The sequence below is a fragment of the Macaca thibetana genome, chromosome 11 (assembly GCF_024542745.1).
Source record: "Macaca thibetana thibetana isolate TM-01 chromosome 11, ASM2454274v1, whole genome shotgun sequence".
Classification (NCBI taxonomy): Eukaryota; Metazoa; Chordata; class Mammalia; order Primates; family Cercopithecidae; genus Macaca; species Macaca thibetana.
The window spans coordinates 108,999,375-109,121,270 of record NC_065588.1 but is presented as its reverse complement, the minus strand read 5'-3'; the positions used below and the strand labels follow the sequence as shown (position 1 = coordinate 109,121,270).

The 121,896-nt window shown below is 45.2% G+C and overlaps 1 protein-coding gene across 1 annotated transcript; it reads right to left on the bottom strand.

Annotated features, from left to right (window-relative positions):
* Positions 1-246: 246 nt before the first annotated feature.
* On the bottom strand, positions 247-114,463 carry RPH3A (rabphilin 3A). The gene is given in 21 exon segments (XM_050749963.1): positions 247-2,379; positions 3,156-3,252; positions 6,720-6,801; positions 10,709-10,863; positions 11,649-11,705; positions 13,804-13,930; positions 18,167-18,276; positions 19,722-19,796; positions 22,322-22,401; positions 24,612-24,836; positions 25,736-25,798; positions 26,298-26,384; positions 30,287-30,397; positions 30,400-30,601; positions 32,548-32,631; positions 33,865-33,994; positions 51,922-52,068; positions 63,313-63,324; positions 71,478-71,566; positions 113,690-113,810; positions 113,941-114,463. Coding segments are annotated over 19 exon segments (2,046 nt in total). The 5' UTR covers positions 71,549-71,566; positions 113,690-113,810; positions 113,941-114,463; the 3' UTR covers positions 247-2,248.
* Between the last annotated feature and the right edge of the window lie 7,433 nt (positions 114,464-121,896).

The window sequence follows — 121,896 nt, the reverse complement described above, 5'->3', positions numbered from 1 at the left end:
TTGACTTCCTGTTCATTGGGCACCAGCAACAAGTATTCTTCTAAAAGGGTTTGGAGTCAGCCAAGTTACCTTAGGCCCACCTGCCCAAGATAAAATCCACCAGAAAGCAAACTCCTCGTGGGCAGAGAACACATCTGTCCCCAGTGGCTGGAACATTAAACACTAACTATCAGAATAGCTTATGTCCTGGTGGGGAGGAAGACTTTGCAGAAACCAGAAAGGAAAAATGCAGACCACTTGTTTTCCTGGATGTTCCTACTTTATTTCTGGCTACATCATCACAAAGAAAGATGCTGGGTGGTTGTGCATGCACCGGAGGACATGTGTGTATTCTAGGCAGGGAGGTGGTTACATTTGTTAGGAAGAGTGCGCCCCCAGACTAGGGCACTATGAGCTAGCTGCATGCTGATTCCAGCGCCTACACCAGCATCAGGCTTGGGCGACACAGCCAGCATGCTGTCTCCTAAGGGGAAACGGGAAGGGAGGTGGGCTGAGAGTAGGTGCCACCAGGGACTAATGGGGAAGGATAGGGTCAAAAGGAAAGGTGGTGGCCAGGAAGCTGTTGGCCACTTTGGGGAAGGTGAAGAGCTCGATGTTTAGAAAATGGTTATTCAAGGCAAGAAATGAGTCCTCCCATGAATTGTGCAGGGAGCTGAGGGTGGAGGGCGTTGAAAAGTTAAGAGATGTGAGTTGGGGGAAAGTGAGAGTTTCAGTGTCTGTCTGATGCTTCTGTAGAGAATGTCAGGGGTTTGGGATGACTGGGGGTGCTTTTCATGAGGGAAGACCTCATTGAAATTGGGAAAATCAAACCTTTCTCTCAGGGCACTGAAGATGCCTGACCTCAACCTCAAGTGTGTAATGTTTGCCCACACTCTCCATTGTTCCATAACCATGATGTTATTTGATTCTCCCAGGAAGCTTAGTAAAGAGAGTGCGGGAGACAGACAGACAGACAAAGAGAGACAGAGAGACTGGGGGGGGGGCGTTCTGAGTGAAAGACGGGACGCAAGAGAGTCAATGAAACAGAGTCAAAGGGCACTGGGGAGGAGGGTAGCCTCATTTACCTAAGAGCAGAGAAAGGAGAAAGGCTGGAGGCTTTGGATGAGGCTCCCTCAGACCCATAGCCCTGGGGTCTTCTAAATGCCTCCTGTGCCCACCCAGGGAGCCCATGGAGAGCCCCTCTATGGGGCATCTACACAGCTCAAGGGATGCTGCCACGCACCCAGGGCAGTGCCAGCCACTGGCCCGAGCCCTGGGAATGTCTGGCTCTGCCAACAGGAGAAGTGGGTCACTTAAGAAGTGTGGGCCCAAGTGAAATCTCAGATTTGGGCCAGTTTCTCAGTTTCCTGGTCAGGCTGGTGAGAGGAAGGAGGTGAGGCTGGGTTAACATACACTTTTTTGCTATTGTTTTTGCGGTGTTACTGCTTTAGAGAGAGAGAAAGGCAAAGGGGAGAAAGGCAGGGAGAGAAAGGAGAAGGGAGAGGCTGAGAAAGAGAGAATCTACTATGACGAAAGGGAGAGAAGAGGGAGGAGGAGAAAAGGTGACAGAGGAAGGGATTTTTGTTGTCGTTTGTTTTTGTTTTGCTTGGAAGCACACAGGTGACATTCAGAAAGAGGAGAGCGTCCAAGCCCCTTGGTGAATTCTGTGCATTTGCATCTTGGTGCACTTGGAGCAGGGAGGGTGTGTTCCTGAACACAGCAGTCTGTTTTCCTGGCAATCAAGGTGTGCATCTCAGGGGGCAGTGGGAGCCTGGAGCCTCTATTTCTGCCCCAATGCTTGTCCTCACAGCATTGTCCGGGTCTGCTGACAACTGAGAGTACACAGAGACACGACACAGGGAATGAAAGGGAGGGTGTGTGTGTGTGTGTGTGTGTGCGTGTGTGTGTGTGTGTGTTCAAGGCTAGAAGGGTCTACAAACAGTCCTAAATGACGAAGAACCTTTGTAATTTACCCAAACTGAGAGGTTATTAAATGATCAACCTCTTTGTAAACATCTCCCCAACCCCATCCCCATTGCTCCGTCCCAGGGACCAGAGAGGGGCTATATTCAGAGCCCACAGCCCAGCATCAGGGAGGAGGGAGTCTTTGGCAGCAGTGCCCAACATGATGGGGGCTCAAAGGCAGGCTCAGGGAGATCAGCAGGGTATGGGGGGAGGTAGGCATAGAGAAGAGAGATCAGGGTGCGGTGGGCAGCTGGGGCAGGCTGGGGGGGACCCGGGACATGGAGTTGGGGACCTGGGCACTAGCCTAATCACTTGACACATGGTTCTCATTCTGTAGCTGGTGCCAGCGCTCTATCTTCTTGTCTTTATTTTTCAGACACTCGTACCAGTGTTTTAAGCGCTCTCCCTTAGCAGAGATCCCCAGCTGGCAGCCTCCTGGAGGATAAATGGGAAGATAGGAGCAGGTGGTCAGAATAGAGGTCATTCTAGACCCAAATGTGTAGTTGGGGGAAAAACTGCACCAAGCAGTGACCCCCAGCAACTTGGGATCCATACTCTACAGAGAGTTGTTGTTATAACATTGTTGTTGTTGTTGTTGTTACTACTGGCCTTCTCTGCCTCAGGAACCTGCAATGGCTCCCTACTGTCCCACCAAGTCATAATTTCACTGTCTATTTTTAAAGACTTTTTACAAATCACCCTTCTACTCACTGAAACTTATCTCCCACTGCATCTGGGAACTCATTGTCTATTTCCAAAGAGTTTCATCATCCTGCTCAATCCTGTCTTTACCCCTTAGCTGAGGCTCTGTCCCTTGCCTGGAGTCCCCACCCCCCTGCTTCATCTTTAATTGATTTTCTTCCTCATGATTCAGAGAGGAACTAAAAAATTAAAAATTTTATCCTGGACATGCAAATAAATTAAGAATTCTTTTGCACCCTCCTTTCTGCAGAGAACGCACATCTCTCCTGTGGTTTAATTACCCCACTGGATGTGATCTGTTCAACAAATAATCAAGTTTTGTAAGCCCTTTCATGTAAAGACATCCCCAACTTGGACCAAAGTCAGGACCATGGGTCTCAAATTAGCATTTGAACAATGTGGTTGCCAAAAGAAAAGCAGTGACCTCAACTCTCTGTAGCCCTGGATAAGGCCCTCCTGTTCTTGGGAGGACAGAAGACAGCGTTTTCTCTGGAGTTAGGAACACTCACCGATGTAATCATTGGACTTGCCGATGTCATAGTCCCAGACCGAGATGTCCAGTGACTTCTTTGCCAGGTCACTGTGTTTGATGTCATAGAAAAACTCCTGGATACAACAGAGGAAGACATGTGAGTACGAGCCCTCTGAACCCACAGCATTGGGCGGTAAGAGGCGGGGTCCTGGAGGTCATGGGCCAAGGAGAGGAGCTTGAGCTGGCATTCTGGGAGCAAGGAGGTCTTCCTGCTCTGATCCTCTGCCCAGGTCCAGTGATTCCCTTCCAACAAACACTCTATGTAACAAAGCACTGTCATCCTCTTTTCAGTGAATTCTCTGCTTGACATTGGGAAGGCTGGTGAAGTTTTTCTAATGGAGCTCAAGTTTCCTTGTAAGTAAATGGCCATGAACTCAGTCCTTCCCCTCTCGTAGCTTCTGAAGGGGCATCCCCTTTTTTATTGCTTAGGGATTAAAAGTAGTTGAAGTGGCCAGGCACAGTGGCTCACACCTATAATCCCAGCACTTTGGGAGGCCGAGGTGGCAGATCATTTGAGGTCAGGAGTTCGAGATCAGCCTGACCAACATGGTGAAACCCCATCTCTACCAAAAATATGAAAATTAGCCAGGCATGATGGTGGACACCTGTAATTGCAGCTATTTGGGAAGCTGAGGCAGGAGAATCACTTGAACCAGGGAGGTGGAGCTTGCAGTGAGCTGAGATCATGCCACTGCACTCCAGCCTGGGCCACGGAGCAAGACTCTGTCTCAAAAATAAATAAATAAATAAATAAATAAATAAATAAATAAATAAATAAAGTTGAAGTGGACTGAGTATATCAGTTCCCAGACAATCTGATTTTTTAAAAATATCTTTTCTGCCGGCCGGGTGCGGTGGCTCACGCCTGTAATCCCAGCACTTTGGAAGGCCAAGACGGGCGGATTACGAGGTCAGATTGAGACCACCCTGGCTAACGTAGTGAAACCCCGTCTCTACCAAAAATACAAAAAATTAGCTGGGCATGGTGGCGGGTGCCTGTAGTCCCAGCTACTCGGGAGGCTGAGGCAGGAGAATGGCGTGAACCTGGGAGGCGGAGCTTGCAGTGAGCAGAGATAGCGCCACTGCACTTCAGCCTGGGCGACAAACAAGACTCCATCTCAAAAAAAAAAAAAATAGCTTTTCTGCCTAATTACAAAATTCATTTATGTTCATTGCTAAAACAAAGAAGAACCTCCCCCCACCAATTCCCTGTAACCCAACTACCCAAGAATAACCACTGTCAACATTCGCCCACATGTGTTCACAGTGATGTATAAATTTTTTGTTAATTAAGTAATGCTGAACATACAGTATTGTCACTTCCTTTTTCATTTACAACTTTGGGCAAAAACCAACTTAGCATATTCTCAAATATTTTTCAAATATTTTTCTACATCATTGTTTCAAATGGCTCCATTTAATGGCTATGTAGCTATGTGGCTGTGTGGCTGTGTGGCTGTGTGGCTCTGTGGTTCTGTGACTATGTGGCTCTGTGGCTGTGTGGCTGTGTTTTACAAAGCTCAAACTTATGGCTGTGTGGCTGTGTGGCCATGTGGCCATAACCTAAGCCCTAACAGTTGGGTATTTAAGTTATTTCCAATTTTTCACTATCATCAAAAATACCATAAAAGTCACCCTTGTAGCAGCTGGGTGTGGTGGCTCATGCGTATAATCCCAGCACTTTGAGAGGCCAAGGCTGGGTAGATCTCTTGAGGCCAGGAGTTCGAGACCAGCCTGGCAAACATAATGAAATCCAGTCTTTACTAAAAATTCAAAAAATTAGCCAGCTGTGTGGTGCACACTTGTAATCCCAGCTACTTGGGAGTCTGAGGCAGGAGAATTGTTTGAGCCCAGAAGGTGGAGGTTGCAGTGAGCTGAGATCGCACCACTGCACTCCAACCTGGGTGACAGAGCGAGATCCTGTCTCAAAAAAAAAAAAAAAAAAAAAAAAATCACCCTTGTAGCTATGTCATCGCATAGGTTTTTTAAAAAAGTAACCCTTGTAGCTAAATCATTATGTGTGTCCATGATGACTTACTTAGAATAGATTCTGAGAAGTGAACGTTTGAGTTTGTAACATTTTAAGATGGAGAATAGTGTCTATACTGTGATACCATTTGTGTACAATAAGAAAGCTGGTTACACATATACTTACTTTGTATATGTATATACATTTCAGAAATTGATAATATATTTGCTTCATAAGAAACGAAGTAGGTGCCAACAAGGCTGGGGTAGGAGGGGGACTTTCATATGTGATTAAAATCAATATTAGCCAGCTCTGCCCCAACATCAGATCTCAGGAGCAGGGCAGAGAAAGGAGATTCAGTGGGTAGAACAGCTCCCAGGGCTGCTCCAGGCAGGCATGGAGCATGAACATGGACTCATTCCTGCTCTGGGCATGGAGCGAGGCTCAGGGATGTGACTCTGGGCTCAGAGCTGGTGTCTCATGGCACTTTGAGACACTTGTCATGGCACTTCTTTGTCTTTATTTAGGTCTAGATCAGAACCATACATGTGGTTTAGATTAGAACTCATTTACTCTTCCACTCTTTCCTCCATTCAACCCTTCATTAATTTCACAGATATTTCTGGATCCCTACTGTCTGACAGGCTTGTCCACAGAAAAGTTAAATCCAGATTTCAACTGGATTTGGAAACTAGAGGGATGCACAGTGTCTGGAAACATAGAGGAAGCACATCTACAGGAGGTAATTCTTATGCTGAGTCCTGAAGGATGAGTAGGAGTTTTTCAGAGAGGAAGAGAGGGAGAGGACAGTCCAGGAAAAGGGAGCAGCAGGTGTGAAGAGACCTGCATGGAGGTGAGTGTCACTTGAGGAGGGGGTGTATAGATAAGGCACGGATGGAGGTGAGTTTGAAAGGGCTTGATTGTCATGCTAAGAAATTCTAGAGCCATTGTTGAGTTATTGAAGCAAGGGGGTGACAAATTCAGATTTGTGTTTTACAAAGCTCAAACTTATGTGGCGGAGGAGCCAAGCACACAGAAATGAGTCAGGAGTCTACTGCAATCGTCCAGGCCTGAAATGTCAGGGTCTGAGGCAAGACAGCAGCAGTGAGAAGGGAGAGGAAGGAGCACATTCAATGGGTGTCCAAGCAGTGGTTTCAACAGGACTTGATGCACTGGACAGACACGAGGAGTGAAGGACAGGGCATTGTCAACGGGGTGGATGGTAAAGAGCATCACTGTACTGGTTTACTCCCCCGAATTTCAGTATTAGAGACTACTTGAATTGGTGAAGACGTTGGAGACGAGTTAGTTCAATCTCTTCACAAACACTGCTTCCTTCCTATGACATTCCTAATCTGTGGGCTTTTGTCTTAGGCTTGATTTCTTCCAGTGACAAGGAACTCATTCCTGCTTCTTTAGATAATTCAATCTGATCTATCACAGAAAGTGTTTTTTTTTTTTTTTTTTTTTTTTTTTTTTTTTAATGTGACTTACAACCTTCTAGTAGGAATCTGTGCCTCTCTAACACACAGCAAGTATCCCTGAGCATGATAAAGAATGGGGCAGCCTTACCTCATTGAATTCAGGATTCAAGGTTTTCTTTTTAATTTGAGTCTTGTGTTTGGCCTTCTTTCCCATGTCCGGTTTCAGCCAGCTGGGAGGAGACACAAATGCTATTATGGATGACGTTTAATGAATAAGAACAGCCTCTTGACCCCAAAGGCCCCTTCTTTATCAGGATGAATTGATGAATAAATCAGAAAGGGATCAACACTGATATGACCAATGTGCATTAGAGCATCTGCTTGGTACCTGGCACTTGACTGAACACCTTAGGCATATTTAATCTCCACATGCCCCTAGGTGGTAGAACTATAACCACTCAGTTTACAGACACAGAAAATGAGATCCAGAGAGGCTGAAGTGTGCCCTAGCTCACACAGCTGGGATTGAATCCGGATGTTACATCTAGAGTCTGCGTTCTTAGCATGCTCACTTTCTCCCCATAAATCGAATTGATGGTCATGCTGGTGGTGCCTGGCATTTTACCATCTATCCCACCTTTGGCTGCCCCCAATTCCTACAGAGATGCTGGGTATTGTATGCACAGAAAGGGGAAGATGCAAATCTAATTATTGTCACTCCACTTTCAAAACTATGTACTGGATTCCTTTTGAACTCAGGGGGAGAGTTCAAAATCCTTCACGTGGCCTTAAGACCTTGCGTGTTGGGTTTCTGCTCCATCCCAGCCTAACCTTATGTCATCTTCCTCACCCCACTCCTTACTTCTCCTTTCCACCCAAGGGCCTTTGAGCAAACTGTTTCTTCTGCCTACAGGGCTCTTTTCCAGTAAGGCCCAATGTCTAGCACATAGTAGGTATTCAATCAATATATTCTGGGTGAGGCTGGGTATGATGGCTTGTGCCTGTAATCTCTGCACTTTAGGAGGCCAAAGTGGGAAGATCACCTGAGCCCAGGAGTTCCAGACCAGCCTGGGCAACATAGTGAGAGCCTGTCTCTATAAAAAATAACAAAAATTATCTGGGCACAGTGCTGTATGCCTGCAGTCCCAGGTTCTCAGAAGGCTGAGATGGAAGGATCTCTTGAGCCCCAGAGTTTGAGGCTGCAGTGAGCTATGATCACACCACTGCACTATAGCCTGGGTGGTAGAGTGAGACCTTGTCTCTTAAAAAAAAGAGAGAGAGAGAAAAAAACACAAACCAAACCAAACAAAATATTTCCTGGGTGAGTAAACACAATGGGCTAAACACTCCTAAGGGTTAAGACATTTGGATTCTGATTCAGGTTGTCACCAACGAGCAGCTTTAAACGTGAGCATAATTTTACTGTGCCTCTGTTTCTTGACCTGTAAAGAGGGCGAACATCTCATTCTCATCTACAGAAGTGGTTTTGAGGATTTTTTTTTTTTTTGAGATGGAGTCTCACTCTGTCACCCAGGCTGGAGTGCAGTGGCGTGATCTCGGCTCACTGCAAGCTCCATCTCCCAGGTTCACGCCATTCTCCTGCCTCAGCCTCCCGAGTACTGCTGGGACTACAGGCGCCTGCCACCACGCCCGGCTAATTTTTTGTATTTTTAGTAGAGACGGGGTTTCACCGTGTTAGCCAGGATGGTCTCGATCTCCTGACCTCGTGATCCGCCCGCCTCAGCCTCCCAAAGGGCTGGGATTACAGGCGTGAGCCACCGCACCCGGCCGAGGATAATTTTTAAGAAGAGACAAAAATGAGGAATTAAAAGTTACCAAAGAGCTAAGCAAAAATAATGGGAAGTTCTGCTTTTAAAAAATCTTTATTAGATCAGAAACTACTTAGTGGTCTCCCATTTCTTCTCCCATAACTGCACCCAGCAGGTCAGCTGCTTCACTGGTGACCACGGCAATTCCACTTCTTCTAGAAGGATTGGGTGGGTGGGGAGGGGGTGGTAGAGAGAATTATTTAAGAAAACCGATCTGCACATGGCTGACTGCTAATGCAGTGCTGGACAGCACCCCTCAAGCTCATTTCCTCTCTTGGGCCATATGAAGAAATAAAATCAAATTACTCTTAGAAACCAAACTTGTCCCTGACATGTGTGTTCTTTGTTAACTAGACCTTCATTCAAAGGAAATCTGAAAGACAGCCCACATGAATCTGTTCTTTGGCCATGGACTAAAGGGAAGTATTGCTTTCTGCTATCAGAGGCAGTGGAGGTGGGGGGAGTGTCTCCCAACTGGACAGAATATTAGTAAATACTATTTGCCATGACAGTGATGGTCATGCCAGGACAGTGATGGTGGTTTTTTATAACCATAATGGCAGGTATTTATTGAGCATATACTGTGTACCAGACCCCTTGAAAATCTACCTCTCAGCTTGCATTCTCCAATTGCAGGGGGTAAAATTGACAAACAAGCTACTGGGCTCTGCATTCATGATGTTCTTGCTGAAGCCACGCTTCCCACAAGCTATTCTTAGCCAATAACTGACCCTGGCAGGGACACTAGGCAGTCCCATTTCTGGGAAATGCAGGACTCCTCTGATGGGTGACTGTGCTCAAGGATTCTACATCACCTTGGATGAAACAGTGCAGCTTCCTTGGAGCTACACTGTAGCCTAAGATTGTTTCTACCACACTTCCTTCCTTCTCTGCTCCACAGGGATCACACCTGCAGCAAGATCTGTGGTCTCTATGGCTCCCCTCTGGATTCCTCCTTATCTCCTCTACAGGCATTTCCCCAACAAATCTCTTGTACAGCTTATCTTCTCTTGGTGTTTCCTTCTTGGAGGACCTGAACTAATACACAGTATTACTCCGTCCATTTTGCAGATGAGGACATTGAGGCCTAGAGATGTTAAGCCATGAGCCCCAGGTCACATGGTTAAAGCATACTGGAGACTCCATGCTCCACGGAGATCCATATCCACAGAAACATACATGTTGCTGCCCCAAGGCCAGCAGAATTCTACTGAGGTGCTAAACATTTCTGTACCAGGCTCAATTCTGGTTGCTTCCTTTGTGCTATCTCATTTGAGCCCTGAGCCCACTCTTGGAGATAAGTGGAACTCTTGTCTCTGTTTTACCAATGAAGAAACTGAGTGAGAAGCTAAGTAATTTGCTTAGAGTCCACAGCCAGCAACTGGCAGAGATGAGTTGGGCCTGATGTCGGACACAGCGGTGGCTCTGAGATTGCACTTGGCAGACTTCCAGCTACAGGAAGCGTAACTGACCAAGACCCTGGGTGCAGTCCTTGGAAGTCCATGACATATTTGTGCCAACGCCATGCTCCCAGTCAATGACTGGGCCTGGCAGGGATGCTAAAGTCGGGCCACTCCTATGAGACACAGGACATGTCTGATGGCCAGTTTTGGCTTGAGGACTCCCTGGTGGCCTTACTGAACTTGTATCTGGAATACTTCTCTCCAACTTCCCTACCTATTCCCCTCATCAGGTCAGACTTGCATTGTAGTCTAACATCTCTCCCTTTCTCCCCTGACTCCCCCCAGTCTTCCTGGAATGAGCATTTCCCCTGATAAGCCCCTTGTCTGCTTAATCCTATTTTGGCATCTTCTTCTCAGAGGATCTGGACTAACACAGATAACAGAGTCTTTTTATTCTCCGTGATTGAGATTACTGGAATAGACCCCAGATCGAAGGCATTTTTTTTTTTTTTCTGAGCATTTCCAGAATGAAACTGGAAAACGCCAGATGGCCTCTTTGGGGGTGGACATCTGAGTAGTGTGAGGGGTGTGCGGCCAACTCCTGGGAGCTACAAATGGGGCTACGACAGCTAATCAGCATCGTTGTAGAGCCATCAGCAGGCCCTCGAGAGGACAGAGTCACAAAACTTTGCATGTGGGCAAGTGACACACCAGTTTGACTGCCTGAGACTCCAGACCCACACACTTGCCAGTTCTAGGCATTTGTTTCACTGTGACCTTGGGCAGGTTCCTTGCCCTCTTTGGGTCTCAATGTACAACAATCCTGGGGAAACTCTCTGGTTCTCCTCTTCCAAGGATCCAGGACTCCTTCGGGGCCCACCCGTAGCCCCAAGGCATTGACTTACAGCTTGACAAATGGGTCTGAGTAGCCATTAGCGTCCATGGCAGCCAGGTGCACACAGCGTATGATACCCACAATGAGGCCTCCCTGCTGGGTGCTGTACATGAGAGAGACCAGGATCTTGCCACGCTCCTCGATGTCACCAACACGCTCCACCTGCTGCATTGGGGGAAAAGACAGTGTGGGCCTTGGAGGGGAGGGGCCAGGCAATGTGAATGGCGAGCATTAGGAAAGAACCTATGAAGGGCAGGCGGAGCTCCACCAGCTCTAGGGAGCCAGCACCAAGGACAGCAGATGGCCTAGCCTCCAAGGAGGAGCCAAAGGTGAAAGTCGGGGACCAGTCTCAGGCACATGGGGACCAATGGCTTCACTTTGACTTAGACATGGATGAACTCTGACTGTGAGCACAGATTAAACTTGCTCCTGGTCACTGATTGGCTTTGGCTCTAACCCAGGACTGACCCTTGACCCTGGCCCCAGACACATTCTTGCCTCTGATCTCAGACTCCCTTAACGCAACCAGTCTTCTTAAAGGGCAGTCCCTGGAGTCATATGAGGGACCCAGGCAGACAGCATGAAGGCTTAGTTCGGTTTCTACCAGGCACACAGCTCAAAGAATGCACCCACTCCAAGAAAGGAGTGGGCCATTGCTCTAGTCAGTAGAATTGTCTACAGAGCATCTGACAACAAGGCCAAAAACCTGGTGGGTATTCTAGGTATGAGAGAAAGGGGTTGCCCCCTCCTCAGAGGCTTAGGTGTGGAGAGGATGTCCCTTGTCTCATGCTCAAACAACTTGGGCAAAGGGTCTCTCTCAAAGCAAATCAACTCCAGGGTGGTTGCAAGAGAATGGGTGAGGAAGGGGCCAGGGAGGGAGAGAAGAGGAAGATGCTAGCCCAGCCCAGCACAGACCCTGACTGTGGCTTCAACTCCTGCTCAGTGCTCACCTCCTCCTCATAAAGGGCCATGCCTCGGGCTGACCCGGTGGTCCCAGCACGTTTCATCTGAAAAGAAGAAAACAAATAAAAGATAACATTGTCTATAGAGCTCATTTTCTTGCACAAGAAGGACCAGAAACCCCTCACACTTCCATTAGCATCCAGAGCCATGGAAGTGGGTTCTTAAGCTACTGTGGCCCTCCTGTGTTCTCCCTTTTGGCTGAAATTTATAAAACACAGTCATATGGCAAGCTATGTGAATGTATAACAACCTATGATATAGGTTCTGTTACAATTCCAATTTTACAAATGAGGATCCTGAGGGTCCAAGTAGTTAAGCCCCTTATGCAAGGTTACACAGCCAGTAAGTATCAGAGCTCCCCACACACAAACAGAAAAGATTTCATTTTCTCTGGTTGAAGTGGCTCAGGGGTCTTGGGGTCTGACCCACCATGTGGTTTTCCCCTTCATGGCCCCTGGGGCCCTTTTGCTGAACTCTAAGGTTCTGGGAAACAGAGTTAGAAAACCATTGGTTAAATCCAACCTCCCCACTTTGAAGAGGAGGAAACCTGAGGTCCAGAGGGGAGGAGCCCTCAGTGGGATATAATGGGGGAAGATGGTGGTGCAAGCGTTAAGGTTTAATGTCAAAGAGCAAAAGAAGATGATCAGTAGTGTTTTGCGGATGCTGCAGCCCTCTGGCTGTCCTGCACCTTCATGTTTCTAGGGCTAGCTGCGTCCACCATAGCAAGACGGGCAAACCCAAAGGCTGATGACCCAGGCAAGGGCCTGGCCATTGTCCTGGTCAACTGGACTCATGGAGTTGGAGAAAGAAGAGAATCCTTAAGACCCAGCTGTCACCAGGCAAAAGCCCAGAAGAAATGCCTCGCTCCTAGGGATGTCTTTAAGGATTTATTTTGAGCCTGGAATTCAGTAGAAATCCTTCCTTGCAATTTTCCTTGTTGAGTATTGTTCCTTTGCCTGAGTTATAAAACTATGGCATGGCATGCAGATACTCCATCCTCAGGCTGGCCATCTGGTGAGAAGATGCTGCAGGATTTCCCCTCCTGCACCCCATAGCTTCCCTGTGGAGAGCAGGCAGGCTGCTCAGAGAGACCAGGGGTGCTGGTGTTGTAGGATAGCGGGGCTCTGGCCAGTGCCCAGAGACTTTGGAGACTTGCTACCCTCTCCGGGCCCAAGTTGGCCCACACTTAAGGCAAGGCAGCCTGAATTATGTCTAAAAATATAGATTGTTTAGTCCTACCCTACTCCACTAAAACAGAATCCCCATGGGGGACCCCCACAAATCTTAGTTTGTAAAGCTCTGGTTTTAAAATCCCCCGGTTAATTCTGAGGTGCAAACCCATTGCAGAACCTCATTTTGATCCCTGTTATTTTCCTCAAAGAGCAAGAATTACATCTGACAACAATGACAATTCTAATACTTCATATGTATGGTCACATTCAATCCTTAAAAGATCCTATGAGGTTAGCACCACAGTATCCCATTTTACAGATGAGACATCTGAGGCCCAGAGAAATTAAATAATTTGCCTCAGGTTACACCCTAAGTGGCAGAGCCAGAATTCACACCCGAGAGTCTGGCTGCAGAGCCCATACTCTTAAACTCTAGGCTATGCTGCCTCCTATTTATCTACATGGTGCTTTCTGACTTCATGACTGAGAGGTGGGTAAGGCAGCATTATTTCCTACACTAACAACTGTTAATTTATGAGTGCTTACTATGCACTAAGTTCTAGTTCAATTATGTTATTTTTTAAAACACAACCCTCCCAAGAGGCAGGTACTGTTATAACACCCACATTACAGACAAGAACACCGAGTCCCCTGGCCAAGGCCATAGAGCAGCAAGTGGCAGAGCTGGCTCTGAACCCAGGAATCCCACACTGCCCCTATCATGTTGTCCATCCAGTTTGGCCAAGAAAAACTCATGTTCAAAGTGATGCTGACACAGGGTTTGTGAAAGGCAGAGAGAGAATGCAGCCTGAGGTTGTGAGCTGGAATCTTGACTCTCCTCCGCAGACCTGCTGCAGTGCCTCTGCTACCCAATACCCTGTGGATCTATTTCCCCCAATTCAGACCCAGAGGAAGGCAGCTCCTCCAGTCTCCCCTCCTCCCATCAGATCCTCAGGGTAAAGTCACTCACAGGAATCACTCGCTCCAGGCAGATGTTGAAATTCTTCCTCTGGTTGGGCTTCAGTTTCTTGAGGGAGAATCTGGTCTCACCAATAAATTCATTGTGGCCAAATTTGTCCTCATCACAGACAGAGATCCTGCCACCAACACAAGGGGTAGAGAGAGAAACAGGAACAAATATTGAGATCCTGCTGTGTGCCAAGAGCTGCAGCTGATGCTGGGAAGGAATGTGTGATGTACATGGAAAAATATGATTTCCTATTTATTTATTACTGGGCCAAGTACCTTTAATTTCTTCTTTATTGCAGTATAACTGACATGCAGTAAAGCACATAAATTTAGTTTACAGCTTGATGAATTCTTGCATATGCATATACCCATGTAATTCCCACACAGGTCAAGATATAAAACATTCCAGAGACTGAAAGACCCTCAGGATCCTTTCTAGTCACTGCCTTTCTCAAAGATAGCCACTCTCTTGCCTCTGGCCACATGAAGTCATTTGTCTGGTTTTTGACCTTCATATAAATGGAATGATATAATATAGACTCTCTTATGTTGGCTTCTCTTGCTCAAGATAATGTCTGTAAGATGCATCCATGCACAGTATAACTTATCTTTTTTATCACTGCATAGTATTCCACTGTGTAAATATACCATAATAATTCTGCTGTTGATACAGGTTGTTTCTAGTTTTGAGTTATTATGAATAATGCTGCTATGGAATATTTATGTTCATGTCTTTTGGTATATACATGTACATATTTCTATTGAGTATTTTCCCAGGAGTAGGGTTGCTGGCCATGGACTAGGCATAAGTTTAGCTTCAGTAGAAACTTCAAAACAGTTTTCCAAGGCGGTTCCACCAATTATGTCCCTACCAGCAGTTTATAGAGGGTCTGGTCACTCTTTATTCCCTTTGACTTCAATTATGTTAGTCTCTAATTTTAGCCTCTCTGGATAGGTCATAGTATGTCACTGTAGTTTTAATTTACATTTCCCTGATGACTAAAAAGTTGAGCCCCTTTTCATATACTTTATGGCCATTTGAGCATCCTCTTTTGCAAAGCCAGGCTAGGAACTTTTCTCATTTAATTTTTCCTCTTTCAAAATAACTGCATTTACCATTTAGAGAAGATACTGGGGTCCAGAAAGATTAAATAACTTTTCCCTAATAAGAGGTGGAACCAGGGTTTGAATCCAGGTCTCCCTGAGTCCTATAGTAATATATTGTCTTTTGTTATCTACCTTACACAGCATTGAGTAATAGTGGCACAAAATGGGCAGGTCATAAGAAATGTCCCTTAGGACAAGAGTCTCCAACTCCCAGGCCACAGACCAGTACCAGTCTGTGGCCTGTTAGAAACCCGGCTGCAAAGGAGGAGGTGAGCAGAGGTGGGCAAGCACTACCGCTTCAGCTCCGCCTCCTGTCAGATCAGTGGCAGCACTAGATTCTTATAGAAGCATAAACCCTATTGTGAACTGCACATGTGAGGGATCTAGTTTGCATGCTCCTTATGAGAATCTAATGCTGGATGATCCAAGGTGGAACAGTTTCATCCTGTAACCTTCCTTCTCCCTACCCCAGTCCATGGAAAAACTGTCTTCCACAAAACTGTTCCCTGGTGCCGGAAAGATTGGGAACTGCTGCCATAGGAGATGAAAAGGACCAGTCATGGCATGATAATTTACCCTGACATATACTAAGAGAGGAAAGGACTTATTGTCCTCCAGTGGCATGGGAGGCATTCTTGGGGGACAGGAAGGGACTGTGAAGGTACCACGCTCCTTGACCACCAACATTAGTTGAACAAATGTTCAAAGTCCTGGAGGGCCCGAACACCCTCGTAGCCGAGTCCTGCACTGTGTAACACTGGAGAAGAAACTCGTCTCTACTGAACTGGTTGGGGTGTAAACAATATCATCCTTCTTCAGGGCAATGCATCTCCAAAGACATAAGAGAATAATCACTGCTTTTGACCCTGTCACACCACTTATAGGAATTTACCTCAAATATATAATAAGGCAAGTACAAAAATATTTAACTACAATGGTCCAAAAAACAGTTAGAAAGAATAAATGAGATCTAGTATTTGATAGCACAACTGGGTGACTATAGTCAATAATTTAATTGTACATTTAAAAATAGTGAAAAGAATATAATTCAATTGTTCATAACACAGGGATAAATGCTTGAGGTGATTAAAAAACCCATTTATTTTAACCCATTTAAAAAACTCATGATGCGATTATTACACATTATATGCCTGTATCAAATTATCCTATATACCTCGTGAATATTAATATATACGCCTACTATGTACCTACAAAAAAATTAGAAATATATTTAACTACAAAGATGTTTGTCACAATATTGTTTGTAACTATGAAGAAAGCAGAAATAACAAATACTGTACAATGGAGGAACTGCTTAAGAAAATTATGAAATAACCATCAAATGTAATAGTGTACATTAGAGAAAGTGTTGTACTTAGTCATTAGGGAAATTTGAAACCACAACGTAACACCAGTGCACACCTACCAGAAAGGCCAAAATGAAAAAGTGTTGATGAGGCTGTGAAGCAACTGGAACTGCCATGCATGGCTGAAGGGAGTGCACACTGGCACAGCCACTATGGAAAACTGGAAGTTTCTACTAAAGCTGGACATACACATATCTTATGGCTCAATCATTACACTTCTAGGTATATATGCAACGGAAATGAGTGCACCTGTGTACCTAGAAACAGCTACTAGAATGTTCCTAGCAGCACTATTTGTAATAGCCCCAAACTAAAAACCACCCAAATATATCAACAGTAAACTGGATAAATAAAACTGCGTTATATTCATGCAATAAAATACTAAATAGCAACAAGAACGATCTACAACTACACACAACTTAGATGAATACACAGGTAGAATGTTAAATGAAAGAATATAGATACAAAAGAGTAACACAATACAATTTCATTTATATAAAGTACAAAAGCAGACAAAATTAACTTGTTCTGTTAGATGTTAGGATACTGAATACCCCAGGGGAGTATTCAATAGGAAGGGGCCACAGTGGGGGGCTTCTGCAGCCTAGGAATGTTCCGTTCCTTAAGCCCAGTATGTTCACTATTGTGAAAATTCATCAATCTGTGCACTTATTATATGTGCATTATGCTAAATGAATGTTATGCCACAATAAAAATATTTACTTAGAATAATGTTGCAGCCAATTTGGAAAGCAGTTTGCATGTCTTGTAAAATTGTTTTGAAAAAATCACATATCCCATGATCCAGTAATAATTCTCTTTGGTTTCTGTCCTAAGGAAACACTCATATGTACACAAGGGAGAATGAAGTTGCTCATTGCAACTTTGTTTGTAGTAGAGAAAAGCTGGAAACAATTTAAATGCCCACCTGTAGGGAATTGGCTAAATAAACTGGTAAAACATTTACATAAAAATTTAAAACATGCCAAATAATACTGTACATTGTTTATAGATACATAATTAGGAAGTATAAGACATACTTGAGAATGATACCCCAATAATTCAGGATGGTGTTTAGCTCTTGGGAGAGAAGGAAGAGGACAGGACAGGGTGGGATATAGAATATACAAAAGGGGCTTCAACTTGCATAGGAGTGCTTTATTTCTTAAAAAAACAGCTGATGCAAACACAGCAAAATAGCAAGATTTTTAACAGATCAAGTATTGGGTGGGTTCATGGATGTTTGTTTTAGTATATGCTACACTTTTCTATTAATCTGTAATATTTAAGAATAAGGACATTTAAAAAAATCTGTGATAAACCCATTCTGTAGAATATTCTGAGGCAGTTAAAAATTAGGTAGATTTAAACGTTTTTTCACGGCTATAACACCAAGATATATTGTTAAGAATAAAAGGCAAGTTCCATATATATGTATATCCATTACTTCTAATGGCAAAAACTGCAATTACTTTCACACCAGCCTAATAATTCAACATTGTAGAAGAATATGAAATGGTGTCAATGTATTCTTAAGTGATACAGATATATTAATGGGATGATCCATTGTAATAAACATTTTTATAAGCACTCAATTTTATTAGGAAAAAACTTTCACATACACACCCACACATGCACCCACCCCCCACACACACCCTGAATGAACAGATACCAAGATGTTAACAGTGAACAGTTTCAACTTACCTGTATTTTCCAAAATTTCTACCAAAAATATATATCATTTTTTGGTAAAAGTAAACAAGCAAGAAAAAAATAAACTATGCAGAGACCTTTTTAGAGTGAGGCTCTGAGGGCCTCACCCCAAGTCTCAGTTCCGCCCACCCTGAGTCTCCCCTTCACCTCCCTCTCTGCCCTCTGCCTGGCAGGTACCTGAGGGTCTTCCTTTGCATGTCCTCATCGGTGATGCCGTGATAGACGAGGGTCTCATTCCAGACGGGGTTCCGGGTATTCCGCAGAGTTTTTGTACGAAGCTTGTTGGACTAGAGCCCCACAGAGATGGATAGAGACACCTACCTCAGTGGGGAGCCAGTTCTGGAACCCCATCGTTTGGGCTGACATGGGGTGGGTCGGCGGTTTTCCCCATAGGAGTGTCCAGGGTCTTAGTTATTCCCAAATGCATGTTCTCAGGGAGTGGGGGACATCCTCTAGGATCATGGCCACAGAAAAATGGATCAATGCTTGACACTGGGTCCCCTCTCCCTCCATGCACTGAGCCTCCTCCTTGAACTTTCCCTTAAGAAAGCAGAGACGTCTTCCTTTGAGAAGAAATCATTTATAGGTCAGGGAGTCCGAAACGAGAGTCACCCATTCCCATTTAGGCAGGGGATATTGGGATGGCTCTCCCTGTTCCCCCCAAATAGTACCCTTCATGCCCAAAATTCCTTAGAGGGGCCAACAGTTTTCATTTTACTCTGAGACAGAGAAGGCTAGAAATGCAACTATGCCCAGAAGAGGTGGGCTGGTGACAAATCTCATTCATGCTAACATGCAAATGATTCACATTAGATTCTTCAGCAAAGCAGCTTTGGCTGTTAGGAGTGGGTAAAGGAGGGCATCTAGAGGAGAAGCAAACATCACTGGGGAGTGAGGAGGAGCAGGGGCCAAACACTTCATAATTTGACCATGGCCAGGTGACGAACTGTCTTTCCTTGATCCAAAGAAGTGTGAGACAAAGTGTGTGTGCGTGTGTTGAGGGTGGGGGGCGGTGTGCACATGCGTACATGTGTCCTCTTTTGTCTCATGGAGCATTTGGTACTTGCAGGGGTATTTAACAGGCATTTTCTGAAGATCATTTGACAGATGTACTGTCACCTTTGCCTTTAGGACGTCTATGTCAAATTAACACAAAGCACAAAACAAAACCCAGGCAGCCACACTTCCATTTCCAGCCATGTACTCTGGGTGGGCCAATCCCCAGAGAGGAGAATTCACCCCAGAGCAAAGCAATGCTCAGCTGGTGAGCTGGAGGGGAGAGAAGGGTGGGAGGGCCAGGGCTTCAGAGAATACTCTCTGAAGGGCTTAGTCCTGAAATGTGGAGAGAGTGGCTCATTTCTATTGAGAGATGAGTGTGTGGTTGGGGGTATAAAATATATGAGGGAGGTGAGCCAGAGCCAGCAGTGGGAGAGCTGCTGAAGGTGTTCGAGCAGATGAAGGGCATCGTCAGGGCATCTGCTTCTCTTCTGGCATTGGCAACTCCCCAGATCCCAGGTTTCTGAGTTGGAGAAATGGGCAGAGCCCCTGCCCAAGGGAGAATGACCCCTGGAACATACTTTACTTGCTCTGCAATGGCTTTGCTACTCACAGGATGAGGTGGGGTTGGGGATTTGGGGCAGATAAGGGCTATTTTAGGCTCTGAGCTGAGAACCCTGGGTATCTGCCAGGGCCCATGCACCCGGTTTGCAGAGAAGCCCAGGCCATATGGTACCTTGCTGGCTCCCGGCAGGAGGTGCAGCTTAACGTAGGGATCAGCCAAGCCATTTGAATCCATGGGCTTCAGGCCCTGCAAAAGAAGGAGGCAATGGTGTGAGGGCCTCAGGAGGGCCCAGTGCTCAGCTGTCATCAGCAATTGGCATAGCCCCCTGGCATCTGTCCTGCCTGTTGGTCCACCCTGTGTGCTTCCTTCTCCAAAGAGAGAGAAGGGAAATGCAGTATCATGGAAAGAGTGCTGGGACAGGAGACAAGGTTTCAAACCTGGCCATGTCACTTCCTGGCTATGTGACCTTAGGCAAGTTTCTTAACCTATCTGAGCCTCAGTTTCCCCACCTGTCAAATGAGGATGAGAACAGTACCTGCTTCATAAGGTGGTGAGATTTAAATGCAATTCCACCTGCAAAATGCTGGCATATGATCAAGGCTGGATTGTTATTGCTAGGATGGGAGGAGATGTCCCAGAAGAGTAAAGGCCAGGTTAGGGGAAGGAGAAGACTCCTACATTCCGGCCCTGACCCCTGCATTATCTTCTGAAACTTCAGTGTCTCCATCCATCAGGGCTGGGATGAGGCTCAGATGAGATACTATAAGGAAGTTTGGGGTAGGTAGGAATTAAGTTGATCTGTTAAAATGAGCAATCTCCAAATTCCTGGGGCTTAGACATACTCTGTCCATCCTCTACGTTCAGACCAGGCAGATGTCCCACCTCTGGGGTCCTGCCATCCCACTGCACAGCACTTATACCATGCACAATTGACCATGAACAACACGGGTGTGAACTGTGTGGGTCCACTTACATGACAATTTTCTTCCACCTCTGCCACCCCCGAGACAGCAAGACCAACCCCTCCTCTTCCTCGTCCTCCTCAGCCTACTCAACATGAAGACCATGAGGATGAAGACCTTCATGGTGATCCCCTTCCACTTAATGAATAGTAAATACATTTTCTCTTCCTTAGGATGTTCTCAATCAATATGAATTTTCTTTCTGCTAGCTTACTTTATTGTAAGAATACAGTACCTAATACCTAAAGTATCCAAAAGATGTGTTCACTGATTGTTTATGTTGTCAGAAAGGCTTCCAGGCAACAGTTGGCTAGTAGTAGTTACGTTTTTAGGGAATCAAAAGTTATACCATAGATTTTCAGCTGCACAGGGATTAACTGAACTCCCACATTGTTCAAGGTCAACTGTATTGTGTCCAGTGATCTTGGATCTTGTTTCCCCACTTGTTCAATGGGGCTGGCAGCAACTCCTGCTTCATGGGGCTCTTAGAGGATTAAATGAGATCTTGCTGTAAAGATCAGCTCCATCCCTTATCAGCTGTGTGACCTCAGGCTTTAACTTCCTAGACCTGTTTCCCCATCTGTACAATGGGGCTATTAAGAATCCCTACCTCAGAAGTTTCTATGAAAAGGAAACAAAATAATGTATGCACTTACTTAACTGCGTTATTGGCGGGGGTGGAGGGGCAGTGTTAAGTGCATCTAAGTGCTTGCCATAGTGACAATAAATAGGTGTCCAATAAATGCTGATGCATACATACTTGGTGCCCAATAAATGCCTATATATTATAGGTGCCCAATAAATGCTGCTACATGACAGGTGTCCAATAAATGCTGATACATAATTGGTACTCAATAAAGAAGTGACTTGGGCAAAGTAATGTGTTGGTCTAGGAGTTATATTAAGCACTTTGTACCTTATTTATCATTCAAATTGAGACATTTGAAGAGTGAAAAAGGAAGCACTTAATTATTATGGCAAGGCAACAGGCACAGAAGGGAACTGTCCTGGAAAAACTGGAACATGTGCCCACCACTATCCTTATGGGAGAGACACTACTATTATCCCTGATTTACAAATAGGCACACTGAGACACAGAGGGGTTAAGTCACTTCCCCCAAGTCACACAGCTAGGAATGGTCAGGGCTGGTATCTGAACCCAAGAAGCCTGGTTCCTGAGCCCCTGCTTGTTTTTCTGTGTGGCCCAGGTCTGGGGCTTTGCAGGGGAGGGGTGCAACCCTAGTCAATTACTTTCTGGGGTTTGCACTGGCTTCACCCAGCTTTTTCCCCTGGGGTCTGGAATCAAGTCAGCTCACTCCTCCGGAGCCTGCGGCAAGGCTGTCCCGCCCCCTTTGAAGCCCATTTTAGTGTCCCTGTGTCTCGGCTGCTGCTCCAGCGTGACAGCCGCTTCAGTAGAAGGGGCCTCAGGCAGACACAGAGATGAGGCCGTTCCATGGATATGTCAGCTGTCGAGCCAGGCTGTCATCTCCTCCCAGGCAGAACCTCCACCATCCCCTCCAGAGACACTGCTGGCCCAGGCAGATAGAGGCCGACTCTGCCCTTGAAGCCTGGCTGCATGTACTCCCAGGAAGTGGCTGCAGATAAGTGAAACCCCTCTGGGACCATCCCTGGAGGAGGAAGGCCTCCCAGAAAGGAATTCGCCTAATTACTGTGACTCTCCTCATCACCGTCACTATCATCGATAGACAAACAACAACAGGAGACAGGCCTGGTTACCCATCCCCATCTGAGTCTCCTAGCCATGCCAGAGCATCCTGAGAGGTCCCCTGCTTGGTCCCCATCACCCACCTTGGCCTTAATGATGGTGCACTGCAGGGAGCTGTTGTCCTGGTCGTAGAGAAGGCTGAATTCCAGGGCACCCAGCGTGGCTGAAGGGGGCAGAGACAGGAACCAAGATAATGAACATTCAATCACTCAGCAAACATTTCCTGAGCACTTACTATGTGCCCAGGCTGGGCTATGAATTGAGACTACAGAAGAGAGGAAAACTCAGTTTTTGCTGTGAGTACCTCGTCTTGGTAGACCCTGCACTACCTTAGAGCGCTCAGGATGTCTGTGATCATTTCATCATCTGTGCACTTGCCTAGGTAATACCTTTCTGTCCTGATAGATTGAGAACCCCATGAGGGCAATAGCTGGAATTATCTTGTTGACTGCTGTGTCCAACACACGGCCCATAGTCGTAGGTGCTCACTTATTTGCTGAAGGGATAAATGAGTCTCAGCATTTGCTGTTCCCTCTGCCTGGAATGCTCTCCCTCTAGATCCTTACATGGCTTTCTCAGCTTAAATGTCACCTCCTCAGAGAAGCCTTCCTTGATCACTCTCTAAAGTAGCTAACATTGTAGTCACTCAATATATTTTATTTCCTTTATGGTGCTCTGTCTCCACTCGAAATGCATTCATTGGTATGTTAACTGTCTCTCTTCACTTGAACGTAAGCTTCAGGAGAATAGCTGGGAAGTCTATCTTTTTATTTTCCCATGATATCCCCAGCATCTAGAACAGTTTAAGGCACTTAGTACATGCTCAATAAACCCTTGTCAAATATAGAGATGAGTGAGTGTGTGAAGAGTACAGGGTATGGAGACAGGTTTGTAATAAACTACCGGGATAAGTTAAAAACAGGGACGGACATGAGGCTGGGAGGACTCATCTATGCTTGGTGGGTTGGGGACATTTAAGGCTGATGGAAGGAGCAGTAGCCAGTTTTCCAGGGAAAGACCAGGATGAGGGAAAGCAGAAGGGTGCATAGACAGGGCATTTTCAGAGCAGAACCAGCCTGTGGCTGACAAGGTGGGTGGACTCCTCTCACTTCTTTCTCCTGAGACCGCAGACCCATGACCCATGGGAGAGCACAGGGCACGAAGCGGGACAGCTGATCTTCCATGCAGGCCTGGCCTCTGATCTGCTACAGCTGTGTGATTGGCCATCAGCCCCTCCTCGCACTGACTGGATGTGCTTGGACAAGTCCCTCAACCTCTCGGAGCCTCATCTCTCAATCTGTAAAATGGGAGTCATAAAAGCAACTATGCCCAGGATCGTAGGGAAGATTAAATGGGCAAATGCACAGAGTACACTCAGAATAGTGCCCAGCACAAAATGAGTGCCCAACACGTGTTGGCTTTTATTACCTCTGATGTCCATAACGCATAATAACAATTCCTCGTGTGTGTTTAGCCTTATGTAATAATGATTTCCATTTTATGAAGCACTTTCCCAGAAGGTATCTCAGTTTATCTGTCCCTTAGCCCAGGGGGAGGTGGTGCTGTGCTTTTCATCTTACAGTGAGGAGAAATGACATGGCAGGCCAAGGCCATGTTGCTGGTCACAGCCTTTGATCTGGTCCTTCTGTGTGGATCCAGTTTTCCCACTTGATCAGAAACAACTGGTAATGTCCCTACCTACCAACATATATTGGATGCAGACACTTGCCAGTTCTGCCTCCCTCCAGCTCACAAAGGCTGCCCCAGGCACACCTGGTGGGGGTGGGGGTGTTGTGGGGAAATGTCACTGGTGTGTGTGTGTGTGTGTGTGTGTGTGTGTGTGTATCCCTGGGACTTGGGGCCTGGTTGGGCTAAGTACACTGTAGGCATTTTAAAAGGATGCAAAAGAAAATGCCCAGTAAATTTGAAATAATGATTAATAAATTACTTTCAGAAGATACACATTAAAGAGTTTTAAAAACTGTTAAAATATGCATTCACATCTAGGACCAAAACTACTGAGTTATATAATAATTCTGTGTTTAACATCTTGAGGAACTAGTAGACTGAACGTCGAGAATACAGTTAATGCCACCGAATTGAGGTCTTTAAAATGATTTAAATGGTACCATTGATGTTATTTGTATTTCACCACAATAAAAAATACATGTAGCACTTAATCTTTAGGAAGCTGATATTTTGTGAATTTAGAAACACAAATCTGCACTTCTATCACTTGGTTAATATGTTTATTAGGTCCGGCCTCTTAGGGGTCTGGGGATAGACAGGGCTGTCCCTGAGCCATTCCTGTTTTTCTGGACTTGGCTTCTGAAGTGATTTTTCCAAGATACCTCTCCCTTAGGCACCACCTACTTGCTTCATCCGAATCGTAGCTGTTGGCTTCCTCCTCCTCCTCCTCTGGGGGCCGCGGCTGGCGGGCTGCGGCAGGCTGGGGGGCAGCTGCAGATGCTTGGGAATAGGGCCCGGAGGGGTGGCTCATTCGGTCCTCTCTGGCTCCAACGGCTGGGTAGCCCCCAACTCCCCCTGTTCTCTCCTCTCGGGGTGGGGCAGTGGTCCCGGGGTCGCTCGGAACCACCTCTGCAGGGAGATAAGGAACAGGAAACATGCAGCTGAGTCCCTGTTTCATAACAGCAGCACCTAGGGACATTTTCAAAAGATGCGGATTCCCGGCTCCAGCCAGAATCAGTGGACATGCAGTGGAGCCTTGGGATCTGTGTTTGACAATAAGCCGCTCAGGCTGATTCAGATGCAGGCAAAACAGACCTCGTGGGAGTACAAATCAATGGTGTGGACTCTGGAGCCCAGACAGCCTGGGTTTGAATCTTGCCATGTGACCTGCAGCAAATTACTTAATGTCTCTGAGCCTCAATTTCTTTATCTGTAAAATGGAAATTACAATATCTGAAGCTCCTCAAATAATAGTATTTTTTTTAATGAACGAATATAAGTGCAGCACTTAAAACAGTGCCTGGTGCCTGAGAAAGCAAAAAGTGTCTCGTAGCTATGACTGATACATACGATGGTGATGCACATTGATGATATATGTTAACAGTAATCACTGTCACTCAGTGTGGGCTTAGTATATTCCAGGCAACCCACCAAGGTTTTCTACGTATTAGTTTGTTTAATCCCCCCAACAATTCTGGGAGGTAGGTCCTAGCATTATTCCCATTTTATAAATAAGGAAACTGAGGCTCAGGGAAGCTAAGTAACTTGCCCAAAGTCACACAGCCAGGAAGTGAAGGGGCAGGGATTTGAACCCAGGTAGTCTATGCTCTAAACTATACATGTTGGCATTTCTATCTAGCTAATCTTAGTACGGACTATCTAGAGTTTTAGACTCGGGGGGTTGTTCAGATCTCATCCAACAGGTCTCAGAGTACAGGCTGAGTCAAGTTCTGGCAGCTGCCTGCTCACTCAGGGAGGTAGGGGAGAGGTGGCCACTTGGGCAGGTATGGGAGGAAGCAGATACTCGCCTGGCTTCTGATCTGGAAAGCGTCCTGCTGGCCCAGGACCCGGTCTGCTGCCTCCTGGGGTCCCTGAGCAGAGAGAAGACAGAAAGAGAGATGCAGCAGAGGGGGTGGCATCATTTGGGGGTTCACCTTTTTCTTTTCATTTCACAGGGGTGGACACAGGCCCAAAGGCAGAAGGGTACCCGAGGCTGCAGGAACAGTCCCACCAGGAGGGGAGCTTTTGGACTTAGAAAGGCCTGGATCCAAGCCCCAGTGCTGTGGGAACTTCCTGAGCCTTGACTTGCTGCTCTGTGAAATGGGGGTGTTGGTCTTTGAGGTGGGAAACACTGGTGAATGAGGCGCCATCACTTTCTGCACTGGGTGGGTAAGATGCTCCCCGCCTCCTCCTCCTGCTCCCTGCCCAGCTTCTTGACCCAGGGGATTACTCGTTCTAAGGGTCTAAGAAGAGCTTAGGATTTAGTTGTGGCTGCAGCTTTGCAGAAAACCCAGCATGCTCTGCAAGCTGGTATAGGGGTCACAGCCCAGTGACAGCCTGGGCAGGTGCTAGCAGGCAAGTGGCAGGTACCTGGCTGCCCAGGCTGAGGTGGTGCTGGGCTCTGCACTGAGCCTGGGGCAGGTCTGGAGGCCTGGACTGAGTTGGCCCGTCTCAAACCTGCAGAGGAAAGAAGAGAAAACAGCCATTGTGTGTCACACACACACACAGCAGAAGGTAGCTTGGGACTGCTCAGCTGGTGTGGGGTGAGCCCCTTGGACTTTCGCTGGAGGCAGCTCCTCACTCGCTCAGCTCTTTCTGACTCTTCTGCCTTCGGTGTGTTCTTTCCTCTCAATCCTCAGACTCTGGTGAGTCACAGCAGCAGCACAGATGTTAAAAAGCACAGGTTCTATAATTCTCCTTCCACCTGTGTGGCCTTGCTCAAGTGACCTGTCCTCTCTGGCCTCAGTTTCCTCACCTGGTATATGGAGATAATCACTTAACTGATAGAGCTGTGGGGAAGATACAATGTTACAAATAGGCAATGCTCAGAACAGTACTTGGCATGTACTAAAGACTCGACACATGTCAAGTGGTGAGATTATTTTATTATTATTGAAAGAATGTGTCTTTACCTTCATATGGACTTGGCTTTGCCTTCCTGCTGTTTCCTATATGGGCTGTGTGACCTTGGGCTGGTCACTCACTCTCTCTGAACCTTAGATGCCCCATGGAGGCAACAGTTCCACTTAACTCATAATAGTAATGAATTAACATTTATTTAGTGCTTGCCATATGCCAGGAACTTTACATATAAGAACTTCTTTAATTTCTACACTAATAACCACTAATAACCTTATGGGATGGGGCCTTATTGTCTCCATTTTACAGATGGGGAAACTGAGGCACAGAGAAGTTACTGAGCTCATCTAATGTCTCTTGGCTGGTTAGTGCAGAGCCAGGGTTTGAATGCTGGCAGTTGGTCTCTGGAGTCTATACCAGAGACCCTCACATGCTGTTGCTTCCCAGAGAGGGACTGAATTGAATAATGCGTGCAGCAGCTTCTGGTACCCAGAAGGTGTGATGTTCTGGGAAGAAAGCCCTGCCTTCTCTTACTTCACGGGGCTAGATGCCGTCTTTCCTGAATCCAGCACTTTTGGCTGGATGGATGCTTGAATACACATAACAGAGGGTACTTTACCACCTCTACCTGGGAGCTTATGAGTTACCAAGTCCTGTCCCAGGTTCCTACATTAGCACGGCCATTTGTTTGTTCATTTGAGGCCTCGTTCATTTGTTCGTTCATTCATTCACTCATTCATTCATTCATTCAACAAGCATCCATTGGGTATCTACCAAGTGCCAATCCCTGGGCTAAGATGGACAAAACACCATCTTATATCCTCCAGGAGTGCACAGCCTAGTCACAGGAAGGAGACAGACACTGAAATGATGAGTTTATGAGGCAACAATAGCCAACAGTCATTGAGTTCTTCAAATGCACCCCTCATGGGGTACATGAACCATCACCTCATGGAAGCTTCACAACTCAATGCCATGCATGGTATTGTGTTTCCCACTTTGCAGTTGAGGTAGTGGGGGTTAAATATGCCCAAGGTCACATAACCAGGAAGCCCCTAAGGTAGGACTTCTGTCCAAGTCTATCTCAGATCTTGTTGAATGTATAAATGACACCCGAAGTCCATCAACAATAGAATAAGCTACTCCAAGAGGAAAGGAGTCCCCCCTTACAGAGAGTATGTGGGTGATCAAACCCCTTTCAGAATCCTCTGAAGGGATTTCCACACTGTGTGTGAGGGAGGACCCTGAGATTCCAGGATTAAGCCCTGGAACAAGGGAGTTTTACTGATAATTTGTTTTACTGAGCTGCTCTCAGTCCCTCAAGTGGAACTTATAACAGACCAGCTAGGAGCATTGGCTCTGCACGTGAACTGCCTGGGTTAAACACCAGCCCTGCTATTACTTTTATGTGAGCTTGAGATTGTTTTAGCCTCTCTTTGCTGCATCTATTATGTGAAGACGAATACAATAGTACCTATCCAAAAAGAGTTGTTGATTGGATCAATATGGCTCATGCAAAGGGTTTAATCACATACGTGGCAGAGAGTAGATGCTCAATAAGTTTAAGTTGCTATTATGATTATTAATTCAAATATGGAAGCACTTGAGAGCCTATAATCAACTAGGAATCTTAGTATAGGCTGGAAAATGATGGGAAAGAGATAAAATTATGGTAGATGCTCCAAATATTTGGAAACATAATAAATTAATGGAGAGAGACATGTCCCTGGTATTATGAGGGAAAGAGATTCAGGCTATAATGCTTTAGACAGTGGTAAGTCCTGCATTAGGGCTGCGTCTCACTACCCTGGGAGCTCAGAGAAGGTAGCAGCTAACCCAGCTCAAGGTGGAGCAGGTGCATGCTAGAAGCTAGACCGGGGGAACATTTACATTGACTCCTGAGGGACAGGGGATTCAAATCCAGTTCAGAAATGTCCTATGACCGTCTTTGTCTTCAGAAGACAAAATAATATTGACGCCAAAAGCAGGATTTGATATGCAGAAATTAACTCGAAATGGATCAAAGACCCAAACATAAGGGCTAAAACTAGAAAACTCTTCGAAGAAAACATAAAGGAACTTCTTCAGGATCTTAGATTAGGCAATGATTTCTTAGATACGACACTAAAAACATAGGCAAGAAAAGAAAAAACAAGATAAACTGTGCTTCATCAAAATAAAAGTTTTCTGTGCATCAAATGACACTATAAAAGAGTGAAAAAACAACCCATGAAATAAGAGAAAAATGTGTAAATTATATATCTGATAAAATATTAATATCCAGAATACATAAAGAACTTCTATGACTCAACAACAAAAGACAAACTATCCAATTTAAAATGTTTTCAAAGGACTTGAATAGCTGTCTCTCCAGGGAAAATACACAAATGTCCAAAAGCACATGAAAAGATGCTCAACATCACTAATCACGAGGGAAATGCAAGTCAAAACCACAAGGAGATGCCACTTCACACCCATTGGGATGACTATTATTAAAAAGAAAAACAAAACCCAGAGAACAACAGATATTGATGAGGACATGAAGAAATGAGAACCCTTGTGCATTGTTGGTGGAAATCTAAAAATGTCTCAGCCACCATGGAAAACGGTATGGTGGTTCCTCAAAAAATTAAACACAGAATTACCATATGATCCAGCAACTTCACTTCTATGTATATACTCAAAAGAATGGAATGTAACAGATATTTGTATGTCAGGCACACAATGACATCATTTACAACAGCTAAAAGGTTGAAACAACCCAAACTTCCATTGATGGGTGAATGGATAAACAAAATGTAGTATATATATGTGTGTATATACACACACTATATATATGTATATATACATGTATATACATATACACCACTATATATAGTATATGTACTGTATGTATATACACTATATGTATATAATATACAACATATACTATATATTGTGTATTATATTATATATTATATATACTGTGTTTCTATATATTCTATTGTATATATGTATACTATATTATGTGTCTATCTGTATACTATATACACAATAGAATGTTATGTATTCTTAATTTATGCCCAGTGTTCCATTATTGGAACGCTAAACTTGTAGGAGTTATTTATATCCTACTGCTCAAAGTCGCCGTCAAGGTCTGATTTTTTACAAAAAAAAATTGCAACCTCCAGCATAAATGGGTTAAAAAGGAAAGAAATTCTGACACATGCTGCAACACGGATGAACCTTGAAAACATTATGCTAGGTGAAATAAGCCAGTCATGAAAGGACAAATTCTGTATGCTTCTACTGATATGCAGTACCTAGAGTAGTTAAAGCCATAGATACAGAATCAAGAATAGTGGTTACCAGGGGCTGGGCAGAGAGAAGAGTGTGGAATTATTATTTAATGGATACAAAGTTTCAGTTTGTAATGACAAGAAAGTTCTGCAGATGCATAGTGGCATTTTTTGAGTCTCCCTATCCAGAGAACTGTCTCTGGATTTGCCCATCTTGCTCACCTGCTGGGCTCCGGCTGGAGTCTCCAGCACCTCCGCTGTGGTCCCAGCTCTCTGAATCCCGGCTAGATGAGCCCATAGGCCATCCCTCAGGTAGACCAGTTGGCTAAGATCTGTCCTTGGTCCTGAAAGAAGCACCTGCTTTGTCCTACCTCGAGCTGGAGCCCGGGCCGGCTGCTTGGGCTCAGAAGCAGGCTGTTCAGGAGCAGCAGGCTCACTGACAGGCTGCTGGGGCTTGGTCTTCTTTATAGGCATAGGCTGTGGGAGGACCTGTTTGGGGAAGCCTTTGAAGAACCATGCTCCAGAACGCTTCCACACCTGGGGAGGAGAGACAGGGATTGAAGATGTGGCAACCAAGCACTGTTGCTCTTACCTTCATGAGTGCCCATTTTTATCTTTCCTCCTCGTCCAAAGCACACTGACACAATAGCCAGCACAATTTTCTTACTACTACAGAGCCCTGCACAATTCATACTTATTCAGTCCATCCACCCTGAACACTCAGTAGAAAGGGCTTGAGTTTACCCATGGAGAAAGTGGAGTTTGGGGGCCGGGCGCGGTGGCTCAAGCCTGTAATCCCAGCACTTTGGGCGGCCAAGACTGGTGGATCACGAGGTCAGGAGATTGAGACCATCCTGGCTAACACGGTGAAACCCTGTCTCTACTAAAAGATACAAAAATATAGCCGGGTGAGGTGGCGGGCGCCTGTAGTCCCAGCTACTCAGGAGGCTGAGGCAGGAGAATGGCATGAACCTGGGAGGAGGAGCTTGCAGTGAGCTGAGATCCGGCCACTGCACTCCAGCCTGGGCGACAGAGCGAGACTCCGTCTCAAAAACAAGAAAAAGAAAAAAAAAAAAAAAAGGAAGAAAGTGGAGTTTGGATGGAGAAAATGGAATATCCAAAATCTTAAGGATGGGTCCAACAGTATACAGCCAGAGAATGGAAAAACAAGGGCTCAACTCCAAGTCTTCCATCTCTTAAATGTGGCATGCTCTCCACTACACTGGTTGTTGTAAACAGGGTGATCTACCTACAACTTCCCCAAGACCTCTGGCCTTTCTCCTGGCCCTGTGGGTCAGGATAGAGCAGCACACCTAGGATGGTGTGTGAAACATCTTCCATTGCCCGGTCAGATTCATTCTCCACCCTGCTCTGTGCCCCAGGAGGCTGACCAGTATGTACTGCACTAACTGGACTCCACGAAATAAACTTTGACTTCTGTCTTCAGGTTTATTTGGTCAAGGAGAGCACCAGGGATTACAACAAAGCCTCTTGAAAGCTTGGATTGCTGAAGAGTTCTCCAGACAAATAAAGAGTTTGTAGTTAAGAGGAGGGTGGGACTATGGTATTTATTTCCTTGGCTCCCCACAACCCACCACTAGTTGGACAGTGACTGCATTTCTGTTAGGCTACACCTATCTTCCAGTCTGGTAACCACTATCTCTTCTCTTCAGTCTTATCTCTTCAGTCTTAGGAGGGGAAACAGCAACCCTGTTTTTGCTGGTGCTAGGGTGACTCGTCAACCCTTGCTGATTCCTCTTAGCTCTGCCTGGACCTTTGTCAATAACACCTTCATCAAGTCCTTGATTAACCTACTGAAGTGTGCCAATGCTTTCCTGCCAGGCCCCTGACAGATATTGAGGAGAACATGGTTATTCAAACATGGTCTCAAAGGCAGGACTCTGCAGCAGTGGGTGGGGGATGAAGAAATTGGAAGAAGAAGAAAGGACTTAATTGGGGTAAGATAAGTAAGAAGCAGAACTGGGGAAGAGAAGGATGCCATGGGAGAAAGAAAGAGGGACAAAGTAAAGAGAAATTGCCAAAAAAAGCGTGTGAAGATATGAGAAACAACAAAATGAGGAAAATGGAGAAAAAAGCATAAGGATTAGAGAAAGAAAAGAGCTCAAACAAGAGGAGAGTATGAGGAAAGAAAAAAAAGGAAATAAGAAATGGAATAGAGAGACAGAAAGGAAAGATGTTGGGAGAGGAAGAATCATAAGACTCATAAGAATCAGAGAAATGGGGTCAAAGAAAGAACAGAGGCCAGAGGGCAATGAACAGAGAGGGAAGAAGAGAGGATGGGAAGGAAGAAAAAAAGTCACAGAAGCAGAGGAGGAGAAAAGAAATTCCTCCAAATAGTGTGAGGTTGTTCTGTCAATGTTCACTGCTGAGCTGGCTCCTTTCATACCAACCTCCTAAGGCACCTCTTAAGCTGGCCAAGAAAGGAGGGTGATCTAGGCACCAGATGGGACCAGGGCACTCACCTCCCTCTGCTCAATGCAGATTTTGCAGAGCCACACAGAATGCAGGCGGTTGTTGGTCTCCACTCCGCACTTGGTGCAGACATTCTGTGGATGAAACACAGGCAACACACTCAGATGAGCAATGCTCATGGGAGGCACGGCAATGTCACCCCCCGCTTTCTCTTGGTGGATGTAAAGAGGAAGAACTTGCCTCCATTTCTCACACTTCCTTCCAAGAGCAAGGCCAGTTAGAACAAAACTCCAATTTGAGTCTTATTTCCAGTAACAAGAACTTGAGTCATTCCCAAGCACTGGATGAAGGAATTCTCTAAGTGTCCCTGTGGGATCTGAATTTTCATCATCCACACAGGGGAAATCACTGACATACTTTTTTCTAAAGACGAATGACCATATATCCATTTTGTGTCTTAATTTATTTCCTCTTTATTTCCAAAATGGACCTGACACAACCTAGACTATGACTAGAAGTTTAACTCCCCAAGGGGAAGAAAGTTATCTGAGAAAATGCCCCATGACTGTGTGATGGAATACTATATTTTTTATTGAATTTCCTGGAAGTTAAGACAATTAGGAAAACTTAATGGGTCATGAAATTCTCACTTTTGAGTTGACTGGCAAGTTTTTCAGAATACATAAACTCTTCCCAAGATTTCATTCTACATGTCAAATGTGACATCAAGCTGGAGATGATGACATTATAGATGTCTCCAGCTGGGTTGTTCAACTGAACTCTTGGAGTCCGGCAGACCCCAGGACAGTTGTATCTCTGCTCCCAAACTGTCAAGTGCAGACAGTTTAAGGAAAGGTTAGAGGGTCAACAGAGTTCAGAAAGACTCCCCTTTGAGAACAAATGCTTTGGAAGCTAAATGATTCTAACTTGGCTAAACAGAGGCTTTCTAAGTTTCTTGTATCATAACCCAGGATACGAGAAAACTGAAAGCATTCCACATACACGCAAGTATAAACATGTGCTTAGCATGCTCTTTAAACTGACACATAACTTGCTAAGGTATAACCAGGATAGCTGCAGTCTCAATCATAGCTCATGTCCTGCCACAGGCTCCCTAGTTCACCCTGGATGGACCTCAGCTCTAAGAGACAGAAGGATCAGAGTGGCTTCCAGGGAGGAACCAGGATCAGGGTTACCTTGGAAGACAGTAGGGCATGGAAGCATCGCAGAAAAAAACCATATCCTGGCAAGTGATCTTCAGGATCCAAGTTCCACCCCCCAACCCCAGTGACCCCTACAGCTGGAGCCTAGGACTTTTCCCTCTGCAGGTGCTGCACAGGGAAGAAGGGATAAGAGGATGATGGTACCTTCTTACAGTCCTCACATACTACACAGGCAGAGCCCAGCATCCCCAGCTGTTCTCCACACAGTATGCAGCGGTTCACCCCATCCCCAGCCACGTTCTTCCTCATGTTTTCCAGGCGGTCCACCAGGCGCCTGGAAGCAGAGACAAGGTAAATAAGGACCTTGTAGGACTGGGGACCACCAGCATACCCCACAGTGTCGGGTTTATGGTTTTCCCCCTCTTTGAGTCACACGCTCTTGTGCATCTGATGACAGTTGTAAACTCTTCCCCAGGAAAAGGCACATGCACATAAAATTCTGACACATTTTCAGAATACCAAAGACCCCCTCCCACACCCCTCAAAGTCCCATCTGTTCTACTGACTTTGGATTAAGAACCTTATCTAGTCCTTTCTATCTCCTGTCACCTCCTCCCAGAAACTGCCTTCTGAGTGCTAGATTTATTTAGATCTATTTATCTGTCTCCATGATGCCTTCACTTGGATGTCTTCACAGGCATCTCAAACTTATGCTTTCAAACTCAACTTTTCATCTTGTCTGCTCTCCATCCCCAGCTCCAGCAAACCTGCCTCCCAGTCTTGGGAAATGTCACCACCATCTACATACTTGCTCAAACCAGAAACCCTGTGGGGGCCTTCCTTGACCCCCTCGTCTCCTGACATTCAATGACCCAACCAAATTCTTGGGCCCCACCCCAGCCCAACTGAATTAGAAATTCTGCCCCGAAATTGTCAAGTGCAGACAGTTTAAAGAAAGGGTAGAGGGTGAACAGAACACAGGAAGGCTCCCCTTTGAAAACGAATGCCCTGGAAGCTAAACAATCATTCTAATTTGGCTGGATAGAGGTCCAGCAATCCGTATTTTATGAGTCCTCCAAGGTATCCTGATGCATGCTCAAGAATGGCTTTGAGAATCATTGCTCTAGTTACACTGATCTTTCAATTTCAGTTCTGTCTGCTTTAGCATCAGAGCACATTCAGTTCCTTGTGCCTGGAACAAACACACACATTTGTGATCTGTCTCTCTCTATTGCATACACACACACTTTTATATTTTCCCTGACTAGAGTGTCCTCAATTTTTTTTTTTTTTTTTTGAGACAGAGTCTCACTCTGTCGCCCAAGCTGGAGTGCAGTGGCATGATCTCGGCTCACTGCAACCTCTGCCTCCCCGGTTCAAGTAATTCTCCTGCCTCAGCCTCCCGAGTAGCTGGGACTACAGGCACACACGGCCACGCTGGGCTAATTTTTGTATTTTTAGTAGAGACGGAGTTTCACCATGTTGGTCAGGATGGTCTTGATCTCCTGACCTCGTGATCCGCCTGCCTCAGCCTCCCAAAGTGCTGGGATTACAGGCGTGAGCCACCACGCCTGGTCCAAGTGTCCTCATTCTTTAGAATAGCACTCCCTCTTGAGAGCCTCCTCAGACTACCAATTTTATCCACTCTACTAGCAACCTGGTACTTCCTCATAGCATTAGTTACCTTTGGAATTAACTACAGGGATTATCTGCATTACGTAATTAGCTGATTGTGAAACAATCTCTGGTTTGTTGCAGGGCTATGAGTTTCCCCGGGCCAGGCACCTTGTCTGTTCTGTTCCCTGCTGTGTGCCCAGTGCTGGATCAGTGCCTAGGCTGTAGTGAGGATTTGTATATGCTGGTTGAATCAATGAATGAATGAATAAGAGCAGCTCACTCCCCACATGTGTATCTAGCAAAAGTAAGCGCCTTGAGTGTCAAGCCATGCATAATAACAGCTTACAATTCAGTGGTACTCACTATATGCTTAGCATGGCATGAAGTGCATTGCCACCCACCTCCAGGAGGGAGGCACTACTATTTATGCCATTTTACAGGTGAAGAAAGTGGCACAAGGAAGCTAAATGACTTACCCAAGGTCACACAGCTAGGAAGTGGCAGAGCCAAAACTAGAACCCATAACTGGACTTGGTGGCTCATGCCTGTAATCCCAACACTTTGGGAGGTCAAGTTGGGTGGATCACCTGAGGCCAGGAGTTCGAGACCAGGCTGACCAACATGGTGAAACCCCATATCTACTAAAAATACAAAAAAATTAGCTGGGTGTGGTGGTGTGCATCTGTAGTCCGAGCTACTCAAGAGGCTGAGGCAGGAGAACCACTTGGACCTAGGAGGCGGAGGTTGCAGTGAGCTGAGATGGCACCACTGCACTCCAGCCTGGGTGACAGAGCGAGACTCTGTCTCAAACAACAACAACAATAAAAAGCCCCCTAGAACCCATGTCTCATATGCATGACCCCAGCACTTTTTAAAGTTTAATGTGTACGCGGATGACACGGGGATCTGTTAAAATGCAGATTCTGAAATACCAGGTCTGAGGTGGGGCCTGAGGTGCTACATTTCTAGAAAGCTCCCAGGTGGTGCCACATGATGCCACTGGTTTCAGACCACACACTGAATGACGACTGTGGCATCCTGTTTCCACTTCGGCGTTTTTTTGTGGGGGGAGGGGGTCACTTCCTACCAGCTTGAAGCCATCTCCTTGCCCATCCCTCAAATGAGGACTCCTTCTAGACACACAGCCAGTGAACCCAGATAGAGCTGGACCCCACCCACCCCTCCATGGGCTGGGTCCCAGCTGTGTACATACATGGCAGGGGAGAGCCGATGGGAGGGACGGGGGCGACACAGCACCCAGAGGGCCCCTGGTAGCCCTGCCTGGCAGGCACTTAATGCTGACTCTCCCCACGGCCCTCATTGCTCTTGCCACACCCTCAAAGTGCTCCGAGTTACAATGCCATAAATAGCAGCTTCTCCCTTTGTGTTCCATTCGAGAGAGGTACTGCCCTGCCCAATGAACAGGCAAAGGCAGCCTGCAGGCTCTGGAGCCTCCGCTGTGACCCAGATTGCACAGAACCACTTGAGGAGGCACGATGCGCAGAGCTGAAGGCAGCACGCTCTTCTCGATTCTTCCTCATTTTCCCCCCAGCCACCCCATCTTCCCTAAAAGTTATTTCTACAGGATGATGGGAGTGGGCAGGAACCAGGAACAAGCTCCCAGTCCATGGTCTCAGAACTCCTGTAATAACAGTAGCTGGTGTTTACTGAGCACTTACTATGGGCCAGGCACAGACTTTTATTTAAATTTTATTTCCTCATTTTATTTATGTAGTGTTACTATTATTTTTAGAGATAGGGCCTTGCTGTGTCACCCAGGCCAGAGTGCAATGGTGTGATCACAGCTTACTGCAGCACTAACCTCCTGACTTCAAGTAGTCCTCCTGCCTCAGCCTCCCAAGTAGCTGAGCTGGGACTACAGGCATGCACCACCATGCCTGGCTAATTTTTTTTTTTTTGACTGAGTCTCACTCTGTGGCCCAGGCTGGAGTGCAGGGGTATGATCTCGCATGCCTGGCTAATAAAAAAATTTTTTTTGTAGAGATGGGGTCTCACTATGTTGCTTAGGCTGGTCTCAAACTCATGGCCTCAAATGATCCTCTTGCCTTGGCTTCCCAAAGCATTGGGATTACGGATGTGAGCCCTCCACAGGGATTTTCTTAATGACTCCTCCCAGTCACACTAGAAGCTGAGGATTACTTTTGTTTCCATTTACTACATGAGAAAACTGAGACACAGAAAGGTTAAGTGGTTTATGCCAGTTACGCAGCTAAGAAGTGGTGAAAGCTGGGACTCAGACCCAGAGTCGGCTCCCAAGTCCCTGTTCTTAGCTGCTACACCATGCTGCTGTGCACACAGCCATGTGCCATGTAGAGCCATGGGGATCGCCTTGAACAGGCCAACCTCCACCCTGCTCGATTTCCCTGCCTTTCCCTCACCAAAGGCCCCTCAATCATTAGTAAGCACCAAGCTGCACATATGCAGTTACCCTGGCGGGTTCCAGCCCGTCCACCTCTCACTGCCCGAGGTTGGGACAAGATACCCAACCAATGCTCCATCACTGTGTTTCTCTAAAGAACCCTCAACATGCGGCTGACAAATCTTGATTTTAGCCTGGGCTTTTGCCTCTTTGGACTTGTTTCCTCATCTGGAAAATAGGAGGCATTGGGTGGCATAGGTGGTTGTCAAACTGTGCTTCATGGTACCCCGAGGGTTTCATAGAGCCAGTTCAGGGGCCAACCTCTGTGGCAGCATGGTGAGAGAGAATTTGAGGGGTTACCACACCTCATTCCATACAGAGCATGTCTGCATTGATCTCTTTTGTTTGTTTGGGCTGTTGAATTAGATTTCCTTTAGAAAGTTGGTTCCAGGGTTTTAAAAAAACAGTTTGAAGTTGACTAGAGCTGTTAAACGTCAGGATGCCTTTCAATGCCATAGAACTATAAAATTTTATGAGACAATGAAGTGGGCTCATGGAGGCAGGGGATGGCAGTTGCATGGGGACATTTTTCTTATACACAGTTGCTCCCAACTATTTTCACCTTCATCAACTGCCTTAGTCAGAAAATAGATTGTGTTCTTCTCACTCTACCATTGGGGTCTCAGAGCACAGAAAGAGTGGGCCGCTAGCCTGGGTCACTCAGCCACAGCTAGAATCTGGTTCTCTGCTTCAGTCAATCATCTTTGCTTTCCATGAATCCCCACAGCCTCCTGCCTTAAGTCAAGCTTTGCCAAAGCAGCTCAGGAAGAGGGCGTGAGACAAATCCAATTCTAAACCGCATTGTGCTTTAAGGAAACTTAAAAGGGTTTTCTGCCTCTTCCTGGAAAATGAAGGCTGTGGACTTGCCTGTCACTTGCAAACCCACACTGCAGCCTCCCCACCTAGTGCCTGTTCCTTTCACCATTAACTCCTGGATGCCAAAAGGCCTCATGAACACACGTTATTCAGGGAGTGTCTCATTATCTCCTATCAGCAGCAGCAAATGGCACAGAAATGCAACAGAACCAAGATTATTACTCAAATGTCTCAGCTGAGGGACCCTCATTATCCATGAATTTAGTACAGATCAATAAAGAGGATGCATGTGAGGTGGGAACACGCAAATCCTCCTTCTCCCTCAGAAGATCAGGAATGAGCAGGGAGCTTCCTGCAGCCTGCCTGTTAGGGCACCCTGCTGCCTCAAATGCTGCAGCCACAAAATGGAAGACCCCAACAACCTAAGACTTTAAACTAGGGAATAAAACTTTGCAAGAAGCCAAGTCAAAATTGGGTCATGGTGGACCATGTGTCACAAGTGGGTCTTTATCCTGGTGATAAAACATTTCAGCATCTTCACCCCAGAAGAAAGATGTTTTTACCAGTCTTGGCAGGGAAGCCCTAGATGTGTAAGGGAGACGCTGTCTACCCTCACTGCATGTCAATCAGCCAGCGTTAAGAAAAACACCAGTGCCCGGCCCTGACTCTAAACCTTCTCAGCTATGGATCTAATTCTGCCTGGATATCAGTATTTAAGCATGAAGTCCTGTTGAGAGCCACTGTGTGGGGGAAATATTACCAAAATGTATGGTATATCTAGATCATCTGGGGAGAATGTTCAATATTCAGAGAATAATTCTATGGTGTTGGAGGAGGCCTAGCAACCTGCATTTTAAAGCAGCTCCCTGTTTGAGTCTGCTGGTGAATTCCTGGCTACACTTTAAGAAATACGAAAGGAGGTGGTGAAGCATATCCCATGGAGATACGTTCTTCTTGCTGTGTTAAGTGGGAAAAAAACAAAAACCCAGAGTGCAGGATTGTGAACAGGGTGTGAGTTTGGGTTTGAAACGTGCTCATCTGAACATCTCCATTGTGTGCACTCAAATATGTATATATACATCATGAAGGAAACACATCAAGATATTCACAGCGATTATCACCAGGTAATGAGGGGTTATGGATAATTTTCACTTCCCTCTTTAATGCACCCAACTCGCTGGACTCCTCCTCTATACTCTCTTGACTTTCTTAAAATGAGCATGTATTACTTTTACATCAGAGAAGAAAGTGCATTTTTGAAGATGGAGATCATGTGGCCAATGGTTAAAAGACATGGGTTTGAATCCTACCTCTTTTCCAGTCAATGACCTTGAGAAAACCTCTTCTAATAAAAGAGGTTAGAAGAGCTGCAGCTCAAGTTTCCTCTCATGTGCAGCATTCTGAAATCTCAGATCCTGAGAGAGAAACACTGAGATTTCTCCTTCTTTTTTTTTGAAATGGAAGGACCCTTGATGACTAAGAGTAGACCTTGTCTGCATTGGCTGCCTGGTGTTATTTGCCTGCCTGGTTTTGTTTACCTATCTAATGTCTCCATCCCTTTCTCTCACATGAAGTGCCCAATTAGCTGAACCCTGTAAGTGGCTGACACTCACTACTATGTCTTTACATGCCTGATTAACTTTACGATGACTACTCACACCTGGCATCCTGAGAACATCCATCACCAGGCTAGGTGCTTAAGGTGAGCTGTTGGTTACTCAGTGAAGTCGGGCGGGCACATCCCAATTCCCAGGATGCTCTCAGAGGCACCAGGAGTATGTAGGAGTATGTCCCCTCCTCTGGGCACCAATGGATGGCCTCTGGAGGTGGTGGGAAGCAGTTTCCCAACTTGGTCTGGCCTTGCCATCCCAATGGAGGCAGACGGGCTATTCATTCACTTGACAAACATTTATAGAGCACCTACTATGTGCCTAGTAGACAGTGAGGATGCAACGGTAGCAAAACAACAAGATCACTGCCCTCATGGAGCTGGTGTTCAAGTGAGAGATCGGACATTGTTTAAAAAATCACGTGGCTGGGTGCAGTGACTCACGCCTGTAATCCCAGCACTTTGGGAGGCCGAGGCGGGTGTATCACGTCAGGAGATCAAGACCATCCTGGCTAACATGGTGAAACCCTGTCTCTACTAAAGATACAAAAAAAAAAAAGAAAATTAGCCGGGTGTGGTGGCAGGCGCCTGTACTCCCAGCTACTTGGGAGGCTGAGGCAGGAGAATGGCGTGAACCCGGGAGGCAGGGCTTGCAGTGAGCCAAGACTGCGCCACTGCACTCCAGCCTGGACGACAGAGCAAGACTCCGTCTCAAAAAAAAAAAAAAAATCACGTAAATTGCTATAATCATCATAAGTCCCCTGAAGGACAAGTATGAGCAGCTTTGAGAACTCACAAGAGAGAGACAGGAACAGTCAGGACGGGTCCTCAGAGAAACCAAGGAATAGCATATGCGAAGGAAGTGAGAGGTGCTCAGCATGGCTGGGAGGCTGAATGGTGGGAGATGAGGCTGGAGAGATGGCAGGGACCACTCCATGCAGGGTCTTTTATTGAAGAGTGATGGGACAGCATGTAAGGGCTTTCAGTGGAGGAGACTCAACTTCCCACCCCGCCTTTTTTTTTTTTTTTTCTTTTTTTTGAGACAGGGTCTGGCTCTGTCACCCGGGCTGGAGTGCAGTGGCTTGATCATAGCTCACTGCAGCCTCAAACTCCTGGGCTCAAGGAATCTTCCCACCTCAGCCTTTCAAGTAGCTGTGACTATAGGTGTGTGCCACTATGTCTGGCTATTATTTTTTATTTTTTATAGAGATGAGGTCTAACTATATTGCTTAGGCTCGTCTTGAATTCCTGGGCTCAATCAAGCAATCTTCCCACCAAAGCCTCCCAAAGTGCTGGGATTACAGGTATTAGATACCACGCCCAGCCCCATTTAGAGACAACACTTGAACAAATGAATGGAGCCCTTGAGAGGCTTGGTGCAGTGAGAGTTTCAGATGCTGCAGCTGTTCCAGGTAGAATGAAGCAGGCAGGTTTCTGGTCTTTCTCCACACATGGAGCTGAGCAGGTCCTTTGAAACTACAAGGTTGGTCCAAATGGGTCTAACTCAATGGTGGTAAAAGAGCATATCAGAAGGAGGGCCACAAAATGTCACTGCATGCCAGCAGGTTTCAAGGAATCACTCGCTGTATTAGCTTTCTGTGGCTGCTGGAACGAACTATCACAACTTAGGGGTTTAGACCATATACATTTATCTTAGCAGCTCTAGAGGTCAAGGCTAAAGTCGAGGCATTGACAGGGCTTCATTCCTTCTGGAGGCTCTAGGAGAGCATCTGTTCCCAGGCCTTTTCCAGTTTCTAGAAGTCAGCTGCATTCTTTGGCTCATGGCCCCTTCCTCCATTTTCAAAACCAGCAGTAGGGCATCTTTTAATCTCTCCGTGACTCTGATCTTCCTGTTCCCTCTCACGGGAAACCCTTGTGATGACATGGGGTCCACCTGGATAATCCAGGATAATCTCCCCATCTCAAGATTCACAACTATCACATCTGCAAAGACCCTTTTGCCACTGGAGGTAACATACGCACAAGCTCCAGGGATTGGAATGTGGACATTTTGGGGGAGGCCATTGTTTTGCCTGCCACACCCACATTTTTGCCCCATCAAGTCACCCAGAGCGTGATTTGGGTCTGAATCCAACTTTAGCCCTCCTCTGCAGAACAATTCCTCCCTGACTGGCTGTCGATGTCAGACAAGTCAAGTTTTTGACTCTGTGAGGTTCCAATTGCTTTCTTCAGGTATTTACATGCAGCCCCAAGAAAGCGTAGACTCCCTATACACAGGCACGCCAACACAGACACAGACACACACACACCCCTGCAGACGTGCACACTTTCAGGATTTAGTAGTAGGAAGCAGTTATGATGCAGCGGTTGGGGTGCCAATTCTGGAGTGAGCTTGCCTGGCCCCATATCTGGACTTCGCCACTTCCTAGCTCTGTGACCCCAGGAAAGCTACTTAACCTTTCTGAGCTTCAATTTCTTTATCTGTAAATTAGGGAAAACAAAGCCCTTACCTCTTAGGATTGTTGCAAAGGTAAAATGAGATAGTTTTTTTTAGTTTGTAAAATGCTCGGAACATGGTAACGATTCAGTAATGGTTGCTGCTAATCATTTATTCTGGAAATTTGTGGGTTTTATACATCCCTGTACTCACATTTTTTCTGGGTATCCAGGATGCTATCATCTGCCTGTGAAATCTGTCTTTCTAAAGCGTTTAAAGGGGCTGCATTGATTAGAAATTTATAGGACTCAAGTGCCTATCTCCAAACACACACACACACACACACACACACAGATGACACATGCACCCACACATATACACCCACAGGCATGCCTGTAGAGGCACATGTACATACGGCTATGAGCGTGCATGCACATACACACACACACGCACATGTATGATTAGAACCTACATGCAAGAATACACTTTTACATGGTCTGTACACACTGTGCTCTTGTAGAGAGATCAGATCCAATCAGCTGCCTTCTTCAAGTAAGGTCATAAGCCCAGTGGAGGACCAACCTCTGCTTATTTCTGATGATGCTCAACCTCCCACAAAAAGTGACCTCAGAAACTGACCTCAGAAACATTCAAGTAACTGCTTTTGAACTTTCCTGTACTGCTGCAACATCTTGATGAATGTTGAGGAAAAGGTTAATGGATGTACAATTGTGCCAGAAAGTAGGCTTCATGTGGTGTGCAGCAGAGCCTGGGAAAGACGCCCTGCACCCTGCTTTCCCCAGTGTGATGGGTCTATGTGCCAATCTCTGAATCAGCAGAGGAAACGGCTAAAAGCTGGGGTTCCACCAACTCATGGGATGGAGCCAGAGCAGCTGCCTTTAGAAGCAGTGGTTGACCACGATTTCACCATTCAGAAAAACGCAGCAAAGTGGGAGAATGGGTACGATGTCATGTTGTCCTTCTCTATCTTTCTCTGATCTTTGCCTATTTCTCTGTCTCTCTCTGTCTCTCTCTCTCTCACACACACACACACCCCTCCCACACCACACCATCAATTCTAGAATCCCTGCTCGCTCTTCACCTCACCCTAATTGCCAAGTAGGGGGTATTACTGTTGAGTTTATTAAAGTTGGCACTTTCTGAAGTCAAAATTGGACCATCTGCTGTGAATGGGGAAATGGCTGCTCTGATGGGGGCTGGCCTGAGGCTGTAATGCCAGGGTCTCTCAGGAATCTGTCCTTAAATGACTGAGCTGCTCCATCAGGAAGCCACACGCTGGCGTGCAGGGCGTGTGCATTTCAGACTCATTAATTCTCCCTGTTGTTTGTTACTGTCACCACCTGGGGAGCCCTAGATCTCAGTCTCCTTGAGGGATTGATGAATGGGATTCCTGCCTGGGCCTCGGCACTTTGGGGAAAGAGGTCACCTCGGTTCAGAGTTGGAGACGAGGGAGCCAAGAAAGACCACTGGAGGGCTCAGCTGGGCTAGTGCAGTCCATGCTGGGCAAGGTGCTGTGTCATGACAAACCCAGGAACAGCAATAGTTGTGGTTGCTGTTTCTGAGTGTTTACTGTGCCAGGTGCTGTGCTAAGTACTCTGTATGCATTGTTTTCCTTAAGCCATCAACAATCTGGGAGAGAAGCTCTATTATTCACTCCCATTTTACAGATGGGGAAACTAAGGCACACAGAGGGGAACTCACTTGCCCAAGTGTACACAGCTCAAGAGTGGAAGAACTGGATCTGGAAGTTAGGTCCAGCTGCCCAGATGCTAGAACGACATCTTTGTTTCATGTCAGTGCTTTGGTTGGGGTTCTTTCTGACCCCTCTCCCTGCTCTTTCCTGTCATGAAAAATAGAGTTGGGAAAATGTGGTGCTGAGGCCTGAAGGGGCCAAGGGTCACTGTGGTAAAGAGGAATGAACTGTTCAACTGAATGAAGAAACATATGAAACGATCAATTAACTTCGATAAATGTTTGAGATACCCTGTAATTACTTCTCTGAATCCCCAAAATCGTCCATCAATTGCCTTTCCCACCTGTACTCCCCAAAACCAATAGGATAAAGTGGAAAGACAAATTCAAGTTCAAAGTCTGGTTTGGCCACATAAAGGCTGTGTGCCTCTGGGCAAGTGGCTTAACTTCGCTGAGCTTTGGTTTACTCAGCTGTAAAGCAGAGATGATTGTCTGTCTCTCAGCGAAGACATTATGAGGATTAAAGGAAATATATGATATTTGAAAGTTCCTAGCACAGGGCTTGGAGATAAATGTTTGTTCCTCTATGGAATAGCAGAATAGGAGCCCAATCCTGGAGCCAGCCAGCCTGGATTTATAATCCCAGTCCCACCACTTATTAAGTGTGTGACTCTGGGCAATCTGCTAAACCTCTCTGTTCTTCAGTTTCCTCATCTGTGAAATGGGAATGATTGTAATATATTCTATTGCATAGGATTCCTGTGAAGATTACAAAAATGAATCTACATAAAGCTCTGAGCACAGTGCTGGCACATGATGCCAATAAAAGCGGTTTCTTATGATTATTTTGCTAGAAGTTGAGTATGACTGCAAGAAAAATCGCAGTCCATTTCATCTCCCATTCCTTCTCCACCAACAAAAGGGCTAGAGCAGTGGTTCTCAACAGGGGTGACTTTGCCCCTCGGGGGCATTGAGCAGTGTCTGGAGACATTTTTAGTTGTCGCAACTGGGTAGGGAGTTAAACCAGGCATCTTAGTGGGTAGAGACCAGAGATGCTGCTGAATGGTCTACAATGCAAAAAACAGCCCCCACACAAAGGATTATCTGCCCCCAAACATAAATAATGCTGAACTTGAGAAGTCCTGGGCTAGAGAGATTTGAAGACTACCCCGTCCAACTTCCCATTTTACAGATGAGGTCAGGGAGGCCATGAGAGAGGCTGTAAGGGTAAAGTGATTTGATAAGCATCTTAGTTGGGTTTATGGTTCACTGAGTATACATTATTCATTCAACATGTATTTGTTCTCTCTTTTATGGCAGGCATAGAGCTAATTAAGGAATCCAGAAAACTCCAGAAAACTTCTATTTTGATCTTTTTTTTTTTTTTTTTTTTTTTTTTTTTTTTAAGACAGTCTTGCTCTGTTGCCCAGGCTGGAGTGCAGTGGTATGATCTAGGTGGCTCACTGAGACCTCTGCCTCCCGGGCTAAAGCAATTCTGCTGCCTCAGCCTCCCAAGTAAAAAAATCTTTGCTTTTGTATGAAAAAAGAAAAATTCCCCAAATGTCTTGATTGGGTCAAGTTACTTTCCTAAATGTGTTGCACGTCTTTTCTTTCTTTCTTTTTTCTTTTTTTTTTTTTTTTTTTGAGACAGAGTCTCGCTCTGTCACCGAGGCTGGAGTGCAGTGTCACGATCTCGGCTCACTGCTACCTCTGCCTCCTGAGTTAAATGATTCTCATGCCTCAGCCTCCCGGGTAGCTGGAATTACAGGCATGCGCCACCACACTCAGCTAATTTTTGTATTTTCAGTAGAGATGGGATTTCACCATGTTGGCCAGACTGGTCTCAAACTCCTGGCCTCAATTGATACCCCCGCCTCAGCCTCCCAAAGTGCTGGGATTACAGGCATGAGCTACTATGCCCAACCGTATTTTCATCTTATACAAACAGATTCTATAACATGTTAGGGCTAGCTGGACATTGGAAAAAGCACTGGTCCAATCCCTGAGAAAACTGAGGTACTACTCAATAATTCCCAACACTGGGGGGTTCAGAGTTCCCCCAGACTTGATGAAATCTATGTTTCTTGAGAAAAAAATGTACATAGACACATACGTAAATATGTTGATATTATCAGAATGCCCACAAGTCCCTGATCCCATCCATAGAAGGTTTAAGACTTTAGGTTTAAATGTGGGAGAGGAGTCCTCCTTTAGAAAGAGGAGAGTATGACCTGGCTTATGGTCGGCTTGTCAAGCCATAGGACAGATGTCTGCCTAATTAGATATAGCAAGTTCCAGGCATCATTATTCACTTCTCCCTCTGTCCATATTTTGGAAAAAATATGTGCCAAAAACACAGGGGAAGGTGGAATCAAGATGGGAAGGTGATAGGGGTGCGACAGATCCTGTCAACAACAAGTCCCTCTGACTTCCTCCTCCATCACGGCGTCTGGATGCCAAGGTTAATGACAAATCCTAATTACTTTTTTGGGCCCATCTGTTTAAGGAAGCTCCCCTCGAATGGAATCCACCCAGCTGCCAGTCCCTTCACAGGCAAGGTATATGAGCAAATGCCTTTGAGAGGCTCTGGACGGAGAGAAACAGAATAAGGATAAAGAGGGCCTTACCAATGTCAGGGAGAGAGGTGGAAATGCAAACCAATTTTGGAGGCAAATGTCTAATTCCAAACTTAATACATTCTAAAAGTCTTGTGAGTAACCTAGGTGTGGCTTTGCAACTAACAACGAGGCCCTTTTATGCTCAGGAGAAGTACTCAGCAGCCACGTGTGTCTAGCCTGGCACCTCTGACCACTGCTGATAGGATGAGGGGCGGGCATCTAGGGCGAGCTAGGTCAATCAGAGTTCCTTCCCTGGGAATTTGGGATTGAGACTAAGAGCTATAAAAACTGGGAGGCTCTAGCTAGCATGGCTATATTTTCTAATATGTGGGATGAGAAGTAGGCCTTTCATGAGGCTAGGCTGTGTTCTTGTCCTCAGATCCCTGGAGATATGTATGAACCCTTATATTAAACTTCTCTTTCTGCATAGTGAGATAAAGATAGCCACCAGTAATGCCTTCCTCCTCTGCATGCACATGACAGTTATCACATAAGGAGATAGGATCTATTTCCTGTTCTCAATAGAAAGTGATACCTGCCAGTTCCAGACCTCACTGTTAAGAGACCGGGCAACACCTATCTTTGTTCCCTTGGGATCCAACTGCCATGTAAAGGATCTCAGGCCAGACTAATGAATAAGGAAGGATGAAATGCAAAGAGATGGGCTACCTGAAGAGTACCAAGGTACAGACAGGGGAGTAAAGCTTTATTGTACCTTCCAGCCTGGCCCAACCACCGGCTGAATGCAGCTGAGTGAGCAAACCCAGCCCATGTCCCCTGGAACAGAAAACCTGCCTAGCAGAGCTCTATCTGAATCCTTAACCCATAAAATCATGAAAAATAATACACTGTTTTGCTCTAAGCCACAAAGTTTTGGGTGGTTTGTTATATTGCAATAGATGACTGAAACAACCTAGCTGGAATTAGTTTCCTTTCTTGTAAGCAAAGTGTCCTAACTAATATAGAAAGTCTGTAGCAGTCGGGCATGCAAAATAAACTCTGAAATCCCACTTGGCACTTATATAAGAAATGTGGGGGCAAAATGAGGTTGGTTAATGAGTTTCTCTTCTGGCCATCCTCTCTCCCTCCTGGGATGCTGAAGAGAACAGAGCTGGGTTGTGAGCTAAGTGGTGAGTGAAGATTTAGATTCCTCCTGGCAGAAGCACATGAGCTCCATGGAATGAAGCGGCTCTGGGTTGCTGTGCATGGCCTGGGGCTCCCTGGGGCAGCTAACTCTTGCAAAACTGCCCCAGGGAGGCAATGCTTCCTGGAAAGCCTGAGGGCATTTCTCTCCTGGAACTCTCAGAACCACAGCAGCATGCAGACTAGCCCTGGCAGCTTTGGAAGGTACGGACAGGTTAATAAGAGCTGGAAATAATCATTGGGCCAGCACAGAAAGGGTTTCAGCTTCCAGTTCTCAAAATGTCCCCTCCAAACCTGAGTAATTAAAATTTCCATGCTCTGCAGAGCCTAGGAATTTGGGAACACATCTTCAGGAAAAACATCTGAGACATTTAAGAGCATAGTTCCGAGAGTCAGCCAAATAGGGATGTGTACCTTGCCTGCATATGACCTTGGGCAAATAACCTAAGTTGGCTGAGCTTCAGTTTCCTCACCTGCAAAATGGGGATAATAATAGCTTACTTGACAGGGTTGAGAGGAGCAGTTAATGAGTTAATTCAAATGAAGTTTTTAGACATGGCACATAGTAAGTGCTTAATAAATGACACCCATCATGATGATTATTTATCATGCTTATTAACAGTGATTTCGTAACTCTCCCAGACAGCTTTCACTCAGGTAATAAAAAAGAACATTTAGCATCATGGGGCTGATGTCCAGACCCAGTAAGGGACAGAGCTACATCGGAAATTTTAACATAGAAGGAGCTCATTTACTCTGAGAGGTACAGCCAACAATAGGGTGTGAGGCCCCTCACCAGACACCCCCAAAATACTGTAGAGTCTGCGCAGAAAGAATCCTGAGAAAGAGACTGAGTCATTTGATGGATGGGGAAACTGAGATTCCTAGAGCTCACTAACTGAGATCCTCATGTTCTGCAGTGGGAGCCCCAGTTAGCACCCCCATTTTCAGTTTGGCTCCATGTCTGATGTTTCACTTGGCTTTCATCTGACTCCTCTCTGATCCCTTCCCAGGGAAGTGTGGGTGGAACAGTAATCAGGGCAGGTTTGAGCTTAGAAGACACAAATAGCATTGGGTTTGCCTCTGGCGATGCTACCAGCAAGGGCTGGCTGCAGGCAGGGCGCTGTGGAACAACCACAGCCAGAATCTTCCGGGACTGTCCTCCCCACTCTGGGAAGCCAGGCAGAAAACACACTGTCTCAGCAAAGGGACATTCTGTCACCAAAGACTTGGCCCAAGCTCCCCTGGAAGCCTCTCAAATCTCCTTCAGGGGAAGCCAGGGGCTGCTAGAGTTTCAGGACTTGCCAAACAGGAGTCTCAGGGCAGACTTCTAGAACAAAGGCTTCGGCTAGTGTCAACAGTGAGCTTTCTCTTAAAAAAAACAAACAAACCTTACAATTAAATAATTGCCACTATTTATTAAGCATGTACTTTGTACAAGGCACCATAATAATCCTTTGCATGCTAATTAAATACTCGCCCAGATGTATGTGATAATGTTATCCCCATTTTGCAGATGAGAAAACTGAGGCACAGGGAGGTAAAGTGGCTTATCTAAGGGCACACAGCGGGTAAGTGGCAGAACTGGAATTTGGATCGAGGTCTCCCTGACTTGGCAACCCCAGTTCTTAACCACAATGCTCTGCCACCATGTCACCAGGTTGGTAGGGAGAATACAGCAGGACATTGAAGATAAAACAGGGACCCCATTTACCCTGTTCTATATCATTTAAGCTGGGATCTGCTCAGTCCACAAAGACCTGCTTAACCTGACCCCCAGAGGCAGCCCAGTGGCCATGTTGATACAACAGGGCTTGGCATGCCTGGCTGCAGTTGATTGGACAAGGGATAGTATCTGACATAAGACAGTCAGAGTACTTTCCCTGGGAATTTGGACCCTGGATAAGACTATAAACCCCCAAGCCTCTTGGCCACAGGCAATGTAGAAAGAAGTTAGGAGACAGCCTCATCTTCCATGTTCATTCATTCACTCACAAATATTTTGCTGTGCACCTGTTATACACCAGGCTTTGGGAATACAGCAGTGAATAAAACCAGCAAAAATATCTATCCTTAGGAATCTTAATCTGGTGGGGAGAGACATACAATAGTTAAAGAAAATATGTGAAATATAAAATGTGATAGCTGGTGATAAGTGCCACGCAAGAAAAAGGTTGAGCAGAGTTCTTGTTTTCACTGTTTACCTTTAACATACATACATTTCCTTCCCTCATGACTGAGGCCCATCATTGTATGAAGACACACACATATGCACACACACACATGCACACACATACATGCACATGTGCACACACACATGCACATACACGCACACACGCATGCATACATGCATACACACACGCACACACACTGCCAGCCTGGAGAACTTTCCACTCCTGAAATATCTTTTAAAAAGCAAAGCAAAATAAAAACCTAACCCCATCAGCAAGCCTCTCAGACCCATCTGCTTGGTGACCACCTGAGGAGGCTGACAGAGGGTCAAGTGTGAAGCTGACACATCCTGTGACACATCCTGAGGTTTGTTTGTCACTTGTCAACAACACCTCTGATTTCCCCAGCCTGCCCTAAGTGCAATTATCTGGATCGAATCAAAGGCACCCACTTCCTACATCCCCAGAGCATCATTTTCCATCCAAGAACCTCGTTAACCCCTGGCTGAGGGTCTGGATAGGGAGATCAGTGGGCACCTCAGTGCCCAAATCTGTTGTAAGCAGTTGGCAATGGCTGCCCCCGGCAGGAGGGCTTGGGGAGGGGCACAGGGTGGTGGTGGTGTCCCAGCATCCTGCCTTCCCATTTCCTGTTTGATATTTGGATCTAGGAAGACTACTCCAAAGGCCTCTCTGTATCCCGGCAGCCAAAGTCTCCATTTATACCAAAAGCTCCCCAAACACATACCCTCATCCCTTCTCTAAGTTATTCTCCCTCCCTGATGATGCCCCACACGTTCCCCAGTCCCCCAGCTCCAGCCCACACCCATGGCACTCCTTGCTCTCTGGTATTGTCCCTGCTCATTGATTTTGTCACTCTCTTCCACTCATCACACATCCTTCTTATAAGCCTTGCTTCTCTCCCAAACATGTTTTCATTATCCCCTCCCTCTGAGCCCCACTTTCCCCTCCTTCCTACCATTTATCAAACACATAGTGCCACCAGAGCCTGGGTCAGGAACTGTGCATGCATCATCTCAATGCTTACAAGAGTCTTATAGGATAATTACTGTTATTTCCCCCATTCTGCCAGTGAGCAAACTGGGGCTCAGAGAGGTTAAGCAACTTGCCCAAGATCCACAGTAGGCAAGTAGGGAGCTGGCATGGGACCCCGGGTTCTTGGAGTCCGGACCCATCAGGTTAACCTCTGCTTCCTCACTCACATGCTGTCTGACCCTTATAGGACTGGTTTCTCCAATTGTCTTATATAACTAATTTCAAACATGCTCTCTCTTTTACACACTCTTTTTTACCTACTCTCTGTCCTCCTAACCTTGCCTTCAGCTGTACCTTCTGACACCCACATGGCTCTCATTTCTAGAACACATCCCTATGCAGCTGTGATTAGCTGAGACACCTCATGCTCACACCCACCCCACTTCTTGAAGCCTCCAATGACATCTCCCCTTTCCCTATCACAATACCCCTCCCCCTGCCCCTTCTTCAATGCACCCTCAGGCAAGAAACTCCTCACTCACAGCCCACTCTCTCCTCTAGTCCCTTTTCTCTTCTCCCAATTCTCCCACCTCATGCAACAAAGATCCCACGTCTGCCAGTGGGGAAGTCGGAGGGGGTGCAGGGAGGTGGCCCCATAAGTCACAAATGGCAAAGCCCAGAGGCAGCCCAGCACACCCTCCTGCCTTAGCGGCTCTGGGGTGAATGGGAAGTGTGAGCCTCACCCGATTCGCTCCTGCTCCATCTCTTCCATTTTCTCAGCTCGAGCAATCACCCTGTTGATGATTTCTTTCTCCTCATCGGTCAGCTCTTCCTGCTTCCTCTGCCTGTCAGGCTGACCACTGGGGTGGACGGACCAGCCTGCCTGGAGCCTGAAAAGAAATTTGGGAAGGTGTGATGGTGGAGGAAAAATAGTAGTTCAAATTCCTGCTAGGAAACTCACTGCCTGGGAAACTGTGAGCAAAAGGATTATAGCTCTCAGGGCCTCAGTCTGCTCCTCTGTGCAATGGGACACACATACTTCCCTCTTAGGCTTCTGATGAGTTTATTTTGCTTATATGCTTAGTACACAGTAGACACTCCATGACATTGTCAAGCAAGCTCATGGAAACCTGGAGAGTAAAGATATTTCAGAAAAGATTCTAGAACAGTAGACTTCTGTCAGCCTGACAGGCAGAGTCTGAAGCCCTGGGTCCCAGGTTGACCACAGCATCTGCCTGGCAGAGAGATGGCTTTTGGGGGCCACAGAGTGTTTTAAAATAAGTTTAAACTGGTTGCCAACTAGGTTGTAAAAATCTCTTGGATTCACATAAATGTCTAGATTTCCAGCCTCAAAGGCTCTTGTAACATTTTGGGTTCTATCTTGTGTTCTTTTTGCCTTTTCTTATCTTTTTAAGCGAACACTGACATAACATCTATTGGTGTCCACATTACCTAATTATCTCTCACACATGCCCACTGTGTGCCCGCATCAGCTTATTATCTCTCATGCAAGTCCCCCGTGTGCCTGCATTACCTCATTTAATCCTCACATCACCCCTACAAGGCAGGGGCTGTTCGTGTTCTTATTTCCTGGTGAGGAGGCTGAGGCAAGGGGAAATTAGAACACTTGCCCAAGGTTGTGTGGCTGACAAGTGGCAGCAGCAGGATTCAGACCCGAGCATCCTGCATATTTACCCTCCACGAGATGGAAAGAATGGGACCTGTGCCTGGCAGTGGTTCAGAGAATCGGAGGCTGCTGGGAGCAGAGTTAAGGCTGTGGTCTATGACAAATTAGTATCCTCTCCACTAACACCATGGTCTACGCCCCAAGGTTCTGAGGTGTATCACTGGAGCGGAAGGCAGGGTTGAACACTGCTAGAAATTCTTGTCCCTATGAGGGAAAAAAATCAGGAACTCTGAATCCTCAGGAGCCAGCCCTGCATTAGCCGCCAGCCTTGGTCCCTTCTGCTATCCTAACCACAGCAGCAGGCATGAAATTGCCTTTTGACATTGGAGGCTGGAAATTAAAAGCCCATCTTCCTCCCTCCTCCCCCTCTTCTGCCATCCCCCCACCTTAGCTAGCTTGCTCTGAAGAGCAGAGAAGGAAGAGTTTGAAGGAAAAGGGAAGCAGATGTCTTGGGGCAAGTCTTGTTTCCAGAAAGGGAAGGAGGACGTGGCCTGGGGAAATTCTGCTGGAAACACACCTTGCCTTCCCACGTGTGGCCTTGGATGGGACACCTCTGGGATGAGCACATGCTAACACTGCTCAAAACCCCTTGCTCAGAACTCTCCAGTGGTGTCTCATTGACTTAGAATAAAACCCAGAACTAGGCAGAAGTGATGGCTGCACAACATTGTGAAGATACTGAATGCCACTGAATTGTATGCTTTACAGTGATTACTTTTATGGTATGTGAATTTTACCTAAATAAAATAAAATCCAGACTTCTTGCTTATTCTGCAAAGTCCTACCTGGTCTGTCCTTTACCTATCCCTCTGTCCTCATTGCCCCTTGCTCCCCCTGGTCACTAGGCTCCAGCCGCACTGGCCTCTCTGCTCAATCTTAAACACCCAAGTCTTCTTTTTGTCTCAGGTCCTTTGTACTTGCTGTTCCCCCTGCCAGGACACTTATCTCCCTGGATCTTCCCTCTCATCATCCTGGTCTCAGAGAGGCTGTCTTTGATCGCTCATTGCCCTGGTTCACTTTCTCCATTGCACCCGTCTCTAGCTGAAGTTATCTTTCAAATTTTTTCTTGTTATATATTTATAACCCCTTTATCTCCCACCAGAACATAGATTACAGGATGGCATGGAGCTTGTCTGGCCCTGGTTCTCTATTGTGTCCATGGCATTTAGATCATTCTCTGACAGCAAGTACATAAAAAGAGGTTTTGAATAAGACCTGGTCCCTGGAGGCCAAAGGAGATGTTAAATGCCTAATTATACAGGTGACATGCAGGGAGACTGAAGCAATGGAGGTTACTCATCCTAGAGATTGGGCAGAACTTCTTGAGGAAGTGAGGAGAATTCATTGTGATCCTGGTGAAGATGAAGCTTCAGGGCCCCCTGTTTGCACAGGCACCTCCTGAGGCCCTAGGATGGGCCCTAGCAATGGTCATGTGATTAGGAAAGTTTGCAGAAGCAAGGTGGTTTTCTCTTTTTGATCTTGAAGAGGGCCCCTTAAGTACATAAGCTTTGGGCCCCACAAAGCTATGGCTGACTTCTGCTGAGACCTCAAAGATAAGCTGAAGGGGTGATGGAAGGTAGGGGAGAGATGGAGTCTGGCAAAGGGCACCAAACTTTCTTTGCAAAAGCTGGAGTAGAGCAAGCAGGCAGCATGCTGGAGGGAAAGAAGACCAGTATGATGACCAGCCTCTAGGATGGTCCCCAGAGGTCCCTGCCTCCTGTTATTCATACTCTCCTGTGTGTGGTTCCCTCCCATGCTGAATCAAGGCTGATCCAGTGTGACCAACTAAATACAGTGGAAGTGATGCTGTGTGGCTTCCAAACCATAAAAGACACTGAAGCATCCACCATGGCCAGCCACCTTGTTGTGAGGACACTTAAACAGCTCCGTGGAGAGGCCCACTTGGAGGGGAACTGAGGCCCCCAGCCAACAGCTAGTACCAAACTGCCAGCTATGTGAGTGGCTCCTCGATCCCCTATGAAGCCTTCAGATAACTGCTGCCCCAGGTGACATGTCTGCAGCTGTACGAATGACCTTGTGCCAGGGCTGCCCAGCCAAGCCACCGTCCAATTCCTACTCACAGAAACTGTGAGGGATAATCAATGGTTTCTGTAATTTTAAGCCACTTTTTTGAGATGATTTGTTATCAGATAACTAGGAAACCCAGCCCAGCAGGAGGATAGAGATAGACTGGTAGCACCCACCCCACAGTGTCTGGATTCATGTTCTATTGCTGCATGACACATTCTTACAAATGTAGGGGCTTAAACTAACACACATTTATTTTCTCATAGTTTCTGGGGGTCAGGAGTCTGGGCTTGGCTTAACCGGGTCTTCTGCTCCGGATTTCACAAGGATGCAATCATGGTATGGGCTGGGCTGTGTTCTCATCTGGAGGCTTGAGAGGGGAAGAATTAGCTTCTAAGCAAAAATTCATTGGCAGAATTAATTTGCTCGCAGCTGTATGACCCAGGGCCATGGCCTTTTGTTGGCTGTTGAGAGAGTCCCTACCCCAGGTCCTAGAGGCTGCCTACATTTCCTAATCATGTGGACCTCTCTGATCCCATTGTGTGGGCCACTTCCTTCATCAAGTCCACAAGGAGAATCTCTAGCGCCTGTCACCCGAGACAGTCTTATATAACATAATGTGATCCCAAGAGTGACAGCTCATCCCCTTTGCTGTATTCTATAGGCTAGAAGCAAGGCTCAGGTCCTGCCCACACTCGGGGTCAGGGCATTACACAAAGGCATGAACACCAAGAGGTGGGGATCACTTTGAAGTCTGCCTGCTGTGGCATTCCTGGCAGATATCCTTTCATCCTTGCTTGAATGCCTCCTATGATGGAGGCCTCACTCTCTTTATGCAGAGTCTGTGCCATGCTATTGGGAAGATCTTCCATTTGGTGTGCCAATGCCCCTCAGCCTGCTGTTTCTTCCCATTACTTTTAAAGGATACAGTGGACTCCTGTATAATGAAGATCACCTACCCTTCCCAAAGAGCCCCAGTCATAACGGAATTCAGCCACTCCCAAGTCTCATCAGTTTTCCATGGAAATGGACACTTCACCTGCCCCTATTCTCCCTTATTTGCCGCCGCATCTCTTCCTGGATTTCTCTGTTGATCCTCCTTTATTTTCTGCCATTACAAAGCAGCTCAGTGACCAAAACTGAACACATGTGAGATTCTAGGCCTAGTCCCCAGTGAAGACCCTCCAAGGACATATTCCTGCAGCTCACAATCTGGTCAGGAGCCAGCCTGACCTGAAGTCAATGGCTCACACCCCACCACCACACCATTGCCAGTGTTATTGTGCACAGGAAATGCAAGCATCTGAACACACGTGGCTCCAGAGACATAAGCAGGGCTGGGGGTCCCCGAGAGGCCCTGCCTAGGATAATTGCCTCCATCTGCAGACTGCAGATGAGCAGCCCTGCGGGAGGCTGCTGGCACCTTTCCAAACCCTTCCCCCATCCTCTGCTCCAGAACACGTAGTTGACAAACAGCTCATCGTGTTTGAAAATGTCGCCGATTGGTCTCAGTGGGAATCTGCAAGCCTCCTGTGGATTTTCATGTTTTAATTCCAGAAGCAAACAGACAGAAACAAGATCAGTTTTTCAGACCAAAGCTTTTGCTCTCAGGGGACAGAATGGGCTTGTCTAGATCTTCCTGAGTCGAGGAGCGATGTGAGCACAAGGTCGTCAAGAATCGGGTCCTTGGGATAAGACCCTTGTCAAGGGCTTCTGGACACAGGATGGCAGCTCTGTGTCCTTAAGACCAGAGCCAGAGTCCAGCGTTGGGATCTTGTTAAAGACCGAAGCCAGAGACCAAAGTATTGTTCCCCTTGGACAAGTTAGAGAATTGTATCCAATCCAGAAAATACCCAGCGGGCCTACTATGTGCTAATTTGAACCCTTGTTGACTTGGCAGAGTTAATGAGTGGAATCCTGGGTCTGACACTTGTTGGCAGTATGTGCTGGGCCTCTGCTCTGCTCTGAACCTGTTTCCTGGTCTGTTCATTGAGAATGTTAATAGGGCATGCATCACAGGGTCCTTGGGAAGATTAAATATAAAAGTGCATGCCAAGTGCCCAGGAAACAGCAGCCCTTGCTATTGTGACCATCCTCTTAATCTACCAGGATGCCCTAACTTTTTAGTGAGGGATGAATTGCACCGGGAACTTTGCAAGCAAACTGAGATGTGCTCCACAGTTTCGTGGGACTGCCTCTCCAGATGAGTGCTGGCATTTTTCACAGCAACTCATTAGCTAGCTGCTGGCAGCGTAGCCCTTCAACCTAAGCAGACCTGGCGGCTGCCTACAATGACAGCCCTGGCTGCTATGAAGATACAGTAACCTAAGAGAGGGGATGCAGGAGTAGGCTTTGGGGTCATAGAGCTCCGATTTCTTTTCTGGCACTGCCCTGCCTGGATGTGCAACCGTAGGAACAAGTTACATAGCATCTCTGAGTCTTAGTTTCCTCATCTGTTAAAGGGAATACATACTAGTGAGCTCATCAAGCTCATATGAGGGTCAACTAGACCATGCATAAAAAGTGTTTAGCGTAGATCCTAGGACTTGGTAAATGCTCCAAAATGGTGAACTTGTGTTTTCTTTTTCTTCTTATTAAATATTTTTGGTATGAAACTGTGTCTCAAATCCTTGCCACAGTGGCAATTCAGTGAAAAATTACCTAACAGCACTGCACATATAGTGGGCACTGAATCTGAATGAAAGAAAGAATGAATAAATAGAATGTTTTGATAGGGAGGAGTAGGGAAGACAGATGGGAAGACAATGACCCAGGGCGGGAAGAAACCGATGGAATGAAACAAAACGTGCAGCCTGGATCACTGACTGGCATTTGAAATCATTAAGCTCTTTGACATCTTAAAGCCATGGTAGTAGGAGTGTCCAAATCAATTCCTTGCCCATCTGCACAAACATGAGCCTAGTTGATTTAGCTATTCAGGAGAGAGAGACAGAGAGACAGAGAGAGAGAGAGAGAGAGAGAGAGAGAGAGAGAGAGAGATAGGCGAGAGACCAACTAACCTAGCTGACTTTAAGTGGCAGGAATGAATGCTGGAGAAAATGAACTTTCAGAAACACCCTTCCTGGACCAATCCTTCCTGCAGCTCCCAGATTTCCTTTCTCAATCGGATACACTAACCCCAGACCAGAATCTACTGAGATATTAGGATGCAATGGAAAACAAAGCAAAACAAAACAAAACAAATCAAACTCGAACTTTAGATTCAGAACAATCTGCATTCAAACCCTGGCACTGTGTGACTTAGGGGAAAGTATTTTATCCCTCTGGACTCTAATCTCCATCTGTCAAATGGAGTTAATAATAATATTTATGTCATAGGGTTTACATTTACTGTCTTGTTGAATTTTTGCAATACCTTTGAGGTAAACATTATTCTCCTCTCGAGTATACCAAGGTTCAGAGAGGTTAATCACTTGCCTAAGGCTGCACAGCTTGAAGTAGCAAAGCCAACTCCAGGGGGGATGTCCTGTGCTCTGAGCCACCATGCTATCCTGCCTTTCTAAAAGGCAGCCAGATGGTCCAATCTCACGTTCTATCTCCCAGGCCATAGTCAACTCTTCCAGACCCCCTGCCCCCCTCATCTTAATTATTCGTGGCTCTTCAGTTTAGAGGAAGCTTGAATCTCAGGAACTTTTGACTGTTGGTTCCAAATATCTTTTTTGTATATTTTTTTCCAATGAGGTGTTTTTTGTTTTGTTTTGTTTTGTTTTGTTTTTAAGAGACAAGGTCTTGTTATGTTGTCCATGCTGGATTTGAGCTCCTGAGCTTAAGCAATCCTCCCACCTCAGCCTTCCAAGTAGCTGGGACTAGAGGTGTGCATCACCACATGAAGCTTAATAGGGCTTCATTCTGAGCATCACAGTAGATTGGTCTAATTAGGGGAATGTAAAGTATAGAGACACAAAGAGCCCATCACTGGCTTAAAATGCTGATGGTATGTGTGATGTGAATGGGGATGGAAACAAGCACGTTCCCCCAGATCATGAAGAACTTGGGGGCTCTCTAGGGCCTGTCTACCACTAGCTAATCTGAAAAGAACAATGTGCCACGTCCTGGCTGCAGGAAGAAATGCTCAGAGCTGCCTTTGAGGTGGAAGCAGTGAATTGGTTGTATGCCCCTACCCAAAGTACACCTATTATTTTAGAAGGCACTTTACTGCCCACTCTAGAACCTAAACACCTTTACTGGGAAAAGATAACATAAACCCTATCTGGGTACTGGTCTGAACCTATAAAAGCCTCTGGGCAGTGCAGAGGGGTTTCCTGTGATAGAGTTCATCACTTCTCAAACTTTAGCATGCCTAAGATTCACTTGGTGAGCTAGCCAGAATGCAGATTTCTGGGCCCTTTGCAGAAATTTGGGTTCAGAAGGTCTGGGGTGGGACTTGAGAATTTGCATTTCCAGGAGAGGAAGGAATAAAGTCGGGATGGTTAATGGGTACAAAAATATTCGTAGATAAAAGGAATAAGATCTAATATTTGGTAGCACAATGAATAGGATGACTATAATTAACAATATTTTATTGTATATTCAAAATAACTAGAAGATTAGAATTAAAATGTTCTCAACACAAATAAATGATAAATGTTTGAGGTGATACGTATTTCAATTACCCTGATTTGATTATTCCACATTGTATATAGTACCAAATATCACATGTACCCCAAAAATATGTAAACTATTTTATGTCCATAAAAAAATTTAAAAATTTAGAAAGAAAAAAAGAGACAAACATTGGGGAAAAAAATTAATAGGTAGTATTTTAGTAGAAGCATGAAATATGGTTTATTGTAAGGATGGCCCCAATATTTCACTCTTCTCTGTATACATGCCCTATGCCATGTGAATTTGAAATTGATCACTGAAAAGTCAGGGTCTATTTTCTCTTCTTTCTTTTTGAGATTGTGTCTCACTTGGTCGCCCAGGCTGGAGTGCAGTGGCACAATCTCGGCTCACTGCAACCTCCACCTCCTGAGTTCAAGTAATTCTCCTGCATCAGCCTCCTGAGTAGCTGGGACTACAGGCGTGCACCAGGTAGTTTTTTGTCTTTTTAATAGAGACAGAATTTCACTACGTTGGCCAGGCTGGTCTCGAATTCCTGACCTCAAGCGATCTGCCCACCTCGGCCTCCCAAAGTGCTAGGATTCCAGGCATGAGCCACCACGCCTGGCTCTAGCATCTGTTTTGCTGCTCCTTAAATCTAGCCCAGACTTAGGACTTGCTGTGGGCAATAAAATGCAAGGGAGTGATGTTGCACTAGTCCAGAGGCAATGCCTCCAAAGGCCTTGTGTGTTTCTGTTTACTCTTATACCCTGCCATCACCATGGGAAAACCCAGGATATCCTGTTGGAAGGTGACGCATGTGATATCATGTTGGAAGAAATGTATCATTCCAGACATGGTCATCTTAGATCAGCCAACCCTTTGATGCATAAATGAGCCTAGCCAAAGTCCATAGAGTCAGTTACCAAGCCCAGATGCCTGAGAACAAGTAACTAACAAGTTCTAAGCCACTGAGTTTTAAGATGGTTTGTTACACAGCAAAAGCTAACTGATACATTTTTCACCATGGCAAAAAAAAAAGAAAGAAAAAAAAGAGTGAAACTTGTTAGACTTCCTACACTTATTTTACAGTTTACCATTATGTTAAATTCCAGTTGTATAATGTTTACCATACTATTTTTAATGCTTTCAGCCACTAAAGGTCTTTATCCAGCTCCACTCTTATCTGTCTCAAATATTTGGCTTCTGAATAAAGTATTATTCAAAGAAAGACTTTTACTGCTAAGAAAAAGTCTAAAGACCACTGTAGGTAACCTGCTCATTTTCCCAGATGCCTGAGACTCACAAGGAGAAAGGGAATTGCCGAGAATCATGAGTAGAGAGAGGATGGTCCAGGACTTGAGAAACCAGCCTTCTCGATGTGCTTCATCTGCTACCAGAAGGCACCTGCTCAGGTGCACCACGAGGGGGTCAGAATGAAGCCACCCACCAAGGCCAGCATCAGTGGACCCCAACACAAAAGGAAATTAGCCCCAACTCCAGATGGAAGCCCCTCATAGATGTTTCCCCTTGAAATACTGCAAAGGGCAGCCTCCCATATCTTTCCTGCCTCCCACCTTGATTCTTCATTGCATGCACACAATAGTCACATAATAAATACTCGCCAGATGTCCCTATTAATAAATTATAACTCCCTAAAGGAGTGGGATGATAGAAAAGCTGTCGGGGCATGAAAGCTCTGAAGCATTCAACAGCAGAGGTGTGCAGAAAATTAATCCGTTTTCTTTTCTTTCTTCTTCTCTCCCTGCCTTCACCTTGGATGCCAACATGGGCAGGTGTCTGCAGGACGTCTCTTTAGAGCACAGTGAATGGGATTTTAATGAATCCTGAAGGAAAGGAGGGGCAGCTACACCACAGAATGTTTTGCCCATGACTAGCTGGTATAAAGGCCCCTTTGGATGAAATTTACCCCATCCAGACTAATGGGGGGTGCAGAAGGGATGCTGTGGGTCCCCCACGTCCTCAGAATGCCAAGGGGACCTGGGGCTCCTGTTAACCTTTTTAGCCAGACTGAATTCCATTCTGTTCTTATAAAATCCCACGTTGTCTCTCACAGTTGGGCTTGGCAAATGCCATGTCCCCTACCGGGAGCTCCTCTGTCTCCTCCACCTAGTGCTCCTCCCTCTCGTGGTCTCAGCTTACACATCACTTCTTCCAGGAAGCTCTCCATCATCACCCTCAGGTCTGAGCTAGGTGACTGTCTTTGTGCTCCACAGTCCACTGTGATTCTATGATTATAGCTCCGTACATACCAGAGTGTATTTGTTGGTGACTGGCCCTTTATTTGTTTGTAGACTCCACTAGACATACATTTATACTTGGCTAACTGCGTCCCTGGTGCTTAGCATGGTGCTTGGTATTTAGTAGGTACTCGGTGTAAGTGTTTATTAATAGAGGAAGGGAGGAAGGAAGGGAGGGAGGGAGGAAGAAAGGGAGGGGGGGAAGAAGAAAGGGAGGGAAGGGAGGAGGGAGGGAGGGGAGGATCTTGGGGATGAAGGACAGAGGGGAAGAGGATGAACATGCTACCTTTCAACCTGCAGCATTCGTGAAACCTCTAAGAGCCTTGAGAGCCTCTGGAGTCATGAACTTCTCTCTTGTGATGTTCATATTTGTAATCTGACAATGACCCAGCATCTCTCTCCAGCATGTCTGAATAATATACTCATGATTTCATAGAAAGCAGATCTTGCCTGTCCAGGGTCCTGTCAGCCAACAACAGAGCTTGTAGAGCATTCAAATAGTCTTTACAAGGCAGCTTGTTGAAAGCTCTCATCTGACAGATGGAGAAACTGAGGCACAGGGCAGGGAGAAGAGTTTTCCTGGGTCTCCTGGCTACATATTAGCTGTGATAACTAAATCTTTAGAGCATTCTGGGTCTGATAATGTGGTTATTTGGGTCCAAAAAGGCTGAAAAAGTTGCGCAAGAGTCTTCTATATAAACATAAGGGTAAGGCAAGGCTGTAATTCACACCTTCATCTAACTTTGCTTGGTTAAGCTTTACAGTTGATGAAGCTTCCTGCAAACATCTCATTTGATCCCACCACCAGCCAGTGAGGAGGGAGGGGCAGGGTTACTGTGCCTATTTTACAAACAAGATAACCAACACTTAAGGAGGTGAAGGCTGTGTCCCAGGCCACAGGGACCGTGAGTCCCAGAGTCCCATGATTGCGGGGAGGGGAGGTAAAAATGACTTTCCATAGTTTCTGAATGTGTGCACGCAACTGAAGATGGGGCTGCTTTGCAGTCTGGCTGCTCATTTATTGGACCCGGCATCCAATCTGTCATGCATATTTAGGAAATGAATCCAATTAAAAACACAAAAGTTGTGAGAAAAGATAGGGCCTCTGCGTCAAAGGTATTTTGCTGGGAAATCAGGATGACCTCTGATGAGGTGACAAAGACCAAATGTACAGCACATAACAATCCAGAGCCCTGGCCTGTTCATCATCATCTTTTATTCATGGTAGCAGGTATTAGAGTTAACATTTTCCTTATCGCAGAACAGTGGTCCCTAGCAAAATGCTGCAGAAACAAGGGCACTGAGTGGCCAATAAACTTGCTGAAATCCTACACATCACTAACAAGAATTGAGGGCTAAGAAATATCTTGTATCCTTTTATCAAGTTTGGTGTGAGGTTTTTTTTTTTTTTTAATAAGTATTTTTTCCTAAGGTGGGTGTGGGTATTTTTTATATTTTACCTTTTTAAAAAAATATTTAAAATTTGCTAGTTCCTTTTTTAACCATCTCTCTTCAGGGGCAAGCCACCTTGATCAGAAAAAGAGATAAAATACAGTTTGTAAAAAAAATAAATAAATAAGTTATAAAATACTCACTGTTCTTTATCACTGAAGGAAGGCAGAGAAAGGAGAGAAAGAAAAAAAATGAATAAAGTTAGGTAAGAAATCGTCACAATATCAACACTGTCTGGATGCAACACTCACATAGTTTGAATTATGATGACCTACTTCCATTTTGTTTCAGCCATTATCTAAAACAAGGCTGCTTCAACATAGCATTATGAAATCCACATCTTTGATTAAATTGACCAGCCACTTTGGCTTATTAATTAACTAAGCTGATCATGTATGTATTTGAATAATGGTTTGAGGCACTAAAAAGAAATCACTGAATGATCTCATGGCCATCATCTTTCTTGGTTTCTATTATTTCAAACACTGGGGGACAAGGACCACACTAGGTAGAGCAACGGGCCCTGAACAGTAGACCTTGTAGTTCCCCAGTTTGGGAAAGCAAGTTCTTCCTCTCTAGACTGGAGACCAGCATCTCCATTTATGAGGCATGCAACCAAAAGCAGGTCATATCGTCTCTTTGTGCCTCAGTTTCCACCTCCCATGTCTGGCACTCTCTGGTTTGCAGACTTGAATGCTAGACAGAAGTATCAACTGTCAAAGACCAGCATTTCTCCCCATGTATTCTTAACATGAAGAACTGAACCATTGCCCTAACCAAGCAAGGAGTAGACGCATTCATTTCTCTCAAATTCCCCTGTTGTTGGTTTCAAACGTGATCATTAAATTCAAGGACAGTGAGAGAGGAAGACATTTGAAAATAACAACAGCAGGAAGCATGTCTGGCTAGCCAGCAGTTAATTACGACTAGATTTGTTAATTTACTGGAGAAAGACATTATAAGTGTCTGCATTACTTCAACACCACTGCAACAGACTAGATAGCATGTGTGATTACTGTAATTCACCCATTAGCATTTATTGGAAAATAATTTTAATATCTGAAGAAAAGGCAGCAGCAATCAAGCCAGCCAGATGCATTCAGAATGCCAACATGTTTCATGGGAGCCCAGGAACGCTTTAATGAAATGGCGTCCAGACTGTTTGGATAATTTTAATTTAATTGTAAGGCAAATTGTTTGGCTTCATATCGACTAAAGTAAACTCTGATGGATGAGATTTTAATTAACTGACATTTCTTAAATAAAATAAATATTTTACCCCATCCACCCTTCAGGCAACTGTTTATCTTACAGAGACACACTTTCTGGCTGAGGAAATATTCTCTGCAAAATAAGTTTGGCTCCAAGAAGACATCGTGAAAAGGGCTTTGGAAACTAGCAATTTCCTATGAAAAAGGAAACCAACAGAGTTCAATAGTGTCTTCAAAACAGTAAAACTTGTAGAACTGGAGGAGGTATTAGATAGAAGTAGTAAACAGACATGAGACATTTGCTTTGGAGTACATGGGTGGACTAAATATTCAGAAAGACCCTTCACCAATATAAAATTAGATCCTAGAAAAATTAAAGCAAACTTTTAAAAAATGCAGTTCTGGGATTTCTAGAAAGTAAGGAAATTCTCCAAATGAATAAACCAAATAGATTTAATTAAAATAAAAAACTTTTTCTCTTCAAAAGACTCTGTTATGGAAAAGGAAAGGTAAGTAACAGACTTGGAGAGAGTATTTGCAACATGTATATCCACAAGGGATTTTATCTCTAACATAAGGAAACTTGTAAAACTTAATAATAAGAAGATGAATTACCTGATTTTAAAAATGGACAAAAGATTTGAAAAGATACTTCAACAAAGATTTATACAAATGGAAAAAATTTATATTTGTATGTCTAACATAATTATTAGGGAAATGCAAATTAAAACCACAATGAACCACTATACACACACCAAGAAGGTTAAAATTAGAAAGACTGATCATACCAAGTGCTGCTGAGGTGGTAGGGAAGCTGGAACTGTCATCCACTTCTGGTGGAAATTTTAAATAATACAATAAACTTGAAAAACAGTTTGACAGTTTCTTAAAAAGTTAAACCAGCATCTACCATATGACTGAAACACTCCACTTTTAGGTAATCACCCCAAAGAAATGAAAGTATGTGTCTATACAAAGTTTTATTTGTACTAGCCCAAACCCACTGTTCATCAACGGATGAATGAGTAAATGAACTGTGGCATATTTGCATAATGGAATAATATTCAGAAATTAAAAGAAACAAATATTGATATATAAAACAATATGATTGGATCTCAAAATAATTACACTGAGTGAAAGAAGACAGATAGCTCCCTTGCACAAAGGGTACACACTGGATGATTCCATTTATATGAAGTTCCAGAAAAAGCAAACAAATTTATTGCTAAATAGTGATGACTTAGGGATGGGTGGGGAGAGAGAGGGGTAAGAAGGAGGAACTATAAAGGGTAACAAGGAAGTTTTGGCGGTGGATGTATATGTTCATTATCTTGATTACTGTGATGATTTCATGGGTATACACACGTTTTTATGGCTGATGGTGGCTCATGCCAGTAATTCCAGCATTTTGGGAGGCCAAGGCTAGAGGATCACTGGAGTCCAGGAGTTTGGAACCAGCCTGGGCCACAGGCTGGGCAAGACCTGTCTCTATTTAAAAAAAAAACTTAACCAGGTGCAGTAATGTGTACCCACAGTCCCAGGTTCTCAGGAAGTCAAGATGGGAGGATTGCTTGAACCTGGGCGGTCGAAGCTACAGTGAGCTGTGGTTGTGCTATTGCACTCTGGCCTATGCAACAGAGTGAGATACTGTCTCTAAAAAAATAAAAATATAAAATTATCAAATTGTACTTTAAATTACCCTAATTGTGTACCGTTGAAGGTATATTAATTATACCTCTATAAAGCATATTTTAAAAAAGGAAATTCAGCAAACTGAATCCAGAACAGGGAGCTGTGAGCAATAAACCAATGCAAATACCAACATTACATTCCAGGGGCTGATGTGGAGATCCTGACAGGTGCAGAAGCTGAATTGGAGATACGCACATGGAGTCAGGACCCTCAAAGGGAGCAAAAGTGTTTCTGGATGACCAGAGCATCTCACTCCTGGCAGAAGCAAGTGTAAATACCTCTGAAGATAAATGTTCCCAAGGTAGGTCCCTAGGATTCTCACAGACTGAGCATTCAAAGTGCAAGTAATTATGAGTGAAAATCTGCAGGAAAGACAAACAACAGACCTACATGGTCAGAAGCTTCAGGCAGTGGTGTGCTGGTAAATGTTTAACAACTGACTCTCTGGGGAAAGAGCCCCGTGGAGGCTGATTTCAAATGCCAACATGATGTGACTAAATGAAGAGCTGGGAATAAATGTACAGCAGCATACCTTTATATAGTATTTCCACCTTACAGGCATAATAGACATAAATAACAGAGAATATCAAAATGTAGTAAAACAAGTCAGGCGCAGTGGCTCACACCTGTAATCCCAGCATTTTGGGAGGCCAAGATGGGAAGATCACCTGAGGTCAGGAGTTCAAGACCAGCCTGGCCAACATGGTGAAACCCCGTTGGGAGGGAGACAAAAGAATCGCTTGAACCTGGGAGGTGAAGGTTGTAGTGAGCCAAGATTGTGCCATTGCACTCCAGCCTAGGCAAAAGAGCAAGACTCTGTCTCAAAAAAAAAGATAGTGAAATAATTGAAACATGTTTGATTTTGAATATTTATCACCATTGTGTGTAATATGATTTAACTATAAATATATATTTATTCATTTCAGGGAAAGGGTCTCTCTGTTACCCAAGCTGGAGTGCAGTGGCATAATCATAGCTCACTGCAGCCTCGAACTCCTGGGTTCAAGCTTCAGCGTCCTGAGTAGTTGAGACCACAGGCATGCACCACCACATCCAGCTAATTTTTAAATTTGTTGTAGAGATGGAGTCTCACTGTGCTGGCCAGGCTGGTCTCAAACTCCCGGCCTCAAGTGATCCTCCCACCTTGGCCTCCCAAATTGCTGGGATTATAGGTGTGAGCCATAGTTCCTGGCTAATATATATCTTAATTTTTAATAATGGCCATGTTTATTAACTGGCTCACAAAATTCCTAAAAATTTAACATCCATTCTAATGAGCTTTTATGGTACATATCCAGCATGCCACTGAATCAGGTATAATTATTGGATACAGAATGTGAAGTTACTGTATGTGAAATACTTAAAGAAATAAAATGTGGATTAAAACAAGCAAGAGTCAAGAGACTAAAAATGGTTAGGAAGATACTAAAAAGAATGAAAAATAATTTTTAGAAATAAAATATGTAACTGCTAAACTCTAAAATGCAATGGGTGGTTTAATGGCCAATTAATATGCTTTAAGACAGAGTATAGCCAGGATGAAAGACGTGAAGAAATTACCCAAAATACAGCAGAGAGGTAAAGAGATATAAAATATGAAAGAGAGAACAGACAGAGCAAGACCCCAACTCAAAGAAAAAAGTAAGAGAGAGAATAAGCAACATGGAGGTCTAATATTTATCTAATCAGATTCCAGATAGGGAAAATAGGGAGAACCGAAGAAAGAAAAATATTTCAAGAGATAATGCTGAGAATTTTCTATAACTAGAAAATTTCTAGATTTTTCATGTTGGAAAACATGAATCCACTGTTTCAGGAAGCACAACACACAACAAGTAGAAAAAAACAATAAGAAATATACACTTAAGCACATCGTTCTACAGAACATCAAAAAGAAGGTCTTACGTGGAGGGAAAAATCATCTACAGAGGAAGGGCAATTTGTTGACTTAAGACTCTTAACAGACACTTGAAAGCACAACCAATCCTTCAAAGTCTACCTAGAATGCTGCAACCTTCAAGAACAAGGGATAAATCGATGTTTTAAGATACACACAGTCTGAGAGAGCTTACCAACAGAATTTTACCAAATGAAAAGCTGTACTTCAGGAAGAAGTAAAGTGTCCCCAAGAAGGACCAAGATTCAGGAAGATTTGAACATTGAACCAGAAAACTAGAAGACAGGAAAAATTTTTTTTAAATGCCAGTATAAAATAATAATGTCTAATATATGGAGTTAAATAAAGGATTAAACTAAGATACTAGAGAAGAGTCGTATGTAGGTAAGGAGGGTCAGAATTAAGATGTTGTTAGAGTGTTTTAAGCACCTTGTGTTACCTAGAGGAAGATGTTGAGACAGTGAGTAACTCCAGACATGATTAGCCATGAATGGTAATACTTTAAGGATAGCTATGGAAATCATAGGAATGAACCACATGACTTTGAAACCAATAACGAGAAAAGTAGAATTTGTAAACCCCCAAGCCCAGTTAACCAATTAATAAAAATAAAAGGCAAGGAGAGAAACAAAAGAACCATAGAAAAAGAGAGACCAAAACAACAAGAGAGTAGAAAAGTTAAACTATATAATAGATCAGCAAACTATAGGCTACAGGCCAAATACAGTCAGCTGCCTGTTTTTATTTAAAACAAACAAACAAACAAACAAACAAACAAAAAAGCCATGCCCATTGATGTGCATGTTGCCTGTGGCTGATTTTGCACTAGAACAGTGAAAGTGGAGTTGCTGCAATGGAGACTTTATGGCCAGAAAAGCCTGAAATATTTACTATTTGGTCCTTTATAGAAAGAGTTTGCTGATAATTACAGTATCTGTAAATGGATTAAAATCATCACCTAAAAGACAAAGATTACCACACTGAATTAAACAATAACAAAAGAAACAAAATCTGGCTAAAAATATCCTTTATATTCCCTTACCTGAAATGTAAGAGGACTAAAAGATTAAAAATAAAAGGATAAAAAAATACTAAAGAAAGCTGATGTTGTTTTTTAATATCACAAAAGGGAGTTTAGGACAAAAAAATCATTATTAGAGATAAAGAGAGACATTACATAATGATAAAAGGTTCAACTTTTCAGTAATATAGGTCAACTCCAAACCTGTAGCCATCTCACAGAACCACAAGGAGAAACTGACAGATCCATGGTGACTGAAGGAGATTTCAGCATAATACAAGCAGACTAAAAAGCCGTAAATGTAAAAACATGTTATAAACACAATTAATAATCTCATTTTGATATGTGAGTGACCTTACAAACTATAATTATAGAATGCACATTTTTCTTATGTACTCATTGAGCATAGCCCAAGATCTGGTTATAAGCCAAATCTTAACACATTTCAAAGATGAATTATCATATGGGTCATATTCTCCAACCAAAATGCCATTAAATTTGAGTTTAATAACGAAAAAAGTAATAAGTTAAGAATCCTCAAACATCTAGAAATTTTTAAATATGCCTCTAAATCACTCTTGGGTTAAAGTAGAAATCATAAGAGAAATTTTAAAATACATAGAAATGAGAAACAATGAAAATACTATATGTTGAAGCTTGTGGGATCATTTGAATGTGGTACTTTGTCAATCACATTTATAATTACTAATATTAGAAAAAAGGGAAGTTTTATATTAATGAGGTAAGTACACAACCCAAGTATTTAGAAAGTAATAGAATACACTTAAGAAAATGAGAAAGGATTATTTAATAGAAATTAGAACAAAAATTAATCAGACAGTAAATGACAGGGCAATATTAAATAATAAGAAAGGCATTCCCATTTCAATCTCCTTTCCAACCTCACGTACTTCAAGGAGAAAGTGCTCATATGATTTTAACACTTCTCTATCACTTGCTAGTTGCCTTTTTAAGTGGGAAGCAAGTCTCAGGCTCAGAGCCTCTGTGAGGCTACAGTTTATAGCTAGAATGTAATAACATTGTTTTTTTAAAATTATTTGTCTTCATGGTTACCTTTGTTCATAGAAAGCATGAACTAATTATCCACTTACATCCATTTGTGATTTAAAAAAAGCTCTTGTTAGAGTGCTTACATTTTATAAGTAGCCAATTAAGAGAAAATAACAATAATGATATTTCATAGATGAGGTAAAAATTGTAAAAGTGGTGTTCGAATGACCAAGTTTAGGGAAACACTGCTCTCCAATAAGGAAAAATCTTTGCTAAAAAGCCTTTGTAGGCTAGGGGTAGTGGCTCATACCTGTAATCCCAGCACTTTGGGAGACCAAGGCAGGAGGATCACTTGAGCCCAGGAGTTTGAGACTAGCCTGGTCGACATAGCAAGACCCTATCTCTACAAAAAGAAATTAAAATTAGCCAGGCATGGTGGTGCATGCCTGTAGTCCAAGCTACTTAGGAGGCTGAGACAAGAGGATTGCTTGAGCCCGGGAGGTCAAGGCAATAAGCTATGATTGCACCATTACGCTTCAGCCTGGGCAACGGAGCAAGACCCTGTCTCAAATTTAAAAAAAAAAAAAAAAAAAAAGCCTTTCTCCATTCTTTGGGCAAGCCACAACAACTACACCCTGACATTTATTCTTTTTACAAAAATAACCATATCTTCAACTATCCTACCCAGAATTTAAACTCTTAAACTGACCCTAAAATACTGTCTAACAAAAGATTGACAGAAGTCCACAGTTAAGGAAACTTAGAGGTCATCTATTCCAGGGAGACCAACTGGGATGGGTGGGTAACAGAAATGTCCAAAGTAGGCCAGGTATTGGAGACCAACAAGGAAGGATGGGGACTGTGGAAAACTGGAGAGATCTTGTCAGTCTAAATATATGAGCTGCTACTTGTCTTCTGCTGAACTGTTGGCAAAATTGCGGTCCAGTATTGTCAGGTCTTCTGATATTTTGAAGTCATGTCAGAAATCTGGACTTTCATGTGAAATCTCCCAATTTTTACATGATCGGGCCCAAAATATAAAAAAGAAAAAAACCATACACACACACTTCTGCAAGTCAGAGTCTGCCAGGTTGTAATCTCTGATCTAGTGCAACTTCCTTATTTGACCGATGAGGGAACCAGGACCCCGAGAGGGGAAGATACTTGCCTATCATCACACAGTAAATTAGCTCATATCCAGAACTAGAACCCAAGTCTGGTTCTGACACCAGGTCAGTTCTCTCTCCAGTCCACCAGGCCACCTAATCTACGGAGCATGAAACTCAGGATTTAATCTGTTCTTCCAACCTTGCAAAATAGTCAAACTACGGGAGACATTTTCATGACTGAACTCCCATTAGGTTCCTCTCCCCCTTCCTCAGGGAAGGAAGCGATTCCTTCTTTTTTTAAAGCGTAGAACTGTCAAAACCTCATCGACTCAAAACAAGCCACTCCCAGGAACATGCAGCAACTTACTTTGATTGAAGGGGCCGGTCACTGGGGTACATCCAACGGTTAGAACTGTTGCTGAACACGGTGTCAGTCATGGTAGACGTCTAGTGCTCCTGGAAAACATCAACCCAGAGAGGACATCACCCCATCATTCAGCCACTCCTTAGTTCTCAAGTCCCTGATTTATACCACACACCCAGTGGGATAGAGAAGAAAGAACTAAATCTAGTTTCTCCATTTTTCAGATGGGGAATCTGAGATCCTAAGGGGGAAAAGTGTCTTGCTGGAAGTCACGGCTACCCCGTGGCAAGAAATGGACCAGAGGGAAGAACCCCTCACCTAAATCCAAGCTCCTCCATACGCTGTTGCGGGGATGTTGAGGGAAGGCCACCGCACCCCCAGCAGTGTGTGGGCCAGAGTTCTTAACTCGAATCCAGGGTGTTTCTACTGAGCAAGTCATCTGACTTAGTTGTTGTGGCGTCATCCCTGCCCTTTTTTTTTTTTTTTTTCATTTTCTTTTTCTTTCTTTCTTCTTTTTTTTTTTTTTTTTTTATTATACTTTAAGTTCCGGGATGCATGTGCAGAACGTGCAGGTTTGTTACATAGGTATACACGTGCCATGGTGGTTTGCTGCACCCATCAACCCATCATCTACATTAGGTATTTCTCCTAATGCTATCCCTCCCCTGGCCCCCCACCCCAGGATAGGCCCCGGTGTGTGATGTTCCCCTTCCTGCGTCCATGTGTCACTGCCTTTTTTAAAAAAAATACTCTACATCCAAACTATCAGAAAATGGTATTGGCTTGATCTTTAAAATAGATTTAGGATCTGCCTACTCCTTTCAGCCTGCATTGCTACTATGCTGATGCAAACTGCCACTATCCCTGCCTGACTTAATGCAATTGACTCCTCCTTGGTCTTTCTCCATCTACCCTTGTCCCATTTCATTCAGTATTCATAATAACCACAAAGTAGAGACACCCCAGTATTCACCAGCTGATGAGCAGATTAACAAAATGTGGTATATCCATGCAATGCAGCATTGTTCCACCATAAAAACAGATATGGTATTGACATATGCTATGATGTAGGTGAACCTTGAAAACATGATGCTAAGTGAAAGAAGGCAGACACAAAACGCCATATATTGTGAGATTCCACCTATATAAAGTATACAGAATAGGAACATCTATAAAAGATGAAAATGAGATCAGTGGTTGCCCAGGCTGGGGGAGGTGCTGGGGGTGCAGGGTTTCTTTGTAAGGACAGTGAAAATTATAAAGTTGATTATGGTGATGGATCCACAACTCTGTGAGAATACCAAAAGCCATGGAATTGCCCACTTTAAATGGGTGAATTATATTATCTGTGAGTTATATCTCAATAAAACTGAAAAAATAAAATGGTGCCACCACTTTGGAAAACTGTTTGGCAGTATCTGTTAAGCTAAAAGTCCATCTACCGTGTGGCCCAGGAATTCTACTCAGGTACACACCCCAGAAATATGCTCAGGTATATACCCAAGAAAAAAGTGCTTATGTTCTAAGACATATACAAGAATATTTGTAGCAGCTTTATTCATAATAGCTTAACACTGGAAACAATCCAAATGCCCATCAACAGAGAGCAGATAAGGCCGTTGTGATTTATTTGTACAGTGGAATGCTGGTGAGCAGTGACAGACAAGCTTCTGATACAGTCCATGTAACGCCATGGATGAACCCATAGATGTTATGTTTAGTGAAAGATGCCAGGAACAAAGAGAACACACTGTCTGATTATATTAACACAAGAGTTAAGAAAAGACAAAGCTATTTGGTGGTGACAGAAATCAGGGCAAATAAATTGCTTACTTTGGGGAGGCTATTGATTCAGAAGGGGAAGGAGGGGGCCTCCATGGGGTGAAGATACTCCATATCTTGATCTGGGTGGCCACTAACCAGGTATACACGTCTGCAAAAACCATCAAGCTAAACTCTTAAGATGTGTGTACTTCATGTCCTTCCCTTCATCCCCCAAAAAGCAAGTCAGCTATGTCACTCTTTTGCTCAAGAGTCTTCAATGGCTCCCCGTTGCTCCTAGACTAAAATCTAAACCCCTTAGCACAGCCTGGCTCCCTGTAGCCTCCTTCTCTTTTCCTCCCACTCTTCTCATGCCCTCTTTCCCAGACCCAAAGGCCTTCCTGCTGCTCCCTCGACATCCCGCCCCCCTGCCTACATTCCCACTTGCTCTTCCCTCAGCCTGGAAGCCTTCCTGCAGATGCTTGTTCGGCTCACTCTCTCCCTTTGTGTAGGTTTGTTCCTAAATGCCACCTCCTCCAAGAGGGCCTCCCTGACCACTCAGTTTAAAATAGCTCCTACAGGGGGGTCACTGTAGGGAGATCTTCAGGATAAATAGCTAATGCATGCAGAGCTTAATACCTAGGTGATGAGCTGATAGGTGCAACAAACTACCATGGCACACATTTACCTGAGTAACAAAGCTGCACATCCTGCACATGTACCCCGGAAGTTAAAATAAAATATACGTATTTTTGAAAAATAAAATTATCTAAATAAATAAAATAGTTCTTCCTCCCGCTTCTCCACTCTGGCCTCCTTTACTCCGATTTATTTTTCTTCCTAGCTCTTATCACTAGCCCAATTTAATATAAGTTGTTTATGTTTATGTTTGTGTCTTTGCTTAGAGTTTGAATCCCCCTGCTAATATGTGCATACGTTTTTCCGTTTTGTTCACTGCTTAGTCTCAAACACTAGCATAGTGTCTGGCACCTAGACGGTACGTAATGAAAATTTGCTGAATGTGTGAAAGAGTCTCCATCAACACTGTCAGAGCGGCTGAACTCAGCCAGGCTTCAGTTCTCTCTGAACCTGCCCCCGACCCCACCCCTCTGAAGGTCTCGCCAAGAGTCAGAGGGAAGAGACCACATGGAGATTGCAGTAATTATTTTAAAAACAAACAGAAAGCAGATCAGCATGTCTAGGGGTTCCTGATTTCCCTGTAGGTCTTGTTGTCTGTGATGCTAAATAGATGAGAACTTGGGAGGTGAACACACAGTGACCTCCCTCTCCTGTCCTGTATCCTTTGTAATTATTCAGTCTTTGTGTGGGAGAAACCGGAGGGGAATGTTGGTTGGACCCGTAGCAGAGAAGGTCCCTTACACTAAAGCTATTTCATCTGCTCCCATGTCGTTAACATAATCTTCCCAGATTAATGTGGGCATTTCATTGTTTCCACTTCAAAAACAGAAAGGAGAGACAGCTCCTGTTGTGAAGGAAATTTGCTGAAAAAGAACTTTAATGTCTCATTATTGCCTGTGGTGAGAGCTGAGCAGACTTCCCTGGAGCCCCCCACCTGGAGGACCCCTGGCCCCTGCTGAGCGCAAAGAGGCTCAGTCCCCGAGCATGAGCTTCCTCGGCTGCTGTTGGTCTAGAAAGCTGAACCTGTAACTGAAGGTTTCATCTGCTGCTTTGCAGCAGAGAGAAGACACTGGCCTTGGAGACCCTGGGACGAAGGTAGGTCTGGGGTAAGGGAGACACATGATCACCTCCCAGGAACTCTGATCTCCAACTTCCATCATCCTCAGGGCAGCATCTGGCCTGCTCGCACTCTCCTTTGTTCAGTCATGCACACCAGGGCTGTGTTTCCCACTAAAATTCCACCTGCAAAGTCTAAACTCACTGGCTGACCAGCCAGTGGAAACCACCTAGCTCCATCCCTCCAGGCCAAAAGCCACCCTGGACAGCCCTGGTTATTTCAGCTTGGCCACTTGGGGCTCTCAATGCACTTAACATCCCAGGATTGGACTCTTTATCTACTGCTTACCCCAGTCTACCAGGCCCGGACCAGAAGAGGAAAATGTTCAAGCAATCAAGGATATTTGAACAACTAGAGAAATAGGCCCTGGGAAAGGAGGGCATGTGTCCACCGGCAGTTCTGGGATGGAGGTGGGGATGCAGTTGGGCGGAGGCACCCTAATAGTCACTGTTGATTCCTCATCTGGATCCCCCCTACAGCTGGTGCATCCTCCCATTCCCACCTCTAGGAGTATTAGCCACGAAGGGCTACACTAAGGGCTCATAGCAGCACCATTTTCCAGAGAATCGCCCTCACCCAACAGGAGCTGCTTTTCCCGGAGATACCAGGGAGCAGCACAAAGCCAGTGGCTAATGAACAAGAGGAAGGTAGAAAAATACAGCCCCCTTCTCCCAGGGTAAGATGGCTTTGTGCTACCATCACACTCCAGAGCTCCCCAAGGATTGGGCTGAGGCCAGACTTCAGGTGAAGCCACGCCCTCGCCTAGCTTCCTCTGCTGCCCTTTCCTGCTTCCCTCATTCCCTAGCAGGTTCCTCCTTGGAGCATCCCCTGAGTCTAGCACTAGTACAAGAATGCACATCTCAGGTTCTGCTACTAGGGAACTTGACCTTGTGTGGGAGGGGACAGGAGAATCTTAGGGAAGCATGGTTCTGTTCCATGAGGTCATTACATCACCCCTAGTGGTCACATAGTCATTTTCTAATCCAACACAGCATGATCCTAAAATGCTCTCCTAAGATGTTTTCCTACCAGCCTGCAGATGATACTTCATGAAGGCCAGCTCTTCATGAGGAGTTGAGGGTGAGTCAACAGAAATGGAGACAGTCTACTGGTGAACCTCAGACATTCTCAAACCACTCCCCACTTTCCCATCACTCACTACAGAGAAACCATCGTCATAATAGACTGAAGGCCTGAGGCCCAGGGAGGACCAGAAGAAGGAAACCAACCATGGATACAAGAAGCAAAAGTATAAATGTAAGTGTCACATAAATAGTGCCAATTTCCAGCCCTAGGACCACTGCAGAAGCTTGGCGTCACTGAGCTGATAAGTTTAAGTAAGCACCAGCTACACTCCCTAGCACACAGCAGACACTTGTAAAGTGGGAATTCTCTTTTCCTACTTCTCCTATACTTATCATGTACAGGATGATGACTTACCATTTTTTGAGTGCCTACTATGCACCAAATTCCATACCTACATTATTTGCTTTACTCCTTACAATCCTACTCCAAGGTAGATGGTATTATCCTCATTTTACAGGTAAGAAAATTCAGGCTCAGGGTGGCTAAGCCACTTGCTCAAAATCACACAGCTACCAAGTAGCAGAACTGGGGTTTGAACCCTGACTCCAAAGCCCATGTGCTTACTCACTACGCTGTTCACACCCGTTCATTGCCCCTGGGCTTTGGATTGTTGGGTTCTGATGAGTATCTAGAGGATTGGTGATTGTCCATTCCTGGCCCTCTGGCCCCTGGGTGCATTCTCACCTCTCAGCCTCAGAGACAAACAGATACCTACCCCCCGCCCACCACCACCTCACCAGCCCTCTCCCAGGCAACTCTGAGAGATCACATACTTTGGCTTGAGTAAGGGCGAGGCAGTGGCTTAAATCCAGCCCTGCAGCTGCAACTTCAGAAGCATAAAATTACTTCCTCTCCTGAAACCAGAGACTCTAGCTCTTCTTTCTCAGCTGGACAGAAACTCCCCTACAGTCCTTGTACAAACTCTAAAGAGTCATCTACTTTCAGTAACAAAAGAAGCAACAACAACAACTGAAAGTTCAGATATCAAGGGCTTACTCCACACTAAGCACCTCTCAAGTTTATCTCCTTGATCCTCACAATAGCCTTATGAGGTATGTGCTCTTGTTATTCCATTTTACAGATGGGATAACTGAGTCAAGGAAAGTTTGAGTGAACTTTCCAATGTCCTGCTTAAATTCCTTCAATCAATCTAAACCGCTAAAAATAAGCACTGGATAGCTGGATGAATCTGAATCTTAGACTGAATCTTAGACCTGGAATCTCAGACTGCCACAAAGACTCTGTCCTAACCCCAGATAACCCATATTCCAGGGTCCTCCCTTCTCCTCCTTTGCCATTGGTTCTGCCTGCTTCTCCCCTGGCTCTCTTTAGCATTGTTTGCTAAGGAACAGCGGTTGCATCCCCCAGAATCTCCAAGGTTTTCTGCTAGTTGTAGTTGAATGGAAAAAACAACACAAAGCCTATTCAGTTTCTGAGCTGCTGTGGCAGGTGTCTGAACGTGACCCAGCGGGGTTGGGCTGGCAAGGATTTTATGCAGCACTTCAGGGCACTGCGGGGAACCGGCAGGAGCTGCAGCTGTCTGCGTGGAGTTCAATGCCACAGTTGGCCTCCCTATTCCAATGGTCTTGGAATTAAACCAGATGCTTTGCAGCAGAACCTGCAGCCACAAGTTTGGACAATGCCCAGACAGTTCCATCTCTCGATCTCTTTCCTTGCCCCTCCTCTCTTCCCCTGAGTGCAGTACATCACTGCTCAATTAGGTATCTGGAAAAACTCACTGTGACTATTTGATGGGGTGGGAAATGTACTTAAACAAAGGGCCTCAAATTGGGAGAAGCAGGAGTGTCCATGAGCAAAATCCAGGCTGAAAATGTTTTGTTTGGTCCATGAAGGATTTTTTAAGGGTAAAATTCAATCAATATTTTAAAAGCACAGGATTTAATTAAAAACACAGATTGCCAGCTTCTCTTGGGAAATTAGAAGAATTAAAAAATATTTATGAAACATTTACTATTACTATGTGCCAGACACTGTTCTAGGCACAGGAGATATAACATTAAAACGAACAAAGACAAAAATTATTGTCCCCATGGAACATGCCTTCTAGTAGGGAAGACTGACAATAAGCAAACAAGTAGAATATTAAATGTGTCAGCTGGTGATGACTGCTTTAGAGAAAAATAAAAGAGGGAGGGTGATTGGGAATTAGGGGGGAAGAAGTGTGGTTTTAAACAGGTGGTCAGAGGGAGCCTCACTGAGAGATGCTATTTGAGCAAAGACCCAAAGTGGGTAATAAACTGAGCCACAAGGCCATCTCGGGGAGAGCATTTCAGGCTGAGGAAACAGTAAGTGTGAAGGCCCTGGCGCAGGCATGTGCTTGGTAAACTGGAGAAATGGCAAGGAAAACAGAGTGGTTGGAGTGAAGAGAGCAAGAGGGAGCTGAGATCAAAGTGGTGGTAGGGGAGGCATGTAAGCTTCCACCCTGAGAGACGCAGGAGACACAGAAAGCCTCTGAACAATGATGCAAGCTGAGTATATTCTAGTCCATCTCAAATATGCATCCAGACTTGACTATTTTCCAGGCTGTTGGGATTTCTACACACCCTCACTATGACAAGGACACTTGGAACACCAAAGAGAAAGATGGCGATCTCCCGCTTTGTCTACTGTGCTTGATGGTCTGAGTGCCCCTTCACTTGCCTGCCCACTGGTGATTCCAGCCTTCTTTCATGGGACCCCAGCAGCCCTTACACATCCAGTCCCATCCAGACGGTATAGGCTGCTGTTGGCTTCTCCTTGTTCCAAGAGCAAGCTGGGACATTCCCAGCCTTCCCTGAAGCCAGCTAAGGCTGAAACGACAAGAGCTTGGCTCCTTCCATGCCGAGCTGGTTGATGCCAGAGACAAGGACAGAGACAGGCCTGGGAGGTTCTAGAGACAAAGGCGATTTTGTGTTCCTGGCCTTGAAACAACAAAGCAAACTCACTGTCCCCTCCATATGGTTCTCCCATTGCCGTATAGCAATAACGGATGTTGCCTGCCATGAGCCTTTAAATAACCCCACAGGACAGTCCTCATTTCACAGATTTTAAAGTAGGCACAGAGTTCATCCTCCACTGCTCTGCTGCTTACAAGCTGCATAGTCTTGGGCAGATACACAATGTCTGTGGGCCTGTTTCCTCATTGATAAAATGAGTATGGTCATCCCAGCACTACCTACTTCATCATAATGGCTACTTAGGTTGTGCCTGGCCCTGGGCTAAATGCTTGCCATGGATGGCTTCATTTAACTCTCCCAAACACCCATTAAGGAAGGTACAAGTATTGTCTCCATTTTGCAGATGGAGATACTGAGGCTTAGAAGGGTAAGTGACTTACCCACCGAGCCGGCGACCAGCAGATCTGGGATTTGTACCTACAGGATCTGATGCCAGGTTGCATGCTTAATCACTCTACTATGCTGCCTCCAGGACTGTTGTGAAGAGTGGGGTTTGAAGAAGAAGGCAAGAGAGACAACGTGATACTTGGAACATAGTATGTGTTCAGTAAACATTAATTATGGTCACTATTGTCATTATCTCCATCATCATCCATCAGTGTTTGTTCTCTCCAGCAGCTAAAATGGACCATAACTTCCATGATGTGATCGGAAAAGCACTAAATGCTTCCATAGCTTTCACGGTGCTCCAAATTTCCTCCACCATCACTGCTCCCTAAAGGTGCATCTGGTCCCCTCTTTCTCCCCTAGCTCAGGAAACAGAGAGGTAAGCTCACTGCAGATGGGGTGAATTGATCACAAAACATAGCCCCATGTCTTCCCTTTCTGTATCCCTGTCCTTTTCAGCTCCTACCATCCAGCGGTGAAATCTATTTCCCCACCCACGGAATCTGAGTTGGCTCTGAGACTTTCTGTGGCCAATGGGACACTAGAAGATGTGTTGCATTAGAGGCTTGGAAATACTAGCCCTTCAGAGCCTGGTCTCTTTTGCTACTTTTTAGCAACCCTGCAGTCACCATATGAGAAACCAGGCTAGCCTGCTGGAGGATGAGCTATCACAACGCGGGAGGCCACAGCTGTCCAAGCTACTATGGCTGCCCTGTCACATACCAGTCAGTCCCAGCCAACATACAGGATGACCATAGACACACGAACAAGCCTAGCCAAGATCATCCAAGTTTGGCCTAGCTGAACCCAGCTGAACTCAACCCAACTGCCAACACAGAGAATCATAAGGTAAATAAATGGTTGTTGTTCTAAGCCACTATTTTGTGGGGTGGTTTGTTACACAGCAAAAACTGGCTGGTGAAGCAGCCTCTTGCAGTGAGACAATTGCTGGTTTCAGACCCAGAGCACTGGGATCCAATCTTACCTCCCCTTTTTATTCTCTGCATGACTTTAAGCAAGTTTTGCACCTGTAAAATGAGGATGTAAAAATTCCTATTCTTGATCAGGCATGGTGGCTCACACCTGTAATCCCAGCGTTTGAGAGGCTGAGGTGGGCAGATCACTTGAGGCTGGGAGTTCGAGACCAGCCTTGCCAACATAATGAAACCCTCTCTGTACTAAGAATACGAAAAAATTAGCTGGGCATGGTGGTGCATGCCTAAAATCCCAGCTACTCAGGAGGCTGAGGCACAAGAATCACTTCAACCCAGGAGGTAGAGGTTGCAGTGAGCCGAGATCATGCCACTGCACTCCAGCCTGGGTGACAGAGTGAGACGCCATCTCAAATATTTGTATATATTCTTCTTATGCCTATCTTGTAGGGTTGTTGGGAAGAACGAATGAGTTAATTCATGTGAGGGGGCCTTGTAATCTAAAGTGTTTTCCAAGTATCAGTCAGGGAGGACACTGTTAGTGTTATTTGAGGGCAGAACTGGGGAGAGAAACAAAGGTCTAAATCCTAGGTGTTTGCTTAAGCCTGAGTGAGACACTGCAGTGGATGTCTAGGGTAGACATCTATTGTTTTTCCCTATCCAGCATTTATCTGGATAGCCTTTTGTTAGGTAAAGTCACCCCAATTGTGTTTTGGGAAACCATCCGCTCTCAGTATTGATCTGTGTGGTCCAGGTGGGGCTCATCCAACCCTAGTCCTTAGAGGTGGGCCAATGACCTGTGCCTGGCCCATCAGTGTATTATATTCCCTAGGCTGCTGTGATTGGTTCAAGGATAGGTATACAACCTGAGTTGGTCTTTTGCTGGAACTATGTGGAAAGAAGCATTCTCTTTCCACTAGGCTGCTAAACTGATAGAACAGAAGTCTGTAGCTGCTATTGATAACTTTTGTCAACACACAATAAAAGCCTGGAAAAGGATAAAAGCAGAGCTGGGAGATAGAGACTGATTCCTGATGATGCTGTTGGAATGCTGGATCCAGCCATGCCTGAATCTATCAATCTATCATGGCCTTTTTGGCTACTATGAACCAGTATGTCCCCTCCCCACCCTCTTTATTTATTTTTTTCTTTTTAAGTTGAGAAGTCAAATTCAAATCCAATGTGAATCAAATTCCTGCCATTTTCCTGAGTTTTCTCTGTGTATCTTCTGGGTGAGACCAAGCTACCTTTCAGCAAACAGGGATTCCAAAGACAATCGGAATTGACTGAGGCCTGGAGAAAAATACACCAGCCTTCAGCAACCCCCTTGAATCCTTCCCTCCTCTACCTCAGAGGCACTGCCATCCAAGCTCCTTGGAGGACAGAAAGTGTTTCTAATAAATCCCCACCAAGGCCCGCTGAGACCCTACAACGACAATTAAAATTCAGGGACAATAAACAACACTAATTAAAAGCAAAACTAAGTACTTAATAAGACAAATGAGGTGGCAGTATTAAAAGTCAGGATGAGAGAGCTGGCATTAATTAAAAGCAAAGACTAATTTCTTCCCTCCTCTAAAAAGGCTGCGTGTAGGGGGGTGAGTGCACGCACACACACCTGTGCATTTCTAGACAAGATTTATATTTTGTAAATGTATAAAATTCCCTGGGAGCCAACAGACTGTGGGATTGGTGCTGCCTGGGGTGGGGGTGGGGGTGTCTTCCCAGAGAAGGGAACATTTGGGTTGGACCTTGAAGGCTGAGCTGGGACGTGTGAGAATAAAGGATAGAGGAAAGGAGGGGGAAGAGAGTAAACAGGGTTCAGAGGCTGCAATGAACATGAAACATTTAGGGAATAGAAGGACCCATGGGGATGGATCCTGGGTAGATTGAAGACAGGGAGGAAGGGGAAACAGGGCTAAAAAGAGAAAGTGGGGCTAGTGCTGAATCCCTATTTCTGTGGATCAGCAATGATAGTGCATAGCATCTCCACTGAGCCAACCCCAACTTCCATTCGAAGATCCAGAGGCTAAGGTCCCCTGCTCTTAGCAGACAGCTCAGCAAGGTGACTAAGGGTATGGGTTTGGAGTTCAAGTCCATTCTGCCATTTATGAGCCAGGTCACGTTGGGCAAATTTACTTACCTTCCAACACCTCAGTTTCCTCATCTGTAGAGCAGGGACAAAAACAGAACCACCTCTAAATGGAACTGTGAGGATTAAATGAAATCACTTCTCTGAAGTCCTTAGTCCAGAGCCTGGCACAAAGCACGCCCTTGTCAAGTGGAAGCTATCCTTAATTTATTATGAATAATAATCTCAGCCATGTTTTCCTAAGAGATGGGAGTCCATTTTCTGCACTGGAATGAAATATCTCAGGCTTTCTGAAACCAGAGTAAGTACATGGAGGAAAACAATGATGGATTGTGGAAATAAACACAATAGTAATACACTAATAATAATATAATAATTCTCAAGCGTGGGTCATTTGTTGAGCACCATTGTTGCCTTTAGTGTTAATGACTAAATGTTTCTGGCCCTCTACTGTGTGGTGAGATTGGCCCTCCCTTTCCCTGGGGAAGCTGGGAGTGACCACATGACCTGTTTTGGCCAAAGAAGGTTTCCAAGTGGAAGCTTCAAAGCCAGTGCATACTTCACCACATTACCCTTTTCCCGTCTTGACAATCATGTTTGTATGAAGACAGAGCCTTCCTCAGCCTGGGTCCCAGCTCTGAAGACATCCCCTACCATATCCAAGTAGCATGAGTGAGAAACAAATCAGAAACTTTGGAAATGGTTAACACAGCACAACCTAACCCAGTCTGTCTGTGTTTTCTACGGGCCAGGAGCTGCACTAAATGTTTCACATGCAACGTCTTATTCTGTCTTGGTAATGATCATAGAAAACAGGATCTTTCATGACCCACTTTTACAGATTGGGAAACTGAAGCCCGGAGGGATAAAGTCATTTGCTGGAAGATGTGCAGCCAGGAGGTTACAATAGGGTGTGCATTTGAAATGAGCCCACAGAAATAAATACAGTACATGACTCCACTGGAGGCAGGGCAGAGCATCCAGGATTGATTGACCTTCCTGAGGTGAATGTCTCCGCTGGATAGGGGAACCCAAAACTCTTCCTTCCTCCCTGGGTTATGGGAGTCTCTGTGAGCCCTGTGTCTACAAAGCCTTAACACCAGACACTGATCAACAGAACACTCTTCATGGCTCCCTGTACGGTCCAGACAATTACCTAATTCCTTGATAAAGCGGAAACTTGCTTTTGTCCTGCTGTTAATCTGGCTTATCTCTGCCCCAGCTACACTGTGGTAAGCAGGGAAAAGGCAAAGGCTCAGGATTGATTTCAGCACTCAACACATGCACACACAGACACACCGGCCCCATACAGAAAATGTGATTAGACAGGTCTCCATATTAAAACAAGTCATTTAGCTTAATGGCCCCTGGCTGCCACTCAGGCCCAGGCTGCAGTGAAATTCATTCTGATTAAAACTCAGCTGGAGTTGACTTCTCTGCAGCTCTAAATCTGATCATGCCACGGAAGGCCACAAACGGCGTCCTGCTCCCTCCTCTGCCTCAGGGACAGGACGCTCACAGCAGAGAGGGGCATTATTCTCCTTAAAAAAAAATGGCAGCAGTCCTGGTCCTCACATCTGAGGGGCATTTTCACACATTTTACATGGGAGAAATAGCATTCCCATTTTATAGGCCAGGAAGTTGAGGCCAAGGTTTGTCAAGGTCATGCTGGTAGCAGGTGGAATATCCAATGACTCAAATATGGGTTTCTTATAAATGAGGCTCCTGCCCATCCTGCTCTATTATTTGTTGGGTTAAACATATTAATTTGCTATTTTTATAGTACAAAAATGCTTGCATAATGACAGCATCATGTGGTTCAACTTAATAATAAAGTAGCATTGCTGGATAATTTCTATTTGCTCCTCCAGACCCATTCATCCTCCATCCTGCTCTGTGCCCTGGGAGGCTGACCCGTGTGGGAGCACTAGCAGGCTCCCTGGCCCTCTGGCTTCTGGTTGGGTTTGTCTAATGGGAGGCACCAGCAGGAGACTGAAGGGAGGGAGGAGAGACAGGCTGGGGTATATTCTTCTGAAGGTCATAGCTCTTGTCAGGAGGACCTCTCCACCCAGTCCTTTCTCTCCTGCATCCACTTAGGTTTCCTCCCAGCCCCTCCAAGCCTAGAGATGGTAAGGACTTGCCCAGATAACACAGCTAACAATTGACAGCGCCCCACTTGGAGTCTCAGTCTCAGCAGTGTGGCTCCAGAACATGTGCTCTTGGCCAGCTCACTATCCTGCCCTGAGGGTCTGCATTTCACAGTTCTGCAGAGGTGGGACATAGTGTAGAAATGAACAACACCAGTCTTCAGGTGGGCAGTTTTCACATACAACCTTATTTTATCATCACCACTATCCTGTGAGGTAGGCTCCAAAGTTATTCCCATTTCTGACACTCAGAGGGGTGAATTAACTTACCCAAGATGACCAGAAAGGAGTGGTGGAGCCAGTGAGTAATAAACCTAGATGTTCTCCCTTTAATACCAGCAGCCTTAACCGCTAGTCTAGATAACCACTCTTACAACCTGGCCACCTAGCCAGACATGGAACCACTGAGTAAAAGGTATGGTAAGAGAGAATCTGGCATGAGATAAGAAACAGCTTTCTGGGGGCGGCACGCCCAAGATGGCCAAATAGGAACAGCTCCAGCCTCCAGCTCCCAGCGTGAGCGACACAGAAGACAGGTGATTTCTGCATTTTCAACTGAGGTACCGGGTTCATCTTACTGGGGCATGTTGGACAGTTGGCACTGGTCTGTGGGTGCAGCTCAACCAGCGAGAGCTGAAGCAGGGCGGGGCATCACCTTGCCTGGGAAGCGCAAGGGGGAAGGAAATTCCTTTTGCTAGCCAAAGGAAATTGAGACACACAACACCTGGAAAATCGGGTTAACTCCCACCCTAATACTGTGCTTTACCAAGGATCTTAGCAAACGGCACACCAGAAGATTATATCCCACACCTGGCCCAGAGGGTCCCACACCCACAGAGCCTCCCTCATTGCTAGCACAGCAGTCTGAGATCTAACTGCAAGGTGGCAGTGAGGCTGGGGGAGGGGCGCCTGCCATTGCTGAGGCTTAAGTAGGTAAACAAAGCCTCTGGGAAGCTCGAACTGGGTGGAGCCCACCACAGCTCAAGGAGGCCTGCCTGCCTCTGTAGACTCCACCTCTGGGGACAGGGCATAGCTAAACAAAAAGTAGCAGAAACCTCAGCAGAGGTAAATGTCCCTGTCTGACAGCTTTGAAGAGAGCAATGGATCTCCCAGTACGGAGGTTGAGATCTGAGAACGGACAGACTGCCTGCTAAAGTGGGTCCCTGACCCCTGAGTAGCCTAACTGGGTGACATCCCCCACTAGGTGCAGACCAACACCTCACACCTCACACAGCTGAGTACACCCCTGAGACGAAGCTTCCAGAGCAAGAATCAGACAGCAACACTCCCTGTTCAGCAATATTCTATCTTCTGCAGCCTCCGCCGCTGATACCCAGGCAAACAGGGTCTGGAGTGGACCTCAGGCAAACTCCAACAGATCTGAACCTGAGGGTCCTGATTGTTAGAAGGAAAACTATCAAACAGAAAGGACACCCACACCAAAACCCCATCACTACGTCACCATCATCAAAGACCAAAGGTAGATAAAACCACAAAGATGGGGAAAAAGCAATGCAGAAAAGCTGGAAATTCAAAAAATCAGAGCACATCTCCCCCTCCAAAGGAATGCAGCTCATCGCCAGCAACGGAACAAAGCTGGATGGAGAATGACTTTGACGAGTTGAGAGAAGAAGGCTTCAGTCAATCAAACTTCTCAGAGCTAAAGGAGGAACTACGTAACCAGCACAAAGAAACTAAAAACCTTGAAAAAAGATTTGATGAATGGCTAACTAGAATAACCAATGTAGAGAAGTCCTTAAAAGAACTGATAGAGATGAAAACCATAACACGAGAACTACGTGACAAATGCACAAGCTTCAGTAGCCGACTCAATCAACTGGAAGAAAGAGTATCAGCGATTGAAGATCAAATGAATGACATGAAGCAAGAAGAGAAGTGTAGAGAAAAAAAGAGTAAAAAGAAATGAACAAAGCCTCCAAGAAATATGGGATTATGTGAAAAGACCAAATCTACATCTGACTGGTGTGCCTAAAAGTGACGGGGAAAATGGAACCAAGTTGGAAAACACTCTTCAGGATATCATCCAGGAGAACTTCCCCAACCTAGTAAGGCAGGCCAACATTCAAATTCAGGAAATACAGAGAACACCACCTCGAGAAGAGCAACTCTAAGACACATAATTGTCAGATCCACCAAAGTTGAAATGAAGGAAAAAATGTTGAGGGCAGCCAGAGAGAAAAGTCGGGTTACCCACAAAGGGAAGCCCATCAGACTAACAGCAGATCTCTTGGCAGAAACTCTCCAAGCCAAAAGAAAGTGGGGGCCAATATTTAACATTCTTAAAAAAAAGAATTTTAAACCCAGAATTTCATATCCAGCCAAACTAAGTTTCATAAGTGAAGGAGAAATAAAATCCTTTACAGACAAGCAAATGCTTAGAGATTTTGTCACCACCAGGCCTGCCCTACAGAGATCCTGAAGGAAGCACTAAACATGGAAAGGAACAACCGGTACCAGCCATTGCAAAAACATGCCAAAATGTAAAGTCCATTGATGCTAAGAAGAAACTGCATCAACTAATGAGCAAAATAACCAGCTAATATCATAATGACAGGATCAAGTTCACACATAACAATATTAACCTTAAATGTAAATGGACTAAATGGTCCAATTAAAAGACACAGACTGGCAAATTGGATAAAGAGTCAAGACCCATCAGTTTGCTGTATTCAGGAGACCCATCTCACACGCAGAGACACACATAGGCTCAAAATAAAGGGAGGGAGGAAGATCTACCAAGCAAATGGAAAACAAAAAAAAGCAGGGGTTGCAATCCTAGTCTCTGATAAAACAGACTTTAAACCATCAAAGATCAAAAGAGACAAAGAAGGCCATTACATAACGGTAAAGGGATCAATTCATCAGGAAGAGCTAACTATCCTAAATATATATGCACCCAATAAAGGAGTACCCAGATTCATAAAGCAAGTCCTTAGAGACTTACAAAGAGACTTAGACTCCCATACAATAATAATGGGAGACTTTAACACCCCACTGTCAACATTAGACAGATCAATGAGACAGAAAGTTAACAAGGATATTCAGGAATTGAACTCAACTCTGCACCAAGTGGATCTAATAGACATCTACAGAACTCTCCACCCCAAATCAACAGAATATACATTCTTCTCAGCACCACATTGCACTTAGTCCAAAATTGACCACATTGTTGGAAGTAAAGCACTCCTCAGCAAATGTAAAAGAACAGAAATTATAACAAACTGTCTCTCAGACCACAGTGAAATCAAACTAGAACTCAGGACTAAGAAACTCAGTCAAAACTGCTCAACATAGACACTGAACAACCTGCTCCTGAATGACTACTGGGTACATAACGAAATGAAGGCAGAAATAAAGATGTTCTTTGAAACCAATGAGAACAAAGATACAACATACCAGAATCTCTGGGACACATTTAAAGCAGTGTGTAGAGGGAAATTTATAGCACTAAATGCCCACAAGAGAAAGCAGGAAAGATCTAAAATTGACACCCTAACATCACAATTAAAAGAACTAGAGAAGCAAGAGCAAACACATTCAAAAGCTAGCAGAAGGCAAGAAATAACTAAGATCATAGCAGAACTGAAGGAGATAGAGACACAAAAAAACCCTCCAAAAAATCAATGAATCCAGGAGCTGGTTTTTTGAAAAGATCAACAAAATTGACAGACCGCTAGCAAGACTAATAAAGAAGAAAAGAGAGAAGAATCAAATAGATGCAATAAAAAATGATAAAGGGGCTATCACCACTGACCCCACAGAAATACAAACTACCATCAGAGAATACTATAAACACCTCTACGCAAATAAACTAGAAAACCTAGAATAAATGGATAATTTCCTGGACACTTACAGTCTCCCAAGACTAAACCAGGAAGAAGTTGAATACCTGAACAGACCAATAGCAGGCTCTGAAATTGAGGCAATAATTCATAGCCCACCAACCAAAAAAAGTCCAGAACCAGATGGATTCACAGCCGAATTCTACCAGAGGTACAAGGAGGAGTTGGTACCAATCCTTCTGAAACTATTCCAATCAATAGAAAACGAGGGAATCCTCCCTAACTCATTTTATGAGGCCAACATCATCCTGATACCAAAGCCTGACAGATATACAACAAAAAAAGAGAATTTTAGACCAATATCCCTGATGAACATCGATGCAAAAATCCTCAATAAAATACTGGCAAACCGAATCCAGCAGCACATCAAAAAGCTTATCCACCATGATCAAGTGGGCTTCATCCCTGGGATGCAAGGCTGGTTCAACATATACAAATCAATAAATGTAATCCAGCATATAAACAGAGCCAAAGACAAAAACTACAAGATTATCTCAATAGATGCAGAAAAGGCCTTTGACAAAATTCAACAGCCCTTCATGCTAAAAACTCTCAATAAATTCAGTATTGATGGAACGTATCTCAAAATAATAAGAGCTATTTATGACAAACCCACAGCCAATATCATACTGAATGGGCAAAACCTGGAAGCATTCCCTTTGAAAACTGGCACAAGACAGGGATGCCCTCTCTCACCACTCCTATTCAACATAGTGTTGGAAGTTCTGGCTAGGGCAATCAGGCAAGAGAAAGAAAGAAACGGTAATCAGTTAGGAAAAGAAGAAGTCAAATTGTCCCTGTTTGCAGATGACATGATAGTATATTGAGAAAACCCCATTGTCTCAGCCCAAAATCTCCTTAAGCTGATAAGCAACTTCAGCAAAGTCTCAGGATACAAAATCAATGTGCAAAAATCACAAACATTCTTATACACCAGTAACAGACAAACAGAGAGCCAAATCATGAATGATCTCCCATTCACAATAGCTTCAAAGAGAATAAAATACCTAGGAATCCAACTTACAAGGGATGTAAAGGACCTCTTCAAGGAGAACTACAAACCACTGCTCAGTGAAATAAAAGAGGACACAAACAAATGGAAGAACATACCATGCTCATGGATAGGAAGAATCAATATTGTGAAATGGCCATACTGCCCAAGGTAATTTATAGATTCAATGCCATCCCTATCAAGCTACCAATGAGTTTCTTCACAGAATTGGAAAAAACTGCTTTAAAGTTCATATGGAACCAAAAAAGAGCCCACATTGCCAAGACAATCCTAAGTCAAAAGAACAAAGCTAGAGGCATCACACTACCTGACTTCAAACTACACTACAAGGCTACAGTAACCAAAACAGCATGGTACTGGTACCAAAACAGAGATATAGACCAATGGAACAGAACAGAGTCCTCAGAAATAATACCACACATCTATAGCCATCTGATCTTTGACAAACCTGACAAAAACAAGAAATGGGGAAAGGATTCCCTATTTAGTAAATGGTGCTGGGAGAATTGGCTAGCCATAAGTAGAAAGCTGAAACTGGATCCTTTCCTTACTCCTTATATGAAAATTAATTCAAGATGGATTAGAGACTTAAATGTTAGACCTAAAACCATAAAAACCCTAGAAGAAAACCTAGGTAATACTATTCAGGACATAGGCATGGGCAAGGACTTCATGTCTAAAACACCAAAAGCAATGGCAACAAAAGCCAAAATTGACAAATGGGATCTAATTAAACTAAAGAGCTTCTGCACAGCAAAAGAAACTACCACCAGAGTGAACAGACAATCTACAGAATGGGAGAAAATTTTTGCAATCTACTCATCTGACAAAGGGTTAATATCCAGAACCTACAAAGAACTCAAACAAATTTACAAGAAAAAAACAAACAACCCCATCAAAAAGTGGGCAAAGGATATGAACAGACATTTCTCAAAAGAAGACATGCATACAGCCAACAGACACATGAAAAAATGCTCGTCATCACTGGCCATCAGAGAAATGCAAATCAAAACCACAATGAGATACCATCTCACATTACTTAGAATGGCAATCATTAAAAAATCAGGAAACAACAGGTGCTGGAGAGGGTGTGGAGAAATAGGAACACTTTTACACTGTTGGTGGGACTGTAAACTAGTTCAACCATTGTGGAAAACAGTGTGGCGATTCCTCAAGGATCTAGAACTAGAAATACTATTTGACCCAGCCATCCCATTACTGGGTATATACCCAAAGGATTATAAGTCATGCTTTTATAAAGACACATGCACACGTATGTTTATTGTGGCACTATTCACAATAGCAAAGACTTGGAATCAACCCAAATGTCCATCAGGGACAGACTGGATTAAGAAAATGTGGCACACACACACCATGGAATACTATGCAGCCATAGAAAAGGATGAGTTCATGTCCTTTGTAGGAACATGGATGCAGCTGGAAACCATCATTCTCAGCAAACTATTGCAAGAACAGAAAACCAAATGCCGCATGTTCTCACTCATAGGTGGGCATTGAACAATGAGATCACTTGGACACAGGAAGGGGAACATCACACATTGGGTCCTATTGTGGGGAGGGGGTGGGGGGAGGGATAGCATTAGGAGATATACCTAATGTAAATGACAAGTTAATGGGTGCAGCACACCAACATGGCACATGTATACATATGTAACAAACCTGCATGTTGTGCACATGTACCCTAGAACTTAAAGTATAATAATAATAATAATAATAATAATAATAAAGAAACAGCTTTCTAACCATCAGACCCATCAAAATGGAGACATACTACTTTGATAGATAATAGGCTCCCCATCATTGGAGGTAATCGAGCACAAACAGCCAAACCACTTGTTGGGGCTGTTGAAAAGAGGGTGATGAGCTTTCCTGAAACTACCCCTTTCTGTATTTGAAAAGGAATGGCTCAAGTTCACAGACTTTTCCCTCTCATATGTGGTTAAATTCCCTACATATACGGGGCATTTGACTTGGCCTGACCCTCTGATCAAGCCAGAAGAACTAGTTTCTGGTTACACACCAGAAAGCTGAAGTATCCTGGCCTAACATAGGCCAGGGAAGGGCTCTTCTTGTCTTCTCACTTTGCTACAAACACATGCACATACACACACTCACATCCCCACCCACGCCCCACACCCTCCCCTACACACTCATGCACACTCCCACATAAATACACCACACACACACACACTCACCTTACTCCCACATAACACCCCCCACATCCTAGTTTACTCCATACCCACCATACCTGCGCTGCAACCACTCTCAACTCCACTATACACACATACACACACACACAATCATACAAACATGACACCCTCATTTTCACCCACAGTACAAATTTCAACACACCATCTCCCATCAAGGGTAGTGAGCAAGAGCCCAGGCTTTAGAGTTACACAGACAGACCTGTGTTCAACCCCCAACTAAGCAGGCTGAGCCTGGGCAAATTATTTAACTTTTCAGAGCTTCTGTTCCCTCATCTGTGATGTGGGGGATGTAGCAGCACCCACTTCATGGGGTTGTTTGAGGTTGCAGCAAAAAGTAACACAGCGAGCATCTAGTCCTGTACCAGCCCAGGCAAAACCCTCACTAGGCATCACCCAGGTGTTCTTCCAGAACCCCTCCTCTCCTGAATCTCATTTTAGCACAGTCTCTAGCCACAGGAAGTACACTTTCTGCCTCACACAATCTAGCTGTGTTCACTTCCCTGGGGTGTGAATTTTAAGAAATCCAAGGCCACTTTAGAAAAAGTGAAAAGCTTCTCTTAGTTCTCATGAATAATAGATCTTCAAGGCCTGCCTCTATCCATTCCCTTCTCCTTTCCAGGCACCAGGTGGGGGAAAGAAACAGAAAATAAAACCTTGGCCAGTATTGGCTGGAGAACATGAATGGACCACAATCTTCCTCTTCTTCTCTTCTTGCCCCCATGAAAACAACCCTCAAAACATTAGGTACTGTATATGGAGAACTCTGCAATTTACAAAGCCCTTGGTCTCCCCAGTCACCCAGGCAGGCGGGTGTTACGACTCAAATCACTGGAGGTAAAAGAGTGCAGAGGCTGAGAGGTGCTGAGCTGTCAGGATTCAAGTCCTCACTCTGCCTCTCTCTAGTTATGTGATGTTAAGATGGTTACTTAACCTCTCTATGACTTTCTTTCATTAAGGATGATAACAGTACCTATCTTATAGGGACGTTAAAGGATTAAATGAGTTAGTACTTGTAAAGTGCTTAGAACAATGCCTGACACATGGTTAAATAAAGAGGATGAAGTTACCCTTGTCGTCATCTCCAGATATCAAGTCTGCCAAATAGAGCTATAATGGTAGTTATCACTTACTGCATGCCAGGGATTGCACTAAGTAATTTGTATACATTGGCTCAAAGAAGGTTTGCGAAGAGATAGAAATCAGAAGGCCAGAGCTGTAGTTCAGCACCATAGACAGCAGCACATACACATTACTCTTTTCCTCCTCTCCCCAGTTTTAGTGAATGAATACATATACAAAGGGATTTTTCTGTGTGTGGGGGCGGGGGAGAGAGAGAGAGAATGAATCAGAAATTGATACACTTTCTACAAGTGGGATCCACCAACCATGTACCATGTATGACTTGACTTACTCTTCTCCTTGAGATTCATGCAGCTATCAAGATGGCATAGAATGATGTAAAACTTTTTTCACACCCTGAAATGCTGATTTCTCCCTGTAAGCTCTAAAATCCTAGCTCAACTCTCATCTGTCCCATAATGTCTTTTTCAATCCACTCTTTCTTCTCTGAATTTTTAACATATTTGGGATTCAGAAGTTCATGGCTTAGCCTTCGCTGGTTCAAGAAATCATCCTCCACAAGACTGAAAGTTCCATGGGGGTATGGGGAGTGGACATGAGTTCCTCCTTCTCCTGGTACTAACACCCTGGTTTGGTTTTGTTTTTAAAGGAACCATCTTTTCCCTCAGACCATGGTGTTCTGGTCTCAATTCTTAGCTCCAGGGGTTCTCACATGACTCTAGCCACACCAGTCAGCATATCCCCCCTTGTTACTACATATAATTGACTCAAAGTTGGATTAGTTCCCCAATCCAAGCCAATTAGATTCAATGCTCAGACTTTTGTTGCAATCCTAGAAAGGAGATGCTCTTTTTTTTCTACTAAACAGAAGCTGGATGAGGCAAACTTGGACTTGGTGGGTTCTACCAGGGGGAGAAGTCTGCCTGAAAGGGAGGCCAACCTAGAAAAAAGCCAAATGATGAGATGGTGAGAACTCAGTTCTAGCCTATTATTGAGCCTCTGGATCCAGTCATGCCTCCACCATGAGGGGACCCTTCGATCACATTAGCAAATAAGTGTCCTTTGGTATTACTTGAACTAGTTTGAGTAAGGTTTGCAATCAACATAGTAATGATGAATGCAGAGACATACACAAACACAGTCAATACTCATTATTTGTGAACTCCATATTTGCAAATTTGCCTACTTGCTAAAATTTGGAACCCCCAAAATCAATACCTGTGACCCTTTCATGGTCATTCACAGACATGCACAGAGTGACCAAAATGTTTGCGTCACCTCACATGCATGCTCCTAGCTGAAGGTAAACAAAGCAGGTCTCCACCTTGTTTCAGCTCCTATGCTGTAATCAAGTCTCTTTTTTGGGGGGGTCTATTTAGTGCCACACTTTTTTTGCATTTTTGCACTTTTTGTTGGTAATTTTGCTGTTTAAAAATGGTCCCCAAGCATAGTGCTATTGAGTGTTCCTAGGAGCAGGAAGGCTGTGATGTGCCTTACAGAGAAAATAATGCATATGATACAATTTGTTCAGAGCTTTCGAACTGAACAAGGCCTCATGCTATTGGCCACAAGTTCAGTGTTAATGGAATCAACAGTATATTAAATGAGGGTCTTTACACAGAAATACACATAAAACAAGGTTATGTATTGATCAGTTGAAGATATTGGAAGCCTGTTAATGGAATCAATAGTGTATTAAATGAGGTGTCTTTAAACAGAAACACACATAAAACAAGACTATTGATCAGTTGAAGATACTGGAACCAAAACTCGTAGGAACCCAACCCTGTATTTCTCCTAGGAGCAATGTGGTTCAGTACTAGTTCAGTGTTTGTGGCAACTTTGCAGAACATAACTATCATGAGTAATGGGAATTTATTCCCTCTCTCTCTCTTTACCTCTAGATTCCCTCTCTCTTTACCTCTACATATATACACACACACACATATATAAGTACACACAAAAAAATGTATTATATGTAAAACAAATAACATAGTATAAAGTATTATATACATAATACTATACAATATACAAATGTATGCAGTACTAGATTAATCAAAAGGCATTTTTACAGTTTCACTTTTCCTCTTACAATGAAGAATAGTAAGTGGGACCGATGTTAGCAATTTAGGCTGTTATCTATTTTATTTTTCCAAATATGGTGGAGTCAAGGAGCAGATAATAAGATAGTTGATGCAAATAGCCAATTTGGGAGGAAAAGTGCCAGGAACATACAACATACCATCCTTAGGGGTTGTTTTGGGGTCAACTTCTCCCACAAGAAACTAACAGTGCATTTCGACCCAGTTCCTCTGCCATCACTTTTGTGGGGGCAGAAGGAGGTAAAGTGGAAGAAGAGAACCTGCCAGGAGTGAACACATTGGATTGGGGATTTACCAGGGACGGAAAACTCACAGGGATCATCCAGCACACGGCCTTTCTGGAGTCTGATCAGATAACGAACCAGGGCCGAGCAGTAAATGGGTTTATAAGTGTACTGTCAATCTCCCGCATCCGCAGAGCATGCTCAGAAGTGGAAGGTCTGCAGCGAGCTAAGGGTGAGTGAGGGGTAGTTGCAAGTGGTTCATCCCCAGCCAGGCTGCCAGTTTAGTTTCTACAATAAAATTGGTCACTGATGGGGGCTGCATTTGAGGGTTTAGGAGGGTTCCCATCTTTCAAAGCTGAGGACAAGTGAGGAATGAGTTCATTCGGCCCCGATTTTCAGCTCTTTCTTGAGGAAAGAAAGGAAAACTTGAAGGTCATTTCCTTCTTAAAGAAGCGCTGAGACTTTGCAGATTTATTTCTTAGTTTGGAGTCTGAAGAATCAAGAAAGGAAGCTGAAATGTCCCCAGCCGGCCTGTTTACTTTTTCACGTAGCTCTTGTTCATTGAGGATTCTGGGTATACCGACGCCATAGAAATGGAGTACCAAGCTCTTATCATATAGAACTGAAGCCAGCAGGAGGAGGCAGTGTGGTAAGGGTCGGAATTTATAGGTAAGAGGAGGCGGGGAAAGGTGATGTTCAACTCTGCCCTAAGCCACTTCACCCCATGTTTCTGGAGATACTTTTAGTGCCTCTCCTTAGTAATTACCTTTCCTAGAGAGCCTAGGGACCTGTTTGACATAAAGTGGTTAACTCCAGAGCTAGTCCTGGCTCTGCCCCTTGCTAACCTGGAACTCGGCAAGTTCCTTAACCTCTGTGCCTCCCTTTCCTTGTCTGGAAAATGCTGGTTATAATTGTACCCTCTTCCCAGGGCTGGTGGAGGAAGGGGATGAAATGAGGCATGCAGAGCTCCTGGCTTGGTGCTGGCTCATAGCAAATACTCAAAAACTGGTAACTCTTATTGTGGAGTAATAATATGCTAGTGTGAAGTCCTCATTGCCAACCATAGCCCATAAGGTTTGAATCTGTACCTATTTCCCCTTGTTTTTTTCTGCCCTTAGCGCTTCATGTCAACCTCTCCTCTCTCAGGGACAGTCATCTCCACACTGAGGAGCTGCAATGTTCTTTTAAAATGCTTGTATAGTGAGGGTTCTTGTGGCCCCAGATCCCCATGATGAGAAGAGGCAGAAGAGGCCACCAGAAGGAAATGGTCAAGAATGGTCAAAAGATACTGACATATCCCAGGAAACTCTCATGAGCTCCCATTGGCAGAGGATACAACCAGCCTCAAATGTTTCACAAAACAAGAGCATTTGTTTTAAGCCTTATGATTTTGTTGCAAGTCCCATCCTTAGTTTGGGAGGTTTAGGGTCCATGATACAGATGCCAACATTGAGGATCTGTGAGCTAAGATAATGCACCAAAGTCAGGCAGGTGGTGAACAGTCACATCCTAGTTCTGCCCTAGGATCACCTTGGAGGCAGGGTTAAAATGTCAATGCAAGGACCCCATCCAAACCAACTAAAGAAGAAACTCTAGAGCTGAGTCCTGGCATAGCTATGCTTCTAAAGTTCCCCAGGTGTTTATAATGCACAGCCAGGGCCAAGAGCCACCTGCCTGCAATCCCACCCTTCCTTCAAGCCAGTGCACCTCAAACTTGAAAGCACATGAGAATCACCTGGAGGGCTCCTTAAGGCACACATTCATACCCGCTACCCAGACCCAGAGTTTCTGATTCAGGAGGTCTGAAACAGAGCCCAAGAATTTGCATTTCTAGTAAGTTCCAGGCAATACTGGTACTGCTGATCTGTGGATCGCATTCTGAGAACCGCCACTTTACGCAATGCTAGAAAGTCAAACCCAGGAGACTAAATGTTCTGGTTCATGGTTTCCCTTCTTCTAGCAACGCTGTCCTATCCTGAATCAGAGCCAGTAACTCAGGCGTGCTGCTCAACCTCTACCAGAAACTGGGGAAAGTCAGGGGAGGCTGAGGGCTTGCTGCCTTTCCGTTTTCTTGTTTCTTTCCTTTTAAAAAATAATCCACCACTTAAGAGACTGCCCCTGAGCACTTACTGCTTGCTCTTCCACCAGCGGCCCAAGCCCTTGCCTGCAATGCAGGTCTTCTTAAATATTGAATAAGCCTGCCGCTCCACCAGCTGCCGCAGCTGGGGCTGAGGTAATGTTGATATTGACAAAGGCTTAATGTGATTAATCAGGTTAGAAAGATCAGGCTGCGGAGCTGGTTTCATAAAAGACCTTCATGCTCTTCTCTATCACAAAAATCCCCAGAGCCTCCACACTTTCCCTGCCCATCCTGCATCCCTTCTAAGGCTTGGGGATTTTCCCCCTCTTTGCTGGTGTTGCTGTTTAATGACCCATTAGGTTAGTTAGAGTCATCTGGAGAGAGGGTAAGGTTTTGAATAAGAGCAAAGATCATTAGGTTGATATCGTTAGTGTTTATTTATCCAACAAATACTTACTGAGCACCTACTCCATGCCAGACACTAGGTGATAGTGTACTGGAGATATAGTGGTAAATAGAACAGTCAAATTATCCTGTTCTGGTGGCGTTGACATTCTAGTGGGGGGAAATAGGCGATTGACAAAATAAATAATTAAAGTAGATAGCAGGTACACAGTGCCAAGTGCCAGGGGGGGAAATGGAGAAGGAGGAGGTAGAGTTCTGGGGAGGGAGGTGCAATTTTAAATAAGACGACATTTGAAGAAAGATCTGAAAGAGGTGGGTAGTGGACAGAAGGTGGAAAGAATTAACAGGACCTTTTCCAGAATATCAAGCTCAGAGATTTCATCATCCTCATCAAAATAACAGTGACTAATGTTTGCTGAGCACCTACAAAGTGCCAAGCCTTGGTCCAAGCAAACACAATATATTGACGTGGTAAATTCCCAAAACAACCCAATAAGGTAGTTGTTATTGTTATCTTCATTTCCCAGATGAGGAAACTGAGATGCAGAGAGATTTAGTAACTCGTTCAAGACCACAGAGCAGCAGAGCTGGAACCTGAACCCAGCTAGATGAGCAATTATTTCTACCCCCTTCCTCTACTCTGAGCCCCCTGCTTCTCAGGAAGGGGCCTCACATCTGTGGTAGATTGCAGAACAAAATCTCCCTCTGGGTAGAGAGGGGTCCTATTGTCCTCTTCATTTCCAGGGAGTTGGTGCTATGAAGAGTGGAGGATAGAGGGTTCAGTCTGTAAATGCAGCCCTTTCTGAGCCAGTTTGAAGTTTTCATCAAGCCTCCCCAAGTTTGCGCCTTCGTGTGAACCCTGCACTGCAGGCAGGATGGCCTTTTCAAAATATGAATCACATCAGGTCACCCTTCTGCTTGTGAGACCCCATTGCTCTCAGAATCAAGACAAATTGCTTGATTTGTCTTGATTGCATGGCCCTGCAGGCATTACCCACCTCATCTCACACCCGCCTCATCTCACCCTCACATCTCACACTCTAACCATGCTGGCCTTCTTTCAGATCCTGCACTGCTACCTCGGGGCCTTTGCACATATTGCTCCCACTGCCAAGAACACTGTTCTTTTCTCCTCTCTTTACTCAATTAACTCCTATTCATCCTTCAGATCTCAGGTCAAACATCACTTCCTCTGGGAAGCCCTCCAAGATTAGGTCAAATTTCTTTGTGAATTGTGCCCCTCTCTTTAGAATCTTTGCCTTCATTTATCATTATACAGCTATTTTAATCATTTTCTGCCTGCTCACGGGAAGATACCACATCTAAATTGTTTCCTACTACATCCCAACACTGAGCACAGTGCCTATCACATACTATAAACGACCAACTAGAAGAGAAGGATTCCCCCCAACCAAATATTCCTCAGAAAACAAAAAATCAGTTCCTTCTTTTTGTTTATTTATTTTTATTTTTATTTTTGAGATGGAGTCTCCCTCCGTCACCCAGGCTGGAGTGCAGTGGTGTGATCTCGACTCACTACAACCTCCACCTCCCGGGTTTAAGCAATGCCTCAGCCTCCTGAGTAGCTGGGATTACAGGCACCTGCCACTACGCCTGGCTAATTGTTGCATTTTTAGTCGAGACAGAGTTTCACCATGTTGGCCAAGCTGGTCTCGAACTCCTGGTCTCAAGTGAGCTGCCCACCTCAGCCTCCCAAAGTGCTGGGATTACAGGTGTGAGCCACTGTACTAGGATGAAAATCACTTTCTGTCCAGGTTCTTCAAACGTTTTTCACACTGTTAAGCATTCTCTTTCCTCCCAATTTGCTTTCTTTTTAATAACAAAATAGTTTAAGCAAATTCTTTCTCAATTTTTTCAACTATCATGCAACTCCAAGTGGTATCTCTTCCTTTCCTATTTGTCAGCAAAAGGTATTTGCAGTAAGTGACTTTTACTAAAGTTATAAAACCTTCCTTATTTTCCTGGTTTAATTATTTCCTCACTATGTATTGGTGGTGAAAGAACAGTTGTGTGGATGAATTGCTTATTTTATATAACCATGTGGTTCTAAGTATGTGAGTACAAGACAATTAACGAATCAAATACTAATAGACATTTGACAAGTCCACTTACATCCCTAATGGGTTATTTATTCAAGTTGAGCAGAAAATTTTTTGGAGGGAGAGACAGATTCATCATTTTCTTGGGAAAATATGAACATTGTAGGTTATATTTGGGGCTGTGATTTACATGCTAGTAGATGGTCAATAAATATTTATCAAATGAATAGATGAATAATTGTATGTAGGTTGAGGGAGGTCCCACCTAGCAATTCAGAGACTAGACATTCACTTCCGAATTATCTTCTTTTTAAAAAAATGAACATGTACTTTTAACCTCACACAACTGCCCTCTAACGTGCATTTGGGTCTCAACGAGCAAACTCTGTCTTAGGAATATTATTTCTTCAGTTGGGCTCCAGAAGGCAAAACAATTAAGAGTGATGGGACTCAGGCTTAAGTCAAATCAGGAAGGATGACCTAGCTAACTGGCCCTTTCTGACAATGCACAGGGCACCTCTACGGGTGCAGAGTCCTCTCACTGGAGAAACTCAAGCCCATTTCCCAGGCAGTGAAAAAGAGGATTCATCCTCCTCCCAGAATGACCCATGAATCATTCCTGAATCACTCCGGAAACTTTTTACACTGCAGATTCCTGGTGTGACCCTAAACCTTCTGAATCAGAATTTCTAGGGATAGGTCTTGAGCATCTGCATTAAAAAAAAAATACCCCAGGAGATTCATACACACACTAAAATGTTATAACCACTAAGGTTTGTGATTGGACAAAAATAGCACCCAGACATTTGAATTTCTTAGATGAGTAAAATTTTCTTCCAAATTTAGGGCTGTCCACTTGCACTGTTGTTGTTTTTATTTACAAAAAAGGGGCACCAATCTTTTGTTAAAAAAATGCTACCATACATTGCCAATGTTTTGTTTTTTAAAAATATATTTTAACGTTAAATGAGCAGAAAAGAGATAATGTCAGGACAAAGGTTTGTTTGGTTTTTTTCCTAGGAAAACTCGATCGGCAATATTTTGCCCACCTATAAATGCCTAGTTCTTCTCCTTTCGCCAGGGTCAGTGGAAACTTTGTCACAGGCCAGATCTGAGTTTGGAAACCACCAGCGTAAGCAAAGAAACTTCAGGAGCCTTCCTGAATTAGGAAAATCCAAAGACGAAAGAAAGAGTTTGTATTGGCTGCCATGAAGTAATGATGACAATGAGAGTGTCCTAAGAGGTCCATATGTAGGAACCCATTTGATCTTCACAAGAACCCTAGGAGATATCTGCTGTTATTAACAGCATCCCCACTCTGCGGCTGGAAGAAACTTAAGTACAGGGGGCTGTGGTAATCAATCAAGTCTGCACAGCTAGGAAGGGGTGAAGTGGAGACTTGGGCGCAGGGAGCCTGGCTTTCCGTGCTGAGGTCCTAACTGTTGTGGTGTATCACCAGGCAGCCAGCTGTCACGAGGGCCACACGTGCCTGATGCACACATGCATCCCAGGCTTCAACCAACCAATGGATGGGGCTAAAGAACAGAGAGCCCAACGGTTTGCTGATGGCTCATACAGGGGTGTGGTTTCAACTTTCCACCCTCTGGGAAGCAAGCACTGTTGGGTGGTCTGTGGCTTGGAGCAGGTGCAGTGACCACTTGCACCCACCTGGAAGTGCTCACAGCCCCACCAGATGGGATCCACCGGGAAGGATCCTGAGACCACCAAATTCACTGTCTGTTTTTTTTTTCCAGCCTGTGACTGTGGTTGGCCCGGTGGATCCGCTATGCTTTGGAGCTTTATGGCTTGGCCACTGTCATCCCTGACGACTGAACCTGGTTTTTGTTCCTAACTAATCTTGTGATCTTGGGAAATTGGTTTGCCTCTATGGGGCACAGTTCCTTCATCTGTAATGGAGGAAGTAATTCCAACTCTCCTCTTCAAAAAGTTATTGTGAAAAAAAAAACTGAATCTAAAAGTAATGTTTAAAAAAAAATTCAAGTCCTATACAATAACAAACAACTTGCCATGTATCCAGCAGTGTCTGAGTGCTTCATGTTGTATTAACTCATGGAATTCTCACAGCCACTCTATGAGGGAGGTACCATTATTATTCCCATCTTTCAGATGAGTAAACGGAGGCCAGAGAGGCCAAGTAACTTGCCCAGGATCACAGGATAGCAAGTATCACAGCTGGAATTCCAATCCAGGTGGTCTGGGGACAGTAGCTGTGCTTCTAAGGACTGCGCATACTGCCTCTTCCTGGCCAGTGTGCCCAATCCTTTACTGGAATGATATCCATGCATTGGATCCAAGCTGGAAGGAACTAAAGACCAGAGAATCGACTTCTGTAGAGCTTTATTATTTACTTTTTAAAAAGCACTTTTAAGTTGCTTTATCTTCACAATTGCAAATAGTAAGTAGACAGTGTAAATTGGGGGTACTGAGGTTTCCTTATCTTCTATTGCCTGTGTCCTTGTCTGAAAAATTGTAGTAATAATAATAATAATAATAATAATAATGTCTCCTTCCCAAGGCTTCTTGAGGACTAAAGGAGGTCAGTCATGTACCCCAAAGGGCACGGCAGTCCACACAGAGTGCTCTGTGACTCCATGAAGAAGCATATGGACATCCATGGGCCTTAATTCATGCTCTCCCTGATAATTCATTCTCTCCCTCTCTATCTGGGAGAGAAGGAAAGGATGAATTATCAGACACATCTGGAACTTGTGCCCAAATGGATAGACTCTTAACTCAGTGCCCTTTCTAGCAATAGGGTGATGTAATGCTGGAAGCAGGTCAGGAGCCCCTCTGGGCATCAGTTGGTGACCTGGGGCTGCCCTCACAGTTGGTGTCAACCAGAAATGACCACCCCATAGTGACCAGTTGGGACAAAGGCTCCCATCCAGACCTGCTGCCATGACAACCAGAGGAAGAATTTTCCGACCTGGAGTCTTCTCAATCCCAGGCTTTGGATAGCTTCTGGGGGCCTCTCTGGCCACTCAAGGACTCCCACTTCCAGCCGCTGTAGCATTTTACCCTCTGAGCATGTTCAGGACAAAATGAGCCTTTCTGCTTTCACCAATCTATTCCCAGAGGCAACGTCGGCATTACATGAGGAAACCCAGGCTCTGGGGAGAGGACAGAGGCCCTGTGGAGAGGGCAGAGGCCCTGGGGAGTAGACAGAGGTGGTGAGGAGCCAGTGTGGCTACCCCAGATGGGAGCAGGGTCTCTCCACACAGAGTGGGAAGTAGCCATTTAAGGGGGGGTGGGGGCAACATCTCAGCCTGAGCCAGGGACCACTCCCGAACACACACATGTGCACTCACACATTCCCACACACACCAGTCACACACACATGCTCACACCATACCCCCTATGTTCACAGTACCACATACACACACTCACACACATACACACACAGCACAGCAGGCAGACCCAGCCGCACTTGGAAGGGATAAAAATATCTATTTACCTAACCTCCCAGGAGACTGTTTTAAAAAAGTTTCATCACACAAAGCACATTAGCCATCATCTTATTTCACTCTCAAGCAGGTTTATAAAATGAATACTAGCGTTATCCCTCGTCTTACAGAAGAAGAAACCGAGGCTCCAGAGACTAAGTCACTTTGGCAAAGGTCACACAGCCAGTGGGTAGCAGAGGCAGGATTCGAACCCACATCCACCCAGCTCCAGAACCGGCTGCTCTCTCCTGCCTCCCTCTACGCATGCGTGGTGTCTGATGTCATGAGGACACTCAGCATTTGTTAGGCAAAGAATCAAAGTGAAAGAGTAAAGCGTCCACCTGTGTTGCCCAAACGATCATTAAATCTCTATTAAAATGAGTCTTCCTGTCCTGAAAGAATCCCAGCTGGCCAGTGCAGGGAAAAAAATTTTCAGAAATACTCTGGGTTGCTGGAGGGAAACTCATATAAGAAAAATGGAGAACAAACTGGGGGATTGATGCCTTGGAGAAAAGCAACAATTAGAAGCAAAAGATTAGATGCCCACCTTGCAACATGGATGGATCTTAAAGACATACTGCTGAGTGGAAAAGAAGTGAGAACTTATGAGAGCTATAAAAATACGTGTTTTGAAGGGACATATACAAGCAAAAGAAATACGCATAAGCAGAGTAGAATAGGGCTGTCTATGAATGGAGGGGAATGGGGTATGAGGCAAAGAGAATAAATAATGAAAAACGGAGGAAGAGATGGGCAAGGATCAATGATGGCTGTGTACCAGGAAGGAAAAAATAACTCAACTCTCATCATCTCACACCCTAACAAAGATTCTTCTAATCTACGAAGCACAAGAGTCCTCTGTGAATAACAGAGAGGCTACAAATGAGGCCAGTTCCCCTCTCATTATAATCAAAAGCACAGTCCCCCTCCGGGTCACCCACACGAGTGTACACCACTTATTTCTTCCTCGGGAGCTTTCCTCGAAGCACTTATCCATTCTTCAGATGAGAAGACATGACTTGACCCCTCTGCAGAAGTTGGCCAAGGCTGGCTACATAGGCCTTCCCGGTCAGATAAACCCCTCCAAGGAAAAGAAAAAGGAAGAAAGAAAATCTACAGAAACAGCGGCAGGTTCTATCTGAAAGGCAAGCCTACTGCTTGCTCTGTGTGAAGAGTCTCCTTCCCCGCCAAGGGCCCAGCTCCTGCTCCAAATGCTGGTTTCTCCTGCTTTCGTCCTTAGGTGCAAGCCCAGTCTGGCTGGTTCTTTTCTGAATGGGCCTAGCTAACTCCAGGAACAACAGGTAGGTCTCTAATGATCAGAGAGGAAGCTGCAGACACCAGAAGCTCATGTCTTCCATCACATCCAGCAGCCTTTCCCACAGTCCCTAGAGAAAGGCTTGGCCAGACACCCCAGCTTGCCACTTCACGGGGTGTCATCGCCTTCGCCAAGTTACAATATCCTGCTTCATGCTGATAGATTAATCCAGCCACTACTCAAGGGAGAGAGAGAAAACAAACAAACAAACAAACAAAGAAACCCAAGCTGCTGCTTTTTCTTCCAGGGAGAAGGGAACTGTGCATTTTAGCCAGCAGGGAATGGGCATTTGCGGAGCTCCCCGAAAGGCCTTGACTCTGCACACACTACTGAGGCCTTGCCTCGTAAGCCATTGGCCCTTGGTTACAGCCAAGGCCCCTCTCCATGTCCCTAGGATCACAAGCGCTGCACCATTGCCAGGAATAGGTCCCGTCCCACTGGAGTGGACCCTGATTCCTCTGGCCTTCTCCCCTTAAGTCTGATCCATCAGTAAAGCCTGTCTGCACTCGAGCAGAATTCACCCCAAATGTCGCCACCTTCATATCTGCCACCACCTGGTCCCTGCCCCATCACAGCTCCCCTCACTGGTCCCCTGGCTTCCACCCCATCTCCCCTGCTCCCTTCTCCACTCAGAGACCAAAGCAATCATTACCAACATTGTAAATTAGGTCACATCACTCTGGCATAAAACCATCCCTGCAAAATAAAATCAGACCCAGACTCCTTAGCTACCCTGGGAGGTCCTGCCTAACCAGGGCCCTGTCTCCCTTTGTCCCTGCCATGTGACCCTCACCCCACTCACACCAGCCATCTGTCTGTCCTTCGTGGACAACACGGTTGTCTCTGCTTTTGCACTTACTGCCCCCACCTCCCAGGTGTGGCTCATCCTCCCTTCACCCTCTGCGCATGGCTGTTTACTCCTAGAAACTCAGCCTCTGCTGGCTGCCCTTTTTCTAAATTAGTCTCGCCCCTCTGTCTCCCAACCCATCACTTGTCATTCTCCATCGAGTCTTCCTATCTCCTTCCTTCTTGGCACTTCACGTGGTCTGGAGTTTTCTTGTTTATGCGTTTACTTGTTTATTGGTTTTGCCACCCACTGGGCTGTCGGCTCCAGGGGGCAGGGAACTCTGGCTCCCTCGCTGCTGAGTCTGCAGTGCCTAGAACAGTGTACAAGACTTGTCTGGAAAGGAGGGAATGGGGGAATGAGTCTGCAGAGAGCAGGTGTTCTCAAAGTGTGGTCCCCGGGCCAGCAGCATCAACACTGCCTGGGAACTCATTTGGTGTGCAAATTCTTGGCCTCCATCCTAGTCCCACTGAATCAGAAACTCTGTGTTTTAACAACTCCTGCAAGGGGTTCTGATGCAGGTTCAAGTTTGAGAAGCTCGGGCATTGAACCATCTGCAGTCTCTACCCGATATCCCCCAGGTGACCAATGAGCGAATAACTAGCTGGGTGGTCAGTCTTGTCAGGGACAGGGGTTAGGTAAGGTGAAAGGAGTAAGTCTCCTGCCCTTGATTGACCTCTGAGCTCTGAGGGACAGGCCTTTGTGTGTCTAGATAGTCCATGCCAGAGCCACGCAGAGAATGCCAAGCCTAGGAGGGCTTCAGAACCACTGTGTGCCACCAGAGCAGGAAGGCAGGCAACTCACCCAGAAAGCTGAATCTTTGACCTTCTGAAAATTCTACAAAACTCCAAGCATTTGGCTTGGAGGTAAGATGACCAACTCATCACACAGTTTGCCCAGGCCTCTCTCCATTCTTTTTTGTTGTTGGTTTGTTTTGTTTTAGACACAGGGTCTCACTCTGTCACCCAGGCTGTAGTACAGTGGCACAACCACAGCTCACCGCAGCCTCAGCCTCCTGGGCTCAAGTGATCCTCCTATCTCAGCCTCCCAAGTAGCTAGGACTACAGGCGTGTGCCACCATGCCCAGCTAATTGTTTAACTTTTTTGTAGAGACAGAAGTCTCACATGTTGCCCAGGCTGGTCTCAAACTCCTGGCTTCAAGCGATCTTCCTGCCCTGGCTTCCCAGAGAGCAGGGATTACAAGTGCAGGCCATTGTGCCTGGTCTGCCTCTCAGTTTTAACACAACGTCCTATATCCCAGAACCCCCCTTCAGCTCCAGGCAAAGCTGAACGGTTGGTGACCCTACTTGGAGCCCTCATCACCTGGAGTCTCAGGAATTCACAAACGCATTCCCTTGACAAGTAATTTCTGTTTGTCTTAAAGATGGGACGAGGAAGGCAGAGGAGTTAGGAGAGGAGGAAGATGGAGAGAGAGAGAGAAAAAAAAGAAAAGGAGGAGAGGCCAGGGGCAGAGGAGAGGGAAAGGGAGAGAGGGAAAGACGGGGAGAAAAGAGAGACTGCAAGGAGAAAGCAGGGAATTATTTAAAGGGTGGGAAAAGTAAGGAGACAGGGGCAGGGAAAAGGATAGAGAGCGGGAGAGATAGACAGAGACTTAGGAACTTAGCACCACAGTGACAGACGAAAAACATAGGCAGGCAGAGAGGGAAAGGGGAAAGGGGGCAGGGAGGAAGATGTGCAATGGAGCGGACCACACAGATGCTGTTTGGCAGCACCTTGCATGAAAAGCCTTCCAACAAACTTCGAGAAACCATCTCTCTTCTCCGCAGCCTCAGAACACCACCCTACCATCAATGGCTGGCACCAAAACCTGCTTACATAATATGTTCTCTGCTGAAAACTGCTTCCATTCACAAGTCACCACTCGTCATTGTGTAGGTGCATTAAAGAGGAAGACAAGGAAAAGAAAGAGAGGAAAAAGAAAAAGGCAGCTGAATGAACTCACTCAGATTATATTGAGAGATGAGAAGATATTTCCCCCCTCGCTCTCTAAATAACTCCCTCACGAACCAAACATCATTATGATGCTGTCAGATGAGTTTCCTCTTGTTGATTAATTGCAGGGGGTGGTAAAAAACCCAGCTTCCTGAGGCATGTTATCTTGCTCACTGGATGGATTACTAAACCAGAGTCTGACAGGGCTCCGTTACAATGAGATTTAAGCATGTGTTATATCATTAAAACCAATGACAGCAAGACAATTACTTCGAGGAAACCACAGTGACATTGCATACAGCAGCCTGGGCCCTCAGCACTGCTGCCTCCCCTCTTTTCCTGGCCCAAATGGGGAGCAGAGTTGGGCTAAGAAGAATCACTTTTGGCTGGGTGCAGTGGCTCATGGCTGGAATCCCAGCAATTTGGGAGGCCGAGGCAGGAGGATATCAAGGAGTTTGAGACCAGCCTGGGCAACACAGGGAGACCTCCATTTAACAAAAAAGTTAAACAATTAGCCCAGCATGGTCATGCCTGTAGTTCCAGCTACTTGGGAGACTGGGACAAGAGGATTGCTTGAGCCCAGGAGTTCAAGGCTGTAGTGAGCTATGATCATTATGCCACTGCACTCCAGCCTGGGTGACAGAGCAAGATCCTATCTCAAAAAAAAAAACAAAAATCTTTGTTCCCTCTCAAAGCCACTGCCTGCAAATCCCAAAGACCTGGCCTGGTTGGACAGCTGATTACGAAGGCCTTGCCACAAACCTACCTGAGAAACTGAGTGCTGGGGTCCTGCCTAGCAAAAAGTGACTCCTTGGAATTGTCTGAGGTTAGCAGGGAATGGGACCAACATGCTAGATCCAGGTTGTGCTCCTGTGGGATTCAGTAGCAGAAAGGAAATGGTATGTACAGGAGGCAATGGGCCTGCTCTTACCCTGCTCAGCCCCTTGGGGGATGATGGGGGCAGCTTGGCAAAATGTTAGAAGCTTACAACATACTTAGAACTGTTATAGTTAACACCTGTAAAAGTATTTTGCATTTTTTAAAAAATGCCTTCACTTACAGCAGTGGGAGCCCTCCACTCAGAGTTTCTGGTGCAGCAAGCCTGGATGGAACCCAAGAATTTGCCCTCCTAACAAGTTCCCAGGTGATGCTGATACTGCTTCAGGGTGGGGAGAACCACACTGAGAACCACTGAGTTAGACGGACCACCTGATTCAGGCTAATCAGGTGACCCCGGGCATCAAGAGCTTTTTACCCCCCAACAGAATGTAAATCCAGCAACATCCCCCTTTCTCTGTCCTTTGCCCCTCTTTTGCCTGCAAGTCTAGTAATGCAGCCCCCTCCCCCTGCTCCAAGAAACCAAGCCTGCTTCACTTTTAGGAAAGGCTCTTATAGTTTCTCATTAAAGTGTAAATCACTAATAAGGCTGGATGCATTAACTTACTCCAAAGCACCTGCTCTTTAACCAAGAGGAGAGCCTTAAGAAAAAGAATAAAATTTGAATGATGGAAATTTCAGGTATCAGTGAACTGAATGTCTTCAGGTGACTCAGGGAGCCCTCTTTGTACCACACCCTCCCGCCAAAAGATCACATTATGTAGGTAGGCACTTACTTTATCTAAGCCCCAAAAGGGATCGTGTCTTTTTTTTTGAGACAGAGTCTTGCCCCAGGCTGGAGTGCAGTGGTGTGATCTCGACTCACGGCAACATCTATCTCCCAGGTTCAAGTGATTCTCCTGCCTCAGCCACCCAAATAGCTGGGGTTACAGGCACACACCACCACACCTAGCTAATTTTTGTATTTTTAGTAGAGATCGGGTTTTACCATGTTGACCAGGCTGGTCTTGGACTGCTGACCTCAAGTAACCCACCCACCTTGGCCTCCCAAAGGGCTGGGATTACAGGCATGAACCACCCCACCTGGCCAGGATTGTGTCTTTATTGCCATTTTATTCCCAATGCCCATCATGGTGCCAGGCATACTGTAGGTAGTCAATAAATGTGCAATGCATGATAAATAGCAATGGGTGCTCTGGCAGGAAGAGAGAGAGGCCTGTCCTTTCCCTGTAGCAAATCTGAGACAGGAGCCAAGTCCTTTCAAACCTTTCACCAATGACTCATCATAATCAACAAATACTAACTGAGTACCTACTGTGTGCAGGCCTCTGGCTGGACCACAGGCCCCAAACTGACATGTTTGCTAGTAAATCAATTGAGCTTCATTCATTCATTCATTCATTCACTCAGTAAGTCATTGCTGAGCACCTGCTGTGTGTTGACCCGGACACCAAAAAATGAAGACAGCACAGCCTTGGCCCTTAAGGATCTCACCCTGTAGCACCTGAGGACTCCTACAAAGAAGCGCTGTAGCAGGAAAAGCACTTCCCAGGGAAGGGAAGGAAGGCTCAGGTTTCCTAGAGAAAATACATTGCTCAGAGCTTAGAGCCTGGGATGATTCAGCAAAAACCTCCCAGGGACTTGAAGGAACAAAAGACTGAGTGGTCAACAGGGCTTCTTCTGCTAGAACTCTTCTCTGGGGCCTAACCCCCAGGCTCATGACTCTCCTGTTAGTTGTTTAGAGCCTCACAAGCCAGAGAGGGAGTCATTATGCTCATTTCACAGAAGAAGAAACTGAGTTCTGGGGACCTCCACCAACTGGGGAACTGCAGTGGGGAAAAAGAGGAGCTGGCAGCTCCTGTCTCCAAGCTTTGTCCTCCCTCTTGTGAGTCACACAGCTACACAACTAGCCCAAAGAACTCACCTTCCTTTACCTCACCCTGCTCTTGTTTTGGTCAGGGGTGATTTTGCTGTTACCATCACCAACATCGCCCCCATTACGAACATTTGTTGGACATTTACTCCTTGCCAGGCTCAGTATAAAGTGATCATGAACTCTTAAAATTCTCACAACTGCATTCTTATTCCCATTTTGTAGATGGGGAAATTGAGGTCCAGAGAGGTGAAGTGACACAATCAGAAAGTGCTAGGACCAGGATCTAAGCCTAGGAAATTTATTTCCAGAGCCCATCCTCTTAATCCCTATATCATGCTACCCCAATAAACCTAACTGAAGCAACTGAGGCTCAGAGAGGTTGAGGGCCTTGCCTGAAATTACACAGCAAGGAAATGTCAGAGTCAAAATTAGAAGTAAGATCTGACTGCCCCCAGAGCCCACACTGTAGCCCATGGCTGGTTAAGGAGGCAGACAGGTGTGAGGCACAGAAAGGAGGGGGCTATTTCTGCAGTGCCTCCTTCACTCTCTCAGCACATCAAGGCTCTCCATCCTGGGTGGCAGCTGAATTATTTAAAATCATCAGCTCCAGCCCACCATGACTGGGTCCCAGAATTATTTTTATCCCAGATTATGGCCACAGCTCTTAACAGAAATAAACCACACTGTTTTCTTCTCGTTGCCTTCACTTCAATTCCTGCCTTATCTGCAATTACAATCAGCTCCCCACTGAATGAGGGTGAAGGGCAGAAGACAGGTCCATGTGTCATGGTGGTTTTTATTGGAAAGCCATAAACTCTGTAGGACCCATTCACAGAGAGGGAAAGAGTTAGAGCATCATATCACATCCTACAAGGAAAGCCCAACAGCAGCCACCCCAACCGAATGCACATCTTCAGACAAAGCAGCCAGTGTCTGTACAGGGCAGTAAGAAGGAGAAAGGCAGAGTGAGCTGGGGGAACTGACTTTCCAGGCTACCCCTGTGGAATCACAGAATCTCTGGCTGCTGCCTCTCTCCTGTCAACCAGAAAGGAAATGTCCACATTTATCTCCATGGCTAAGCTTCCTGATTACCAGCACGGGCTGGAGAGACACTGCTGAACATCCTTCCTCTGTGCCTCAGGCTGGATGGGGGGAGTAGGGACTGCTGGAGCCAGGAGTGAGGGGATGATGCCTTGGTCTTCATAATGGTGGGTTTATATGCTGCTGCCATAACTTACTGTGTGGTCTTAGGCAAATTGTTTTTCTTCTCTTGGCCCCCCGGAAAGGGTCAAACTAAATCAGAGGTTCTGAACTTGGGAGGCTGCTCACATGGGCATTACAGAGGATCCACCAACCCCCGATGCTGTGTGTTGTGTGTATATGCATCTTTTCAGAGCAGAGGTTCTCCAAGGGGTCCTTGCTGCTACTCCTGAGAAGAGTCTCTATGGAGCCTTCAAGTGCTGCAAAATCTACATCTCTGTGCCCCTGAGGCCATAAATAAAGCAGACCCCTTTCCAGCTGAGCTCAGGATTCTAGAAATCTGGCAAAGTTCTCACAAGAGACTCCCCTATCCCCATTCACCCCAAACAGAGCCTCTCCCCGACACAGGATAAATTCTCAAGCACAGTGCTAACCGTTCCTAGAAATGTGGGCGTGTGCAGTCACTCACACTCACACACATACCTATCTCAGAGTCAGAGAACCCCAGAACTGGAAGGGGACTTAGGGCCACCCAGACAGACTGCCCCATGGCATAGACGGGGAAACCAAGGCCCAGAAAGGGGAGACAGCTGGGACTGGAACCCAGGTTTCCTGACCCAAGTCCAAAGCTCTTTCCAGAAGCTTCTGTTTCCCTCTCCCTGGTGCACCACAATGCACCACTTCAAATGTGACGGGGGAGGAGGGAGGGCGGCCTCTTGGATCTTGGCCAACCCTAAGGAAGTGAGGCAGTGGAGAGATATTTGGGAAGTGTCCACATCTGGGCACCCAAGTCTTAGCTATCCCAGCTGGGCTGGCGTGACCGATTGACTAAACCAGTTGTTAAAAGTATTAAAACATTAAAATAAAATAAAAATATGAAAATATTAAAATTAAATGGGGAGGCTCCCCTGAGGCCTCCGTGGCTCTCTTGACAGCCCCCTAAGATCCCCCAAACCTCTCCATAATCTAGCAATTAAAAGATTAACACTGAGTACAGCAGGGCTCCCCTAAGATCCCCTATTCCAGGACCCTAGCCATTCTGATCAATTAGTACCAAATTTCAATACTTTAAATATCACCCATAGCCAGATCTGTGGTTCTTTATTCGAACAAAATTTCCATACATTCATTATTCACACTCAAGGCTTCCCAGTGAGGAATCTAAGGCAACTTCCTCCTCAAGGTCACCCAGCAAGGGAAACTAGGAAGAGAAGTTAGGGATTTTGAGTACCAAATCTTTGGCACTAACCACCGGACAACCCTCCCCTTCTGCCTCATATGTCCTGCCTGAGCAGGCACATGCTCTGGGATTTCAGCATCTCTTCTTGGCTATGGGGCTAGAGAAAAAAGGAGTGAGTGAACCCTGCTTATATTTCAGGCTTGCCAATCTCTGACTGTTGTTTTATTCCTCCCACCTCCAAGAGCAAGAATCTAAAAAGGAAATCCTTGGGGGTGCAGAACACTGAGTTGGCCCCTGAGATAATAGCAAAGATGCTGAAAATAAGGGCATTCATTTCCAGAAAAGTAGATGTAATCAAAGCAGAAAGCAAGGTGAAATCCCCTTTTGATGGGTCACAGATTAGCATCAAAGGCATTTCAAAATTAAATGTGAGCTTTTGGATTCAGTTTCAAGGTACTTCCACTTCCCACTCACTAACAGGTTGGTGCAGCCTTTCCCCATCAGGATCTTGGAAAAAGAAACTAGTGCAGGGGGATGGTCTACCCTGGAACAAAACTGAAGCTGGAACCTGGAATCTTTCCCCAGAATTTGAACAAGCTTTTTTCCCCTCCTTCCTTGTGAGACGAACTCAAGGATAGAATCTCCCAAGCTAGTGCCAGGATGCTTCCCCATACAATCACTTACAGGTTACGCCACCTGTGAAAATAAAACATCATCTCCTCTGCAGGCAGTGGCTGCTCCCTTCTGGCCAGTCTGACCACTCATCCTAAGCAGAGTGTGGCCCTTTCCTGGCTCCCACGTCTCCCATCTCAGGAAAGCAGGAACAGCCAACCTCGCAAAAACCATCACAATTAAATTATTCAGCTCTTCCTGGAATTGGGTACAATCTAAGCTCTGTCCTGTGCAAATCTTACCCAGTGTGCTCAGGCAAGAGTTACCCTTCCAGTCTCAGGTGACCCCCTCCCCTCCAGGGATAAGCACTCACTTGCTAAGTCAGAATACCCAGAGTTCCTCCATGCCAGACTAGCCACCCCCACAAAGGGTTAACTCTTTCAGAGAACTGCCGGCTACTTTCACCAGGTTCTGCTGCAAAGGAGAGGGCAAACTGGGCAGAAGCCACAATCTTGATCGCATTGCCTACAACATGAGCACATTTTACCCCCTCCCTGGGCACTAAGCCAAAATCTCATTTGGCTTTGGGATGCCGCTTAGGTGATAAAACACTGCAGAATGTAGGCAAATAAGCATACTCGTTCCTCGATACCCTTCTCCTCCCAACTACCCTTTACCCCACCAGCTCATGCACACACATCACAATTGGGATTCTAATACCCCTAGCCCATCTGCACAACCAAGGAGAATATCACTTACCGCGACGCGGGAGGATTGCAGGGGGAAAGGGTGAACCAAATTCTTGCCAACTCCTCCCTTCCCTGCCGGGTAGGAAGACGCTAAGTCCCAATGACTTGGTTCAAAAGCTCAGCGGAGGTGCCTGAAAGAAAATTGTTCATTTGAGTCTCCTACTCTTCCCAAAATAAAATCAAAGCACCAGTGCACACACGCAGACACACAGACACATCAACTACCCCTAAATCATGCAGGACCAAGACAAAAAGAAATACCACTGCCAGAAGCGGAGAAAACTCGGACCAGCCAGTGAGTCAGTGGACAAGGGACAGTGGCTCCCTCAGACTGTCCTCCACATGGATGAAGGTTTTCGCTCTGTACGCCTCTCTCTCTCTCTCTCTCTCTCTCTCTCTCTCTCTCTCTCTCTCTCTCTCTCTCTCTCTCTTTCTCTCTTTCCCTTCTGCCTTCCTTTCCAGTCCGCGTAGGCAACTCCGGGCTGCTGGCAGTAGATGAATCAATTGCTTCCCCAGAGCCGGTTTCTGCCGCGGCTGCCACCACTACTGCAAAGCCCTGTGTGAGCAAGGCAAGCGGGGCGGCAGCTTCCCAGTGCAGGGGGAACCGAGCGGGAACCAAGCCTGCCTCCCACCCGTGATTTATGTGTGCAGTGCCTGGAGAAAGAAAGGTGGGAGGCCGGGAGGGGAGGTTGGGCGCACCAGAGATCCCAGCTGGTCGAAACGGCAACCAGGGGATTGGCGGTCAGCACCACGGACAGCGCTAAGATGCGGTGGAGGACGAGATGGGCGGGAAGCGAATCCCTAGGCAGAGAAGTTAAGTAATTGGATGGTTAGAGCAGAGAAGGGGGAGTCCGGAGGGGTGGGGGACGGGACTTCTCGACATCACACAGTCTAGTCGGTGACAGCTTACCTACCACACACTTGTTCTAATACCGTCGCTCATTCTCAGAGCAAAGGAGCTATAACTTCGCAGCCCCTGTCTCCCACACGCCCCCAGTCCTGCATTGCTCCTCTCTGCTCAGACAAGAGTTTGGCCCCAGTGTACGGGGCTCCCTAAGTGGTTTTTCCCCTCAAAATTTTGCCCAGCTGACCTGTCCTCACCCCCATTGCTGCAGATTTCTGACCTGTACCTGGAGTTTCTCAGAATTCGGGGCAGAAAAGCTGAGGCGTAAGAAACGGAAATTTCTAAGGGGCAGGATGGCTTAGTTGAATAAGCACTTGACAATCTTCTGGAAGCCAGATACAGCCCCCTTACAACCCTAGAAAAGTCATTTAATGTTTCCAAGTCCCATCTGTAAAAATGATAGTATAATGACCTCATTTTTCCTAAAGATAGGAAGCAAGAGGTTAAAATGCAACAATAAGAATACTCAAGCTGTGAACCACCATGATTTCATGATCCATAACCTGTCCTACAACACAAATGTTTGGACAGAGCAATAAAGGAATTGACAGCCCACCTAGGATGGCATGGGCCAACCTCACCCTTCAGCATGTGGTTTGAGTGGAATGAAGGGAAATTTTAAGTCTAAATCAGACCATTGAGCCTTGGCCAAAGACCCTTCCCTGAAAGATCCAGACTGGCTTTCTGAAATGAAATCGCTATACGGACAATGAAATAAAAGTATCAAAAGGGGAAATATGTAAAGAGGAATGGATTCCCATGGCTCCCAGTGCTCCAGCACTCAAGGGTCCTATTCCTGCTAACTTTGGGAAAGGGCTCATGTTGGAAAAAGGCCAGGAAATATCAAACAGAACAAGATCTGCTTAGAACTTCTCTGCAAAGTGAAGGAGAACTCTCTCTATTGGAGACTCACATCTAAAGCTTCCCATCCAGATGGCCCAGGGTTAACTACCACATTTGTCACTTACTTCTCCCCATGAGACACAGGAGTTAAAATGAAAACATTTAGAGCTTCATTTTAAAAACAATTTTTCAAGACAGTGTCTCTGCCAGGTGCAATGGCTCACGCTTGTAATCCCAGCACTTTGGGAGGCCGAGGTGGGTGGATTACCTAAGGTCAGGAGTTCGAGATCAGCCTGGCCAATGTGATGAAACCCCATCTCTACTAAAAATACAAAAAAACAGCCGGGCATGGTAATCCCAGCTACTCGGGAGGTGGAGGCAGGAGAATCACGTGAACCTAGGAGGTGGAGGCTGCAGTGAGCCGAGGTTGCACCATTGCATTCCAGCCTGGGCAACAAGAGTGAAATTCCATCTCAAAAAAAAAAAAAAAAGATAATGTCTCACTTTGTCACCCAAGCTGTAGTGCAGTGGTGCAATCATAGCTCACTGAAACCTTGAACTCATGGGGTCAAGTGATCTTCCCACCCCAGCCTCTCCAGTAGCTAGGACTAAAGGTGCACATGAACATACCCTGCTAATTATTATTTTTTTATTTTTTGCAGAGACGGTTCTCACTATATTTCCCTGGATGGTCTTGAACTCCTGGCCTCAAATGATCCTCCTGCCTCAGCATCCCAAAGTACTGGGATTACAGGTGTGAACCACTGCATCTGGCCTAGAGCTTCATTTTATAGATGGTGATAATGATGATGATGGTGGTGGTGGTGGTGGGGGTGGTGGTAGTAATTGTCATCATGACGGTAATCATGGTGATGATTATAGTGATGGTGTTGATTGAAAATGATTATGCTGATGATGTTGATGGTGATGATTATGGTGGTGGTGGTGGTGACAATTATGGCAGCTATTGAAAACCTACTGTGTGCCAGCCCTTCTGCTAGGAACTTTACATGTATCATCTTCCGAAGTCCTCACCATGACCCTTTCAGGGCACTAGTATTATTCCCATCTTGCAAATGAGAAAACTTAGAATCAAGAGATAAAATTCTTTGCCCAAGGCTTCACAGTAAGTTATAGACATTGCATTCAAACTCAGGGTTGTATGATTCCAAAGAACATGCTCCAGGATGTCTCTCTCACAGTCCATTTCAAATGCATTCTACAAGTTTGAGGGGAAAATTTCATTGAATATCTTCTGGGATGATCCTGTGTAATAAATTCAGTGTCCTCACTTTACAGATGGAGAAACTGGGGACCAGAGAGGAGAAGTGACTTGTCCATAGTCAAAGAGCTAGGAAGTAGCAGAGTTGAGTATAGAATGTAAGACTTTCAGATGCCAGGACCTGTGGTCTATTGCCTAGGGTAGTCCAAGGCACATATGAAACCCTCAATAGACAATTTCATTTGTTTTATTTGAGAGAGAGTCTCGCTCTGTCACACAGGCTGGAGTGCAGTGGTGAGATCTCGGCTCACTGCAACCTCCACCTCCTGGGTTCAAGAGGTTCTCATGCCTCAACCACCCAAATAACTGGGACTACAAGCATGCACCCCACGCCTGGCTAATTTTTGTATTTTTAGTAGAGACAGGGTTTCGCCATGTTGGTTAGGCTGGTCTCGAACTCCTGACCTCAAGCGACCCACCCACGTCAACCTCCCAAAGTGCTGGGATTACAGGTATGAGCCACCACACCTGGCCACCTCAATAAACATTTGAAGAGTGATTCAAGAAGCCCAAGGAGAAATGAAAGTCATCTAGGATCTGGTGGTGGAATCAGAACCCAAATAGTTCCCAGGCCTCTTGGCTTCCAATCCCAAAGAATTTCTCACAGCTTCTCTGGCCATTAGGCATGTATTCTGGGAGGGCCTCTCATGAATTCAGCTCTCCCTTAGGGAATGCCAATAGCTACCAGCTGCTGCATACCTAGACACCTGCATGCGTCAGGCATTGTACTAAGCACTTTACAGTGATTATCCCCACACTTCACAACAACCTGAAGTGGGTGCTGTTATTGCCCCATTTGCAGACAAGAAGACGAAGGTTCAGGCAGATGATGTGAAGCCCCCAAGCTCACACAACCAGGGAGCAGCAGAGGCAGCGATGCAAATCTCAGGTCTGTCTGACTCCAAAGTCTGTGTTTTCATGACCCTGCCAGTTTTTCCTAAACCAGCCCCCCTAGAGACCCTGTGGAAATGAAAAGAGGCCTCAACTGACCCTCTACTCTGGTTTCAACTAGAACAGTTAGTGGTGCTTTTAACTGCTTTGCATACTGGGCATCTGCCCAAGCCTTCATTGAAACAAGGACTTTGCAGCAAAATTAAAAAATAATAATATGGTTGAAACCGGAACTCTGCACCCTCTCTGGTGAGCATGCCATCTAGGAACTAGCCTTGCCTTGTCAGGGGACCTTGCCCCACCCTGCCCACCTCCCTGGTCACCACTGCCAAACCCCTCTTCTGTCCCCGGTGCTTCTGGAGAGCCCTTTGTTCAAAGAACCAGCTGCTGCTGTAAGCTCCACCAGCCTGTAGCGCTGCAGCAGGGAGACGCCTCGAAACCCAGACTCCTCAAGGCTGAGCCCAGCCAGGCTCTGACGCTCTCGAGGCTTCATTCAACGATAGAACATTGCGAAGATTCCTCAGGCCCCAATTCAGCGAGCTGCCTTGCTCTACCCTTGTTTTATGGAGCAGAGGCAGCCCGGTAAGACATTCCATCACCCCAAAGAGGATGGGAAATGATGATGGTAGTAATAGCTACAGCAACAAATGCTACCCACTACCTCCTGCACAATTCGTGTACGTGCAGCAGCATCATCTCCTCCTCCCAAAAATCCTGTTTCAGGATGATAATGGTTTCATTTCTGTTTTATGAAACTGAGACTCCTAAAACAACTAGCCTGAGGCCATTGAGTTCATAAGTGGTGAGACTGGAATTTGAACCAAGACCCTGTGAATTTATGATCATTATGCTACCTGGCATTCCTAATTCCTAATCATCTCTCCTTTTGCAGGGGGCATGCACTTACTATTTAGCAGGTGCCATGCTTTATCTCCCCAGCACTATTCATGACTGACAACAGTGAAAGGAGGTTGTATTGCGCTATTTACCCATTTTCAAGATGAGGAAATCAGACATGGAGAGCTCAAGTGACTTGCCCAAGATAACACAGCTAGGAAGAGGGGGAGAATGGGGTGTGAATCTGAACAGTTTATCTCAAGATCTTCTGAGCTTTTCTGTCTCCCAAGGAAATGAGCACTGAGATAGCCCAGAAAAAGAGAATGCTCCCATTTCACTTAGCAAGTGTAGTAGGCAAAATAATGGCCCCAAAAGATTTCCACATTTTCATCCCCAAAAGGCGTTAATAGATTACCTTAAGTGGCAAATGGGACTTTGCAGGAGTGATTAAGTTGAGGATCTTGAGGTGGGGAGATCATCCTGGGTTATTTGGGTGAATCCAATGTAATCACAAGGGTCCCTACAGGAGGGAGGTCAGAGGGCCAGAGAGAAAAAGAGAGAGGGGGAGAGAGAGAAAGAGAGGTAGGGAGAGGTATGAAGATGCTTTGTAACTGGTCTTGAAGATGGTGGGAGAAGCTACCAGGTAAGTAATGCGGGCAGGCTCTAGAAAATGGAAAAGGTGAGGAAAAGAGTTTCCTCGAGAGCCTCCAGAATGAACACAACCCCATGGCTGACACCTTGGTTTGAGGAATTCTGACCTCCAGGACTGTAAGATAATTAATCTGTGTTGTCATCAGCCACAAAGTTTGCGGTTACTTGTTACAGCAGCATAGGAAACCAATATAGCAAGTCTGCCAGGGGACCCTACATTAAGAAGCCCAGAGCAAATCAGCTTTAGGAGTCACGACTGAGCTCCCTCTGAGACAAAGAACCCAATGCTTCAATCATACTGCAACCTGTTCTGAACAATACCGTGTGCGTGCCCTACAAGAGAAAGGACACATGCTCAAAGCTTTAGCCTGAACACTGGGCTTTGTCGCTGGATGACACTGCTAGGGCATCCATGCCTTCTTCACTCCCTCCTCCTTCTCCTTTAAGAGCCTCCAGGGAAATGCTACTGTCAGGGACACAAAAGGGAAGAAATGTCACAGGGCAGCTTTCCAGGAGCACAACTCATCACAGGGAATCAGTCAAAGATAGAACAAGTAAATGAAACAAAGAGATTGGTGTGCAAGAAAAAGAGAGAAAGAACATGAGACAGAAAGAGAGAGAAAGGATTGCTGGGTCCCTGAGATTGGCCTGTGTGCACTGACAAATCCCTTCCCACAAGGAAAACGGGAAATGCAGGGAAACCCACTAACCTCCTTAGGAAAAGACACAGTAGGACTTGGCGAAGCAAGCTTTCGAGACAAGTCAACAAGTCTTATTTATTAATCAGTCAATTCCGCGTTATCAGGCAAGGCTCTGCCAGGGGAAGGGAACTTGGACTTGCCTTCTCCGATATTCGGAGTTTGATTTCAGCTCCCCTACTTCCCAGTTTGGGATCTTGGCATGTCACTGGCATGCTCCGAACCTCAGTCTCCTCAACTGTAAAATGGGACCACAATACCTTCCCCACCCATCTCCTGAAGCAGCCAGGATGTTGCACTGAGCTAATGAATAGGAATGAGTTTCATATACTCTAAATGATGAATAGCAGCTACCATTTACTAAGTGTCTACTATGTGCTGCGTGCTTATCCAGACTCCTATCCTCAAGGAATGTAGTTAAAATGTCCAGCCGAAAATGACCATAAGTAAGGGGAAAAGGACAGCAACAGCAGAGATGGCATCATGAAATGGTTAAGAGGCCAGGTTCTAGAGCTAGGCTGCCAGTGTTCAAATCTGACTCTGCTACATGCAAACTGTGTGACCTTGAGAAAGTTACTAAACTTCTCTTTGCCTCAGTTTCTCTATCTGCAAAGCAAATGATAGCACTTCCTCATATGGTGGTTGTTAGGATCACATTAGCTAATATATGTTAAAGCACTTAGAGTAGAGCCCAGCACATAGGCAGCCCCATGTCTGTCATCTTTATTCATTATCATTGCCATTGTGATTATTACTTATTATGGAAGAGAGGTGTCTTCCAAAGAGCGATACATGCTGTGCTGAGATCCAAAAGGTGAAGTTAGGTGGTCTAAGGATGTTTATTTTTTCAATGTTTAGATGTTACATTTTTACTTTAAAGCACATTAGAAAATTATTATATTCCCACTTACAGCAGTGACATAATGTCATTTCCATCACCTCCATAGCATTATCTGCCCTGAAATCTGAAAATCAGTCGGTCCTGAAATCATTCTTCTGGGTATGCTAAATTTGCCTAACTACCCTCTGCCCCCCACCATGCAGCGGTATCTTTCTTTTTTTTTTTTTTTTTTTTTTTTTTTTTGAGATGGAGTTTTGCTCTTGTTGCCCAGGTTGGAGTTCAACGGCACAATCTCGGCTCACTGTAACCTCCGCTTCCGGGTTCAAGTGATTCTCCTGCCTCAGCCTCCCAAGTAGCTGGGATTACAGGCACACACCACCGTGCCTGGCTAATTTTGTACTTTTAGTAGAGATGGGGTTTCTCCATGTTGGTCAAGCTGGTCTCAAACTCCCGAACTCAGGTGATCCGCCCTCCTCGGCCTCCCAAAGTGCTGCTGGGATTATAGGCTTGAACCACCTCACCCAGCCACAGCTGTGTCTCTTAAGGCCAGCTTCCCATTAAGCCAGTAAGTACCAAAACACAATCTTAGGCCAAAAGAATAAAGTAAGCACGTAGGACCTTTCCTCTCCCAGGTCCTCTCCAGAATCGGAATCTGTTTCTAGCCTGTAACAAACACTTATTGAAGGCTGACTGCATTTTCCTCATCTGAACTCCTGCAACAAAACCTCACCTTCTCCCTGTGTCCACCCTACATATAACTGGCTCCCCCACCAGACTGGACATTCCAAGAACACAGCCCGATCTTGTGTATTTCTGAGTTATCAAGGGCCAGAACAAATCTGATGCTTGGTCAATATTGAATAAACGAATTATTCTTAGAACTGTTGATGCTTGCAACTTTTGTTTTCCTGGAATCTCATAAAACTTACTGGTATCTGACCACCCCAGATTGCATGTTTAGTTACCATAAATGAGATACGACCATAGTTCACGGGATTCTGCAAAGAGCCCCTTATCTTCAAAATGCTGCTGTCTTTGAACAATTTTAGGGGGACCTGGGCTAGATCATCACCTCAGAAGAGCAATACTGGAGTGGCTGCTGCAGGGAGAAGGCTGAATAAGATGGGAGAGGCTGGAAAACCTGCCTGGGGGTGAGGTTGGACCTGAGCTGGCCTGAATTCGAACAAGTGAAAAGAACAGTAAGGAATAGCAGCTTGAGGAGAAAGTTCAGATGCCTTTATGCCCACTAAGGTATTAAGGTTGAAGGGGC